The 132585-nt window shown below is 46.6% G+C and overlaps 2 protein-coding genes across 14 annotated transcripts; one reads left to right on the forward strand and one right to left on the reverse strand.

Moving 5' to 3' along the window:
- Positions 1 to 1974: 1974 nt before the first annotated feature.
- Positions 1975 to 99672, forward strand: TPD52L1 (TPD52 like 1). 13 transcript variants are annotated; one of them, XM_072832840.1, is made up of 8 exons: positions 1975 to 2089; positions 65817 to 65932; positions 75291 to 75439; positions 85582 to 85683; positions 89422 to 89499; positions 91103 to 91141; positions 94176 to 94236; positions 98711 to 99672. In XM_072832840.1, the coding sequence occupies exons 1-8, from the start codon at positions 2071 to 2073 to the stop codon at positions 98837 to 98839; spliced, it is 693 nt and encodes a 230-aa protein (XP_072688941.1). In that variant the 5' UTR covers positions 1975 to 2070; the 3' UTR covers positions 98840 to 99672. The 13 variants fall into 13 exon arrangements, with proteins under 13 accessions (XP_072688941.1, XP_072688960.1, XP_072688973.1 ...); XM_072832859.1 differs by having other exon boundaries at positions 89485 to 89499; XM_072832872.1 differs by lacking the exon at positions 98711 to 99672 and adding an exon at positions 95638 to 95790.
- Positions 99673 to 104571: 4899 nt separating this feature from the next.
- Positions 104572 to 130152, reverse strand: HDDC2 (HD domain containing 2). Its single transcript, XM_072832975.1, has 6 exons — positions 129955 to 130152; positions 129105 to 129226; positions 126978 to 127080; positions 121220 to 121288; positions 108881 to 109019; positions 104572 to 104936 (listed from the first exon to the last, which is right to left on the reverse strand). The coding sequence occupies exons 1-6, from the start codon at positions 130030 to 130032 to the stop codon at positions 104839 to 104841; spliced, it is 609 nt and encodes a 202-aa protein (XP_072689076.1). The 5' UTR covers positions 130033 to 130152; the 3' UTR covers positions 104572 to 104838.
- Between the last annotated feature and the right edge of the window lie 2433 nt (positions 130153 to 132585).

Raw genomic sequence — 132585 nt, forward strand, 5'->3', positions numbered from 1 at the left:
AGAGCGATTTTTGTGTCGACAATTACAGACCAGAGGCTTTTTAACAAACGAAAGACAATGACATATTTATACATGTGCCACGAAGTCATGAGTGTACCTTTTTCCAAGTAAAAATGTAAGACTCTGTGTCTATTAGTCTGTACTTTCACAGTAACTTGAGCATGGAGGAAATAGAACCTACTAGCGAGTTGCTTATTCAATACACTTTTTTTTTTTTTTTTTTAGAGAGAGTGAGCTAGAGAGTAAGAGAGGGGGGTGGGGGGGCAGAGGGAGAGAGAGAATTGTGAGGAGGCTTCGCAGGCAGCAGAGAACCCCTCTTGGGGCTCGATCTCTCAGCCCTGAGATCATGACCTGGGCCGAAATCGAGAGTCAGACACTTGCCTGACTCAGCCACCCAGGCACCCCGATAAATCTTCTGTGAGCTATGAATCTGCACAATACTTTTCGGCAGGAAACGGGGAGGGGTTGGTATAGGACACATTCTTAGCCCTGACGGACTTCAAGATCTATTTCCTGGAGGAAAAAAAATCTGAAAAAGATTTTTCGTTTTACAGATGGAGATTGTGGAGATGTGAAGAGAGGTTCCTGAGGCCCAAAGGAAGACCCGAAAAGGCCAGACGTGAGCTGACACTTCTTCCCCGCCGTCTGTCCTGCTCACACTGCCAGGCCGGGCGTGCAACACAGCTGCCAGTGTGCAGTCTTTTCTCTGAAAATGTGACTGCTTCATCATCGACCTACAGGAACGGCTTATCGGTTTCGAATTAGAAAATACGCACAGCCTTAATGCTTAGTATGTGCGGACTTCACGTCTGTGGATTTGCCTCATGATTAAGATTAATTTGTGACAGTAAGATGGGTGCAGGGCTTTCACCGCCTGCACAGGCCTGGGCGGCAGAGGCCGGGGCCACGCAGGGCAGAGCCCTCCCTTGCTTCAGCCCCACGCGCACAGGCGCTCTTGCACAGGCCGCAGGCACACCGTTTTTTGGTGCTTTTATGGGGGGAGTGAGCTGATTTTGCTGTTTGAAAAATGGCTCCTGTGAAATGCTGTTCAGTTAAATCAGCTTAATAGGTTTCCCTGGGGGGTCAGTTCTTTTTTTTTTTTTTCTCTCTATATATATTTAAAGATTTTATTTATTTATTCATGAGAGACACAGAGAGAGAGAGAGAGAGAGGGGCAGGGACACAGGCAGAGGGAGAAGCAGGCTCCGCGCAGGGAGCCCCATGCGGGACTCGATCCCGGGACCCCGGGGTCACGCCCTGGGCCGAGGGCAGCTCAAGCACTGAGGCACCCGGGGATCCCGGGGGTCGGTTCTAAGGCGTGACCTGCGCCCCGAGCCCGCGGGTCCACGGAGCATGGACAAGGGCGCTCTGAGCAGAAGCCGCGGAAGACAAGGCTCCGTGTTGGTCGCTGGACACAAACGGGGCGCGGCGGGTCCCAGGAGCCCAGGAGCCAGACGCCGCTTTCCTACGGGGAGTGACAGCTCAGGGCTGTAAAGACACGGTTCCTGCTCCCACCCGGGGCGGGGGTGCCCGGGGCGCGGGGGGAGCAGAGGGCCAAGGGTGCGGGGGGTGCGGGGGCAGCGTGGGGGGCGCAGGAGGCGCGGGAGGTGCCCGGGGGCGCCGGGGGGGGGGGGGCGCGGAAGGCGCGGAGGTGCCCGGGGCGCGGGGAAGGTGGGGGCGCCCAGGCCTCGGGGGGCGCGGAGGTGCCCGGGGCGCGGGGAAGGTGGGGGCGCCCAGGCCTCGGGGGGCGCGGGGTGCCCGGGGTGCCCGGGGCGCGGGGTCGCGGGTCGCGCACCTGCAGGGCTGAGCGCGGCTTGGCCCGAGTGGGCGCGGGCGGCGTCGCGCGCGGAGCGGCCGGCAGGTGGCGCCGGGCTCCCCGCGTGGCCGGGCGGCGGGCTGGGCGCCGGGGAACCGCCGGGCCGGCCCCCACCGGGTCCACGCGGGCGCCCGCGAGCGCGCAGGGGGAGGGCGGGGGCGGGCGGGCGCGGCGGGGCCAGCTGCTCCCTGGGCTCGGGCGCCGCCGCCGGCTCCTCGGGAAGCGCCCGCGCCGCGGAGTCGGAGGCGGCCACGATGGAGGCGCAGGCTCGAGGTGAGTGTCCCCGCGCCCGCAACTCCGCGCCCCCCGCCCCGCGCCCCGCGCCCCGCGCCCCGGGCTGGGGGCGACCTGGGGCCCCGCTGGCAGAGCGCGCCCGCCCGGCCTCGCGGCCCCGGGACCTGTTGTGCGGCGTCCGGGGTCGGCGACGGGGCCCCGGCCTGGGGGGGGGGGGGGTTGGGGGGAGCGGGGGAGCGTCCCGGCCCAAGTTGGCTGGAGCCTCCGCGGAGACCCGGGACTCCCCCTACCCCGGGGTCCTACCCGCCCGGGGTCCCCCTCCGTCCCGAGGTCGCCGCCCCTCCGCCCTGGGGTCCCCCTCCGACCCGGGGTCGCCCCCCCCGCCCCGAGGTCGCCCCAGGGCCCTCCCCACCCCGGGGTCCCCCCTCCGCCCTTGGGTCGCCCCCCCGCCCCGGGGTACCCCCTGCCCCGAGGTCGCACCCTCGCCCCGAGGCCGCCCCCCTCCGCCCCGGGGTCCCCCCTCCGCCCTTGGGTCCCCCCCCGCCCCGGGGTACCCCCCGCCCCGAGGTCGCCCCCTCACCCCGAGGCCGCCCCCCTCCGCCCCGGGTCCCCTCTCCGCCCTGGGGTCGCCCCCCCCCGCCCCGAGGTCGCCCCCCTCCGCCCCGGAGTCCCCCCCGCCCCGAGGCCGCCCCCCTCCGCCCCGGGTCCCCTCTCCGCCCTGGGGTCGCCCCCCCCGCCCCGAGGCCGCCCCCCTCCGCCCCGGGGTCACCGGCACTGCCCCCGCCTCCCCCCCGCGCCGCCGCGATGGTCGCCCGCCCCCGACCTCCGAGCGAGAGCCGCGTGGGCCCGGGTTGCCCAGGTCGGGGTCCCCCCCGCGCCCCGGGGTCGCTGCAGCAGCCAGAGGCGGTGGCGGGGGGGGGGAGGGGGCAGCCCCGCGGCACCAGCCCGGGAGCCCCGGCGGGCCTGTGGGAGGAGGGGGCAGGTGCAGAGAGGGGCACAGGTGGGCGGACTGCGGCTGCGGGCGCGAGTCGGCGACTGGGGGGCCCTCGGGCCGGAGCCCCTCAGCGCTGCGCCGCCCGCACCGCGAGCCGTTCTGCAAAGGCTCTTAAAAGAAGTAAAAGCCCATTTACAAAATAAAAAAACAAATAAAGGCAAGAGAGGTTCGGGATCCTCTGCGCTTCGCCCTCTAGGGGCGGAAGCTTCCTGAATGGGAAGGACTTGGCTGGGTCCGGACCTGGGCCTGGAGCCACCCAACAGGTTTGCTGCCAGGATTGCAGTTGCCTGAACAGGACGAACCATCCCGAACCATCCCGGCTTGTTCCATCAGCCAAGTTTCTGCGCACAGAGCGGCCGCTTCCTGGACCCTCCCCCTCCATCCCCCCTCCCTCCCCTCCTCCCTCCCCTCCTCCATCCTCCCCTCCATCCCCCTCCATCCCCCCTCCATTCCCCCTCCATCCCCCCCTCCACCCCCCCCACCCCCCCCCCCGGAAGGGAGAATTCAACCCAGGGTGGGTGGGGGGCTGTGGATCAATTGAGGCAGCGGCGGGGCTGGAGGCCTTCAGTCCTGGGCTGAAGCAGGTGCAATAACCCTGGGGCTTGCAGCCTGCCCCACACATTAGAATGATTTGCAGAGTGTCCACTAGGGACCCATCGGGGATCAGTCACCTGCCGATCTCCGGGGCCTGGGCGCCTGCTTCGAGGCCTCCCGGGTCATCGGTTCTTCACTGAGGTTGGAGACAGCGAGGCTGCAGGTGGGACCCGCTGGGGTCATGGGGTGGCTCGTCTTTGGAGGTTGACTTAACACATATTCCAGCGCTTTCTCTGCTTTTGCCGAGTCCTGAGCTGGGGAGAGCAAACACAGACTTGACTCCTGCTTCCTGAGGTTTATAGGAGAGGAAGTGACCGCAGTGAACTTGATAATTATTGATAAATAAAATGTCAGGTGGCCGCGGTGTCAATGCCAGGGAGGCGGCCGCGTGGCTCAGCAAGAGCCTGAGTCTGGCCCAGTGGGCGAGCATCAAAACAGCGAAGATGGTTTACTTTGCCCTCAAAGTGTCTGTTCTTTGGGCTTCACGCTGGTTGAGTGGCTTCGGCCCTGGGGTCCCATGAGGTTCTCAGTCCCCTTTTCCGAGGGGAAGCCAGCAGGGTGCGGGAATTCCTGGTGCCGCCAGGTAGGCGGGGTACATGCGGGGAGTGCCCCACTCCCACTCAAAGCCTGCCACTTACCCACCTCCCCATTTATCTGTCCCCTACCCCCTCGGCCACTCTTCCCTTCCCCTTAGGAGTGGGTGGGATCTGAGTGGGTGGGGAGCCCAAGTTTTAAAGGGCAAGTGAAGTTGCCTAGGGAGATTTGGGCTAGGGTGATGGGCAGCCAGGAGGAGGAGAAAGAACAGATTTAAGAAAGAAAGAAAGACTTAGGGAGAAAAATCAGGTAACTTGGAACAGGTATGTAGGATGACGGTACCAAGGCTGACTCTGATTCTCTACTTTTGCAATCAGATGGATGATATTTGCCTCTTAAGTCCTCATTTTCCCTGTACTTGGAGTTCTTCATTTTCAGCCTTTTTTTTTTTTTTTTGGCGGGGGGGGGGGGGTCATTTAAGAAGTAGACCTATTAGGTTCTTTAAGAAAACTTTTCACAAATGGTTTATGCGGAGGGGAAAATGTTCTTACCACTTGGGACGTGTTTCTGGCCAAATGAATTGCCTCTTAGATTCGAAGAGACTCCTGTGGTTTCCTAAGTGCAAGTTTCTATCATCGGCACGGTTTATTTTAGAATTATCCAGTGTGGGAGTGGCTTGTTTTGTTGCCTCCTGACCCAGAAAAAAGCAAAATTGAGTGAGATTGAGTCGGCACTGCCACTGGGATGTTCCCTAGTACTTTCCAGAAGACTGCATGGTTTGTACGCGTAGCCCGATAAGTGCAGCCGCAGGTTGAATTTCACCATGAGTGAAATTCTGCAAATATGTTCTTAAGACTTTGTAAAATAATAGATTACTTCCAGCAAAATAAGAAGACATTCTCGGAAGTTGACAGAACAGAAAACATAAGAGGCAGGGCTATGCACTGAATGATTCTCTATGAGAAGTTCCTGGAGGACAATGTGGAATGACGAGCCCACAGGAGGCCACCATTCCCAGTTGCTTTCCTGGCACGAGAGAATTTTGCATTAATAAACTTGGTATATTAGAGACTTTGGTTAGGAATGTGGCATTTTTGTGAAACCTTGTGGTAATCCTTTGAAATAAAAATTCCTGATCTTTTTAGACTACCGTTCAGTATTCCATTAGGAATAGGAAATAGGAAATAACTTTGTGCATGTCTTTCTTAGTGTCTTTAATGTGAAAAGGAAAATTTTCTGTCCACTTAACACTGATATATATTTAGATTAATAATTGTGTTAGTTTCGGGGCACCCGGGTGACTCAGTTGCTTTAGCGTCCAACTTCATTTCAGCTCAGGTCATGATCTCAGGGCTGTGAGGTTCTCTCCTTCTCCTGCCCCTCTCTCTCTAAAAAATGATTTTAAAAAAATTGTATAAGTTTCCTGTGACCGCTCTAGCAAATTACTACAAATGTACTGGCTTAAAACAATAGAAATTTATTCTCAACCGTTCTGAGGGCTGAAGTCCAAGATCACTACCACTGCACCACAGTTAAACTGTCAGCAGGGCTTTGCTCCTCTGGAAGCTCTAAGAATGGATTCCTTGCGTCTTCCAGGTTCTGGTGGCTGCCGGTGTTCCTCGGCCACATCTCTGCAGCCTCGGCCTTGGGGGTCTCATTGCCTTCTCTATCAGGTCTCCCTCTGTCTTTTATAAGAATGCTTGTGATTCATTTAGAGCCCGCCTGGGTAATCCAGGAGACTCCCCATATCCCAAGATCTTAAATAATCACCTCTGCAAAGACCCCTTTCCCACATGAAGTAACATTTACAGGCTCCAAGGATTGGGACCTGATACCTTTGGGGGGGGGTCATTATTCAGCCTACTACAGTAACATTTTTTATAGTAAGTCTACTGAGGAAGATTCTCAGAAATCTGTAAATGATGTAAAGTTATAAATGTCAGAGTAATCTGACCTGTTTGCAAGTTCCATTCAAGCGACAACGTCTTGTGTAACTTGGTTCACAGGACATTTATTTACGCTCACCTCGTTCCAGCAAGAACGTGTGGCAGTTCATACACGTATAAAAGACACAGCGAGATCATGGAAATTAGGAACAGGTGAATGACAATAAGGATCAGAACAGAAAATGAGGCAAGGAACGAAGCCATAGAAAACTGAGTACACTTATATCAGTTTTCTTAAGATTGCATGAAAAACAAAGTCTTGCTTTATAAACAAAGTAAGTTATTTTGTTAGAAAACAATAGAATAATCCCTCTTCTCTGTGCCAAATGGCAACAGGTTAAGTCTCTTAGGTTGGAGGGATCAGATTACTTAGGGAAAAGATTTGTTTAGTATATTTCAGGGACAATAATCATAAACCTCAAACTATGCAAGGTAGGTGTTACATCTTTTGATTTATGATTTTTTAAAAAAAGATTTTTATTTATTTATTCATGAGAGATACAGAGAGAGAGAGAGAGAGAGAGAGAGAGAGGCAGAGGCTCCATGCAGGGAGCCCAAATCGGGACTCGATCCGAGGACCCCGGGATCACGCCCTGAGCCAAAAGCAGACGCTCAATCACTGAGCCCCCCAGGTGCCCCTAAATAAAAATTTTAAAATAGGTAGTATTGTATTCATTATTAAAGTCAGTCATTTGCAGCATATCTTATACTGTTATTTTAATTAAAATTCTTATAAAATCGAATCATAGAAATGATAATTAGAGTATATTGGAACCTTTTTCACATCGTCTGCCCAAATATACTTCTTGTTTTCTTAAAACTTTGGGTGGCCAGATCTGAGAAGTTGCTTGAAAAAAAAGCGTACGCAAGAGAGTCCATTTTTGTGACCTGTGACAAGGTTTTTTTTTTTTTTTTTTTTTTTTTTTTTATGATAGTCACACACAGAGAGAGAGAGAGAGAGAGAGGGGCAGACACAGGCAGAGGGAGAAGCAGGCTCCATGCACCAGGAGCCCGACGTGGGACTCGATCCCGGGTCTCCAGGATCACGCCCTGGGCCAAAGGCAGGCGCTAAACCGCTGCGCCACCCAGGGATCCCCAAGGTTTGTTACTTAGTGAGATGCAGTAAATAATAAGTAAGTGCTTCGGCAAATATTGATTTGTTAAACATTTCAACAAGCATTTATTGATTACTGTAGTAATCGCAAATACTGGACAAGCACTTACTACTACCGAGAGGCAACAGGGGATGGTGGTTAAGATTCCAGAATCAGAGCAAACTGCCCTTAATTTTGTCATTGTCGCTTATCGTGAATATGACCCTGAACAAGTTGCTAGGTCTCTCTGGGCCTTGGTTCCCATGCATTAAGTGAGAATAATAATAGTGCCTCTATGTTAGGACTGCATGGAGGATTTAAGGAGCAAATACATGCAAGATGCTTAAAACAGCTCCCGGCCCAGGCTAAGTACCATATAAATGTTGGCTGTTGCTCTTAGTAGCATATACCAGGCGCTTTGCGTGCGTTACCTTGTTGAATTCCTACAGGAACACCGTGGGATAGATACCATTACGTTGAGCTCCTCTTGTAGAAGGGAAACTAAAGGCAGAAAAAATTAAGTGTGGAAGGAAAAACTCAACTCCAGGTCTGCGTGAGTCCAGAGCATGAGCTTCACCACCTCACCGCTACACCGGCTCCGCAGTTACGTGCTGGACAGCATATGCCAGCGGAAGACAAAGATGAATTTGTCATCTTTCCTGGGAGGATAGCTCAGAAGAGCCATCCCCATGGGTAATGCACACAGAACTGATGAGATTACATATTCCCATCCCAATGGGATTTTTTTCGAATACTAGACTGCTGAATACTAGAACTCATTCACATTGCGGGGCGACAATAACTGTAATATTTTAGTGGGGTTCTTTTTTTTAAGATTTTATTTATTTACTCATGAGAGACACAGAGAGAAAAGCAGAGACACAGGCAGAGGGAGAAGCAGGCTCCCTGCAGGGAGCCCGATGCGGGACTCGATCCCAGGACCCTGGGATCACGGCCTGAGCCCAAGGCAGACGGTCAACTGCTGAGCCACCCAGGTGCCCCAATGGGATTCTTTTTTTTAACACCAGATGCCATGTTATACGCTAAAAGACTGTGTTATTTAATGAATAAAATGAAATCCTGAGGAAGATGGTGTTCTTTTCATTTTGCAAGTAAGGACGCTGAATGACAGAGGAGTTACTCAACTTTCCCCAGTTCGTACAGCTTGGATGTGTTAGAGCCCGGATTTGAAATCTGGAAGTTTGACTTCATACACTGGGATTTTAACCACTGTTCCGTGCTACCTCCTTAAATTGGCACGCGTGAGCAGTCAGTGTGCAGAGTTACAAATAATAGATTTTGCTTCATATTCATATGGTCTGTGGGGGGGCGTGTTAGAGGGCAGGATTTAATGGCACTGCCCATCCCACATATGGGCAGGGTCTAGGTCTGAAAGAATAGGACCGGAATTCCTGAGGTCTGCAAGTGTAAGCCCCATAGGGGTGCCTGGGTGGCTCAGTGCTTGAGCATCTGCCTTTGGCCCAGGGCGTGATCCTGGGGTTCTGGGATCGAGTCCCGCATCAGCTCCTGCATGGAGCCTGCTTCTCCCTCTGCCTATGTCTCTGCCTCTCTATTTCTCTTGTGTCTCTCATGAATAAATAAATAATTTTTTTAAAAAAAATTATAATATGGCCAGCTGGGAGTGGGAGTCGGGTGGGGTGGTGATGTGCTCATCTATCAACAACTTGCTGTTTTCGTTCTGCTTTCAAGATGAATTCTCTTAAGTCGCGAGCCATGTGGTTCTTAGAACCACTATAGAATTTTAATTACTAGCTGCGAGGAAAAGCCAGTTCAAAGGTGGGACGGTTCATATATGATACTGCCCTTGGTGTTCCTTCATATCAGTGATCTCAGGACTGCAGAACAAATAAAAGACGTTAGGATGTGCATCTCGTTTCCAGAAAGTTGGATGCTGGCTGAAAGGACTAATCTCAATGAGTACCCCAAAAAGTAAGGCTCTTTCTAGTCTCATGAGTATTGTAATTACGTGTTAGCGTGAATATGTTTCATTTATTTAGCTGTCTCCCAAGCATATTAGTGCAATGCCTACCTTAACCAGGTACCTGGTAGGGAAAAAGGAAGAGTCGGTGGGCTTGTCCTTGAGCTACCGTAGCGATTTCGATGCTAAATTTTTGTGGTCTCAAGTGGCAAAAAGAGGGCATCAGCCTCAGTCCTCCCCCTGGCTTGCTCTCCGTGTATGCAGATGTTCACTATTCCTGCGGGTCTGGAGTGTCCCCAACACCCTGAAGCCACCTCTTTGATTTACTGAGGATGCAGTAAAGAACACATAAAGGGTGATCCCAGACTGTGGATGTTCAAGCCCGTCATTTTACCTTTCGTTGGAATATTTAAGAAATGCAATGTATTTAAGATGTGTGTATTAAATCAAGAGTCATCCTTAATGCACCAGGGAAGGCAATGAAACATATTAAATGAATCTGAGTTGGCTAAAAGAACGCTGTGGGTCCTCAAGGAAGGATAAATTTTAGATGGTTTCTCACAGCACGAGTTTACATGCGTTGCATTTTGACGCAGAGGAAATGAAATCCCAAAATACAACCACAAATATTCAAGGATACCCTTCCGTCGCCAATGTCTCGCTTCGTTCTCGAAAGACAAAAACCTGGCTCTTCGCTATTAGTGCTACGGCCAGATAACGTGCCGCGCACTGAAAATGTATGCGTATGTTATGCTTCCTCTCCAAATTTACCTGCGGTTATTTGCACCCTACAAAGTACATTTTTCTGATGTGTATCTAACATAGAGAATCCTGCAACCCCTTGGAAACGGCAAAATGCATTTTTCTTACCATGAGACATTTCTTTTGTCGGTCACCAGCAAGTGCCTTGTGAAGGACCCTGGAACGTGGAGCAGATTCATTCAAAAGAAAAAGTTTGGGTGGTGGGAGGGGATCTCTTCAAATCTCTTTGATTTCTGAGTCTCAAGCCATCGGATATTTGTTTTTTTCTCTGATTTTCCCTCTTGTAGACGAATGAGCTGAAAGGAGCAATAATGAGAGCTGAAAAGAAAATTGCCTGTTTTCCAACATGTTGGCTTCCAAGGGGGATTCATTTCTACATGAAGCCCTCGCAGAAAGATGGGGTCCCCTTACTTAAAAGAATTAGAGCAGGCTGCGAGCAAAGTGCAGTCCTTGGTCCCTGTTATTCCATTTTTGACACCCAGGGCCCCACCTGGAAGTTCCAACACATCCATGCTTCCTGCAAGGTTTATTTCAAAAGATTGGAAGACTTTTACAAGGACTTATCGCTTCTGCACATTTTTCCCAGTCCAGGAAGCACATTACTGGCAAGGAAAATACCTATTAATCGTGGGCCCACTGGGTACCAGGCAGGGTTCCAGTCATTGAAGAGATGCTCGCTGCACGGGTTCCCAGAGTCCACTCTCGATGACACTGTCCCTGAAAGAGGGAGGGAAGCATATGGTGAAGATGAGGGCTTGCATTTGTTTTTTTGTTTTCCCCCCACCGTGACAGTTTAGAGTATGTGAGGAAATAAGAACACACAATCAGAAATTTTTTGAAATGGGATCTTGCGATTTTGAAAAATCTGCATGCAGAAGATGTGAGGCTTAGGGCCCACCTGCGGGAGGGAAGGTGGGTGGTTACTTCCTGGCAACACCCCACACGTGCACTTGACAAGATTCCTTTTGCACCTTGGAGAAGAGCTTGGCCCCTCTGGCCAGAAACTTGTGTTTGTAGGCGCCAGAGAGGAAGGCCTCGCATTTACTAATAAATAGTCTAATACATTTGAAAAGCAAGTATTGTATAGAAAAAAAAGAAAGTGAGGTGGATTGGGTAAACAGTAAGCAGATGCCAAACGGATACCTGGAAAGAGATTCAGATATACGTTCGAAAAGTATTGGGGTCACAGTATTGCCAGCAGCTCCCCCACTTAACTTCTTATGGGTATTGATGATGCCAGGTCGTCGAGCACAGTGGTCAAGAAAGAATTTTATGGTGCACGAAGGTGCTTTCATCGTAGCACAGGACAGGACGTGGGCGAGGAGTGGCCGATTGCATGCTTTAGAGTCGAGAGAGAGAACGGGTCTCTAAAGGGATTTCTCCCCATCAAAGAGGAGCTCTAGGGTCCCAAAGTCTGGACCTGTGTCGAGCTAAAGTGGCTTGTAGTCCTCGCTGGTGAAACAACATCACGAAGGCGGCCGTGGGTTCCGTGAGGGGTGTCCCGCTCAGCCTGTCGCAGGGGTTCGTCAGTGGGCTGCAGGTTGTGAGGAAATTTAATTTTCGAGACATTCCTCTTGCCTTTGTCCTCCTCGTCGGTGATGTTACGGGGTTGCTGCCTTCAGGGAAGAATTCTGAGCCCATCACAGATCACTGGTGTCCAGCACCTACCCTTTATTATCTTGCTATTGACGTGAGATGTTGGAGTCTAGGAGCTCACAATCGAGAAGGAACTCTTGAGACGTCTTTGTTGCCAAAAAAAGAGAAAAAAAAAAGGTTTTATTAATGCACAGAGATGGGAAGTGCACCACCCCTGCACTGGAGTGGTGAGGAGTGGCTGATTTTATACTCTCAAGTTGGAAGGGAGCAGGGATAGTGTCTCTAAGGACTTTGGAAGCGAGTTTCCAGGGCCCTGAGGGGTCTCGTTTACTCTTCTCTAGTAAACTCTTAAGTCGTGAGACCCTTCAGATGTGTGTCAGTGGGCTGGGTGCTTGGGAGGGCGATTGCTAACAGCATCTCTTGGGGGTGGGGTGGGTAGAAATAAAGGAAGGTTCCAAAGAGATTTTCATACATTGAAGGAGACGCCCAGGGTCTTGGAAGTTGGCCTAATGTCAGGCTAAGGTTGTCATTTGCCTCTGGCCAGGTGGTAAGGTGCAGGCAGTTGAGTCCCTGGAGGAAGGCCACGCTGCCTGTCCCAAATACTCGTCAACGGGTGCTAAGTTGTAAGGAAGTTTAATTTTTTCCTTTTTTGCCTTTGTTCTACACATCACTATCCCCCCAATCTTACGATTAGGTCCAGATACAACTTTTGATGACCTTTGCTCACGGAGGCCGTTATAAAAGAAAATTCAACCGAGCAAATTTGAAGGTGTAAGTGGCTGTTTCCAACACTTCATGAATTAGGCTGTATCCCAGTTGGCGAGTAGAGAGGGGCTCCAAGGGGCTGTGTAAAAGCCTTTGGAAGGTTTTATAGACATAAGGGGGTGGGGGAGGAAAAAGGACATTTCGAGCAAAGAGTGGATCGGTTCAGGCAAGGTCACCTTCCCCATCTGTGGGGGTCGGAAGAGGTCCATCAGGCGATTACCCCACTCACGTTGACGTGTAACTCCAGACTAACTGGTTAAAGGTTATATTGGGGGAAGAGGCTGAAAATGCAATTTAGGTGAGGTAGTAAGTCCTGACGTGCTGGTGTGGGGCTTGGTGAAAGCAACTTCATTGGCGTTGTCTCTCTTTTTTAACAAGGGTAAAAATGCATTTACATTTGTCTTCATCCCACATTTTATGAACTTTGATCCAGGAATTCACGACATGTACAGGTATGAAACCTACCTTCCTGTGGACATCTGAGCTCTGGGAAAGAAAGAACTTGGTGCCAGTGTCCTGTTTGATTCATGAGGACCTCGATGTCCTCTGCTCTCCGGCAATGCCCTGTGCCTGACGCTGCGGACCTGGACTGTGTCCTCCTTACATCTTTGTCTCTTCTACTTGTCCCTTTTCCAAGGCTGAGGGAAGATAAATATTTTAGATTAATGTAATGGGACCTATTCTATTTGATGGAGGCATGATGGTCCCATAATAACTTTGAATTTGGGTTCCAGTTGAGTTGAAGAAAGAGAAAATCAGCTCTCCCTCTTTTAAAAAAAAATCAGTTTTGATTTATCTTTCCTTTTTTAAGATTTTTGTTTATTTATCTGACAGAGCACAAGCAGGGGGAGCAGCAGGCAGAGGGAGAGGGAGAAGCAGGCTCTCCACTGAGCAGGGACCCCAACTCGGGGCTGGATCCCAGGACCCCAGCCTTGTGACCTGAACCAAAGGCAGACATTTAACTGACCCTGGTCACCCAGGCGCCCCTTATCTTTTTTAAAAAAATATTTATTTATTTGAGAGAGAGAGCACAGGTGCACACGTGTGCCAGTGTGAGCAGGGGATGAAGCAGCGAGCAGGGAGACAGAGAGGAAAGACCCTAGAACCGGAGACTGGGCCCGATCCCAGGACCCTGAGATCGGGGCCTGAGCTGAAACCAAGAGTCACTCAACAGACTCTCCCTCCCTCTTAAAAAAAAAAAAAAATCCAGTGATCACTTCTCAGTCCTCATCTTAGTTGACCTACCAGCACCACTTTGCATAGATGCCCCCTGCTTCTCCTTGAAGTGCTTTGTTCTCTTGGGTTCCAGGGCATCCATCGACCCCCTTCCTACCGCCGCCCCCAAGCCCAGTCTCAGTCTCCTTTGTGTTTCTGTCTGTACTTCCCTCCCTTGTGAGCTCTTCAGGACTCACACTTCTAAACTCCATCCAGACACTACCAGCTCCCGAACTTCTTTCTGATTCCCCTCAACCTCAGACTACCCACTTGATACGTCTGCGTGAGCCTAACAAGTATCTGGACCTTACATGACTGACATTGAACTTCTGGTCTCCTTCCTCCAACATATTGTTGGTTCTCCCAAGGTTATCCCCTTGTCCGTGGATGGCAACTCTGTGTCAAAGGCAGAAGCCCAAAGCCCAAGAGGTTTTTGTTTTGGGGGAGGGGGGTGTTCTGATTGTAGCCCATCCCCAGTCTGTCATGCCAGTTCCACTTCCAAATAGTTGAACAGTTTCCCACCCCTCTGTCGACACTGCCGTGGCCCAGGCCACCATCACCTCTCATCTGGTTTCCATAAGAGTTTCCTAGTTGGTCTCCCTGCTTTGGCCCTGGCCTGTCTCTCCAGTCCATTCCCAACATGGTAACCAGAGGGATCCTCCCAAAACCTTTGGTCCCATGCCACTCCTCCCTCGGAAACCCTGTGATAACTCCTCATTTTGTTCAGAATAACGAGCAGAGTCCTCCCATTGGCTGGAAGGAAGGCTACTTCGTGATCTAGATTTCCCTTCCTCCCCCGGTTACTTCCCTGAGCGCAGGTCCCAGCGCCCGCCTTGGTATTTCCCTTTGCTTGGTCTTCAGCGCCTCTTAATTTACTGATCCATCTGCCTCAAAAACTCCTCCTCGGACACCGTGCTGACTTGCGTGCTCCTCTTCTGGCCAGCACCTGGCCCCTGGACCCCTGTTGTCAGGAGACAGTTCTCTATAGCTTGCTCAAGGTTCTGCACCGCTGGTCCTCTGAGCAAAGGCATTAACAGCTAATTTTCTCTGCACGGTCTTTGCAGGGATGTTTTGCGTAGCAGGCAGCCTCGGAGAGTAGAGGCTGTCTCCCGAGGGGCAGATTGATTTACCGTCCAGGGTACTAAGGATCAAGTCCGTGTCTCGGGACCAGGAGTTGGGCAGACTTGCTAGCAGCCACTGTATGAAGGCAGGGCCTCCTAATCTCAGTGTTACCTTCCCAAAACACACCCCGCCGTGTAAACAGGCAACACCTGACCCCCATCCTGTCACCCTTCTGGAATTAGGGCTCAAGGAGCTGATGCAGTGATGTTACTATGGCTACTGCTGTGGCTGTGAGTAATTGTCTCTTTCCTGTGATCCAGGCGTCTTGGGTCTTCTGCCAAGATCTGTGAAAACTGGCAGGCCCATTTCCTTGCTTGTGCGAGTAGGGGAAAATCTGACCCTTCATAATCCTTGACCCCTTTCCTGAGCCATTAGTTCTGGAGGGTCCTGTTGTAGCCTTCGTCTGTCTGAGCCTTGCTGAGTATGTCCATAGGCCCACCTAGAACCCACGCTTCCTCTTCTAGACCGTACTCTGGATACCTGGGCCCCCAGAATTCTCTGTGCAAAGAGCCCTCCGTGTTGCGTCACCAGGCTTGCATGTGCCTTCCATGGGCAGACCACGCTGCCAGTATGTACATTCCTAATCCTGAGGGACTGGGAGATGGCGGTGGGAGGGGCTTGGACATGCAAACTGAGGTACAGGGTCTTGAAGTGTGATCCCTTGACCAGCACCGTCCCTTTTACCTGGGAACTTGTTAGAAATGCAAATTCCCACCCTAGACCTACTACATTAGAAACCTGGGGGTAGGACCCTCTGTGTTTTAGCATACCTTCCAGATGATTCTGATGCACACTCCTCGATACCGGTTCCGTTGCTAACTCACTGGACTAGGCCATCCACATGCCTGTGCATAAAGGGTGTTTATGGTGGACAGACCCTCAGATAACCCCAGGACTTCTAACTTCTGGTATTCCCACCTGTGTCTAATCCTCCCCCCTAGATTTCAGACAGGACCTGTGACTTGCTTCTAGCCAATAGGACATGACAGACATGATGGCGTGATACCCTCCTCGCTCATGTTATTTTAATAAGACTTGGTTGGGCAGACTGGAGGCAAGACTCTTCTTGTGGGTTGATGAACTAAGTAGCCGTGTATTAAGCTGCTGTTCCTTGAAGCAAGTTTGCTCCCATTTCAATGGGGAAAGTTTGCAATCATCAACATTTTTAATCTCAAATGTCATTCCCTGAAATTTTACTCCTGGAGCTTGGTACTTTGCATTTAGTCAGTGACTGTGTACTTCTCCAGGCTGAAGAGGGCCTGTGGTCCATGGCGGAGAAGCCAAGAGGAATAAGCTAGATGCAAGGAAAAGAAAGGCTCTGTCGTAGAAAGGGACCCTAGGCCACAAGGATTGGGATTCATGTTCCGTTTCAGTCACTCCTTAGGTACGTGCTCTTGGCCTCCCTCACATCTCCGCTAGCTGGCTCCTCCACTAAGTGGTGGAGGTGGTGGCCGCTCCTTGGGCTTTGGGATGACCGGACACAATGCACGTGAGGCGGTAGGGTGACAGGTGAATGAGCCCCAGTCCTTCCTCTGCGAGCTGACCGTCCTATTTTTGTTGTAGTAATTAGGTGTCGTACCTTTCATGCATTCTTTTCCCGGAAAACTCTCTGGATTTTTGTACACCACCTACCACAAAGTTAAAAATAGCCTGCCGGAGCTTCGGAGAGATGAGTAGGTTGGAGATAGAAATAACTATACAAAGTTGATAGAATCTGGACATCTGGCCCACGTGTGAAATTGTTTTCTGAAGGAAGCATCAGTTTTCCCCCCAGAGTGCACTGACGGATGATAAATATTTTAAATGGTTGCTCTTTGGGTCCTTCTGCATTTACCTGGATGAAAGGTTAACAATGCACATAGCCAACCTTCAAAGCAACATTCATTTTTTGGACACAATCTGAGGATGAAGAGGTTAAAAAAAATTTTTTTTTATCTTCCCCTTGCTTCTCTCGTAACAATTTAATAAGTCTTTGGAGAAGATGCCGCAGAACTCGTCTGCTCAGTTGGCAGATCTTATTTCTGGTGTCTGATAGCCGGGAGGCCGAGGCCCGCAGCACAGGAGCCAGAGGAGCGCGGAGCGTGGACACGGTTGTGTGCGCTGCAAGGTGGCGCTGAAAACCCTGGTGTCTGTTGCTTAGCAGCGTGGGGTTTGAGATGTCTCCATCTTCTGCAAAGCTTCTAATGACAACTGTAGATTTCTGCTCTTGCCATTTTAATGTTAAAAAAAAAAGGCACAAATGAAAACTTGCAGTATACATATGTGTGTGTATATATTTACACATATAATATAATAATAATAGTAATAATAATGATTTGAGCAGGTGCTGCTGACCCAAGATTTTCAACTGCACTGAAAATTGCACTTGTGAACGTGGCCCATTACCATCTCCTTTACTTTGCCTTATTTTTCTTTGTAGCGCTGTGGCCTTTTATATTATGCACGATTCTTTTCTTTTTCTCCCAATGAGCATTAGGTTCTGTGCAGTCAGAGACTTCGACTGTGGTCTTTATGGCCATATCACCAGTGTCTAGAAAAGGACTCATTCGTGGATGGCGCTACATAAATACTTAGGGGGAAACGATGAATGAATGGTGTTGAGTAAATGCCATCATATGTGACCCTGGCAGGTGGAGATGGGGGGGGAGGTGAATATTATAAATGTTGTTTTATAAGAAATTAATGTTTAAAAAAATTTTTTTAAAGATTTTATGTATTTATTCATGAGAGACCCAGAGAGAGGCAGAGACACAGGCAGAGGGAGAAACAGGCTCCCGATGGGGAGCTCTATGGGGGACTCGATTCCAGGACCCGGGATCGTGCCCTGAGCCCAAGACAGATGCTCAACCACTGAGCCACCCAGGCACCCCAGAAATTAATGTTGTTTTTTTTTTTAAATTGTATTTTAACTCATCATCAAAGCTCCCCAAATGCAAGAAGTGCTAGGACAATAGTAAGGGGTCTCAGTACTGCTCCAAGGTCAGCGTCATTCCTGATGGTGAAATCTCGGAGATGATACTGAACCTTGGGAGTCGGGCTGTGTCAACCTAAATACGGAAGCCGGGATAGAGCTAAGTTGCACGTTTTAAGGAAAAGGGAGTGAGGGGGGATCTGCAGGGGATCAGGGGAACTTGGGGGCGCAGGGTGGAAGGGGCACACAGAAACTGAATCCTTCAGGGACAAAAAAAAAAAAAGAGAGAGAGAGAGAGAGAAAGACTGCGGGAGGGAAGGAGATGCCTGAGGGCCGAGGGAGAGAGACTTGGAACCAGAGCTGCTGCCTCTAATGATGTTTGCCCAGGAGAAGCTATAAATCCCCACCTGGCTTCCCCTGTGATATCTTTAGTGAATTCTGCATTGCTCATTCAAATTTTCTGTGTAAATAAGACTTTTGTTGTGGGACAGCTCAAAAGAAAAGAGGTCACTGGATACCTGATGTATATTTTACCAAGAAATAGGTATTCCGTTTCTCCCGACCTCCACTGAACAAATGGGGAGCAAATACTGAGACTCCCAGCGTGAGATGTGCAGGTGAACCTTGGCCTTTGGGTGTCTGTGTTTTCCCAGCTGTCCTGGGGTGGGGGTCCCAACAAGGTGGAAGAAGGGATGAGGAGGAGAGCTTCATTTCGATCCCACTGGGAGTGGTTTGCATGAGCAGATGATTATCAGCGCAGTTGAAAATCTCGGGTCAGCAACACCTGTTCAAATTATTATTATTTTAAAAGATTTTATTTATTCATTCATGAGAGACACAGAGAGAGAGAGAGAGAGAGAGAGAGAGGCCGAGACACAGGCAGAGGGAGAAGCAGGCTCCCTGCAGGGAACCCGATGTGGGACTCGATCCCAGGACCCTGGGATCACTCCTTGAGCCAAAGGCAGATGCTCAACCACAGAGCCCCCAAATGCCCCCTGTTCAAATTATTTTAACTGAACAGATGAACATCTCCTTTATCGGAATAGAATCGACAATAATTTGGTGGCGTTTTCTCTTATAATGCACACGTGGCCTGCTCTGCTTGGCTGATTTCTAAAGATCGAGGAGAAAATACATCTGTATTCTTGCATTGCTTGAAAACATTATCCTGCAGGCTGCAAGCGGGGACCGAATAAATCTTGAAAACGCTTCCCTCCTTCCCTGCGTGCGCCACCTCCCCCAAGATCGTGCTGACGGCCTGCCAGGGTTTGAAACATTGATGACTGTGATGAATCCATTCATCTCCAAATTTCACTGACCTTCCGGTGGAGAGTATTTTTAGCTTTGTGGGGAATTTAGGGCAGAGGAAATCTACAGAAATGTCAGGTGATGTGGCAGTGTTCTCTCAGTGTTCTAGAACCGACGATGGCTTCCGTAGGATGAATACTTGAGTCATCCTTCACCTTGTGCCGATGAGGTAGGGTGGCCCATTTTTAAGTAAGATGCCAAGAAATGACTGAGTAACTTAACACAATGTTCCTGTAAAATCTGATCTTCATATGAACGGATGTAATGATCCTGGTAACTAATTGTGTGTTTAGGTCCTACGTAAAGGCTGCCAATGTGCTGTTAAACGGCTCTGACATCCTCCCAGACACGGTAAAGGTCGCTATGAATACTGTAGATTTTGGAGCCCTGAGCCATACTCATCAGCACGTTGGTGGGTGGTGGCTAGACCTGGGGGCTGGCTCACCACTGGCTATTTTTCACTGACTCCCTCCTTTCCACTTCCCATGTGAGAACATTCGCTCCCATTCGCCTCGAATGCTGGTTCCCCCACCTTTTGACTTGGCAGGTCCCTTTCTGCTGATGGACTCCTTTGTTCTCCCCATGCCCGTAATCCCCTTCCTCTCAACCCCCGCAGCGTTTTGAATCTGTCTTATGTCCTGAAGGCACAAGTGTCATAATCTAGGGTTCCAGAGACTGTCGTGCAGTCTCATCTTGTAGATGAAAGTGCTCCAGAGGATTAGGGGATTGATCGGCTGAGGCTGGTTTCTTTTAAGTGAGGGCACGGAGCAAGAGCTTGGGTGGTCTGTGCGCCATGTGGCCTGCCACCTTCTGCGGTGCACTGGGGTGACTTGTACCTCTCTGTCTTGTTGAAAAGACTCTTTTGAAAGTTTATTGTTAATGTAATAGTTAGCATTTCATTTGTTAAAGTCAGCTTCTGAAATCTTAATTTAATTTAATTTAATTTAATTTAATTTAATTTTATTTATTTATTTATGATAGTCACACAGAGAGAGAGAGAGAGAGAGAGAGGCAGAGACACAGGCAGAGGGAGGAGTAGGCTCCATGCACCGGGAGCCCGATGTGGGATTCGATCCCTGGGTCTCCAGGATCACGCCCTGGGCCAAAGACAGGCGCTAAACCGCTGCGCCACCCAGGGATCCCAATTTTATTATTTTTTTAAGATTCTTAATGTATTTATTCATGAGAGACACAGAGAGAGAGGCAGAGACACAGGCAGAAGGAGAAGCAGGCTCCCTGTGGAGACTCGATCCCGGGACCCCGGGTCATGACCTGAGCCCAAGGCAGACGCTCAACCACTGAGCCACCCAGACATACGAAAACTTAATTTTTAAGTACAGCTTATAAAGTCTTATTCTCTTGATAAAATTAGCAAATGTCAATACATTCTTTCAAAGGAGCTTTGTAAAAAAATAAAAATAAAAATAAAAAATAAAAAACTAAAGGAGCTTTGTAACTGCTATACAAATTAAGCTCATGTGCTCCATTTCGTATTTAAGTACTTGAGTTTTCTAATTGACTAGCCTTCCCAAGTACTTAAACCTCATAAATCTAAAAATGCAAGCTGTCAGTACAGTAAACGTAGAATTCTCTTCAATGTTCCGACATTACTTACGAACGTAGCCGAATTTCCACTTAACCATCACATTAAATCAGCTGACCTACTCAAACCCTTAAAATTGTGACTCTAAGTCAGACGGTCTCTCAATAGGCCAAGGTCTTTCATATGTGATAGAAAATACCAAATGTTTGGATGCATTTCACAAAAACGCTAGTTCTTTTGGGGTTTCATTCATCTTTTTTTCATCCATTCATTGCTTCATCCAGTAACCACTGAAAGGATCTGCGTGCTGGTGTCCTTCTCGGCCAGGAAAGCATGGGCCAGAGGATGAGAATTTCTGCCCCCGGGAAGTTCCCCTTCCTGGGAAGAGGGCAGAGAACCAACAGAACAAACGAATGAGGGACGGAGTAGGACAGATGTCGGCCGACGCTAAGGAAAACGATAAATGGATGAAAGAGGGGCTGTGGAAGGGGGGCGACCACGGGGGTGCTGTAGATGGTCCTGCGGGGCTCAACTGGGCACCGAGCGGGGGGTCAGCGGAGCGACCTTTGCAGCCGAGCGAGGGGCCTGTGGGCTGGCGCAGGCCTGGGCTCCGCCGCTGGGCCCCAAAGGCCGGGGCTGGACGCCTGTGACTCCCCCAGGGAAGGCCTGAGACCCCTGCATCCCTTGATCGATGTCGCATCACTGTGGCTCTTCCCGAACAGGTGACTTCCCAGCAGCCGGGGAGACGTTCGACGTGGCCCCAGGCCCTTGGCACTCCTCGGACCACCATGTCCTAGCGGTGTCCCGATGGCACTCTGGTGGCCCTTGTGCTTGGGGCCCGCGGCCTCGGTGGTGGTGGGGTGGCGGGGGCTGGGGGGCCGGTCCGCCCCCCAGCACCCCCGGCCCCCGGCCCTTGGCCCACCAGCGCTCGGCGGTGCTAACCTTCCTTTGTGTTAGTAGATGAAGATTCCTTGGAAGATTGCCCCAAACATTTCACGAGCAGATCATCCGTTTTCCCCTTTCTATTTCTATTCCTGTCATTTCCCTCTGTATTTCCTTTTTTTGCCTATTTCGTTATTTATGATAGTGAGAATTCTGCTACTGTTTTGTTTTTACGCTGCTGATAACATCATTGTCCTTTGATTGTGTGTATTTAAGGTTCGGGCTCTTTGTCACAGGATAAGCGTCAGGGTAGTTGAATGATCTTTCATTCTTTTCTTTTCACTCTTGTACTAACTTCTTTTTTTTGTTTTCCTATTCCTTCAATTTACCCACTCTGAATACCTGTGATCTTCCTATGGACAGAAATGCCGAAAAGGCAGCTCTTACTTAAAGTGAGTCTTGTCTTTCTTTTTTTTTTTTTTTTTTCTTTTTTTAAAGATTCTATTTATTCATGAGAGACCCAGAGAGAGAGGCAGAGACACAGGCAGAGGGAGAAGCAGGCTCCCTGCAGGGACCCCCATGCGGGACTCCATCCCAGAACCCTGTGATCATGACCTGAGTCAAAGGCAAATGCTCAACCACCGAGCCACCCAGGGGCCCCTAAATGAGTCTTTTTTGCTCTCCTACATGATACTGTTAGTTAAGCATTCTAGGAAATTTGGAAATGGTTTTAACAGGGCTGTGCTGCTCTGGGGAGAAGCATCTCATGCACAGTCTGGTCGAGGGAGGATGTCTGAAGCCATTTCAGTAAGGAAAGTCACCTTCTACCTGGAGTTTGAGCACACCTGAATCCACCACTGGCCGAAACTCGGACACCATCCTGACACCACCTCTGTCCCCACCTTGAGCCCATAGCTCTGGTTAGTGCTGTTCCTCAGTTCATCCTCCGTCAAATGGGTGACCGTTACACTGAGGCTTTGAGAATCATCAAAGTCTCCCTCTGTCCTTTAAAATAACCACCGTACAACTCCTGTTTTATTCGTACGTAGTTATTAGTTCATCATATATACTATTCTAAGCCAATTTGACTCCTTTAGGGATGAAAGGGAGAAAGGAGGAAAGGAAGAAAAAGAAAGGCAGGCTGTACTAGTACATTTTCAAAGATGGATTTATTGGCAAGTGAATATTTTTCTGCAAGTACCTACCACCTGCCATGGTGGATTGGCACAGTTAGTGCCAAGCATGCTTTATAACTTTTTTAAATTGAGTATAATCTTACTTTAAATTTCGAAGGTCCTGAAATTACTGACGCATTAGAATTTGCTAATTAAATGTGGTACATGGTTTTTCCGTAAATAAACTTTGTGCATGTACGTCTATATATATATATATATATATATGGCTATAACCATTCAGTTGTTTCTTGATCAGAGAACATAAAGGAGAGTGTTAATTACCACGTTCTGGATAATTACATTTACAGCTGAAAATACAAAATGAGACTGTTTAGCATCTACATAAGATTCTGTTTCCTGGTCCTCCTAATGATATATTCAGGTATCGAGAAGGTTTTGTATTTTCTTGCTCAGAGTTCTTTTAAATAAACAGAATCCAACCAGCTTCCTGCTCTGGGAGCCCACAGAGTCACAGCCAAATAACTAGCTGTTAGCATAACCCTTTATATTAGCTAAATGCTTTTTGGTACATCTAATTGTGAGTATTCCTAGTACCTTCTGGTAGAGTGGAGGAGGCTGGTGTTGCTCTTGTGCAAATGACTGGCTAGAACCAGAAAAGGGGAGAAGGATGGCTTAGAATAATCTTAGAAGTTGGGTTCAAGTCTACAGTTGGTTTTTCTCTTTAAGATCTGGAAAGGTGAGGAGTGCCTGGCTGGCTCTGTCCATGGAGTGTGAGGAGGCTCTTGATCTTGTCCGAGATCAAGCCCCACTTTGAGTTTAGAAATTACTTAAAATTTTTAAAAAATAATAATATTTATTTATTTATTTATTTATTTATTTTTAAAATAATAATATTTAAAAAGAAGATCCAAAAAGGCGAAGAAGCTGATGACAGTGAACCAAGTAAATAAATAGGTCATAATTTTTAAATTTATACCCTGTAGCAATTAATTAGCAAACCTGATAATATATGATCTAAATGACTGGCAGACCTAATGATACCAAGCAGACGTACTGAAAGCAAGATCAAAATTTGGGAAAATGGGGAGGTTAGAATACAAGTATCTCTTCAGGAGATCTTAGGAATAATAAAAAATAACAAACTCATCTGTCTAAGAGACTCAAGAAACATTTCAGTCAAGATACAACCAAGAACTAAGGCAGTTGGGGAGTCCAGCAATCGTGTTGAGGCCAACAAGCTATTTTTACCTAGTTATATACCTGCTGTGTAGTTTCTACAGGAAAAAGAGGGAGAAGAAACCGAACCAAGATTTAATCAGCATCATGGGATTTAAATATTAGACCATGGATAGCTATAGAATTTGGTATTTTATGCTAGCCCTGAAGGCAGACCTAGTTAGAAGCATATGTTATTTTATAATATTTTTTTACTGACAAACATTTGGTGAATGTCTTGTGTGCTGTGCGACGTCTAGATTCTGGGGAGATGATAATGAACTAGAACAGATGCTAAAATGTGTCAGCGCAGATAACTGAACATCCAGGCGTTAACAGTTTACCTTGGAATCTTTCGACAGACTCTCTCGTCTTCCAACTTGACAAAGGCCAGGATTTTCCAGGAGAACTGGAGTGAGTCAATATTGGGTAGTCTACTGATTCCAGGGTCTAAGTCTCGGGGACATTGGGAAGTTGGGCTTCATTTGGAAAGTTGATTTTGGACTGCTGCTCTCCCGGTGACTCCTGTGTAGATCACCCATTCGAGGCAGTTCTTATGGACAAGGCTGCCTCTAGGACACTGGTGTAGGAGGGCTTCGGATCTAATGGCCAAGAAACAATTCTTGAGACATCTTCTGTGCAAAAAGGTAGTTTCATTGAAACACGGGGACAGGACCCATCGGCAGAAAGAGCTGCCCTGGTGTCATGAGGAGTGACTGATGATATACCTTTTTTTTCTTTTTTCTTTTTTTTTTAAATCCACGAGAGACACACAGAGAGAGGCAGAGACACAGGCAGAGGGAGAAGCAGGCTCCCTGTGGGGAACCTGCTGTGGGACTCGATCCCAGGACCCCGGGATCACGACCTGAGCCAAAGGCAGACGCTCAATCACGGAGCCTCCCAGGTGCCCCTGATTATATACTTTCAAATTGGGAGGGAGTTAGGGGGAGTGGTGAGTCTCTAAGGGATTTTGGAAGCAAGGCTCCCAGGACCTTGAGGGGGCTAGCTATTGTTAGGAAAAGGTCATTTATTAGCATCTAATAAAACCTTAGTCATGAGGCCCTCCAGATGTATATCAGTCGGTCCTGTGTTTGGAGAATGGGTGCCAACGTGTATCTTGATATGGGGATAAAGGTAATGGAAGTTTCCAAAGGAATTTTTATATGTTAAAGTAGACTTACAGGATCTTAGGGGGTTGGGATAATGTTAGGCTAAGATTGCCTTTTGCCCTTAGCAAAGTATTAACATGGAGGCCAGTTTAACATGTATCAACATTCCTGGAGGAATGTCACCCTGCCTGTTTCAAGGACTTACCAGTGGGCTGCAAGTAGTAAGGAAATTTGATTCTGCCTTTTGCCTTCTTTTTTCCCACATCAGACAGTACCGGGTTTAAGGAGGTACCGTGGTGTTCCTCTGCAGCTGTATCTTATGGAAACCAATTAAACGTCATGACCAGCATCCCTAGGAAGGTTGGTAGGCATAGATGCTGAGTCACTGCCAGGGACCTTTATTTAGCCAATATTTGCAAATGTGTGTTACTTGGCTGGGCGTTGTCCAAACCAAATTAAATAGCAATTGTGACTTCTCCAAGGCAGATGTGCAAACATCAGAAGCACGTAAAGGCACGGGGGAAGTGTGTAAACCCTGAACAAACGCACAGTGCTGTGTCACTTTGGGCCACATGTAAGTACAAGCTGCCTTATTTTGGAAGTCGTGAGCTGAAGTCGTGAGCGAGGTGTTGTAGGAGTTGCATTTTTTAGAGAGTGAGGTGGAAAGAAGTGGCTCCCTCTGTAATAGGGGAGGATGGTTGAGGGGGTGGTTTCTGAGAGTTGGTTGAAGGTAGAAAGGGAGGGGACCTGCCATCTGGATACGTGATGTCGTTCCAGGTGTTGGGATGGGTGCTTCTTAAAGTAGCCTTTGTTTTGGGAGTACATCAAGGCGACATAAAATTCATCTGGCTGAGAAGAGCTGAGGGAGTGAGGGTGTGAGGAGCACTGACTTGGCTGTCAGGCATCATCAAGGTTTTCTCACCTCAGGGCCCCGGACAGTAGCTAAGTAAGCGTTGCCATACAGGATCCCATTTAATCTTCTCCAGAACACAGCTGCACGGTAGTTGACAGGGTCTCTGCTTCACAGATGAGTAAATGGAGGCCTAGAGAGCTTAAGCATCTTGTGCCCCAAGGACTTCAAAATCATCGTGGGGATCCCTGGGTGGTTAAGTGGTTTAGCACCGCCTTCCACCCAGGGCGTGATCCTGGAGACCCGGGATCGAGTCCCACATTGGGCTCCCTGCATGGGGCCTGCTTCTCCCTCTGCCTGTGTCTCTGCCTCTCTCTCTCTCTCTCTCTCTGTCTCTCATGAATAAATAAATAAAATCTTAAAAAAAAAAAAACCATCATGTGGGTACACGTGTTTATATGCCACATGGAGTACACACACACAAATACATATTGTGGGGATTAAGCATGCAGGGAATGTTATTTTGAGTACTTTGTGCCTATCACTGTGTTAAAAACTATGAGCACAGCCAAAAAGACAAATTCCCCCCTTTCTGAGGAATTTCCAATAGAATCCAGTCCTTATATAATAAGTGGGAATGAAAAGAGAATAGGAGTGAAAAGAATACTTGGAAAGTAGCCTTAAAGGTACATGTGAAACAGTGGAGCATCCCAAAGGTGCAGGGTGGCCAGCCTGGGTCAGGACTGTGCAGGAGAACCTCTTGGAGGGGTGAGCTTGGACCCAGGTTATTGTAATTAGAAACGACGGGATATAAATACATGAAAGAAGCATAGAGGAAGGGTGTCTAGTAAAGGGCCCTGAATAGAGAAGCACATCATGATGTTGCTGAGATTTCTCTTTGTTGACTCCACTGGAAGATCTTCAGGGAAGTACTTTTGATGAAAATCATGGGAAAGTATCACTGAATTGTATGAGAAGGAAATTGGAAAGAATTTTTGAAATCCGTGAAGGTGATTATAGATCAGTAAGACAGGGATCAAGTCTTTTTTCTGCAAAGCCCATTCCCTGGCAAGTTGGTTAACGCTCAACTGTTGGTTCAATGTAACAAATATTGATAGTGCTTAGGAATGTTTAATACGGGAGCTCAATAAGGATTCTCGACATAGAGGAGACATTGAAAATGAAACTGTCTAAAACCAAAAGTACTAAACTAGCATTATCTCAGCAAAATTTGGAAGCTGTATGAGGAGAAAGATCCAGGAAGTATCACTCGAGGTCCAATTGCAGAAGACAGAACCTCTGTGTTTATTTTAAACAGGAAGGAATTTGCTACCGAGTCCTAATCAAGGGCCACAGAATCGTTGTATGGTTGAAGTAGTAAACTCTCGACTTTAGGGAACAACTGTTTAAGCTGCTCCCCAGGACTGGGGCCCAGTGTTGCTGCTGTTACAGCTACTGTTAAAAAGCAGCTGGGATCAAGAAACCATGGACATCGGGACCTGCCTTGTCGCCAAGCTGCAGCTCCTGCCATTGGTTCCAGAACTACTGCACCTGCTCCTGTCTATACCAGTAAAGTGGATGGGTCACTCCATGGCGTTACAGGGGAGCACTGGGACCTCAGCCACAGAAAGCCGATGACTCCAACACTGTGTTTGGCTGCAGCAGCAGCAGCAGAAGTGGCCAAAAAGTGGTGTCTCCCTTGCTGTTCTCACAAATCTCCCAAGAAAGTTTCGAACTGACTGAACCAAAGTTACAAGGGACCCTCTGGCTCTGAGATTGTCAGCTGCTGGGACTTTGCAATAGAGGCCGGCATATCCACATGCAGAGGGAGTCCGAGCTCTCGTCTCACAAGAACAAGAGGGAAACAATGTAGGAACGATATGTCTGGAAGGAAGAAATAGTTGGCATTTAGTTTGTGTAAGATAGCAAATATTTGATTTTCCCTGATTCCCAGTATTAGGTGTTTTGTTTTCAGGTATCTGAAGGGAAAGCAACAACTTGCAGAATTGAAAAAATTAGTAGAACTTTTGGATTAACAAGAAAAAAAGGGATGAAAGAAATGCTATCAAGCCAGCAAAATAGTAAAGAGAGAGAGAGAGAGAGAGAGAGAGAGAGAAAAGGTGACCTAAATTGTAAATACAAAATAAAAAAAATCAAGCACACCATTGTTATATTAAAAACTAAAAGGTCTAAATACACCTATGTAAGGACTGTTGAATTAACAATAAAAGTGTGGAAAAGAGTTGCTGCAAGAAACACACTTAAGCAATATTTTTTAAGAGTTGAGAGGGAAAAGGGATAAATACATGAGGCAAAATATACAAGGCAAAGAACAAACAAAAATATGAAGAACAATAATTATGTTGGAAAGAAAGCACGGAACAGTAAAAAGAGGCACAATTTGTAAGGTCACAAACCATCCCCACACTGCAGGGCAACTAGAAATACATAATCAGAAGCTATACAATTGCAGAGAGAACTGCTTACTAGTTCTGTTTCGTAGCGGTGTATTTTAATGAGTAGATAGTAGGTTATAGGCAAAGACAGAAAGCCCTGACCTAACAGGATATATTATAGGACTTTACGTTCTTTCCCTAACTCTGTTAGTGCCACGAAACACTTAGAAAAATTAGTGAAGAAAAAGAAAATGAGTGAAGTACTTGGCCCAAAGAATAGCTCTAAAACTTAAGAGCTTTTGCAGACCATATTCTTTAATTACTGTCTGACAAAATGAGAAACAAATATTAAAGCATAATGCTGATTTTTAACAACTTGGAAATTAAGAAGCACACTTGAGTGAGAGGTAAAATCACAATGAAATTGAACTGAACTACCTAGAAAAATAGTAAAAGGAGAACCCTCCAAAATCTGTGAGACCCAGTAACTACAAATAATGAAAGTTAATTATTACGAAGCTAGGGGGAAAAAAAATGTGAAAAGAGAGAATTTTAAAATGTGGAAGCAGAAATTAATGAAATTGAAAACAGCAACACCAATAATAGTATGAAAGGTTAAATAAATCCAAAGGTGAATTTTTGAAAAGGTGCAAGCCTTTTGAGAACCTGCTTCCAGAAAAGGTAGAGCAAAGTGAGAAATGAAGAAAGAAACATAACTAAAATACTGAAGACATGTTAGAAGTAGGCGAATACGATGTCTCAATTTTTTGGAAACTAAACTTGAAACCTAGAGCAGGGATCTGCAAACTTTTTCCATAAAGGGACAGATAGTACACATTTTAGGTTTCCGTTAGAGCTACTCTGTCCTGCCAGGGTAACACAAAAGGAGCCACAGACACAAGTGGGTGTGGCTGTGAACCAATTAAACTCTATTGACAAAAAGAGACAGTGGAGGGCGCGTGGATGGCACAGTCGGTTAGGCGTCCAACTCTTGGTTTCCGCTCAGGTCATGATCTCAGTGTGGTCAGATCGAGCCCAGCAATGGGCTCCTTGTTCAGCGTGGAGTCTGCTTGAGATTCTCTTTCTCTCTCAAAAAAAATAAATAAATAAAATCTTAAAAAAGAAAAAAAGGGCAATGGGCCAGATTTGGCCTGTGAGCCATAGTTTGCTGAGCCCTGAATGAGAGAAAATATAGCAATATATAAATTACTGAAATCGATCCAAGGAGAATTTAAAACTTCAATAGATGAATGAATAACTGGATTTAATGTAAATCCATTAAAAGTCCCAGCAAAGATATTTTAGATTTAGAGAAGCTGCTCTTAGAGTACTTAAAAGAATGAATGTGTGAGGTTAGATGAAGCATTATGATGAAGACAACTGGGTGGAGGTGGGAGTTGCCTTATGGGCTCTTAATATATACTATAGAGTCACTCTCATCAGAGCAGCATGATATTGACACCATAGGTTAGCACCACAAATGGAGTCCAGAGTGGATCTTAGAAGATTCTAGAATTTCCTATATGCAGTTTCAGTGAGAACTATGCTTTATTTAATATCAGGTGCTTGTACGATTGACTATCTCAAAAAAATAAAGCTTGGTGCTTATTCTGTGTTTTCCAAAATTTATATAGATGAGAAGTTTTACTAGGAAAATAATATAATGCAAGTATTAAAAGGAAAGTGAAGTGACCTTGTACCATGTAATAACTAGAGAGGCTATTTTAACCAAGAGGAAACCTAGAATGTCAAAAAGAAAAAATTAAAAAAAAAAAAACCAGAAAAATAATAATCACTTTATCCCATATAAAATTTAAAAATATTTGCATGGCTAAAGATGTCAAATTCAATAGGCAAAGAGTAAGTGAGGGAAGAATTTTATCACATATAGCAGTTAATTGATTAATATAAAAAAAATCTAATGACTTGATATGCCAATAGAAAAACAGGATGGAAAGTAATTGGGATGGAAAATGTATTGGAAAAGCAAATCCAGTTGGCCAGCAGCACGTTATAATGCCAATTATCAGTGCTTACGTTAATCATGCTAGGGAGGGGATCCCTGGGTGGCTCAGTGGTTTAGCGCCGCCTTTGGCCCAGGGCGTGATCCTGGAGACCTGGGATGAGTCCCACATTGGGCTCCCTGCATGGAGCCTGCTTCTCCCTCCTCCTGTGTCTCTGCCTCTCTCTCTCTCTCTTTCTCTCTATGTCTATCATAAATAAATAAATCTTAAAAAAAAAATCATGCTAAGGAAACATGGACTTCCGTAACGTGGTACTGTTACATACCTTGGACAGGCAAAAAGTTAAAAGCACAGTAACGCGAATTGCTGAGAAGGGTGGAAAAAGGAAATACTTGCACGTGTCGCTAGTGGAAACATGAATTGTTCCGTCTCTTTAGAAAACCGTCGGGCAACATCTACTAAAACTTAAATTCTTCTCTCTCGGAATTTTTGGAATTAAAACTCTTTGCTTACGTAATGATCCATGATGCACAAATATATTCATTGCAGCACTGGCGATGGTAGGCACCTCCCCATCCAGAAAAAAGTGGAATGAATAGATGTCCGTGAACCGGGCAGTGTTTGAACACCCGCCGTCTTTGCTCGTGATGGAATGTTCAGCCGGCGCGTCCAGAGGGAGTCACAGCTGCGCCGCGGGCGCACATAGTCCTTATGAACTGTTGACGTAAACATAGCAGGATGCAGAGCATGTAAATCACGATGCTCTTTTTGTCAGACCCTTGGCCAGAAAGTGCATGTGTTTGTGTAACTGCGTATATGCACATGCACACACACACACACGCACGTGCACACACACACTTAAGGTGTTACCGTAAGTCCAGAGACTGTGCGGACGCCTTGGTATGTTCGCCTCCTCGTAGACCAAGGCTTTTGGCCGAGTCGAGGCCCACAGGCTGTTAGCTGGGCGTGGAGGAGGGGCTGAGGGGGGCATCTCACATTTAAGGAAAAGCAGTGGAGATTTTGCTCGGGAAGCTTCCATTGAGGACGTGGCCAAGGTTTCCCGGCCTCGCCCACGGGCCGCGACCTCCCGGGTCCCCAGCTCGGGCCTTCGTGGCTGGGGGTGCAAACCGTCCCCCAGGGAGCGTCGCGGTGCCCCGGTGCCCCAGGTCCATTGAGTAATCCGTGTCGTTGACTTGTTGTCTGAGGGGAGAGGCGCGGCGTTCATCATCTTCTCCTGTGGCCACGGGCCACCCGGCCGCCACCTCCTGTTTATCCGCACCCTTGCCTCGAGTGTCATCGGGGAGCGGGTCAGGCGTGCGGGACACGCGGCTGAGGTGTGCAAACCCAAGAATTCAATGGCCTTCCTAGAAGTGTCTTCAAACCTTAGTGCAGAGGAACAGACACGTTGTGCTATGCTGGGGGTGCGTGTGCATGTGTAGCAGGTGCATGTGTAGCGTGTGTGTGTGTGTGTGTGTGTGAGTGTGAGTGTTAAGACGATGAACTGCAACAGGATTTCCTGAGACGTCCCTTGCCCTTATTATGTGCACACCTAATAATTTTCACTCTGTTCTAGTCTGTTCTGTTTCTTTTAAAAAAATGTTTTAAAAAAATGCTGGTCACGGCCCATCAGGCTGACTTAGCGACCCACCTGCAGTTTGGAAAAAAAAAAAAAATTCCATCAGGGCATCGTTGCCAATCCTGCAGGCATGGCCTTCCGTGGCCGGATTCCCCCGGCGCTGGGAGGTGGCCTCTTGGGTGGGGGGGGAGTCCGAGGACGAGCCTCCCCTGACTTTGTTCGCCGGTGGGGCTAGCTGACACGAAAGACGTCCCGATGGATTCCGATAGACGGTTGCACGTCTCAGGCAAAGCATTGTGATAACTTGCAGAGAATTAGCTTAAAATGGGCACATTGATTTTTTTTTTTTTTTTTTTATTGCAGTGAGAGATGCCTTAGGTGGCTGACTTGCCCCCAGCTGCTGGACCTGTCACGTGAAGGCTGGTCATCCTATTATTAATAGAAGTCCTTTAGGTTGATATCACCCCCGCCCTAAGCATTCTTAGGTTATCTTTGCCAACTGAGATTTTAAAATTCTCTGCTCCGATTAGAAAAAAAAAAGAGGAATTTCCCTATCAGACTGAACAACAAATAGTTACAGTCTTTAAAGTAACTACCCTAGGTGGGCCAACTGCTAAGTTAATCCTTCCTGGGGACCAGGAGAGAGCAGGTGTGCGCTCCGTTCCGGATGCAGGACTTACGTGCCCATGAGCACGGGGGTGGCTTAGGTGCAGGCACGTAGAAGTGAAAGCATAAAGTAAAACCTGACTTGTACTGTGACGGCAAAGAAACGTGTTGTTGCATCTACCGGGGTTGGGAGCAAAGAATTTCCAAAAGGAGGCAGAAAATGGACTCTGCATCCTATGGCATCCTATGGCTTCGCCTGATCTAAGAGGGTAGAGAAAACATTCTTAGGGATCCATTAAGAAAGAAAGGCTGTCCTACAGCCGCGGCCTTGACTTTGCAATCTGCCTTAGGTTTTTTCCTCTAGTGGTTGCCACTGATGCCTTTGATTTTGCGGGTTTGTCAATGGAGCAGAGGTGAGGACTGGCACCCTCCCTCTTCCTGGGACTTTTCCATGGTCTCCTCTCACCCGTGTCCCTGGTGTTCCCTTCTCTCTGTGGAGCAGCACCGCATCCGGTATGGCAGGAGCGTGGTTTTAACTCCTTACTTACATGAGTATTTGAGATACCCTGAGCCACTTTTTTGCTTTGTTTAGTAAGCCTCACGGAGAGAAGTACGTAAGGAGAAGCGACAGCCGCAATCGTGTACGGCTGACAAAACACAGAACAGAAAGAGTGCGCTGAGTTACGGGAAGTCGCGTTGTAGGGCCTCCTAGGATTTCCCTTCCTCTTTCCTCCCTTCCCTGACTCTTTCTCTCAAGAGTGGGGGGTTAGGAGAGAAAGGAAGTATAGAGAGAGCTCTCGGCTCCTGAGACATGCGGCACTTTTTTTCCATGGCTGAAGCCCATTAATGTCAAAGTCACTGCAAGTGCCAGACTGGAAATAGTGTCGGTGAACTATATATTGGTCAAGATTCGAACTCTCTCTTCCAGCTGTGACGTTGTGAATGGCAAGAATTAATGTGCTTTCCTTGGTTGGTAGGGCTGCCAAATAATAAGACACCAAACGTGGGAGCCGTTCCAGGTGAAGCCGGTGGTTAGCCCCGGTGCTCCGGTCTGCAGGAGGAGTCCAGGTCTTTCTCTCGGAAAACAGCGCTGCAGTAGCTGGCACGTGGGGGTCACCGCCAGCCTCAAACTGACGGCAGGAAATCGATGAGACCGAGAGCCATCAGCCGTACATCAGCGTGCTTTAGGGTTTTCATGATGTACTCAATGTACTCTCTTTCACTGTACACCAAGGGGACAATCTGGAACCATCCATTTCTGCTGTCTCCAGTCTACTTGTAGATTAGGGATTTGTATTATATGATGTTATATGGAATCTTGATAGGATTTTAAATCCAAATGTCTTCCAAAACTATAATCGACGTTTTCTTAAAAATTGAGTATTCCTCACTGACCTTGACGGTTTTGTTCTTGGGGGAGGGGGGGGGGTGTGCACGTGTGGGTGTGTGTGTGTCTTTGGTTATTTTGTTCAAGTTCTATTTTCTCCATTTCTTTATTCCCGGTAATACTCCTAGTGGGCAGTTTTGCAGAAGAACAAATTGTCCTTTGACACTTGCATCTCACCCATTGTCCACTTGGTTCTTGTGTTTCTGAGGGCACGGGAGGCAGGTTTTCCACAGGTTCCATCAGAATATAGATTTAATTCTTTTTCTTTCATTCCAAAAGAAAATGGGGAAGGGATCATGATGTGGTTAAGGCTGGGTGAATGGTATTATTTCTTCCAACTGAAATGGAGTGGAGGATCCCAGCTGCCATCGATATGACTGGTGCCGCATGGGAGGTGCCTGAGAACCTCAGTGTCTTCCATGCCGCTGGCTTGTTGTCAGATGTCGTTTGTCAAAATAGAGAAACAGGGTGTAGGTGCTCAGAGCGTGTCCCTCCTGCCATCTGAGGAGGGAGGAAGTTCTGGACAAAGGAAGAAATGAACAACTGTGGGACATCTCTGTCGTTTGTCCTCTTGAAATAGCAGGTACCTGATTTTTTTCTTCCTCCTTCTGTTCATTAGACGGTAGCAGAGCTCGTCGTGATGAACACTTTTTTTTTTTTTTAACAAGGCACATTCAGAGACAAAAAGAACCACTATTCACATGGTAAAATAACAGATGGAACTTGCTACTCGAAGGCAGAATTGAAGTAGAATCATGAAAGATTTAAGGCGAATTATGAATGGAGGCGACTGTACCACCAGCTTTCCTGGTGACTCTTGGAGGAGAAAACCGTTCCTCTGGTCATTGTTCCCTCGGGGCCTCTGTTGTAGGAAAATAGTGTGTTTGTGGCAGAGTGGGCATGGATTTTGACTCCCAAGTGGAAATTTTTGTCTTCCTGCTGAACCTGGCTCAGCTCTCAGGACACGAGACATTTAGCTCTAGGCATGTGACTGTTGCCTCGTCATACTGGCATCTGGCCTTAATGCCAAGGGTTTCAGGATGCAGCTGGTCCTAGCAGCATGAAGTTCCCTTGGGTTAATCCATAGCAATCAGAATTTTGAGAGAGAGAGAGAGAGAGAGAAAGAAAGAAAGAAAGAAAGAAAAGAAAGAAAGAAGAAGGGAGGGAGGAAAGGAAGAAAAGCAAGCAGACAAGCAAGCAAGAAAGAAAGGAAGAAAGGAAGGAAGGAAGGAAGGAACAGAGGAAGGAAGGGAGAAGGAAGGAAGGAAGGGAAGGAAGGGTGGAAGGAAGGAAGGAAGGAAGGAAAGAAAGAAAGAAAGAAAGAAAGAAAGAAAGAAAAGAAAGGAGGGAGGGTGGGAGGAAAGGAAGGAAGAAAAGCAAGCAAGCAAGAAAGAAAGGAAGGAAGGAAGAAACGGAGGAAGGAAGGGAGAAGGAAGGAAGAAAAAGAAAGAAAGAAGAAAGAAAGAAAGAAAGAAAAAGAAAGAAAGAAAGAAAGAAAAGAAAGAAAGAGGAGGGAGGGAGGGAGGAAGGAAGGAAAGAGAAAGAAAGAACGAAAGAAAGAAGAAAGAAAGAAAGAAAGAAAGAAAGAAAGAAAGAAAGAAAGAAAGAAAGAAAGAAAGAGGAGGGAGGGAGGGAGGAAGGAAGGAAAGAGAAAGAAAGAACGAAAGAAAGAAGAAAGAAAGAAAGAAAGAAAGAAAGAAAGAAAGAAAGAAAAGAGAAAAGAGAAGAGAAGAGAAAGGAGGGAGGGAGGGAGGGAGGAGGGCAGTCCTGCTTTCCCTGAGCTGTCAGGGCCTTGAACTCTGCTCTCCCTCGGGGCGGGGAGATGGACATGGCCTGCGATGCGGCTCATTGAGGCTTCGGGGGGACCGCGCTGCCCGGGGGACACCTGCGCAGCACCCCGTGGGGAGGGAGGGGGCTCCTTTCCTCGGCGGCCCCCCTGCTGCCGTCTTCGTTCCTAAGGGAATCAGTATCTGTCTTCACTGCCTTCGTGAGCCGCTCAGGGGGGCTCACCCCGCTTCTGCGCTTCCCTGGGAGCCCAGAGAGGGGGACTGTGGACGGCGGTGCCCTCGCCCCAGCCCTGGGCCGCGGCGCCTCCCACGGCCTGCACCTGCCACACTCGCGTGCACGTGCCTCCGGACGCAGCCGGCCCGCGTGGCCACGGCGCCGAGAGCCACTCTGTCACGAGGTCCCACCCTGACTCCTGGGAACGTTTTATTAGCGTGCACGTTGCTCTTGGCAGATGTGTAAGGAGGAGGCCGCTGCCGGCGGGCGGCTTAGGGTGTCGCGGCCGCATCTCCCCTGTCCCTGGTGCGGGGCGGCGTCCTAGTGCCATCGGCCCGAGCGACCCTTACAGGTGCTTTCTGTGACCTCCTCCGTCTCACCGATGAGGGAAGGGAAGCTTCAGGAAGATCATAAATAAGACGGTCAGGATGGTGTTGTTAGGACCCGATTGGGGCCTGTCGTGCGTCCTCCGAGGCTGTGCTCTCCAGTCATCGGGGGAGTGGCGGGAGGGGGCGAGGTGTCCCCGGGCTGTGTGGCAAAAGGACTTGGGGGGAGGACCTTTCTCCAGCTGCTGATGCTTACAGTGCCCTTCCCCGTCCCCGTCCCCGTGGCGCCCCCCCCCATTCCTCATGCTCCCCCGGGAGGCAGGCTGCGGGTCTGTCCCCACCACCAAAGGTCACTGCCACACGGCACCTCTGCTCCAGAGGGAAGTGGCTGAGACCCTTGGGCTAAACGACAGCCCACGAACCCCCAGACCGGATTTCCTGCGGCCTCCTGGGTGGAGCCCCCTCTGGGATGGCACAACTTTGGGTGGCCGCGCAGCTGCGGGGTGACACAGCCGGTGGAAGGTGGCTCCCGTGGGCGTGAAAGCCACGTGTATATAAAAGATAGGAAACGTGTTTGTCAAAGGCACATAGAGAGACTTGCCTATACGACACGCATGCATGAGGACACATACGTGCGGGAGAAAACCCGTATTAAAAGCACGCTTACAGTAGGCCCTAGGCGTGCGTTGCCTGCCCTAGCTGCAGCATCAGTGCTCCGGGGGTGCAGTTACTCTGCGTTCACTCCTGGGGCTCTTCCTGGAGCCCTAGAATGAGCTGGAGGGCCTGGAGCGAGTGGCCTCCAAGGAGCCCGCGACCCAAGGCCTTCTGCTTCTCCCGAGGATAACGCGGGCAGTTCAGTTTGCACAGGAGTTGGCTTGGGTCGTCCTGGTTCGACGGACGGGAGAATTCTGTGGGGCAGGGAAGGAAAAAATTCCTACAAGGCCTCGTGCTTTTTCGTCCCCACGAGCTGACGTAATGCCTTGGCATTAAGGGCAGATGCCAGTATGACGAGCTGACTCGGAACCACCTTTGGAGTTCAAGGCCGTTTACTCCGTTACAGGGTTCATGTGAAGTGGGCCGGTTTCCCTGCCCTCAGCCACTGCGAGGTCACCATCCATTGGAAAGGGCGGTTGATAGCGGGGAATGACTGGGAAGAAATAGTAAGTCTGCATTCTTGGCATTCCAGGGCTTTTTATTTAACAGGACAGAGCTCTGGGACTCAGTCCCTGAAGTCATCTGTTAAGTACATCCTGCACCAGGAAGTCCTGGGGTTTTTTCCTGTAGGCACACCCCTTAGCCTGTCATTCCCCGGCTCAGAAAACCTCCTGTGCTTCTCCGTTGCTCCATTCTGTCCACTTGACATGGAATTCCAAGCTCTCCTTGATCTAGACCAAATGTCCTTTTGGGCACATTTCTTACCACCACCTTCTAGAAGCCTCGCCCCACCTGGTCAAGCAACTCAAACCACACCTGAGCTTTCTCAGGTCATTTTTTTTTTTTTTTAAGATTGTATTTATTTACTCATGAGAGACAGAGAGAGGCAGAGACACAGGCAGAGGGAGAAGCAGGCTCCCTGCAGGGAGCACGATGTGGGACTTGATCCCAGGACCCCGGGGTCACGACCTGAGCTGAAGGGAGATGCTCCACCCCGAGCCCCCCGGGCCTCCCAACCTTACGGCTTTGAACTGTTGCCTTTCCCTGAAAATTTCTTTTTTTTTCAAGTTTTACATGGCAGCTCTTTTTTGGAGTCAGCACAGCTGTCCCATATAAGAGAGGTGTTGGTGGTCTCGTGTTTTGACAGAGACTCTGTTTCCGGTCACTGCCCCCCTGTTGTGCCACAGGCACGACCACAACCAGGGAAGTTGCTTGTCTGCCGTCATGGGCCTCAAGCTTCCTGAGAGCAAGGACCTGTCTGTTCTGATAATCATTGCATTGCCAAGGCTCAGAATGGTGCCAGACTCGGTGCCACTTCGGTCATACTATTTTATTTAAAATCAGTGGTTTTCAACACTGGCTGCCCATCAGGGTCACCTGTGGGACTTGAGAAAAGCAAAGATGTGCAAGGTCGACCTCAAAGATTCCAACTTATTTGGCTGGGGAAGAAGCCCTTAAATTGGGCTATAAATGTATGAATCATCAAAGGCTCAGGAAAACAAGGAAAGATAAACTTTCCATAGCTTCCAAAGCTGTGGTTGTTGTAAGACTTTCTACATTTTATTTTAAATCCTCCTCTCATACCCTTAATCCTTGCGGCTGTCACGGAGAGATAATAAGAAGATCCAACATGAACTTACATGAGCCACGGGAACATCTGGGGCAGTTCCAAAGTTTTAATTATGGTTTCAGTAACGTGAGAGCTTAATTATAGTGTTAATGTTAAAACAAGTTTGGGTATGTTGCCCTACAAATAAAGGGATTGTAAATAACTATCATCTGGGCTTTAGTCTCATTGCAAGACCAACAGTTGCCAGATTATTTTAAAGAAACGTACTACATGTTACGTGGTTATTTCTCTTCTAGCTCATATAAAGCACATAATATTGAATACCTTGAAATTATGCTTATTTTATCTGTAATATCTTCTACTTCGGTGTTTACCAGTCTATTAAAACTGTACCACAGATTTCCGTGAAAATAGAATTTTTCTTTTTTCCCTTGTATTTGTGCTTTTGATATCAGACTTTACTCTTCGGCTCCCCACCTCCCCCCTCACCAGAATATCTTAACACATTTGTGACATGCTGTCCCTCTGATTTTACGTATGAGACACCGAGGTGAGAGTGAATGAGAATCTCGCTCAGAGCCACATAGTCTGTTTGGTGGCAGGTTCCAGCATTGGAGTTCCTCCCGCTTCGTATCACAGGTGTTGTCATATTCCTAAATCATTAGGCGGGGAAGTTGAAACGACTGAATATCAATTTTCATCAATGTAGAGATAGAAATTAGGGACAGCGATACCCAACCATACAAATTAATGTACCCAGAACCCCTGGCCTAGTGCCTGACATGGGATGAACGCAAGTGTCCAGTCTCTCCCATCAGCCAGAACTGTGGATGTTGACTGTGGTTTCCTCGTTCCCCACTGGACATGGTTTTGCCCTGCTGGGGACGTTGGACAATATCTGGAGACAGGTGTGTGTGTGTGTGTGTGTGTGTGTGTGTGTGTGTGTGTGTGTGTATTTAAAGATTTTATGTATTTGAGAGAGCCTGTGCGCACAAGTCAGGGCAGAGGCAGAGGGAGAGGGACAAGGAGACTTCCCGCTGCCAACACGGGGCTCGGGGCTTGATCCCAGGACCCTGGGATCATGAGCAGAGCTGAAGTCAGACACTCAACAGACTGAGCCAGCCAGGTGGCCTTGGAGACAGTCGATAATCATGACTGGGGAGAAGGATCCTGCTGGCGTCTGTCTGGCAGAGGCTGTGTGTACTACTACTCGGGCCACAGTGCACAGCAGACAGTCCTCTGACCCAAAATATCAGACAGTGTCGGGGCTGAGAAAGCCACCCAGCTGGAGGTCAGAGCCAAAAGGGACGAGGTTGGCTTCATCTGTAGGAAAAAGAACATGTTAACCTACTAACATAACCAACCTCTCCTGGCGTTTAGAGACAAAGAGCCTGTAGAACCTAGACACTGCCGTGAAACTAAATCTTAGAACCTGATGAAAGAAGACGTCTCCTTAATTCTAAACAGAAAGTAAAGGGTTTTTTTGTTTGTTTGTTTTTTCATTGAAATAAGCAATCCTAACCACTCAACTGGGGTATGGAGCTATGGATTGGAGGATCTACGGCTGGATTTTGTGGGCTTTAATCTTGACCAATAATATAGCCTAAAAACAATTTTTTTACTAGATTTGAATGATTTACTATAAATCATTATGATGGCTGCATGACACCCAGGACCAAAAGTCAAGTGTTAAATTCTGTGTTTAGAGACTTATTTCAACTCAACTGGAACTCTCAAGGAAAAAGACACCAAGTTGAGCTTGCCTTAAATATACCAGTAAAATGTGCTGGACTCTCTTACATCACAAGAGAGTGGAAATGAGATGTTGATGAAAATTTTAAAATGACTTAATTTATAAGAAGGCTTTGGAGTCAAAGGCCAGTTTTAAGGCTTTGACTTGTGTTTTTACATTGTTCTGTTGTTAGGGGAAGCCTCCTTGGTGGGGGGATCGCCACCCAACGGCCTGGTCGGGCTACCAGGAGAGCCTGCAGCCCCTGCCAGGTGAACAGGTGCTAGTCTGTGTTAACTTCCGAGATCCCACCTTTCTAAAGGAACATACATTTCACAGCCACTGATTATTATTAAAACCCTTTTTATTTTCAGACTCTAGTTTTTTTAGTTTTGCTTCTCAACTGGGAAGGATTTTAAAAGCAGACCTGGGCCCCTTCATGCTTCTGTGTTTTTAGCATGCCATAAATTCCATTAATAAATTCTTAGAGTATGTTCTTCTATTTAAAAAAAAAAATAGTCCTAGTTTTGGTCATCTGTTAAAAATATGTTGAAAATGGATTGCATGTGTACAAAATTGTACTGGCCACAGATCCGGATACATATTTTCTTTGAAAAGTGCTGTTATCAGCAATGTTTTCAGAGAATAGAGACAAAAGGTATACACAATTTCTCAACATAACGTGAGCAATTCAACATGACCTCATTTTTAAATGCTCCTCATTGATCCTTCTTCTATCTCCAGAGTGAAAAGGCCGTGTGTGTGAGGGTAGGACAGTTCAGAAGCTTCCGATGACTTATGATTACAGTGGGGATGTGAGCACTGTCTGAGACAGGAGGGCAGGAACTTTGGGACTGTGTGCCCCTACCTGGCCGGTCACCAAACACACTGTCTCCTGAGTCACCTTCTAAAATCTGGGCCCACTTTGCCTGGTTCTGGTTTGCTTGGTTTGCATAGGTTAAGATGTATCCATTCATTTTCCTTCACTCACTTTGTATTTTAAATAAAATCGCTCATGATTTAGAAGAGTGTGCATTTGCTCATGATTTATTTTATTTTTTTATTCATAAATTTATTTTTTATTGGAGTTCAATTTGCCAAGATATAGCATAACACCCAGTGCTCATCCCATCAAGTGCCCCCCCTCAGTGCCCGGCACCCAGTCACCCCCACCCCCTGCCCACCTCCCCTTCCACCACCCCTAGTTCATTTCCCAGAGTTAGGAGTCTCTCATGTTCTGTCTCCCTTTCTGATATTTCCCACTCATTTTTTCTCCTTTCCCCTTTATTCCCTTTCACTATTTTTTATATTCCCCAAATGAATGAGACCATATAATGCTTGTCCTTCTCCGATTGACTTATTTCACTCAGCTCATGATTTAGAAGAGTGTACATTTGCCTCCCGTTACTACCAAAACTCTTCAAAACGAATTAATGAACGACTTACACAGTACACATGTTGTCCTTTGGTGATAACATTGAGACTTACAAAGACTCATCTATTCTTTCTACCCTTGTCTGTATATAAATCTATCTTTTTTGAGTATGGATTTTTTTTTTTTAAATGGCCTTTGACTTCAATTTTTAGTTGCAATTTATAAGATAGTTTCTCTTCCAAACCTGTGCTACTCTTGCTCAGAAAGAACGTACTGATCCCACGATCCTTGTTTTTTTCCTATATTTGGCTGGAGGGTCCAATAATACTCGATGAGTCACAGGACATAAAATTGTCCTTCATTTTATTCGATACTGTATTCACTTATTCATCAGTAGGTTTGAGCACCTATTACATGCCACAACTGTGCTAAGTGCTAGAGAATCTGACACGATTAAGATGGTATCTCTACTCTTGCAGAGTTATTTCATAGGTGAGGCCTCATCGGTGTTCAACTCAGTGTGGTACATGCTACAACCAGTGAGAACAGGTAAGACCCATGAGGAAGCAGTTACTTGAGAGAAGAGCTTCCCAGTGTAGGAACTCTTTGATGGCTTTGAGCATGAAGCCAAATTGGATACATGAAGATGGTTGGAAAAGCCGTGACTTGCCAAAGAGTGACATGAGTAGAGGAATGGGAGCAGAGAGCCCCCAGTGCTTTGAGAACGATAGTGAACTGGTGTGGCTGGTGAGGAGACTCCATGGTGGGAAAGGCTGAAGGGCCCTGTGCACAAGGGCTCAGCCTAACATCGATGCTCTGCCAAGAGGGTTAGCTTTCACACTTTGCCAAGTGAAAAGCCACCAAAGGCTCTACTGTGATGTGATAGGCCGGGTTATCTTTCAGCGGGATAGAGGTGACGTCGTGGCCCAAAGGATCCCGATCTAGAAAGATCTCCCATTTTTTTTCTTAACATGTTTACTTTAGAAAATTTGAAGTGTAAGGACAGGAGTTGGATGTGAATGAAAAAAAATCACCTCTAAGTTCACTTACCAGTTATGTTTATTATAAAGATTTTTGTGGATTTTCTTCTTGTCTTTTTCTATGCATAGAAAAATATGCATCTTATATAATATTTGATACAAAATTTGAAACTACAGACTTGCATCCTTTTAAGTTGACATGATACTTTGAAGAGCTTGTAATGTTATCATTAATTGTTTTTCGGGAAAATGATTTTTTTGCGATGCATAATGTTCCCGTTTGTGGACTTAGAAAGTATGTGAATAGTCCACCGTTTTGGGAGATATGACACATTTCACCTCTTTTGTCATTGTCTGTCTTCATTGTTTGTCTTCAACGTGGTTAACTGAACATCCCAGTTAATATGGGTAAAGCGTAATAATACCACATCAGTGATATAGTGTATCTGTTTACAATTCAAGAAGGTTATCTTCAGCTGAAAAATAATGATAATTAATAAATGTTAGTTGACTTGAAAGGAGATGCTTTGGTGGTTAGGGTAATTTGAATTAGTTATTAGGAAGGACTCCTTTACTATAATAATTGTGACACAGGGCACCTGGGTGGCTCAGTGGTTGAGCATCTGCCTTTGGCTCAGGTCATGATCCCGGGGTCCTGGGATCAAATTTTGCATCAGGCTCCCCAGAGGGAGCCTCCTTCTCCCTCTGCCTGTGTCTCTGCCTCTCTCTCTGTGTCTCTCACGAATAAATAAATAAAATATTTAAAAGAATAATAATTGTGAGACAGTATTTGTGACCACAGGACTCCTGAACCTATAGTCTCACTTTGCAGATATTTTGAACATAAAGAACAAGGCAGGATTTAAGTACCATTTTTCTTGCCATGATTGAGTATGATAAGGCAGTATCTTATGGCTGTCCTTGAGATTTTCAACTTGTGTACTCCTTTACATTTTTGTTTATATTTAAAATTTAACTCAAAATAGAAATTTTGAAAAATGTCACCAGTTACGTGCTATCTTAGTGCATTCAGGCTTCTGTAACAGAAATACCATAGACCCCATGTCTTAAACAACAGAAATTTATTTCTCACAGTTCTGGAGACTGGGAAGTCCAAGATCAAGCCTCTGGCAGATTCCATGTCTGGTGAGAGCCAGCTTCTTGGTTCATGGCCAAAAGATGGCCATCTTTACTCTGGAGAGCTCTGTGGGCTTTCTTTATAAGGAATTAGTCTCATTCATGAGGACTCCCCCCACATGACTTAATCATATTGGAGTTATGATGACAATGTATGAATTTTGGGAAAACATATTCGGTCCATTGTACATGCTCACAGTAACCAGTCAGGTAATATAGAGGTCTGTAAAGCAGAGTTAATGTTTTCCCTATCCAGTCTCACCAGCATATCTTTTCTCACCATTCTCAGTGCTCATACAAACACAAAGACGGTCATGTTTACATGGATTGCATACTGGCTATTAGTCCCAAGGGAGCTAAATATTGTGCAACACTTTACCGACAGAAGAGACAGAGCAGGAGCAGCTTCAGTAGTGTGCCTTCCACCCTCAGGGCTAGCACACCCCACCCCCCCACCTGCCCACTGCAGCTGACTCAGGGTGTGTGGCCTCTGTGTAACCCTCTTGTTTCTACCACTACCAACAATGAAGTGAAATACTCCAACACCCCCCCCACCCCGCCCATGGAGTCTGAAATACTGAAAGCTGGGTGCGCCTGAGGGCCAATGATGTATACAAAAGGGCACTCACTGAGCCTAAAATAGGGGAAGATGATCCCCCACAAGGTGATAAGCCCTGCACAGGCCTAGTGGACTATTTACATCTTGGTAAGCAAGGGTTTCAGGCCCAAAGCCCTTTCTTAGGTGGACAAGTGGGGGTCCAAAGACTGTAGGAGACTACCTTTCCCAACAATTTATTGCTCTCTCTCCCCAGATGCAGCATGTGTAAACATGACTCGGATGCTTGCTTTACACAGTTAGCAATACGCAATGGGCATTCCTTCTGGTCAGTGCACATCCATCCAGTTAATTATTTTTAATGACTGAGAAATAGTACACATTGTGGGTCTTCTGTATGGGGTTCAGTTGTTCAGCTTCTGATAGATATCCACAGTTTTGTCTTTTTCTACCACTGCCAACAAGGCTACAGTAAGTTTTTGAAACCAACCTAATTAGGTCTGCTTTTCTTTCTTTTTCTTTTTCTTTTTTTTTCCCCTGTAAGATTGATTCTCAGGAGTGGGATGGTAGGGTCAAAGGCTCTCCCAATCAGCTGCACCTTCCAGAAGCCAGTGATGAATTAGAGGACCTAGTTCTCCACAACCTTGCCAACACAGGCTGTTGTCCAACTTTTGCATTTTTGCCAATCTCTTAGATGAAAAATGGCATATTTTTGTGATTTCAATTTGCATTCTCCTTATTCTTGTTAAAAGGTTGTCTTTTCATGCTTTATTTAGCCATTGTATTTTCCTGTATGTGACTTGCCTTAAATTTTTCTAATTCTTGCATATTTTTTCTGAACATTGTATGACTCAGAAACACATATTTCTATCTTCTTTAGCATTTATTTTCCTACCCAGATTTCAGGAGAAAAAGATTTTTCTCCTGGACATTGTCAATAGCAGCTATTTGAAATGTTAAACATTTGATAAGCAAACTTGGAGAAATGTGGATGTTACTGAACTGGTTGCTTAGAGTAAAGGGCTGCCCATACCTCTGAACAGTGCTTTTTTAAATGACCAGGCTTCTAACAAGAATGTTCAGTGGGAAAAGACAGACTCTTCAATAAATGCCTGGAAAGTTTGACAGCCATATGCAAAAGAATGAAATTAGACTACTTTCTTAAACTATATACAGGTAATAAGCACAAAATGGATTAAAGACCTAACTGTGAGACCTGAAACCATAAATCTACCTAAAGAAAACATTGGCAATAATATCTTGGACATTGGCCTTAGCAACATTTTTCTAGCTATGACTCCTCAGGAAAGGGAAACAAAAGCAAAAATAAACTTCTGGGACTACAACCAAAATAAAAAACTTTTGCACAACAAAGAAAACCATCAACAAAACAAAAAGGCAATGTCCTGAATGGAAGAAGATATTTGCAAATGATATATCTGATAAGAGATTAATATTCAAAATATATAAAGAACTTACACAACTCAATATTAAATTTTCCAAAAATCTGACTAAAAAAAATGAGCAGAGTACCTAAATAGATATTTTTCCTAAGAAGACATATAGATGGCAAACAGACTCATGAGAAAATGCTCAATGTCACTAAGCATCAGGGAAATGCAAATCAAAACCACACTGAGGTGTGACCTCACACCCTTCTGAATAGCTAATATCAAAAAAATAAGAAATAACAAATATTAGCAGGGATATGGAGAAAAGGGAGCCCTTGTGGCCTGTTGGTGGGAATGTAAGTTGATACAGCCACTGTGGAAAACAGTATGGAGTTTCCTCAAAAAACTAAAAATAGAAATACCATATGATCCAGTAATTTCACTACTGGATATTTATCCAAAGAAAATGAAAACATTACATCAAAAGGATACTTACACACCTATATTTATTGCAGTGTTGTTTACAATAGCCAAGATATGGAAACAATTCAAGTGTCTACCGATAGATGAATAGGTAAAGAGGATGTGGTATATATGTGCGTGTGTGTGTGTATGTATAAATATATATATTTATGGGTATATATTTATATATATACTCATAAAAATGAGATCTTGCCATTTGTGACAACATGGATGGACATAAGAGAGTTATTAGGCTCAGTGAGATACATCAGACAAGAAAGACATACCATGTGATTTCACTTACATGTGAAATCTAAAAAACAAATGAACAAACAGAAGCAGAATCATAAATACAGAGAACCACCCTTCTGGTGATTGCTAGAAGGTAAGGAGAGAGGTGGACGGGATTAAGATATACAGACTTCCCTCCAGTGATGTGTCTAGTAAGGAGTGCTGCAGCCAAGGTCAAAGAGGTTGCTGCCTGTGTTCTCCTCTAGGATTTTGATGGTTTCACATTTAGCTCTTTCATTAATTTTGAATTTATTTTTGTGCCTGGTGTAAGAAAATGGTACAGTTTCATTCTTCTGCATGTTGCCGTCCCGTTTTCCCAACACCATTTGTTGAAGAGACGGTCTTTTTTTCCCATTGGGTATTCTTTTCTGCTTTGATGAAGATTAGTAGACCATGGAGGTACGGGTCCATTTATGGGTTTTCTACTCTACACTTACAGTGGTAAGAATGACTTAATGTGAGTACCTGGGTGGCTCAGCGGTTTAGCGCCTGCCTTCAGCCCAGGGTGTGATCCTGGAGGCCTGGGATCGAGTCGGGCTCCCTGCATGGGGTCTGCTTCTCCCTCTGCCTGTGTCTCTGCCTCTCTCCCTCTGTGTCTCTCATGAATAAGTAAATGAAATCTTAAAAAAAAAAAAAAAAAAAAAGAATGACTTAATGTACACAAGTGCTGAATTACTAGGTTGTATACCTGAAACTAATATAGCATTATATGTCAACCATACTTCATTTAAAAATAATAAATAAAAGATATATAAGTAAAAATAAAGGCCAGGGCTCTGAAAATGACTGAGGTACCAACAGACAGGGGTCTAGCCTACACCCAAGCCTCACCCTCCTAACCCTCGTGGTAGACTTGATATTGTGTAAGGACTAGAGACCCTTAAGAAGCTAAGATCTGTCTGAGGAGGACTTTCTTACTCTCTACTCTTTTCTTTAAATATACCTTGGGAATAAAAGTTATACTTGGCTCTGCTTCATGTTCATAGCAGATGTCTTCCATTGAAAAGTAATGGTTTTTACTCATTTTCCTGAACTCATCCTATAAGATGTCCCAGCGCCTTCCAAAGCCCAGAAGACAATCAGAGAATGACGGAGGATGGGACTGTAGTTTGTCCAGCAAAGCTGTCCGCATGTGTAGCTTGTGTCGTCCTCACAGCCTCACGGATTGGAGGAGATGAGAAACTGGTCCCAGAGCGCTGACTGTCTCTCAGGACAACTCACCAAGTAAACGAATATTTCTGATGATGTAAGAAGAAGAGGGGGAAAGGGAGAAAAGGAGAAGAAATTGCTTTTGATTTTTTTTTTTACGTGAGTGTACCTTTCTAATGATGATGATGATGATGATGGAGACTTTCTTACTCAAGACAAAAATCTAAGGCTGGATGTACAGTTCGGAGGTTTATCTTCTGTCCAGATTGGCTTTCTTTTCCCACATTCCCTGAGTGGTAGATTTGAATATGTGTATATGAGTGGCAGAGGATGAAATGAGGATGGAGATACAGAGAAAAGGATGATTTAAAGCTTAAGAAGGATGGTGTACCAATTTGTGGTTTGTCTGTACACATTCCTGCAGTAATTTTATTTTTCCTCATGTAATGTAGGAGTTTATTCAAAGGAGGAAGTTCCTAGAGTCTCTCCATCATAAATTTAGCTGTGTTTTGCTTTTTCATAACTGTTTGTTTAGGTTTTTTACCCACAGATTTGTGGCTGCTGTGACTTTATTTTTGGATTGTTTTGGTCTGAGTTCCAGATTATGCTGGGTGTGTCTATACTGTGGTGCATCAAACTGTGCCTTTAAAGAGTAGCAAATAAAAGTTTGAAATGGGAAGAACTTCTCAAATGCCTTGATCTTACACTTGAAATGTAGGTGATTGGAAAAGCTGAGGTCTGTGATAAATATTTTACATCTTTTAATTCCAAATTGGCTTAGTGTTTTCCTCTGTGGTTTTGAAATGCTCATAACTAGCAGGAGCCATTGGTGTGGACACGGCCATGTGACCTCATGTGAGGCATAAAAGCTCAGGTCTGTGCCGCTTACTCTTTGTGCTTCATTTTGGCTCCACTTGGAGTGAAGTTCAGAAGCAGCCACTGGGAGGACCCCATCCACCCCATCTTCTGTAAGGAATTTATACTTCTTTATTTCTGGCTCTCATTTCAGAAAACCTGATGTCTTCTATACTTGTTTTCTTGATCTACTTACAAAGCAGTTTTTAAAACTTTTTCTACAGTATTCACCATTAATAAAGTTTTCTTTCATTGATGTGCTCTAAACATAAGTGAACATGGAGATTGGAAGGTATAACACAACTGCATCCTGGTGACTTGAAGAGACACCGATCTACCACAAACAGTCCCAGGTATATATCGGTTTTCAACTTGTCAGGATGTTGGATAAGATTCTGCTCTGAGTGTCTGTTAACAAAATTCCAGCAAACATTCTGGCATCACCTGTCATGTATTGAAGATCCTAATTCATCTTAATCTTTCTCACTTTACTGTTTACAAGGAAGTAGACTTAGACTTTCCAAGGCCTTCGGATTTTTTTTATCTGGGAACATAAAGGTATAAACTCAGACAGAACATTGGTAAAATGAAGGCTGGCCTTTGGCTTAATGTGTTCCTTGAAGGGATGAGATGTGATGACAAAATGGAATGACAATATGGGTACAGCTGATGTGTGCTGATTGTGACTTCTCTCAGGTGTTATTGGCTACTCTTGTCAATGGCCATTGTGTTACTTGTAAGCCTTGGCCATTCTGTCTTCAATGCTACAAAAAGAGAGATGCTCCCCTGGCTGAGTGGTGCCAGCTCCCCCTCCACTGACCTTGCAAGATCCATTACACTGAGAACATCTGTTGGACACATCCATTTATTGAGCACCTACTGTATGCCTAGGTATTGCTCAAGCTGGTGGTAAAAGGGCAATTCTAGCTATTGATAATGTACTTAAAGTAGTAGTATTTTAACAAAGAAAAAGGGTCCTTAAGAAAAAAGCTGAGGTAAAATTCTTAGATTTCAAATATTGAAAACTGCAGGTCTAATTATCCCCTCTTGGAAGAACCAAAGGAGTTGGGGTTCTCTTAATCTGGCCCAACCATTACTGTAATTATTAGTGTTCATACCGGTCTGAATCAAAATAAATATTCATTCTACAAACAACTCCCTTTGTACTGAAAAAGAATGAAGCATTCCGGTCTCAGTCTATAGCCAGTGAATCTGGTCCTCCATCTGTTCTATTTCCTGCCCTTTTGTGCTAAAGGTGACCCCCCTCCATTGCTGTCTGTGGAGAAGTGAGATTATGGCCCACCACCTGTTTTTGTAAATAAAGTTTTATTTTCTGGATCCCAGCCACAAAAAAAAAAAAAAAAAAAAAATTCTAATTTGTAGGCATTTGAATAGTAAGGTCATGATAGCTAGTTAAAGTATTCCACAAACATTTGCTGAGCATCTAATATTAACAGTGTGTAAAGTACCTCATAATCTAGAGGAAGAGAATGACAATGAATCATACAATGAAAATACAGCATAGGAGCCACAATATCTTGAAGCCACAATATCTACCTTTCTTTACTCTTCTCGATGCTTACCAAATAATCTTCTGCTGTTCATTTGGTTTCTCAAGGAGATTTTGTTCTGAGGAAGTAAAGAACAAGAGATTTGCCTTAAGACATTGGGCCTACTTGGGAAGTCATTCTTCCAAGAGATTTGTTAGTAGAGACTCATCTAAGAGCCTGATCACCCACTATGTGAACCAGTGGAAAATTTCTGGACCTAACAAACCACAGATGACCATTTAGAATATGACATCTCTAACTCTGCCACAAACCTGGGGATCCCAACCTGAATGGCCAGCTGATCTTACACAAGAATTGAAGCTGTGTGTGTCTGAATGCAGTGACATTTTCTGTAGTTAGCTCAGTAAAATGATACCATGAAGCAAGCCACTCCCAGAACCCTAGATGGTGCCACCGTAGCCGTAGGACAAGCACATTCTGTCCATTGCCCCAAATTCCCACAGTTCTCCAGGCCTTCAGGAACACCTTAAAGGCATGGGTTGGGCATGAGACCAGGAAAGTCTTGGATAAGTGGGGCCAGCTCTCTGACAAGAGTAGGAGTCCTTGTCAGATCTTAGCCAATAATTTAGGTTATGTGGATCCCTAATTGGTTTGAGTGTCTTGAAGATAGCCTGCCCTTCAGGGCCATGTACCTTCTATACTTTATGCTGTCTTTAGAATTCTTTTGAATTTTGGTGACCTCATCAATACACAACGAACCCGAAAATTTTATATCAATGGTGTATTTCCTTTTGCAGTCAGCAGACATTCACCTTGTGTATATGGATGAATGAGAAATGGAAGGAAATGTTGCCATATACTTGTAGATTCTCTGTCTGTAATGGCATATCACGTCCATCTTTAGGCAAAGTTAGGTCTTGGCCAGTCACAAATTTTTCTTTAGAGATTAGAGCCAATTTTAATCAGCATCTAATTATGTGGATTATTAGCTAAGTAGCATATTAAAAAAACAATTCTGGAAGCATGAAGTAATAGGGATTCAAGTTACTACAACCTCAGAAACATCTTCAGATAAAACACTTAGTAAAAAGCATAAAATCCTTATGATTAGTAGACTCTCAAGCTGAGCATTACAGAGGACTTCTTTTTTTAGCGACATTATTAAATGAAACTAAAGCTTTAGAAAACAATGCTATTAATAGTGGTGACTCATATGTTCTTCATATTTAAGAAGGACAGTAAACTTTTATAGGACAGCATCTGAGAGATTTTCTTTACAGAATTGTTTAACTATAATTATGATTAAAATATCATATTATGTATTTTAGTGCAATTTATAATGCAAGTCCTAATGTAGCTTATGCTCCATACAGTACTTAGTAGTAATTTATATATAGTGACATATATAATGATATATATAGAATGCAAAAAAGTCAACATTTGAGATCAATTTAAGACACACAACTTGTTACTTGTTCTCCTAGTGTTGTTGGCAACTTGGTAGGATTCTTAGAAGGGAAACAGAAAGGAGGAGAGAGAGAGAGAGGCTTTTGAGGATGAAGGAATAGCACGAAAGTATAGGACTGAATAGAGTGTAACGGAGGGACACTGCATGTGACAGCCTGGCTCATTTCAAGGCCTTAACGGGAAATTCCTAGCCAGGCTAGTTGGAATCATCACTTGCAGCCAGCCGTGGGAGGCTTTGGATGCTAGCATAAGAATTTTCAATTTTAGGCTGGAAGCAGTTCCATCCATTGAATATTTTTTGAACTAAGTTTTGACAAGATGAAAGTAATGTGTTCAAAATATTAATTTGAGTGTTGTGTAGATTGGGTTGTGTTTAAAGAGTGCAAGCAAGGTGATAAAATTTAGCTAAGATTGCAGTAGTCTGAGTGTATAGTGATAAAAGCCTAAATCACTGTCATAGCAATGAAAGTGTAAAAGGATAGACAAACATGACAGACGACGAAGGATGTTGAAGGGGCATCAAGAGGACTTGATGGTTTGACTTTCTGTCCCAGGGGATTGATTCGACAAACATTAGTTGAGCAACTCCTCAATGAGAGGGTTTGGGAGATGAAAACCCCCTGGACTCTTCCCAGTGCTCAGTAGTGGGGAGCCTGCGTGTTTTAAAGCTTCAGACCTTGGCCGTCAGCAAACCCCAGTCTTGCTGAGCAGAGGTTTTCTGGAGAGTTTTCTGGGATGGGTTAGAGAGACATCTTAGTTCCTGTCTGACTTGTGCGTGAAGGGTTGTGGTCAAGTTGCAAATGCGTGAACTGCGTAAACTGATGGATTCACGTTCAGATCTTAAGTCCCTCACTCATCAACCATGTGAGGTTGGATACATTATTTAACTTCCTGAACTATCATTTCTTAATTTGAAAAATGATAAAGTACTACCTGTGGAAGATTCTCCATATGTCTTGCATTTCTGCCTGTCTTGCAAGCAGAGATGTGCATGTGGCCTTTTTTCTGGACAATTCTTTTTGGGGATATTTATAGGGAACAGTCTTGGAATGTGGAGATGGTGTCTCTTTCTAGAGCAGAAGTCAGGTTTGCGCATTGTCCAGTAGAGTAAAGATAACGTCTCCCTCCAGGGCAGAGGTTGGGCAGGTTTGCTGACTGCCTATTATAAAAGATTTGGATTCCCTGAGCCCAAGGTTCTTTAGCTGCAAACCCACGCTGTGCCTATTTTCCATACACGCCCTTCCATGTCACCCCCCTGGGGACTTAATGGCAAGTGGCACAAACTTGAACATGATGTTTGTGCTGCTTATTGTGCTCAGAGCTTCTGATCAGGAGTCATAGGTCTCCTGCTATCATCTAGGAAATTAGCAGGCTCACTTGTTAGATGATGAGTTGGATGGCATATGAGACCTTTTTAATCTCAACGCCACCTGCCTAGTGTGTTTCTGGGGAGGATGAGACAAGATACAGCATGTAGCACACCCAGCACCTACCATGTGGTTAAGAAGAAAGCATTTATTCTACTTTTTCCCTTAAGAGAGTCATTGACCAGCTGCTGAGAGAAAGTTTTCACAGTGACAGCAGCATTTATTGCCTTTTTGATATGGTTTCAGGGTCAAGGCACATCCTTCATGTAGTCTCAGGATACATTTTGGTGTGATTCTGTGAGAGGGACCCAAAAGTGTTTGAGAACAGATTAGTGTGGTGCCTGGTTGCAGCTGAGCATCTGGTGTTATTCACTAACTTCTCTCAAGGCCAAGAGGTATCATAGAGAGCAACAAGTGCAGCTTGATAGCAGTTCTGTATACCTTTTGTTAGGATTGCTCTGGGATAAGGAAGGGTAAATGTGGTTCATCTAAGATGGTTATCTGTGAGGAAGGAAAGGGGGTTGGGGCGTGAGGAGGAGGAGAGAAACTGCTGGCTCCTCAGAGAATCCAAAAGAGAAGATGGAAGAAGGTGGCCCTACAAGAAGAGTTGATGTTTCCCAAGAGAGGTTGGCCATCCTTTGAGCATCTGTAGTCACTTTTGCACACATGAGTGTGATATTCAGTGATCGATCTTAAGTCACTCTTTTGAGAGACGTTCTCTCATCGGTGACTCTAGGCACAGCTAGTACACTTCGCTCTTGGCTGTGGTCCACCGTCACATCGTCATGCTAGGAATGCAGGGCTGCCAAGGTGAACAAGACTGGCTCTCTGTCATTTGCTGGCTTACCTTCTGGTACAGGAGATAAAGCATGTAGCAGAATAGACCCAACACCGGGGGACAGTGGCGATTACCTGAGGGAGGTATGCACACTAATACTGTGCAGTGTGATGACTAGACCAGTGCTGACAGCATTGCCAGGCAGGGGTGGTGCTGGGGGCCAGAGCCCTCAGAGTCTTCAGAGTCCACCCTGACTCTTCCTCCAGGCCCTTTGGTCTGATCAAAGATGGCAGGATGCTGTACAGAGTCCGGCCCTTGGACCGTAGCTCAAAACCAGTAGGAGCTTGCACAGAGCTGCTGCGGGTCACTGCTGAGAACTTCTTCCAGGCTCTCAGAATCTCCTCTCTACCCTGTGCCAGCTTTTCTTATTTCAGACACAACCTTGAACTTTGAGACTGGACTTTACCTGTGTCAGGCTTCTTGGAAAGCAGCCCACTTGTTTTAGATACTTTCCTTTAGGCTCATCCTCTGGTAACCCCAACACCACCCACGGCCACATAACACAATGCAGCCATGGTTCTGACTTGGCCAGTGCTGTCAGGAAGCACTAGCTGTGAAGAGCTAGGCATGGTGAGCCTGGCCCCAAACATTAGAGTAGAGAACACCCCTCTGTCATTTCTCAGGCCAGGTAAAGAGAGAGCACACTCCTAAAGACAAGCCCACAGTTGTGGGGTAGACCACTCAGGAAACTCTAGGAATCCAGTCCTGTACCCTCACCTCTGGGAAATTCCTGATTAGCCTCTCCACTGTGTTTAAGTATTCCCAAAGATGTCTCGGGCTTTTCTGGTTAGCCCAGATTCTTGTTTTCTCTGTGCATGTATGTAGATGTTTCCAGATAGACTATGGAAAAGCCAAACCTTATGGACCAGATCAGCCTTCAGAACCCAAATAGAGACCCTAGTCCAACAGTTGCTAGTTACAGTTGCATCTATCTCAGAAAATTCTACTGCCTGGAACAATGCTGCTGGGTCTGTAAGTGGGTTGAGTGTGGCTCTGTGACTGCTGCCCACCCCCCCCAACCCTTGCCCTTTGAAAGTGAAGGGGGCCGGGCTCTGGGCTTGCAGCATTTAGCCTCCTAAACCATTTACATAGAGAAGATCTTAAAGACTATACAAATGACAAAGTGACTTCATGTGTAGAGGAAGTTTGGGGAAAAAATGATTTATCAGACTTCTAATTAATTTGTTTCAAGGTCATTGACTGCACATCATTGAAGTCATGGAGTTAAAATTTGGTAGAGGGTTCATAATGATTTCTTTGTCCTGAATCTCATAATATTACTGTCTCTGTTTAACTTGAGAGAGAGAGAGAGAGAGAGAGAGAGAGTGTGTGTGTGTGTGTGTGTGTGTGTGTGTGTGAAAAAGAGAAAGAGACATTTGGGCTAGCTCAAATGGAACCGAAGTTTATTTTAATGATAAGGAGAAAGCTCATGGAAATTCCGAAGTCAAACAACTGGCCTCAGGACAGGTAGGTTTGTGAGTTCCATGAAAGCAAAGACCTGCACGGCACGCGGTAGATGTTCGATAAACATTTGTATTTATTTATTTATTTATTTATTTATTTATTTATTTATTTATTTATTTATTTATTTTTGATAAACATTTGTTGAATGAATGAGCAATGAACAAACACAGGACTGAAGGCGGCTGTGAGGAAGATTGGGGCCCACACTCTACTAATTCTGCTAGTACCTGGTGTAACCTCGTTCCGCCAACCCATCCTTTGTCTCGTAGTTTAAAATCTCAAGAGAGGAATCCAGAGGCTACTTCTGAGTCAGGAGTTCATCCCTGTCCATGAAGCAATGGCCAGACAGGGTAGAGCCATAGGAGCAGAGGGCTCCTTCTAAGGAGGGGACAGAGGGTAAGCAGCATGAGGGTTTGGGTTTCTGCAGGACATCCACTTTGCATGTCATTGCGTGCTAGCTCTACTGGTGTTACTTCAGGTAGAGATGTGAGTGACTAGTCTCTATAGTGAAATTCTTTTAGCATCTTGAGGACAGAATAGTAGCTTCTATTTTTTTTTTCCTCTCAGAGCACTTGAGTTTCATAAATAATTCTGATCAAGGAAGAATTCACTCAAGTGTGACTGGATTGGGTGCTATAAGATGTGCTAACCGATTACTATTTACCAGGCACTGTGCTAGTATTTTGCAAAACTGTAAGTCCTGACAACCTGCTTGTGTGTGTAGACATTATTATCCCCATTTCACAAAAGACAAGACCAGGTTTCCAATGATCATAGTTATAGAGTTGAAAAGGGTGGAGCTGGAATTCTTCCTAAGACTAGTTTCCCCCAAAGGGGTCTCTTCCCAATATGCTGTATTCTTGCAATCACCTGATGAATCATTAATCAAACTCTTGGGATGAATTTGCCAAGACAAAGCCTGGGCTCTTCCACAAGCCATTAATTAGTCAGCTAGAGGTAAAGAGGCTTAAGGAGCATGACAAACAGGTGAGTATGCAGTTGTGGTTTGGATATGGGTTTGGGCAAACTAGCTCTAGACACATTACAGGATCAGCTGGGGACTTTTTTTTTTTTTAAGATTTTATTTATTTACTCATGAGAGACACAGAGAGGCAGAGACACAGGCAGAGGGAGAAGCAGACTCCCTGAGGGGAGCCTGTTGTGGGATCGAGTCCCAGGACCCTAGGATCACGACCTGACCCAAAGGCAGATGCTCAACCACTAAGCCACCCAGGTGTCCCAGTTGGGGACCTTTGATACAGTCTGGTTTCAGATGAGATTTTAAAAAGATGAGGAGGGAAAGTTTTCTGGGGCACCTGGCTGGCTCAGTTGGTGGACTCTTGATCCTGGGGTTATGGGTTCAAGCCCCCACATTGGGTGTAGAACTTACTTAAAAATAAAATCTTAAAAAAAAAAGTCTGAAAAAAAAATCATGTTGCAAAATAGCATGATCTCATTCTTTTAAAGAATATTTATTTAAGGGATCTCTACACCCAACGTGGGGCTTGAACTCCTGGCTCCAAGATCAAGAGCTGCATGTCCTTCTGACTGAGCCAGCCAGGCACCTTTGATCTCATTTTCAATTATATGGAGATCTCTAAATATACATATATAAGATATATTTGATTTTTTATATGTATATATATCTATATATCAGATTCTTAAAATCTAAGATGTCGAAGATTCTAAGATACCTATTGTTTTATATGCCACCACAGAAAGAAAATGCTGCTAACACTGATTGTAAGAGACATCCCGATTTCAGAGATGTTAACATGTGAGGGGGCGTGGGAAATGGGCTGCAATAGAGGAAGAGATCTGGAAAGATGTACATGAAGGTTCCACAGTGGTGATCTCTGGAGAGTAGAGAGTATTATTTGTCTTTCATCATTGCTTGTCTGTGTATGCAAGTTTCGTACATGCCACTCCGTCCCTGCTCCATTCTTCACCCCTACTCAAGGGCTAGAAGAAGGTGGTCTCAGCCCCGGCAGAAGCAATTATAAAATCTATTGGCATATCACGCACTAGGGTTCAAGCCTTGGTTTTATGAACTGGGGGTATAAAGCTCCCATTATTCTTAGCCTTTGAGGCTACTGCCAAAACTCCAGGACAAGAGGAAAAAACACATGTAAAGCCTTATATACTGGATGTGTGATTCAGTAAGAGGCTAGATGCAAGTTGCTAGTATATGAATGGGAAGCAGTCCAAAGATGGGGGTGCATAAGAAATAATATCTAGGTTTGGGTGGTAGGTCTAACATGCAGAGAGGATTCTAATAAATAAATTTGTTTAATTTATATCTTTAATTTCCACCCTCCTCGAATTAACATGTGGTTAGTTTTTTGTGCACTTTAAGATAACCATATATCCAAGAGTGAGATTAGCTCAGGAGTTTTTCCCAGAGAGAATAAATGGAGGTATTTTGAAGTTTTATGCGAAAAGAATGTCTGCAGTTATTTTCACCAAACATCATGGTGGAAATATAAGTAATAAACATTACGGTCTTAAATTTATTTTGTAAACAAGGGTGAATTTTCATTTGTTTTATTGCATTCTCTCTTTTTTTTAAGTCCTGGAATAATATTTTCAAAATTTTTTTAAGTCCTGGAATAATTTTGTATTCTTTTTGAAAATACACACTTTTCTTCCTTTGCTTGGTTCCACAGCCATATTTATTTGTTAATTCCTTAGTGTGGGTGTACACACCAATACCTGCAAGATTATTTTGCCATTTAAAAGAAATTCTGTGACTTTTATATATTTGCCACAATGCAAATTAAATATGCATATGGGGTCGTTCATCTGAAGTCATGGTTTGTAACCATTTTAACTCCTAGCTGTCTGTGCTCCTTCAATCATGTGCATGAAGCCATAACCTAATCCACTGGAGAGCTCAACAAGATGCATTGAAAGTATATTGATACTGGGATGCCTGGGTGGCCCGGTCAGTTAAGTGTATGACTCTTGGTTTTGGCTCAGGTCGTGATCTCAGGGTCTTAATCTCAGGAATCTCAGGGTCGTGAGGTCAAACCCTGTGTTGGGCTCCGTTCTCATCACAGAGTCTGCTTGAGACTGCCTCTCCTTCTCCCTCTGCCCCACCCTGCATGCCAGCATGCTCTTTTCTCTCTCCCAAATGAATGAATAAATCTTAAAAAAAAAAAAAAAGTATATGGATGCCAATGAGCAATTTCGTTTCAAGGTTGAAGGAGGCATTTTAATCCAAAGCTCATTTCTTGATTTGTACTTGTCAGCATTTGTTTCCTTTTCATCATATGCTTGTAGGACAGGGAAGGATGTAGGCCCTGGAGTCAGACTAGCCTAACTTCGAGGGCAGCAATTTGCAAATGAGTCAGACCCTGAACCCGGGTTCATAAGTGAAGATCCCCATCAACAAGGCTGGGACCAGCCCATCGTCATTCTCTGCTGGATCTGCCTTGGTATATTGTGTCATTCAGCCCTACAAGTGGGACTTGAATGAGTTATCATGGCCAATTGAAGGTGAAAGCAGGCATTTGGTGGCATTTGACAACTACCTGGGATCTACCTGTTTCCCAGAGATGTGCCTGGCCAATGGAGAAGCACAACTCCTGCCTTAGAGTCAGACCTGTGGATTTTTGTTTACCCTTATTAAATGTCTACATATTTTATTACATACAAATGAAAGTAAGATGGCTGTCTAGGTACAAAATACTCCTATAGCAAGATCACAAAATGTATTCACACTATGCCCTTCCCCCCCCCTTTTTTTTTGAGCGAGCCTGAGGGAAGGGGGGCAGAGGGAGAGACAGGGTCCCAAGCAGGCTCCATGCTCAGCACAGAGCCTGACACGGGGCTCGCCCTCATAACCCTGAGATCCTGACTCTGAGCCAAGATCAAGAGTTAAGAGTCGGACGCTGAACCGATTGAACCACTCAGGTGCCCCCAACCCTACCCCCAATATGTCTTGGTGTACAGACATGTGCTCCTTTTTTTTTTAAACCTATGCTTTGGGCTTTGGGTAGTGGAGAAGAAAAAAATAGGTTTAGTCCATTCCAATGGACTGCTTTTTAAAACCTGTTTTAAATAATATTCATCTCCTCAGTTAAATTGTCCTGCAGCTCAGATTTCTCCTTTTTCAGCTCCCCCTTTGCCTTGTCCTGATTAAGGAGGTGTCTGGTATGTGGAAACAGGAAGGGTCCAGGTAGTGTTTTGTTTTCTCTGCTGGCCCTTCAGCCAGAACTATGACGTCCTCTGATGCCGACATCTTCTGTGGATATTATTCATAAGCTTGTCTTCCCTTGGTTGGGGTTGGGCCCTGCAGCCCTTCCAAGCTGAGTTAGCCTCAGTTTGGTTCTCGGTGGCAGATTCTCTCCACCTCCCCAGCAACTCCAGCCCGAACTGCAGGGGTACCAACCCCGTACCAAGGTGACAGTTTTCTCCCTGAGTCCCTGTGGGGAGTCCTGGGCCCCAGGCATGGTTAGCTGACTGCAGAAGTGGGAATTAGGGAACTAAACCACAAGGGCTGGTGCCCAACCTCCCAGCCCCTGTTGCTTTTACAGGGATGTGGCTGTGCTCCTGGTTGGTGTGGGATGGCCTGAAAGATTTTTCTACCTAGAGCCCAAAAGGGAGATTGGGACAAGCTTCTGGAAGCAGATGAATGGCATGCTCAATGGGGGTGCTTCATTCAAGGGAGTTTAGTGAAGGGACCACTGGAACGACAGGAAGAGTTAAGGGAAACCAGGAGGGAGTGTTGAAGCACGTCAGGACGACAATGGCAGGGAGTCTCCACAGTCCTTAGGTGGGAGGAGAGGGTCAGGTTCTGGGAGCTTGATAACAGCTGAGCTGTGGAGGAGGACCACCTAAGTGCAGGTGTGGTCCTTGGTCGTGAAAAAAGCCAAAACTGCACCATGCCGCCTGGCAGGGAGGGAGGCAGCCCCTAGCCCTTCTTCTCTTCTCCAGGGTCCCTCTGGGGCTCCCCACTGGCCAGTGCTGGGTGGGTGAGAAAATCATATTGATGTAATCCTCAGGTGGGTCTCCAGGGTGCAGAGCAGAGCGGAGAAGAGGAAGGAGTGGAGTGGGTCTGTAGGGGCAAACAGAACCTCCAGAGCCCAACAAGGAAGGCTGAACATGCACATTTCCCAGCATCCCTCTCCTTCCCTCTCCCTTCCCTCTCCCCACCATCCCCCTAGGATGGACCAGAAGGCACATACATCCTTGGTAAATCCTAATACACCGTGTACCTATGGGGAGCCCCCTGGCCTGGGTGTCCTGGGCGTCCTGGGCTTGGCTTCTGCTATGTGAAGAGGGAAAGGAAAATGTGAAAAACATCCCTTCCTTAGAAAATTGCCTTTGTTGCAAAGTATTTGTCTTCCTGGCAAACCCAATTTCAAATGACAAGAATTTCAATATGAATCCTTTTGTGTGGGAGTCTTTTGCTCCTCTGCGTCACCTCAGACAGGTGGATGCCTTAGACCAGCTAGGAAAATATTCTTGCAGACCCAAAAGAGAAGATAGCACATTAATATTTTTTAAAAGATTGATTTATTTTAGAGAGCACAGTGGAGAGGAGGGGGATGGTGGCATGGGGAGAGGGAGAGAGAGTCCCAAGCAGACTCTGCACTGAGCATGGAGCTGGACACGGGATTTGATCTCAGGATGCAAGGTCATGACCTGAGCAGAAACCAGTAGACCGCTTAACTGACTGCACCACCCAGGTGCCCCAACACGGTAATATTTTGTAAAACGATTACTCCCAGTTTCACCAATATGCTACTGTGGTTTATATGGAAATTGAAGACATTTGGGACATTTTCATGTGTCTTATCTGATGTAACATATTTAATTTTAACAACAGTTCCACAAGGTATCAGTTTAACAGATGAGATCATTGAGATCAAGTGTATTCCGCCGTTAGTGGCAAACCCACAGATAGGTAGGAGCCCAGATCTCCTGCCTCCCAGACCAAGGGGGCATAGTTTGCACATCAGGAAAGGGAACCAAATTCATGAAGTTGCGTGCATGCATAGTGTACTGGTGTCTGCCAAAAATTTTGTCTCGGAGTGATTTTTGCCCACTAATAATTGCTTTTATGAAAACTATGTTTTTAATCTCCTTGAGTACCTGCTTCCATAGGGACTAGGTCATGTTATATTGATTGTGCTGTCCTCTCACGTTCTTGTCTCTCACTTGGTGTCTCTTACTGGTGGCTTCTATTCTCCCTCCCCATCCTGACTGACTTTCACTGGTGAATCCCATCTTTCTTCAACTCCTCTTTCATCTGCTCCTTGATTCTGGAATTATCCTCTGACCCCATGGTTGGATGACTGCTTCCCTAACCCAGTGAGTGGAGCATTTTCCGCTGAACACGGCAGGCCGTGTTTTCATTTTGTTTGGGTTTATATGGTCCCCCCGGGCTAAGCTGTGTGACTCAGAGAACACTCATCAGAAGAGGCCGATGCAGGGAAATTGAGGCATTAATAGGAAAAGAAGATGGGGAAGTGGCATTTCATTTCAAGAATAAGAATGAAGAAGGTAACTGGTCCAGTTAGACCTCATCTCACCCGCAGCCTGGCCTCCAAGCAGATTTCCTGAATGGCTGCTTTCTGGGAGTGAGACTTTGCAAAGATCCGTGATGTTGCCTTGGAGGGGCACATGCGGTGGCACATCAGAGCCCCAGGTCAGCACAGGATATCTCACCTCGTAAGCTTTACATTGTTTTCCCCTGAAAAGAAGTTAACCTCCTGGATCTGGGTCTCTGCCTTTCCCTAAATTCATTAGAAGTTTCCCAACTCACTTGTTACCAACTAAAATAGATTCTGAATTATTGTTTTGTCCTAGAATATAAGAAGGTGCTAAAGATGTTTGATGTCGTCTTAAGTAGCTGCCCACGTCCTCTCACACTGTCAAGAGAGGGGAAGATGGAGAATTTGCATACCAGCTAAGTTTAAGCAGTATTTGTTCAGTTCCTGGGCCCAGCTGAGTTAGGGAGCCAGAGTACCTTAGAGCTTCCTCCTGTGGTTGGGGGCAGCCTACCTTCTGTGTCCATCTCTTAAATCTGTGCTTGGACACATGAAAAAGTGCTCCTCATCACTTGTCATCAGGGAAGTACAAATCAAAACCACAGTGGGAAAAATTAGAAAGACAAACCATAAGAGACCCCTAACTCTGGGAAACCAACAAAAGTTTACAGAAGGGGAAGAGGGCGGGGAGATGGGGTGACTGGGTGACGGGCACTGAGGGGGGCACTTGATGGGATGAGCGCTGGGTGTTATACTATATGTGGGCAAATTGAGTTTAAATAAAATATTTTTAGAAATCGGTGCAACATTATTGTCCTGAGTCTACAGGTAGTCTCACAGGTTGCTGATGTCTGCATAAAACTGACGCAGTCTTTCTGAGTGAAAATTAGGCAGTTGTTTTCAAAAATGTTCTTGCCCCTTGACTCTGTGATCGAGTGTATAGGATTTTGCTTGATGGTTTGTTTGACAAGGCGATGTTTGCTGTGGCTTCCCAGGAAATGGGGTAAGTTATCAATCACACACGAGACAAAGTACTGTGTGACCATCAAAAATATATCAACGCGGCTGTGTTTTTAGACATAAGGGACGTTCACGATGCCCTATTGAATACATCAGATTCACAACAGTAAGTGCACATAAGTATATACAAGAGAACGTATACTTTTGCATAGAAGAAATAACCAGAAAGGACAGACCAAAATGATACTTGTTTCTGGGCAGTGCGATTAACAGTAATTGTAGTCCATGACGGATAATTTTATTTTTCTGTCTTCTGCAATGAAGAGGCATTACTCATGGAAAAGAAAATTATCTTAGCATCGAAACTGGCCTCCGGAGTAGAGAGATGGGACAAGGTGCTGCTGAACTTGGATCAGCGAGGCCAGCAGGGTGCCGCGCTCACTGATGTGGCCGGTGTATCAGCAGGTGCTGATGGCCCGTCGTTGCTCCAGAATAAGGATGTGCATGTGAGGGACTCAAAAGTGGGGCCAGCCTGAGAAGCACTTTGCAGATTGGTTCATCTCCTTGCTCTCTTTACCTCTAATGTCCTGACACTGTAGGCTAATTGCTTACCTTTAATGTTGACTTTAGAGAAAAATCTATTTTTTTTTATGATAGTCACACAGAGAGAGAGAGAGAGGCAGAGACACAGGCAGAGGGAGAAGCAGGCTCCATGCACCGGGAGCCCGACGTGGGATTCGATCCCGGGTCTCCAGGATTGCGCCCTGGGCCAAAGGCAGGCGCCAAACCACTGCGCCACGCAGGGATCCCGAAAAATCTATTTTTAATTGTCTTATCCCATAATATACACAGGCAAAAGAATATTTACAAAATAAAAGGTAGAAGAAATACTCAGATGCAGAAATGCAGAGTCCCAGAAGTGGAGCGTGACCATCAGATCCTGGGGAGGCGCCCGCTGCCATCTGCACCCAGCCCACCTCAGAGAAGAAAACCCGGTCCTGGATCATTTTGATCGCAGTCTTGCTTTTCTTTATGATTTTATTTGTAGACAATATTTTAGTTAGTTTTGTCTGTTTGGGGTTTTACCTTATGATTCTTCTGCAACTTGTGCTTTTCACTCTGAATCTTGTTGGTGAGTTCCGTCCCCGGAGCGTGTGGGGTCGTTCACTCCCTGCACGTGGTCAGGTGCTGGGAGGAGGGGGTGCCCAGGGGGCTTCTGTGCATCCTCCTGGTCCTGGGCTTCGGCTGCCATGAGAGTTCTTGCCGGTGACCTCGGTGCCGATTTATATGTAGGTCTGGATGGGCTGGATGGAAGGGGGTGCGCACCCCACAGATCACGGTAGCTTATTTTCCAAGTTACTCGTCTCTCTTTAGGATTCTTGCCAGCAGCATATGAGAGTTTCCATCCTCCACGTACTCATCAAATTTGATAATGTCAGCCTTTGGACTTTTTACTAATCCAGTGGGTGTGAAATGATTTAATTTGTGTTTCCCAGAACATCGGAGAGGCTGAGCATATTTTCTTGGGTTTGTTAACCATTTGCGATTTCTTCCTACAGCGAATTCTGTTTTGGATCTATTGGGTTATTTCTGTGCTTTATTTTTTTTAAAGATTTTATTTATTTATTCATGATGGGGGGCGCAGAGACACAGGCAGAGGGAGAAGCTGGCTCCATGCAGGGAGCCCGACGGGGGACTCGATCCCGGGACCCCAGGGTCACGCCCTGGGCCGAAGGCAGGTGCTGAACCACTGAGCCACCCAGGGATCCCCCTATTTTTGTGCTTTAAACTGGTCTAAGAATTATTTTTTATTCTGGTAACTTGTCCTTTGCTAGTTACACATGAGAGATATATTGCTTCTTCTAATTAGTAGCATGTCTTTTAATTTTCCAGTGGGTTTGATGAAAAGACATCTGTAATTTTATTCACCCTACTTTTTTCATGATATGCCTTTTTTTGGTGTCTTGTTTAAGAAGTCCCTTCCGACCTAGTGATTCATAAATCCTGTTGTCTGCCTTTTTTTTTTTTAAAGATGTTATTTATTTATCCATGAGAGACCCAGAGGGAGAGGCAGAGACACAGGCAGAGGGAGAAGCGGGCTCCCTGCGGGGATCTCCATGGGGGACACGATCCCAGGACCCCAGGGTCACGACCCGAGCTGAAGGCAGACACTCAACCACTAAACCACCTGGGCGTCCCAATCTTATTGTCTTCTAAAATGTTTATAATTTAATCTTTGTGAATCATGTGAAGGTGTCCAATCTTAATTTTTCTACATGGAGGGCTGTTTGCTCCAGGACAGCTTACTAAGAGACCTTCCTCTCCCCATGGATGTGTAGATGCCAGGTCTGTCATAAGTTGTGTCCTACAGGAAGCTTCCACGTATGTGGAGGACTGTTTGCTGGATCCTCCAGAGAACATAGGTGTTTGAGTTCTCCAAACTCAAATGCCAAGGGGCTCTCCTAGAGAGCATCTTTTTTTTTTTTTTTTTTTTTTTTTTTTTTTTTTTTTTTTTTTTTTTTGACCAAAAGCCATTTTTCTCACTGGACAAGTTAGAAGTTGTAGTGCCCCGGGGTTGGTCTGGGCCACAGTGATGTCCTCGAGCACCTGGGCACTTCCCTTGTTCCCTCCGCCAGAATCAGCCTGCATTGATTCCTCACAGCTGCTGCTGCCCCAGGTTTCGCATCCACATTCCGTCCACATCCGAAGTGGGAAGGTTTACAATGCTGTGCCATCTCTGGGTCCTCGTGGACCACCCAAGTAGTGTACACTCGGGTTGCCAGCTCCCACACAGTCCCCCTCGGGAGTAGGGACCCAGGGAGGCCCTTGCGGCTGCGCATTCAACAGCTGAGGCTGCTTTGCTTGCCCCCCAGATCCCCGTGGGGAGCGACGCTCTTGATTTTCTCTTCTCCTTGCTCTCAGGGTGCAGCCCCGTGGGGATGCGGGTTTATGGGAATGTGGGTTTATGTACAAGTCCCCCACCTTAAACCCTTCTCCTTGGGTGGCCCGAGGCTTTGTCCTCTGCACCCCAGGGGCCAGTGAGCGCCAAAGCGGGAAGCCATCTGGGTGGCAAATGCGGAACCCATGAGAGCTTCTTTGGTTTGCACCCCTGGCTTCCCACCTGGACTTAGTTATTGGGCTTCTTAATATTCCTTACTTGGCAGCTGATCACAAATTTAGATAGTCGGGGTTGGGGATCCCTGGGTGGCTCAGCGGTTAAGTGTCTGCCTTTGGCCCAGGGTGTGATCCTGGGGTCCTGGGATGGAGTCCCACATTGGGCTCGCTGCAGGGAGCCTGCTTCTCCCCCTGCCTGTGTCTCTGCCTCTCTCTCTCTTTCTGTGTTTCTCATGAATAAATAAATAAAATCTTAAAAAAAAAAAAAAAAAAAGAAAGTTGTTTTTTTTTTCCTGGAATTTTTAATTATTTTTTATTTTTTAAAGATCCCATTCATTTGTGTGTGTGAGAAAGAGAGAGAAAGAGAGAGCACACACAGGGGTAGGGGAGCCAGAGAGGGAGAAGCAGACTCCACGCTGAGCAGGGAGCCCAACGCAGGGCTCCATCCTAGGAGCCTGAGACCATGACCTGAGCCACAGGGAGACACCTAACTGACTGAGCCACCCCAGTGTCCCAGGAGATTTTAGCTGTTTTTGAGCAGGAAGGTCGGGCTGGTTCTCCAGACTGTGGAAACAGGAGTCGGCTAAATTTTTTTAATTGCATTATGTTTTATCAATCTTGTCTAAAGGTTTGTTGGAGACTGAACCATTGCAAGGACGAGATGAAGACATGGTAGCCAGTGCTGACTTCCCTAGCATGCTGTCCGAGGAGGAAAGAGAAGAGTTAAAGGCAGAATTAGTTCAGGTATGTTTAGTCGTCCTACTGTTGTTCTGTGTCTCTCAGGATCTGAGGAGTTCATGTGAGTTTTGTGTGAGTCCCATGGTACAATTATGTTGTCTTTCCTGCATTTATGCATTGAGGAAGTGCCAGCGGGGGTGGAAGGGGCAGAGGGAGAGAGAGTCTTAAGCAGGCTCCATACCCAGCCCAAAGCTCCACAGGGGGCTTGATCTCATGACCTTGAGATCATGACCTGAGCTGAAATCAAGAACCAACACTTAACTGACTGGCCACCACCGTGTTGTCTTTCATTTAATAAAATTTAATAAATGATATATTGTAAGGTGATTCATTTTTTTTCTAGGGTGTTTTTGTACTGCTAGTTGTCCATTACCCACTGGTTAGAGTAAAAAAAAAAGGATACTAATGTTGCTTAAGCAACAGTGGCAAGTAGCTGTAAATATGCACCTCTTATTCTTTTTTATTTTAAGATTTTATTTATTTATTCATGACAGAGAGAGAGAGAGAGAGAGGCAGAGACACAGGCAGAGGGAGAAACAGGCTCCATGCAGGGAGCCCGATGCCGGACTTGATCCCAAGACCCCGGGATCACACCCTGAGCCAAAGGCAGACGCTCAACTGCTGAGCCACCCAGGTGTCCCTGCACCTCTTACTGTTTTTAATTTTGCAGTATTATGGGAACAGTACTCACTCACAGAGCTGATGAATTCCTCCAAGACCTTGGTATAGGTAGCAGTGCAAGCTCCTATTTAAGAGCGGTTTTTGCTTTAGGTCAGCAACTTAGCTCAACAAATACTTTGAAGTGGTTTATTTTTTGTAACGAAAAAAAAAAAATCAATCATAGAAGCAACTGGATTTCTTACACTGTGTGCTCGTCTGCAGAAGGACCCAACACTGGGGGCGGCAGCAAGGAAAGCTGTGAGGAATCCAGGTTTCCTTAGATCTTGTGTCGTTGCTTCGGGCATCCGGACTTAGAGGTGGGGAGGATGCCTGGCCCACTAGGAATACAGTTGCTAAAGCCATTTGTTGGCAGCACCCACTAAGCCTTAAATGCTTCGCTAAGGAACAGTTATGTTGTAGGAGAAAAGCACTGGATAAAGGGAGCTTTTCTTTTTTTTTTTTTAATTTTTATTTATTTATGATAGTCACACACACAGAGAGAGAGAGAGGCAGAGACACAGGCAGAAGGAGAAGCAGGCTCCATGCACCTGGAGCCCGACGTGGGATTCGATCCCGGGTCTCCAGGATCGCGCCCTGGGCCAAAGGCAGGCGCTAAACCGCTGTGCCACCCAGGGATCCCGGGAGCTTTTCGAATAGGGTAAGCAGTAGGGCCAGAGAGTGGAGGCCCATATCCCTCCCCATTCTGCATCCCTGCATCCGAGGGCACAGAGCTCCTGGTCCGGCTGGAAGCAAGTCTCTGGGCTCGATCGCAGGCTGAGGATACAGCTTTGAGCATCACCGTATCCTCACCCCGCTTTGTCTGCTCCAGACTCCTCAAGCTCTCATGTTCCGGTGGTGTTTGTTTATGATGATATTAAAGACTTCTCAGGTGTCCTCGCAAAGCACACCCGAAAATAACTGCATTGTGAAATGCAAGAGCAGCTTGTTCTCCTGGTACAGCAGAAATGATTTCAGTAAGTGCAGGGCCTCCAGGCAGGTAGCCCGGTCCTTTGGCTGGCTGGGCCTGCGGCCGCTGATCTAGAACCACCCAGTGTACTTCCAGTTGGCCACACTTGCCGGCACACGCGGGCCGAAGTCAGCGGCGACGGACAGCGTCCTAGCTCTGTGTTTTCATAAGGCCCGGAATTCTGGTTCATGCCGTGTGTTCACGTCAGTTGTGGTGTCCGAAGTTAGGCTCTGCTCAGTGGTGTGAGCTCGCCGATTCTAAGCTAACAGTTAATTCCTTCACTGTTACAGTCCAAGTTTAAGTTCTGTACTTAAACCTCTGTAGCAGGCCGACCTTTATAAAATGCCTTTGGTTTTCTGGGTTCTGGAACTGCTGGGGTCTGCATGCACATGCACGCACACACATACATATTTAAATTACAAATTTTTATATTTTTATTTTTTTAATATTTATTTATTCATGAGACACAGAGAGGCGGAGCCACAGGCAGAGGGAGGAGCAGGCTCCCTGCAGGGAGCCCCATGCGGGACCCGATCCCAGGACCCCGGGATCACGCCCTGAGTCAAAGATGCTCAGCCACTGAGCCACTCAGGCATCCCCACACCTCTGTTTTCTGTGTGCGCTCTTTATTTTCTAAACATTCAGCAGTGAGCACACGCATTACTTTTCTAGTCAAGAAAAAGTGAGCCTTGGTTTTAAGTGGATGCCTCTGTGATACAAAAAACCCAATGGTGCTTCCGGAAACTCCTGTCTGGTTCGGCCACATTACTGAGCTTCCAGCACCTCTCATTACTAGGACTCTTCAGCCTGACTTCTGAAAATAACACAGACCCCGTTCCTATGTTCGAGCTACCAGGATGCATGTTCTCATCCTTTAGGATGCTTCCTGTCTCTTATTTCTGGGTTGTTCAGAGATGAAGAAGTACCGCATAGTATTGCCAGGGTGGCATCGTGACTTCCAGAGGCACGAGGGCGCAGCTGTGTGCCCCCAGGCCCAGTCCATTGCGCGGGAAGTGTATCTGATGTTTTTTCTCTTCACGTTTCCACCGCTTCTCCCTCTGCTTCGGTCCACCTCTGCATATTAATGCTCATCCTTTCCTTGAGTTGGCTTTCCCTGCCCTCCAGCAAATGCACGCTGCAGCTGCTGTGTGCGTGTGCCTGCGTGCCTCCACGAGCGTGTACACACACACGCACACGTTCACGCACATGTGCATACACACTCATACTCATATACCCACTCCAAACCAGGTTCTTTCCAGATCAGATTCGCATTCAGACACGCTCGGATGCTAGTGTTTCATTACAACAAGGACACACAGAGAGCAATCTCGGCAGTCCCACAAGTGGCCCTCCAGAGACCAGAGCCATCTGTTGTATGGCCCAGCTCCCCTGCCTCAGCTCTCCACAGACATCCTTCCTGGGCCCCTGGTCGCAAGCAACTGCCCTCTGTGCCTGAGGGAAGATCCTACTGGATCCATTGGCCACTTGGGCAACAGGACACCTCACAGGCCAGCCCGTTAGACTGGCTTGGAGGCAGGTAGTCGTGATGGCCATGACCCCAAAGTGAGAGGTCTGCATCCAGACCTCTCTGACTCCTTTGCTTACAAGAGGCCTCAGGGCATGCCAGGGATCCAGTCTCCTCTTCAGTGTCCTCCGAGTCCTCCACCGGTTCGTGCCTATGCTGGATTCCTCCCCACTGCTTTATCCTGCACTGTTTTGTTGTTCGATTCCCGTGAGGTGGCCCTTATACTTGGAGCAAACTCACAACTCCACTTGTCCACACAGCCCACATATTGTCGTGTGCTACCAAGTGTTAGCAAGAGGAAGATCTGTCCTTGTGTCGGAACCATAAAGTAAGCCAGTATTGCCCAAAAGGCTACATCTTAGATGGACTCTGTGTCGTGAAAGAGGAATCTGTTAACACAATTTAATCTTTTATGATTATGGTCATGCAATATGTGTGTTTTTAAGTTTCTTCGTTGTCAGGCCAGTATCACCTCTGATCTGGTGCAGTGGTCTGCGTATAGAAAGTATGCAATTAAGGTTTATAATTAACTTGAATTATTTTATACGTTAAAGAAATATTTACTTTTTTTTAAGTTTATTTATTTATTTTTTTTAGCAGCCTCTGTACCCCACATGGGGCTCAAACCCATGACTCCAAGACTAAGAGTCACATGTTCTATCAACTGAGCCGACCAGGTCCTCCAAAATATTTGCATTTTTAAATACTGGAAGTTGAATATGCATTCTTACACACCTTACCAGTATATAAAGAAATAATATTTTGTTTCAGCTGTTTGTTCTCATTAGCTCCTGACATGACCTCATCATGACCTGAGCCAAAGGCAGATGCTTAGCCAACTGAGCCACCCAGGCGTCCCTGCAATTTGGCTGGGCTTTTGAAAAGGATGAAGTGCTAGCATTAGCACTGTAAATTTATGATTATATAACCATCAAACACTGCCAACATCCTCTAGATAAAATGACTCAAGAAAAATAAGCATTAATAGGAGGTGGAAAAATACCAGGCAATATTATTAAGTAAGCAAAGCCTCTTTTCAGGCTCCCTTCATCCTTCTTTGGGTTCGTCTCGCTTCCTGTGGTGTGAGGTGCCCCCAGGAAGAACACACAGTTCCCTCAAGCCACCTGTCTCATAGACTGATAGAGAAGTGCCTTAGGCTCTTGGTCTTTCTCTCCTAGTTCCTTCTTCCAAGGCCTTCGTTCTTTCTGGACTGAATCGTGAACAACTGAAGTGTTAATAATCAGCAATGTCTTGCTGTAATACGCTTCTGTGTTAGAGCCCTCCAGAGAAGCAGAACCAATAGGGTATATGTACATGGAAAGAGATTTGTTACAAAGGAATTGGCTGATGTGATGATGGAGGCTGACAATCACCAGATCTATAGTCAGCAAGCTGGAGAACCAGGGGACCTGATGGTGTGGCTCCAGTCTGAAGGCCAGCAGGCTCAAGGCCTAAAAACAGCTGATGGTACAGTTTAAATATGAAGGAAGAGGAAAAACAATGTCCCAACTCAAATACAGTCAGACAAGAAGAGTCCCTATGAACTGAAGGAGGGTCAGCCTTTTTCTTCTATTTAGGACTTCAATCGATGTGTTGATGTCCACCCACTTTGGGAAGACAATCTGCCCTACCCAGTCTTCCAATTCTTCCAATTCAATTGATAATCTTATGCAGAAACACCCTCATGGGCACACGCAGCATTATATTTGGCCAGATGTCTGGGCATCCCATGGCCAAATCAAGTTGACACATAAAAATAATCACCACCCTCTCTCAAGGAGTATCTGGATTTTTTTTTTTTTTTTTTTTTGAGTATCTGGATTTTAATCTTAGTTCTTAGGAGTCTCAGCCAGAGGCATGATTACCCAGGAGAGGAAGCTGGCACTGAAGTAGTGTGTGCAAGACACCAAATAGTCTTACTCCTAAGCATCATACTGATGATTTAATAGTTTATGAAAGTATTTCTTTGTCCGGATAGAAGTAAGATTTTTTTTTTTTATGTAATCTAGCATAAAATAGGAAGGTAAGTTTTCAATCTTCTAACGTAAATTTCATTTTGAAGGTAATTCATTAGCTAATTCAGGTTAAGTCATATGTTTTTGCATTTTTTTATTGAGGTATAAAATTAACTGTTTTAATATAAAATTACCTGTTTTAAAGTGAACCATTCAGCGGCATTTGTTATACTTACAATGTGGTGTAACTACCACCTCTAGTTCCAAACTATTTTTAGCACCCCAAAAAGAAAACCCATACTCTTTGTGCAGTTGCTTCCTATTTTCCCCTCTGCATTCTGTATCTCTGCATTTACTGTTCTGTGTATTTCATGTAATAAATGGCCTTTTGTGTTTGGCTTCTTTCATGTAGCCTACGTTTTTGATATTCTTCCATGTTGTAGCGTGTCTCAATACTTCAGTCCTTTCCGTGGCTGAATAATGCTCCTTTTTGGTGTATACTGCAATAGTTTATCTCTTCATCCTTTGATGGGTATTTCGGCTATTTTCACATCTGGCTGCTGTGAATGGTGCTGTTATGAACATGTGTCTATGTGTATTTGTTTATATTCTTTGGGGAATATACCTGGGAGTGGAATTGTTGGGTCACATGGTAATTCTTCGTTTAACTTTTTAAGAAACTACCGGACGGTTTTCCACAGTGGCTGAGCCATTTTACATTCCTACCGGCAGCATACAAGGATTCCAGTTTTGCTACATCCTCACCAACACTTGTCATGTGCCTGTTAATTCATATTTAAATAGCCAAGTCTAAATATGTAGTCTTGGGTGTAAATATTTGTCATCCAAGGAGATCTTCTAGGGAGTCAAGAAACCAAAGAACCGGACTATTAGTTTATAATAAAGAAATGATTAATTTAAAATTAAGGGAGAAAGGATATATTCAATACTTTAGTTAATGACTTACCTGCACTCCACCTCATCCCAACAGGAATTTGATGTGGCTTATGGAGGTACTTACAGTATTGGCTTTCCACCACCTGCATCAGAGTACCTGGGAGCGTTTGTTGAATAATGTAGATAGCCTGACCCTACAAAATTGAAGATACCAGAATCTTCGGGCATTAAAAGGGGCATATATCTGGAATCTGCATTTTAATACGCCCTATGAGTGACATTTATGTAAACTGAAATTGAGAACCATTGGTGTAACTAGGCCAAAAAAATCTCATTAGTCAAATGAAGGGTGGACTCTCACCATGAGCATCATTTAAAATATTTGTGATTAAAGACTTTGCCGTGAGGCAGAACTGTCTGCTCTGTGGAAAGAGATGTGTGGTTCTCATTTTCATTGTTGCAAGCTAATATAATTTAAGATTATGTGTTTTTTTCAATTTCTGGATTTGCTTACAGATTTTTTTGGCATATATTTAGATCGCCGGTAATTATACTGAAAGCTTCAAGAAGTGTGGGTCTCAACATTTCATTGAAATGATAAGAATTTCATTAAAGAACCTGAGAATAGACCCACCTGAGTAACTGAGTTCATGTTTCCATCATTAGAAGTCTGTTCCTTATAAATGCTTTTTAATGTATGCTTCCGTATTTAAAATATTAGGTGTGGGACTTCATTATTCTTTCTTTAGGTTGGTGTTTGGTGAACTGGTCACTTCAGTGTTTCTACCTATCACTTTTTTGGGATCAAGGATTTCATTAGAAAACTCTGAGTCCCTTATTCACCTCCCTCAAATAACTAATGAACTAATGAATTCACCTCCCTCAAATAACTAAGGATTTCATTAGAAAACTCTGAGTCCCTTATTCACCTCCCCCAATTTTGAATAAATTTCTAGGGTCCCCTAGATATGAGGTTGAGAGTATCAAGATGTGTAAGCCTCTTTCCTCTTCTCTACATCTGTAATTTCTTTCTGCCAGTTAAAAATTGTCCGATTATTTTTATTACACGGTGAAAACTAGTCATAACCAAGTCGTTAAAAAATCCAAGACTCTCAATAATTTCAGTCACTCAGTACATACTATTTATGCAAAAGATAGCAGAAAAGGTCTTTTCTACAGAATTAAAAGGCTGACATGAAGCATGACATCTTCTACAGAAAGAGAGCCAGAGATGCAACCTTGAGAAATACTAGGCCACAGATTAAACACAAAAGGACACATTGACAAAGATGAAAAAGTGGAATGTGACATGATTGCCAAAAGAATAGAGGGTTTAAAATAACTGTGCATTCTCATTTAATGGGGAGAGTAAAAGCACGACCCCCTTTGGTGGTCCCCGAGTAGACTCCTCTCGCAGCAATGAGTATATGTCTGCATACCGAAGACCCGCGCAACAAGAAAGGACGGAGCGCTCTTGACTGTAACATGTTCACCGAATGTGTAATTCATTTTAGAAAAGTTTCTGTGAAGCATTAGAAAACTGTCCCATAAACATAAAAAAATGAATAATGCTAGATTACTAGGACATTTGCTGATATTGAAAACTCCAAGAGATAGTTCTTTTCTACCATCCTGTTTAAGATGCTTCTGACTCCAAATTTTGCCCATTTTGCTTAAGTGATCATTTGTGTCTCTGACACTTCACAACGCTATTTTGATCTGTCCACCAGTGGGGTAAAGTCTTCCTTGCATGAGTAAAAAGGCTAATATGTGCAAAGGTACTTGTCTTTCTTGAGATGCTTTTCCAACAGCTAGGTCTCTGCTGACCCAAGGAACACATTTGCATGATGACTGATGGTGTTAGTGTAAATGTAGTTTGTGGTCAGAAGTAGAGCGATATTTTGGATGTAAATGAGACACAGCTGTCATTTTTTAAAAATAAGAAATCTAGTAAGAATGTCAGGTTTTTTATGACCTCTATGCTTGTGGGATACTAAGGAAGTACTAGGAGTTCTCTTCTGGCTTCACGAAGTCACAGTCATTTATACTTTTCAGAAAACAATGATGTAAAACCTTAAGTAAAAACTTAATGATGTAAAAACTTATTACCAGGGCAGTACATTATAAAATCTGACAATAAAAAAAAATCTGACAATTGGAATCGAAAACTTTGTGGAGTTTCAGATTGATTTTCACAGGTTAGACTAGCACTCTCTAAAATCTGGGCATTTTACTGAACGGCTTTGTTAAAAATTACATTGCAAGATCAGTTTTTTTTGTGTATGACTTATTTTATAACTGTCAGTTTGTACCTTTTGACCTTCTTCACCCGTTTCACCCACCATCACCCCCACTCCTTACCTCTGGTGACCACCGATCTCTTCTCTGTATCTATGAGCTTCTTTTCATTTGCTTTGTGTTTTTTTGTGTTGTTTTTTTTTTTTTATTCCACATATAAATGTGGTATGTGGACCTAGGAGAGAGGACCTACAAAGAGGATTTAGGAAACTTTTGGAGGTGATGGATATGTTTGCTTTCTTGATTGCGGTGATAACTTCACAAGACACACGTGTCAAAACTCTCAGACTATACACTTTAAATGTGGGCAGTTTATGGAAATCCACTACATGTCAATAAATTATTAAAAAGAAACAAATCACATTCTTACATATGTCCTTTCCCCCCTAGTTCCTCCCTTCCTGAAGTATTAGCTTGGCCAAACTGTGGTGTCTGGCCTGTCTGTGCCTACAGCACTGCAGCTATTGTGAATGTGTGATTGGCAAACAACACACAATACTGACTAGTGACACTTGAAGTTGCTTATGGGAGAAAGGAAAACAGTACAAAACCAATATTTTTTATTCAAAAATTATATCTAAGTGCAAATTTTATTAAAAAAAAAAAAAAAAAAAAAAAAAACACTTGGGAGGGTGCCTGGGAGGCCCAGTTGGTTTAGCAGATGACTCTTGTTCTCAGCTCAGGTCTCGATCTCAGGGTTGTGAGTCCAAGCCCTGCTTTTTTTTTTTTTTTAAACGTTTGGAAGATTAGAAGCCAAAAAATTAAGTGGTGGCTATTTCCTAGTGGATTGTAGGTAATTATTCTTGTTTATATTTTGCTGTATGAATGAGTTTTTTTTTTATAAGGAGCAGTGATTACTTTTACAATCATTAAAACTAAAAAAAACCTAGTTTCTATTTTAAAATGTCAGACTGTCATCTCTATGGGATGCGTTTGCTATAGGCAGGCATGGGCCTGGTAATCCAGGGGTGCAGGGGGTTGCTGTGGAGCACCAAGAGCTTTGCAGGTGTACATTTCAGCGGGTCTCACATCTTTCCACACCATGTTCCTTCCCACCTGTAGCTAGAAGACGAAATTACAACATTACGGCAAGTTTTATCAGCGAAAGAAAGGCATCTGGTGGAGATAAAACAAAAACTCGGCATGAACCTGATGAATGAATTAAAACAGAACTTCAGCAAAAGCTGGCATGACATGCAGACCACTACCGCGTAAGTATATCAGTAGAATTTTTTAAAAAATCACTTAGCCTGCTGTCTCTCACCTCTTCTGTTTTTTTTTTCCCCTATGAGGCTGATTCGGTACTTGTGACTAGGAAAAATATTTTCTCTAGAAGGAAAATAAATATGAATAATCATTAAATACGTTGTATGATGCAGACTCTACAAAGTAGCTTCCTGAAATTAAATTGTTCACCAGTCGGCTTTTAATGGGTTTGTTTTTTTTTTTCCTCTCTATTGTATATTTTCAAGCATTTGTTAAATATATGTCTTTTCTTTGTGTTTTCTCATGCAATTCTAAAGGGACAGGTGCTTTTTCCTCAGGTTACTTGGCATTCACTATTCACTACAGATTTTCAGTTTCTAAAATGAATGGTTGGCAGTTGCAGTACAGACTTGTTTGTCCCTTACTTCGAAAAGAAAAGCGTGGGGGCAGCCCGCGTGGCTCAGCGGTTTAGCGCCGCCTTCATCCCAGGGCGTGATCCCAGAGACCTGGGATCGAGTCCCGCATCGGGCTCCTTGCATGGAGCCTGCTTCTCCCTCTGCCTGTGTCTCTGCCTCTCTCTGTCTCTCATGAATAAATAAATAAATAAAATCTTTAAAAAAATAAAAAAGAAGAAGAGCTTATACTTTGGGGATGTGTTTTTCATCCCTTCTACTCTAGGGAATATTTAGAGCTGGGGTAAGGCCATGTGAAATGATAGAAAAATATGTGTGTGTGTGTGTGTGTGTGTGTAATGCTCTCTGTCCCTGGTTCTTGATACCAAGTCTCTAAATCCCTTGGCACTTCCAGGGTGGTAGCAGTATCCTTTGTTCTAATGAAGTGATTCTCAATGGCTCTGGGATGGGGGCGCTGGTCACCAGCAAGACCATTCCATGATTAGAAGCTTGGACTTGCAGCCGTCTGCCCTGTCCTCCAGATTGGGGAGAGGGTGCTAGAAATGGAGTTAATGACTGGTCAGACCTATATGATGAAGCTTCCATAAAAATCCCCCAAAACATGGTGTCCAGAGAGCTTCCGGGTTGAGGAACCCATGAAGGTGCTGGGAGAAGGCGCACCAGGAGAGAGCATGGAAACCCCACAGCCTTCCCCACATGCCTTGCCCTGTATCCTCTCGGGTCTGTATCCTCAGTCATATGCTTTCCTAATAAACCAGTCATCTAGTAAGTCAACCGTTTCTCCTGAGTTCCGTAAGCCGCTCTAGCAAATCAGTCAAACTTGAGAAGGACGTCATGGGAACCTCCGATTTATTGTCCTCCGGTCAGAAGCACCCAGCTGACACATATTGGCATCTGAAGTAGGATGGGGGGGGCAGTCTTGTAGGATTGAGCCCTTAACCTGTAGGATCTGACCCTGTCTCAGGAAGGCAGTGTCTTAAGCGTTGGACACCCAGCTGGTGTCACAGAATTGCCTGGTGAGGGAAAACCCATGCCTCTGGTGTCGGCCGCGTTGTGAGTGCGGTGGTCGGCCTGGGAGCAGAGGAGACACCGGAAGAGGGAGTTTTTCCTGCTCACACCCCAGAAATGTTTTTGGCTTTCCCGTTATCTTTTGGTCTGATATCAGGCAAAGTTACAGAGTAACTTCGGGTGTTCTACAATCATAAGTTTATTGGATTACTTTTTAAATTATGTGAGATATTCAGCTATTGTGGTGCTTTTCTGATGATTTAGGATATTTTGCACGTCAGGTGTTCTTGTATCAAAGGGAAGAAGGTGCCCACATCATGATGTAATCTTTCTTGTTTTTTGTGAGGCGGGGGGGGGGGGGGGGGTGGGTAGGGGCTGCTGGAGAAAGTTCCTATCTTGGCCCTAACATCCGCCCGCAGTTTTTAGCTCTGTGTTTTGCGTTTTCTTCCCTGCCATGAATCCGTCAGATGGTAAAGATACTACATTCCCCGTATTTTAGTGGAAATCAACTTTTCTCCTTGCGGGTCCTTGTGTCCCCGAGCAGATAGGCCGGGCGGTCAGCGTGAGAGCCAGTGATGGACAGCAGTGACTCGGGTTTGCTGGGGGCCGGCTTTGCCTGCTGGTTCCTGGAAACTAAGACCTAAGACCTTCGTGAAGGTGTCCTTCGTTTTGGGAGTTCCATCTAGAAGGCACGTGATCTCCCCGTTCTGCTTCCCCTGGCTTCCGTGCAAAGGAGAATGTCCTTTTCCCCTGTCACAGCCTGGTAGTCCCGTCTGCTCCTGTGCTAACCCGGGGGCCCATCCGGACGGCGTCAGAGCACGGCCGGGCAGGGCAGGATGAGCCAGGAAGCCCATCACGTGGTCTCCGGAGGCAAATGAGCCTTCCCGGCCCGAGGGTGACAAGTATAGGAGGCGACGAGGGACCACACGGTGTTATCAACGTAGTAGAGCGCAGCAGTCTGTGAACGACCTCCCATAACGGACCGCTGGATCTTAGGCACTAAATTAAAGGAGCCTCCCTGTCAGCGTTGGCTTCCACCTTGGCCCTTGGGTGGCTTCTGTTGAGTTGCCGGCCCTGACAGGGTGAGGCCCAGCGAGCTCCTGCACCCTGGCCCCCGGCGCCTCCTGTCGCACTGATCTGAGCTTCCTCCTGGGCGCAGGCCAGGCGGGGTCCCCTGCGTGGCCTCCCTGAGCTCGCTGCGGGGGTGTGCGCGGACCAGAGGGCAGGCCGACCCCTAAGGCTCTAGCTGCTGGAGGGAGGGAGGGCAGAGGGCACGTCAGGCCTGCTGGGGACAGGGTGGGGAGCCACTCACGGTCCTCCCGACACATGGAATCAGTGAGGAGGGAGGGTGGCCAGCTTCCCCTCCTCATGTCGTCTCTGGTTTTCTCATGTTTGAAAAACAAGTTGGTTTTCTAGTCAGAAGGTGTAGTTAGTATCAAGCCTTTTTTGTTGTTTTTTTTAAAGATTTTACTTATTTATTCATGAGAGACACACACAGAGAGAGAGGCCGAGACCCAGGCAGAGGGAGAAGCAGGCCCCATGCAGGGAGCCCGACGTGGGACTCGATCCCCGGACCCCGGGGTCACGACCTGAGCTGAAGACTCAACCGCTGAGCCCCCAGGGGCCCCAGGGGCCAGTTTTTTGTCAAATGAACAGATTATTCCCCAGGGTTATGGGGCGGACAGACTAGTCAGGAACACCGGTGGGTTTTTGTCTTCGTGGATTTTGCAAGTGGTCCCGGGGAGCGCGCTCCACAGCGAGTGTGAGGCCTGAGGCGAAGGACAGGCCAGTGGCCCGTGGGGGGGGCGCTCCTGGCCATGGCCCCGGGGGGTGTTCCGTGGAGCTCCGAAGGCCGAGTGGGAGCTGCATGAGCCCCCCGCGGGGGACACCCTGTGGTGCCGGGGAGAGGAGGCTCCCGGGGCCTCGGGGTTTCTGTTAACAGAGTCACCGACTCCACAGGCGCGACAAGGCCGTCCCAAGGGTCGTGCGGTCTCTACGAGTCATGATGACCCGGCGGCTCGCGGGGCCCTCGGCTGCGGGCTTCCCCCGGTGCACGGAGCTCCCACCTCCGGAGCCCTCGAAAGGGAAATGAGGGCAGCCCGGGGGGCTCAGACGGGGAATGGGCCTCCTGCGCTGCCCAGGTCCGACCGTAGTGAGGGACAGCGAGGGGACGGGCCTGGAGGCCTGGGGTTCCCCGCAGGTTGGGGGGTGGCAGACGAGGGCTGCCGAGGGATCGGGCGGGGGCAGCTGGTGGCGCCTGCCTGGGACGGGCCAGTTGGGACTGTCTCCAGCGGTGGGCCCGTAGCATCGAGGCCGAGCCCGGGGCCTGGACCCAGTTGCTTGGATCGAAGTCCTGGGTCCCCGGCGTCGGTGAGGGGAGATCCGATTGGTGTCTGTCTCACGGGTAGTGAGGGCTCCGTGAGTTCGTACTTGGAAAGGAGGCAGAGCGGTGTCTGACACTTCGTAGGCCTGTTGGCTATTCTAGAAAACAAGTGTGGTGGGCAGACCCAAGAGCTGCGTTTTGGGTTTGTGTGTCAAGAGGGCAACTTGGAGGAGGAAGAGCCAGGGATGAAAATGGACGTGGGGAGTCATCTGCATGGTGATGTCACTGAAAGCTCCAGGGCTAGCCTTCCTCAGAGAGTATTTAGTAAGTGGACCCCTCGCTCTTTTAGGAATGATGTGAACCATCCTTTGTAAGGAAAAATAAGTCCTTCAGAGGGAGGCACAGGTGTATCAGTAACATAACTTCAGGGGCGCACCTTTCCCCGCCCTCTTCGTGGCCACTGAGAGAGGAGGGAAGCCTTATTCCCGTGGTGGTGGTGGTGGGTCTTGGTTGAAGGATCTGTTTTCCCCCTTGAATTCACCAAATCCCTGCTGTTTGGGCCCCGGTACCCGTTCCAGGACAACATCTACACCTCACAGGATGAAAATTTTGATGTGAGGGAATGAGGAGCTGGGTGGGGTTCGGTTGTGTAGAATTAAATTTCAAAGCACTAAAAAGAATTTCAGCTGTCAGAGGATTGAAGGTGATTCCCAGAGGCAATACTTTGCATACTGATTAAGCAATCATGACCTATTTAGTTTGATTTATACTGAAAAGAAAAATCTATGATATGTTAATGAAGGATCTTGGCATATCTTAGCCTGTGGTAGGATTCAAGTAGAAATAGGACTGTGTGAGTAGAAATAATTACACAGCATACCGAAATTACCTCTTTATGGAAAAATACAGTAGCAGGTCAAAAGATTATCTGTTTTCTGGAGTTTGTTGTCGCCATTGTTTTTGTCATACTTTTGAATTGCTTTGATTTGAAAGCAGCTAAGAACATACACTAAAAATTCCTACCACCTCCTTTTTTTGTTGTTGTTTTTGGGGGGTTTTGTTGTTGTTTGTTCTCTGCTGCTCTGTGTGTGTGTGTGTGTGTGTGTGTGTGTGTGTTGTCTTTAGGCTTTAAAGAAGCATGGGGAGGTGGGTGACTTCGGGGTGTTAGAGGTAGGGAGGCCACAGGAGGAGAAATGGAATCTCTTCTGTAGGGCGAAGGAGTAGGAATTCAGAAATGCAACATTCCCATGGGCTATTCAAACTGATAGGCTTTACTGTGATAAGTGTTCAGCCTCTGCGAACCCAGGTCATTCCTCGACTAATAACCTCCCCCCCCCCACACACACACATACACCCCGAGCTGTACCATAGACCACATGGTAGGTCTGCCAAGGGGAGAAGGTTTTGGAAAGGAATTTAAACCACTGCATCCCTTTCGAGCTATTAATAACTTCATCCTGTATAAAGAAGAGTAAAATGCAGCATTAAACAAAATGCACACGCCTTAAAAATTGAAGTTTCACTTATGATTATTTACCCTTTGATTTTTTTTGTGCTCCTGTGACTTCCAAACCATTCTAGTCAGTCATGATTGTTACCTCCTTTTTACTAGAAGCCTGTTGCAGCACCGTTGAGTTTGGAAGTACCAGTGAAGATTAAAGACCTAATTTCAAAAGACGCACATAGTCCATCTCTCAGGCAGCTGCTTATTCTGCTTACCTTTTGGCTTTCATCTTACCACACAAGGCAGGAAATAGACTCTTCTTTTCCAGGTTCAAGTCGTAAATCTGTTTGGTAACATGTGCCGGGAACCTTCGGAAGAAAATAAGCCCAAATACTTGTGTATCTTTGGTGAGATGCTGCAGGGGCACCTGTTATAAAATAACCATCTTTCTAAAGTCCCTTAGTAGAAAATGGATTTGTGCTATAAAACATCTGCTCGTAAAAAGACTTTGAATTTTTAATTTTTCTGTGTAAAAAAAGTTGCTTTAAGTCGAAACATCTTAGAAGATATGCTTTCTCCTTTTGATTATTAACACTGCTTTCAAATCAGTAAGTCATGACAAGATGAGCTGCATGAAAAGTCAATAGAATGCCTTTTATTTGGCTTGCAGAGAACCTAACCCCTTATTCCCAAAGATTCCCTTGTCAGTGTGCCAGCCATATAGTTAACCTGTCCTGGCCCTTGAGTGGTATCCGTTCCTTAAAGAAGATGTGGCTTAGGGGCACCTGGGTGGTGCAGTCAGATAAGCATCCAGTCCTTGGTCTCGGCTCTGGCCCTGACCTCAAGGTCATGAGATCGAGCCCCACATTGGGCTCAGCACTCAGCAGGGCGTCTGCTTGAGATTCCCCTTTTCCCTCTGCCCTTCCTGCTTGTGCTCTCAATCCCTCTCTCTCTCTTTCTCTCTCTCTCAAATAAATAAATTTTAAAAAAAAAGAAAAAGAAAAAGATGCGGCATATGTACACATATCATTCAGGCATGACCAAGAAGGGAATCCTGCCTTTGAACAGCGTGGACAAACCTCGAGGGCATTATTCTAAGCAAGAGAAGTTATACAGAGAAGAACAGCTACTGTGTGGTATCGCTCATAAGTGGAATCTTAGAAAAAAAAATTTTTTTAGAAAGTCAAATTCTTAGAAGCAGAGAGTGGAAGGGTGGCTGCTAGGGGCAGTGCACGGGGGCTGTAGGCAAAGGTTGAAGGTCGGTCAATGTAAACTTCCAGTTATAAGATGAATGAAGGTCCGAGAATCTAAAGTATAAAGGGTGGCTCTAGTTGATACCTGTGTTGTATAATTGAAGTTTGCAAAGAGAGTAGCACTTAAATGTTCTCACCAAAGTATATATAAGAATGTGTGAAGTGATGGGTGTGTTAATTAACTAAGTGGGAGGAATCCTTCCACAATGTATGCATATGGCAAATCATCACAATGTACACTTTAAATATCTTACAATTTTGTCATTCATACCTCAGTAAAGCTGAAAAAAAAAAAAAAAAAGAAAGAAAGAAAAAAAAAACCCAGACTATCCATTCCAGCCAATCTCTGGAAAGTAAAGCCTAGGTTCCCATTGACTTTCATCAAAATGTAGGAAGTTTACTTAGGCCCTAAATAAAAAAATCTCCCAGTAAGAAGTCTTCAGTGAGTTCATACATATAAAATAGTAAGTGTGAGCTACTATTAGCAGTTACATTTTTGCCAGAAAAAGGTTCAGCCCTGAACCAGATTCCAGCCTTCTTGGGAACTGCAGATGGATGACCAGAAAAGCTGACATTTGCTGGAATTGCCTGTGAGCCCACGAGGACAGATTCCTTCCCTCGCCGCCCCGCTCCGTGGTGCTCTTGCAGAGTCCTCCTGCCTCTACACCTGTAGCTGGACTCGGGCAACCGGCCTGGACTCTTGTTTCCTTCCTCTGGCCTCCTGTGGCTCTTGCTCTGGCATATTCAGGCCCCGGGGACCCACGGATGATGAACGAGATGCAGCCCCTGCCTTCAGGAAGTTCGGGCAGGTCACAGAGACAGACTCGAAAACCATTATTGCCACCGAGTGAAAAATGTGTCTGGGAAGAGCTGTGCAGAGCGGGTCACAGGAACGCAGAGGCGAGGCACACAGGGCCGACTCCTTGGAGCATCTCGTCCCATCGTTCCGCCTTCCCCTGCGCAGCGGAAGCCACCTGAGGGTGCCGTAGCACTTTGACTTTTATTTAAGGAGAATGTGTTAGCCTCCTGTTTCATCAATTACGTAACTTGGGCAATGGTGTAACTTTTGCATTTAGCTTAAAAGAAGAGACATCATCGAAAATGCTAATAAATACGGTTTCCATTTAAGTGACAGGGTTGTCAGGTCCATCAGAAGGTGGGTGTCTAAGTTGTTTTTCGTTATTTGAATATTATCCAATGTAATTTTATATGATAGGCTTGAAAAAGAGTTTTAAGTATTAGTACAGACCATGTAGCAAATTCCATGGCATAATGAAGGGAGTAAGATGGAAATACAGTGACATCCTTTAGGGTCTTCAGTGGCCCGACGGGAGGGTCTTTCTTCACGACGTGGGCGCCCAGCCTCTAGACAGGGATGGTGTATAGTTCCTCGTTCAGTTTGCAGATCGAGCCCAATGAGAACGTCGCGTAAGGTTACACGGTCTGTGCAATACCCGACTCCGGAGGGCCCTTCCCTTACCCCGGGATGTGAGTGGTGCTTCTTAGAGCTTTTAAGTGCTCTGAGCCCAGTGGCCTGTTTTCTCATCGGATCCCCGGTTACTTTGTTCTGGGAAACCCACTTCTTCACACATAACCCTTTCTCATCACCCACCCCTCTCAATCTCTTTCCCTCGATGATTGGTCTGTGGTGTTCGTAGAGTGGCTAGTAGTGGTTTTTGAGAAACGTGGTAGTTAGTCTAGGAGGGAGAGATGTAAAAATGGGGGAACAGAAGTGCATCTTAGAGATCTTAAAACGCAGTCCTATCACTTTTCTCGGCAAATACTCGAGCGAGAGACAGCTGACCTAACTCCCCTTCAGATGTCTGCCGTCATCTCCAAGGCAAGGAGTCCCAGCCCTGTCTTTGTCTTGAAAGAGTCACACAGTTCTCCTGGGCCTCAGCCCCATCATCTGCAGTATGAAGAAATTGGACTCTAGCGCCTTTCCGATTTAACATGACGTAATTTTCAGAAATAAAGAGTCACCAGGCTATGAATCTCTCTCTGATGCTCCTTTGAGCTCTCTGTAGGGTTGAATTCACACTTGGAAATTTCACGCAGGCGTAGAGTTGGCGTTTTTCACGGTGAGGCCTTACTGACACTAATACTTGACCAGAGTAGCCAGCGCCCCTGCGTACCCACCACACACGGTGCTAGAGGGGTGTGTTCAAGCATAAAGTAGCCGGCGCTTACCCCTTACCATAGGTGCTTCTCCCTGCCCAGCTGTTTTTGAATTAAGCTGTCGAACTCAGAATGTGCTATGCCCACAAGGGTTCGAAAGTACCTCATGTCAAAATTCACAGCACTCTCAAATATATGAAGTTAAACTACGGGGAACAATTCACAAAGGAAATTAAATATTTGCTCTAATTGCAAGAAATTCCTTTAGATATGCAAAAGCCACACAAGAAGGATTTCTCTGATTAACAGCAGGTCCCGGCCTCATGCAAAGGTCACAGATGTTGCAGGGTCCTCTCTTTCTTCTCTTTCTTTCTTTCTTTCTTTCTTTCTTTCTTTCTTTCTTTCTTTCTTTCTTTCTTTCTTTCTTTCTTTTCCCTTCCCTTGAGCCTCCTTTCAGGCCAAACAGAGTCAACACTGGGTGGATACTCAGTGCACTGTCTCCCCTCTCTTTTCCGTGGCTCCGTTTTCTACCCATGTTCCCCCATCCCCTCCAGAGCTCTCCTGGATTTTGCCGACACCCGCTTGGCCACGGCTCCAGGCATCTCTGGCCCTGGTAGACAGCAGAGGGTGGCTTTCACAATCTTACTAGGGGCGCAGGCTTTGGTCTTTTTAATTTTTCAAAGTGGGGAATTGCAATACAACAAAACCCTTTTCTAGCCAGATTTGATGGGGGTCGAGTGACAGCAGCTAGAGCAGAGGTCTTAAGGCCGGTTGGGGCTGAGTATGTCCGTGGACTGGCGAGGAGGTCTGGGCAGCCGGAGCAGGGTGAGCAAGTGGGAGGGAGACACAAGAGAAGGGCAAGAGGACCAGCCTGTGTGAGATCATCGTGAGGCCTGTCGTATGGACTTGGACTTTGACTCTGAGTCCTCAAGGAGTCAGTCTAGTGGCAACGTAGGCCTATGAATGGACAATGGCAGTACTGTATTCCTAGAACTGTTTTGAAAAAAGTCACTAAGCTAAGATCATGTGCCCTTCGTAGTCCCAGCCATAAATATTAGAAAAACAAGCTAAATACTAGTTATACTTGGCCCTTTTCTGGTAAATTTTACCCACTTGAGCAGTAAAAGCTGAATCTTCACATTGAAATACACATTTTCTAGTTTCCGCGTTACCTTCGATGGCTAAACTCTTTCCTTGCCAGTGTCTCTTCGTAGAATTAAAACACTTCTTTAGGAATAACTGTGCTCAAACAAACAAACAAACAAACAAACAAACAAAAAAAGAATGTGCTCTCAGAGCACTGCTGCTTGTGATTGCACATCTCATCTGCACATCGGATCTGCACGTCACACTTGCGTGTGAATATCTTTCCTCACCAATTCAGATTTAATGGTCCGACTTTCCCACTGATGAGCAGCCGCCAATCCATCATCCCCAGACAATGAATAGAACCAGTAACTTCTGTGGATCGTCTTCTTCCTAAATCTGTTTAGAACAGGAATTTTCAAAGGAGGGAGAAGGATGGCGAACGCTCTGTGGGTGATCATGACGTACAAACCGTGTTTCCATTGTTCTGTTTTGCTTCTAGCTACAAGAAGACACATGAAACCCTGAGTCACGCTGGGCAGAAGGCGACTGCAGCTTTCAGCAACGTTGGGACGGCCATCAGCAAGAAGTTTGGAGACATGAGGTACTGCGGGAGAGAACCATGGGGATGGTGCTAGTAAGCCTTGGCCTTCTGAGGGAAGGGGAGCTTTCTCTATTGGCTGGTCTTCCTAATGTATCCTTTTTTCATTGGATTAAAATTTTATGTGGCTGATTGTGATTAGTGACTGAGATAAATTTTTACGATGGAGAATTTTCTGCCAGCAGGTCTGCTTAGTGAGCCTGGTCCCAACCATGTGTCCTTTCCACTAGGACATGACCTAGTAAAAATGGAAGATCCAGGGTTCCTTTAATTCCCAGATCTCAAAAGAATGCAGCACGTACTGAATTTTATTCATGAAAATTTAAACAGTAAGTTAAAATATGCATTCAGTGGAATATTCTCTGATAAACTATTCTAGGTTACATTTTTGTATACATCCACTTAGGATACTTTTTTTCTATGCTGAATACATACATATTTATTCTTTTATTCCAGAAAGCTTCGTGGTATATAATCCTTGCACATTTTGGTTATTTTCAGTATTTCATGATTATATAAAGTTAGGGTGAACATCAAGATTTTGAACTGAGAACCAAACGTCCTCATTATAAGTGCCCGAAACACAATGCACTTTTGGCCATTTTTATTTTTTATATTATGTTTTAGTAAGTTATCTCATATGGAAGTGTTAAATCTTTTTTTGCTTGTTTAAATACCTATCTTAATTTATTTTGAATTTGGTGATATGCTTAGAAGATATTTTGTTACAAATGAACTTTATTTTTCTCTCTAGAAATCAAATTAATTTTTTTCTAAAGATTTTATTTATTTATTCATGAGAGACAGAGACAATAGGCAGAGGGAGAAGCAGGCTCCCTGCAGGAAGCCTGATGCAGGACTTGGTACTCGATCCCAGGACCCCAGGATCACTGGGATCACCCCTTGAGCTGCAGGCAGACGCTCAACCACTGAGCTACCCAGACACCCCTCAAATTCGTTTTTTAAAAACTTCTGAAATTTCTTCCTTTTAAAAAAACTGCATATAATTTCACTGGATTCTTAAACTATTTCTTTATTACCCTACAACTTTGATACCTAGAGGCAAATCTTTATATTGTGGTTATTTTGGGCTTCATAAATTACTGGATTGTGTCCATGTATTATCTTAATAAGTTGGCTTTCATGAGGCTGAAGTAAGTACAGGTGCATGAATCTGAGTACATTCTTTTATCTTCATATTTATTAATAATGCTATAATGAAAAGCAACTGAAATTTTTCAGTGGCTACATGGGATGAATAGGTAAACCTATTATTAAATAACCCTAATTTTATTACAGATAAATTTGCTGTCATGTCAATGGCATTAAAGCATTTACCTAAACTAATAAAATAATATCTGAAAACAGAAAATACCCTATTACATCCTATTACCTCTTATATACAAGAAACTATATTTAGTTTCTTGTTATTTATTATATTATACCAATATATTTATATTTACCAATATATTTAAATATGCCTTATTATACCCTATTACCTGTTATATCCAAGAAAATACATTTTGCCATGTTTATAAAACTTGCTCTCCCCATGCTTGGTTGAAACCTTTCACTGGAACACTAGGACCACAGCATGATACTGGAGGGTTATTTCTCCCAATTTAGGGGACTCTAACAAAACATCTCTGAAGCTTTTTTAAAGTACATATTTCCAGATTCCACCTCTCTGAAATCGTGCCTCAGTGCATCTTGGGTGGAGCCTAGGAAGCTGCATTTGTTGTTTTGTGTGTTTTTAAAAATATTTTATATGTTTGGCAGAGAGAGAGCATGCAAGCACAAGCAGTGGGAGTGGCAGGCAGACGGAGAGGGAGAAGCAGGCTCCCCATTGAACAGGGCGCCCGATGTGGGGCTCCATGGCAGGACCCCGGGATCATGACCTGAGCCGAAGGCAGACGCTTAACAAACTAAGCCACCAGGCACCCCTAGGAATCTGCATTTGTAACAAACTGTTAAGTGGTTCCACTTCAGGTGGTCAGGTTCTGAGGCTGCGTGTCACTTAGCTCACCTGTACCCAGGTGGTTTCAGTTATGAAATGGGGATAAAGCTAACAACATCATCAGGTTGTTATAAAAGTTGTAGAAGAGAGCCTGCCATTTATTAAGCACTCAATAAATGCCACTTTTTGTCCTTATTAAGTGACTGTCTCAGTTACAAGGTGACCCCACATGTTGGAAATGAGGGGAATGTCCATTAACAGGAGTGCACTGTAGTACTTCATAGAGGTTTTTTTGTTCATTTTCCTAAGTGGAAAAACGTGAAAGCTGTTTCATATATCCACTATGTTAACATATCCACGTTCATACACCAATTGGTTAGAACATCCAGGTTGTGTTGACTTCTTTTTCTTTAGTTTTAGCGTGGCTTTGTTTTAGGGTAATGAATGATCTATTTTCCAAAAGTTTCAAACTTCTCATTAATTGTTTCTCTATGTGGAGGATACAATACTTTCATTATAAACTGTAGCTAAAAATACTGGGAAGTGTAGCCTATGTTACTGGAGACTCCAATACGGTCTTGTAATATGTTGTAGAATTTGCAAAATTCAGACTTACATTTTTCTCAGACTATAACATCTAACATATATCACTAAGGATAGATCTCTGTGAAAGCAAGAAGTTTTGCAAAAAATCTTTAGTTTTAAATTATGCTAGAACAAGTGATGTATCTGAAAATCAGATTTGAAAATTACTTAAATGCAGTATCATAAAGATTCTTAAATGAGAAAACTATAAGTTTTTATTTTTCATTTAAATTGATTGGCCAGTTTATAAAATGTAGAGAAATTTTAAAATTCTATCATATTTTACTTCGAACTCCTTGTTAGTTTAAAACATCGTATTATCCTATATTCTAGTTATACTATAAAATTCTTTTGTGTGTTCTGAGAAACGATTTTTGAACTTGTTCAAAAAGATTGCCAGCAAAATTCAGGTACCTGGAAGGAAAAACCATACCTCCCAGTTTTTCTTTGAAATTATTACAAGTTAATACTTAACAGACTTTAAAACCCTAGAACTTGAGCCTTTTCATAAGTTAATGAAAAGCACTATGTGAGAATTTAAACTGATAGGTTTTCTAAAAACACCTCATATTTTTCAAGTGGAGTCTCATTTTCTCCTGATTGCCGTTGACTGAAGTCCCCTTTGTCCTGTCAAGGGACTGCCCCCCTCTCTTTCTCTACCTGTAAAATCACATTTTTAACGGCTGCTGAACTGAAACTGCAAAGTTAAAACGAGGACACATGAAAGTACTCTGCAGACCTGCAAGCTCTTGGAATCGTTTTTACCATAATACTGGCATCTTCTTGGAACTTCTCAGGCATTTGTTCAAGCCACGTGTGAACTAGTGGAGATGAGGCTCTTTGGAGGAGACAGAGACGTTTGTTAGGGACGCCTGGGGGGCTCAGCGGTTGAGCATCTGCCTTCAGCTTAGGCGGTGACCCAGGGGTCCTGGGATCGAATCCCGCATCGGGGTCCCCGCAGGGAGCCTGCTTCTCCCTCTGCCTGTGTCTCTGCCTCTCTCTCTGTGTCTCTCGTGAATAAATAAATGAAATCTTAAAAAAAAAAGAATCTTGCTAGAGTCCAGGCATCTCCATAGAGCCATGAGAAGGATAGTTAGAAGCACAGCTTATAACAGGTTGGTACAGTAATTGTTAAGACACATTGAAAAGGAATAAGAAACGGAGTCCCGTCCTCTCTGCTCTGGGGCTCTGGGGGGCAGGTGCACCGCGGCCCTGCTAACTCTGCTCCTGCTCTCTCCTGTGCTGCGCTGCGCCGGCTGCAGGTCTCACTCCATTGGGTAAGTGCTACATCTGCGGCCTGTGGGCCCCTTGCCGCCCCCTTCCACCCCAGGGCCCCCAGCTCCCTCCACTGTGGGTGTGCCTCAGCCAAAACCCTAGATCCCTTTCCCGGAGACTGCCCATCACCAGGGAGTTACAGACCATAGGCCATCGAATGTGTGTGGATTTATTTAAGCCTGTATCTCTCGCCTTTCCGAATCACGTATACCGGTTTCACTTGCTGAGCAGTCTCTTAGGAATCCCTTCCTACATCCTCAGTCCTTCCTGCATCGGCAGAGGTCCTTAGAATTGAAAGAAGTTAAAAAAAAGGAAACCGGAAAAAAAGTTGAGAGTTGTGGGGTTTTCTGAGACTCGTGAAAAGTGAGCTGCAGACACAGAAAAATATTTTGTCTAGATTGTCGTGTTTTTCTGAACTTCCTGTAACTGTTTCTTAAGTTGGATGGTTCACCTTCCCCTTTCTGTACCATCTGAAGTGGAAGAGGAGAAAGGTCCCGAGAAGACCACCCGTGTTAGGAAGTGTGCCATCGTCCTATTAAACCTGCCCTTCACTGGAATCTTATTCTATACTTGGGGGTGGGGGTGGGGATTTTTTTTTTCCCTAAGAAAATTGCCTGTATTGAAAGAGATGAATAGATTGATAATGCTGATGAATTTCTTTTAGTAATTCCTTTTTAAATGCCATTTCTGAGAAACATTTGCCTAGTGTCTGAGTAAGACCATAAGGACTCCCTGAATTTCTTCGGCCTTCTCTTTCTGAGTTCTAGTAGAGTGCTGCTCATACGATGACCTCAGTGGCTATGGTTGGGGAAGGGTGAGGAGTTTGATCCCTTGCTGTGAGCGTCTTGGGAGGAGAGAAGCAGGCATGGTGTTGGAAAGGGTGTTGGGGGGCAGTGCTCTCCCTGCATGGACCCCATCTGTGGCGCTTCCTCCCTCTGCCCGGCCTGATTTCTGACGGAATTCACAAAGACATAGCAGGCGATCCATCAGAAGAAAGATGCACCAGCCACCGTAGGACTGGTACAGTGAGAAGGCTGAGCCTCTTAGGCTCCTCCGCAGCGTTGGTGTATTTGTCCCAAATGTCCTAGAGAGGAGAAGTGCGTGGCCCCGTGTTGGACTGCGTGGGTTGTGGTGACCTCCCTCCTGTTTCCTTGAATGTCTTATGTTAACTGCATGCATTCGTCTGGAGAGTTGCTCTACCCTGGAACGGCTAGCTCTTGCCTGCCAGGCTCTGCTTGGCACAGCCCTCCCCCTCTTCCACACGAGGGAAGGGAGCGGGAGTGGGACCTGGGGACGACGTCCACGGGCTCCGGGGCACGCCTGGAGAACCCAGACATCCTCCCCACGTCTCCTGGCCTGCAGGCAACTCACAGGAAGTCACGTACCATCCAACTCAGACAGTGTGCTCCTCCTTGGGGCCCTCGAAAGCTGACCGTGGCCCATCCTACCCAACAAAAGCAACCGTCGCCTTGGTGGGGTGGGCGAGGACTACTTCAGTTGACACTGCTGTTTTAGAACTGCCACTGGCGAGTTTCTCATGTACTTATGTTATGCTGTCTTCTTTTTTCTTTTTTTTTTCCCTCCTAATCTGCTCTTGCCCTGAAGCTACTCCATTCGCCATTCCATAAGTATGCCTGCTATGAGGTAATGTGTACAAATTACTTTATCTAATATCAATGCAGAATGTGTATGACGTGTTACTTTGTTGATATTTACTTTGGGGGGTTCCCCCCCACCCCCCCCACCCCCACCCACCTCCCACCTGCAGTGTGAAAGGAAATGCAGTGACTGGAATGCCTTATTCTCTCTCCTGACGGCCTTTAGGAGAACAGGCTGACGTTTCTGTCGCAGCAGGTATGATAGGCCTCAGCTTTTGACCACACACACTGGTTTAACTCCAGGGTCTCCTGTGACCAGAGACAAGCTACTTACCTGTCTCAACGTCCACTCTCTTACCTGTCATGTGACATCAAGTAACCTGTGTGAAGCACTTTCTTAGCCAGCATGCCTGCAGACGCAGAAGTACATGCCTTATCTCAGCAGAATTAAACGCAAGCCTGGGAGAAAGGTTAAATGAAAGGAATCACAGACTCCCAGGACGACAGTCGTAGGAAGGATAGCGCCAGGATTTGTTAAGGTAGATGTTAGGGTGAGGTGTCTGTTAAGCATTGAGAATGTCGTTAAAATTACCAGCTGGATGAAAACTCCTGAGAAACACATTCCCCCCTCAGAGTTTGCATAGCTGAGTGAGGCCATCGGATCAAAGCACCCTAATAATAGTGATAGGATATGGAAGGATGAATGTCAGATGCGGGGGTCAGGAGATGCTTATGGTAGCCCAGCTGTGCCAAGAAGGAACTCTGCAGCCTTGAGAACATCACCTCAGTGACATCAGTTTCATTATATTTAAAATAAGAGGCTAAAACCAGATTTACTGCTCTTCCCATTGCTCCTGCCTTGGGCTGCTTGGGGGGACGCAGGGGGTAACTCATAGGCCGCCATCGAGCCTCCAAGGCCCTCCCGCACTTCAGTCCGAGCTGTGCCCCTTTCCCCTGTTTTGTAGAATATAATTGTGCTGTGATGTGTTAGAGGAGTGGTTTGGGTTGCTCTAAATAGCCTGAGATCACTGCAGCCAAATTCTTTCTACGGTCATTTGTGGTTGTGTGTGATCTGATTAAATATGAGTAAACAGTTTCTCCCTGTTCCCCAGCACACATTCTGGTGTAGTTTAATTCGAAGAATGTCTGTTTTATTATCCTGATGATGTTTCTTCCACCCTGAGGTTATATGGTGACTTTGGAAATTTAGCCACAGTATTTGATTCCCTAACTTGGTGGTAAATCAGGGAGCAAAGATTCAGGATTGCACGGCCCATCTTTGAATGACTGGCACCCCCTAGCATAAAAACACTCCAATTGAGTAGTGCAGCCTGCAGCTCTGAGCTTCTTTATTTGTGAGCTTTGAAGTCTGGGTGTCCAAAGAAGGGCTTGCAAAAAATTAACATGGTTTTGCTCTGTGAATCCATCTAGTGGCATATGAGTCAAATGTAGTCCTCATGATCTTGCCTGAAATTAACTTTAAAAAAAAGCTTTTACTCAGCTAACAGAAGCCCATGAACCACTGGGCTGAACTGACTGGCCACTCTGGGCCTAACTGATCAGGGATAGTCAGGCATGTGAGTGGGCTTGCCCACATAAAACCTGCAGGGGAAGTAAAGGGCCAATACATATATATAACCTTGAGTCATTCAGGTGCAAATTCACTAATATTTCATCACGAAACAGCAATATTATGGAGGATCACTCATAGGAATTTGACTCACGCTTGCATTATTGACAAGCTGTGATGTCATACGTGGGCCGTCTGAGCTCACCGTTGTCAGTTCGTACAAAATAATGCAAATGCATTTCTGACCATCTGGAGTGTCAGAGTCTCTAGAGATCATCTCTAACAAAACCAAATTCAGTCAAAAAACATTAACTACCTTAGATCCTCTTGGTAGTGTTAGAACCGTGCTTCATTCCACACCATACCAAGAAGCCCATATAGTAGAGCCAGTCTCCCTTATAAAATTCCTCCAGGCCATTCCTCTTGTTTCATTTTGCCTGCACTCAAGAGAAAATAACAGGTGGCTTATCGAATATCGTCACTTTCAGTTGAATTATTTGACCTGAAAATGATGGCAGTCATGGTTGCTGAATGCTGATGAATGCTGATATGGATGCGAGATTCAAGATACAGTTTTAGTTCCTTCGTGGTTCCTGTTTCTTTTGTTGGACCCAAGGATTATCTATTTTAATGGTAATGATATCATTAAATCATGTCATGTGCCCAAATCCAGTATAGGAAACCAAAAAGCACCAGATGAAGCATCTAGTGCTTCAAGTAACAAGATGATGTACGTAGAGTATTTAACACAATGAATGAGTCACAGACAAAAATGTCAGTAGACTGCAAAGATTTTGTTTGGTAAGAGAACAAAACATATATCCTCTTTAGGAGGAAAAATAACATGTGCTCCTAACAAATACCATTTTGATCAAGCATTAGACAAGTAATAGGTATATTTCCACCTAAAATAATGAAAGTGTTGACTTTCAGAAGCGCTGCTTCATGGAAATTGACAAAATGATTACTTTTTAAGGCATGGGAAAGAAAAATTTATGAACCTTTTTTCCTTAGCTCTGTGTCTGGTCTCACACTTACTGAAATAAATAACTTTAAAATTCCAAGTGGGAAAACTCTAACATGACATTCTTCAGATAGACTTTGCTTTCCATTGCTTACAAAATACAAAAACAAAACCACAAAACAAACGAGTTGGTAATGGAGTGCTGTGATAGAAACAGTTAATTAGCAAATGACAAACGAAGCTATCATTCTTTTGACTCATTGGAAGTGATTTCCAGTGCACCTTGGAATTATTAACAACTGTGTCATTAACGAAGGCTGTACTATTTATTTTATGACTATTTTACTTAGAAAATTTCCATGTCAGGTTGTGGTTTGTGGATCTAACCTAGCAGAGATGAAAAATACACTTTAAAGCATGGTTGGCGAACCGGCAGCTGGCTCTGGTGCAGAGATGATGTTTACAAATAAGAGCAGAAAGCCAGGCAGCTCGGTTGCTAAGACAGCTGTGTCTCTGGAGCTGACCTCTCTTTTTTTGTTATTTTAGGAATTCTCCTACTTTCAAATCATTTGAGGAGAGGGTTGAGACAACTGTCACAAGCCTTAAGGTACAGATGAAGTGAATTTTGTGTCATGGGGTCTGTGAATCAGGACAGCTTAGTCATGGTGGTGGTTAGTTCGGAAGGCGGGGCAGCCAGCAATTGGTGCATCCAGGAGGGCAGCCTTGCACAGAGTCCATCTGTTTCTTCACGTATATGTCTGTCGGTAAAACCAGTACTGGATGGTGTTGCTGGACCCTCACAGAGTTGTTCACGTAAACCATCCAGGGGTGATTACCTGTTGAGAATGAACTGGGATGTGTGTTCACATGTTCTCAGGTTAGAAAAACTCTCTTCGTGCTGTCCCCTGGAAAACATAGGGTATGTGAGAGAGGTCTGTAGGGTAGGATCAAGGATATGGGAATTCTGAATTCAGAGTGTAGGGAAGGGCCTGTAGCCGCTCACAGCCCCTCTGGTTTGCACGTGGGCTAGCAGAAAGCAAAGCCGGCTCCATGCATTCCAGCGCCCCCTTCCTCCCCTCAGCTGCCTGGGCTTGTTTACTCTGTGCACATACTGAGCACAGCACAGCATGACCATCGCCGAGGGAAAATAAAACTGAGTCACACCGTGCATTCTTTTGTAATAATGCATTTGATCCCCCAGGTTTAAACTGAAAATATGCCTCTTTGATGGGAGGTGCTAAAAAAATATATTCATTGAATTTATTGTATGAGTGTAGATGTAGATGAGCTCATCTGCAGAGGAAGAAAGCCCAAATAAAACTAGTCTTAAAATGTATGGAACTTTCAAAACAGGGAAAAAAAAATCCTTGAAACTACTAAGATAATGTTTTGGAAGGTATCACCTACACAGTGACTTAAATACATCTTGATGTTCTTATCCGTATTTTGTGGACAATCCATTTCTGTATTTCCCTGTCTGGGAAAATGAAAAGTGCAGATGATCTTTAACCAGATCAAAAGCAGGTGCACGCACACGCCGGGTCTCCAGCTGCTTCTGAATCCTCTGTCGTCATGTGCTGCTCATAAGTCTGTGAGGTTGTGAGGTATTCCTCACTAGAGGTCCTGTGTGCTCTTACTGATTTGGACTTGGAGAGTCTTTCCTCTTAGGGGAGGCTCTTTCACAGAGTCTCCTACTTTTCTACAGTATCAGGCCTGTGATTAGATGTTTAAGGCCAGGAATGAGGTTATTACTCAGCCCCTACGATGCCTTGCTTTCCCTTACCAGCAGTTTGTAGTTGTGCAGTTTCGCCAGCCTGCTGGTCAACACCACTAATTGAAGATTTAGGGACCAGTGGGAGGCACTGAATTGCCCCCGTGTCTAGGGAAAACTTTTGAGAAAAGGAGGGACGTGCAGGGCCTCGAACACTTCTCCTGCTAGAATATTAAGTTTCAAAGCTTGAGGGTTCAGAAAATCCTGCAAGTTAATTTCTCAACATTTGGTTCTCAGCCTCAGACAAAGGAAGATGGATTCTGTTGCTCGTTAGACCAGTTCTGACATAGGAGAAGTTGTACTTTTTAGGTTTTCTTTAGAAGAAGGAGATAAGAAGAAGCAAAAGAAGAATAAAGAACAACCTATTTCCCTTTGCTTTTAGGAAGCGCTGGTAAGCTCACAGCTCACATATAACTTAAGTGTTTGATCCATACTCAGCTTCTCTCACTTTTCTCACTTTGTTGGGATGGGAGGTATAGAGCCTGCCTCCTCCTCCAGACATGCACTAAACTAACTCAGCTGAGCAGATTCTAGCTTGTGTCAAGATTTCCTTCAAGTGTCTGCATGATTGTCCCCGGGCTTAACAAGACTCACATCCCACCCACCTCCTGTGTCACAGTTGATGCCTACTTCCTCTTTTTCTGCCCACCCAGGCAATAGAGAATAAATAGCTAATAATTGTGCTTTGTGTAAAACTTCCCACTCATTCAGTAATTGCAAAGTTCTCATTTTTTTTCCTTCCAGACTAAATAATAGATGGTTAACCCTTCTTTCTATAGTTTATTTGCCACATAGTTTTGTGTTCTAAATTTTCTCCAGAATTTCTATAAAGTTCTTCAGTTATGGGTCCTGAGGCCGTTTCCAGCTGACACACACATCAGTGAGGATGAGTCAGTAAGGAAATGCCTCGCACATACTGCTTTAAGCTTGATTTTTAAAACACAGCTCGCAAGGAATAATGTTTATATTTGTGTTCCATTAGAAATAATGTTCTCCGCGAAGGGAGGTCCATTCTTGCCATCGTCTCACACGATCTGTCACACACCATGTGGCATTTCTACCCAATTGATTGTTCTTCCTTTATATCCAGTTCTGTGGATAGCTTGATGTTCCATGAAAATTTTCCATTTCATCTTACCTAAAATTTCATCCTTTTTTGCCTATATCCTTGGAATACATCACTGTCTTACCTGAAGGCATCTCAGCTGGCTTCACCTATACTATACCCCGTGAGCACACTTTCTATTTTATCTAAAACAAGCAACCACACCAAGAACCAGCTCCTGTCAAACCATATGTGTTATGTGCTACCATGTTCCAGGGAATCATCGATAACACATCCCTTCCAACCATTCTGATCATTCAACCTTCCAGTCATTCTTTGAACCATGTCAAGCAGACCACATTTTAAGTGCGCCTCTTTTTGATGAATACTTTGCATGGCCTGATTTAAAACCTTAAGAAAAAGACAAGATACACTTAATTGTTCTTTGTGTCCTCTCTGCCAGCCATATTATTACGAGAGATTAGGCGGGCCAACTCAATAATTCAAATCGAGTGTTATGTAAACCACAATCATAGTTTTGGGGATAAAGTGACAAATGCTTGGATGAAGAGCCATTATGAGGGGAAGGGTCCAGAAGAGGTTTATTGTTCACATCTTTCCTGAAGCAACTCCTCACCTAAAGATTGCTGTGTACAATCATGCAACCCACATGGTTAGGGAACCAGGAAACCTCTTTATTCCACTCAACCCACTTGGCTAGAAAGCCCCTTTATTGCACTCACCTTTAAATTGCTTTATTTTAAAACGATTCCCTCCTTTATTCTTCCATTTTGATTTGAGAAAAATCAAGAACTGGGAGAAGAGAAAGCAACAAAGCCCAAGAGAAAACAACAGTAATTGGAATTCATTTGATTCCAAACTGTGTGTGGCTTCTGTTGCAAAACAGAATGCAATATAATAAACAGAAGAATGGGGACTCTTAGTAGATTACATTGAATTAATCTTGTTTCTCTCTGGAAAGAAAGAAATATAGTGAAAAATCACAGAGTTGAAAGCAACCCCTGCTTCTTCCTGGGGCTGAGATGACACAGAGTGGAGGAGGAGTCAATGCTCAGTGGCAGAGGTCTGCAAATTAAGGCCTGTGGGCCAAATCCAGCTGGTTGCCTATTTTTGAATGGCATGTAAGCTAAGAATGGTTTTTATATTTTTTTAATGGTTGAAAAAAAATCAAAGGAAGAATGCTATTTTGTGACGTGTTAAGTTAAAATTAAATTACATGAAATTCACATTTCTGTGTCCATACATACGGTCTTCTGGGAACACAGCCATGCTCATTGACTTGTGTGTTGTTTTTGGCTGCTGTGTACAATGTTTAATTTGAGTATTTGTGACAAAGACTGTAATTCCTAAGCTGAAAATATATATTATCTGTCACTTTCCAGAATGAGTTTTCTGACCCTAAGCAGAGTGGAAAATTCGACTTTAAGAATTGAATTTAAAGAGGCAGAGAGGGATTTTAGTGACAATCAGAGTAAAGTGTGTGCTTGTTTTTAATAAGACTTGCAGGAAGCACTAAATATTCTTTCGAAGGACTTTTTAGTAAGGAATTTTTCAAAACATTTTAACCATATTTCTTAAAAATTGATTTCTTCCTGATTCTAATCCTTATTACCAACGACAAGCACACAAAAAGCGAGCCTCCTAAAGCATCATAACTTTGTATTTCAAGGCATATCCCTCCTTTAAGGGCAACTGCCTAGAAAGATGTCAAGTGGCCAGTGCTTAGATTTGAGTCCTGTGTACCTCTCTCAACAGAGACCAGAACCCTGTTCAATTGAGCCGCGCAGCCTTTTTTGAAAGACATTTGTCAGGAATCCAGATAGCCTTTCTAAGTCCCAGCAGAAATCCCAAATTGCAGTCGCTTAAGATGTCTACACCCTTTAAGCCGAGGGAATTTGTCGAAAATCCAGTTCTGTTTCGATTACATCTGTTCTCAGGGTCATGTGTCGACAGTGCAAATCCACAGATCTGGACACGCTCATGGAGGGATCGAGATTTTTAGATGTAGGAGGCGTAAAGGGAGCCCTCCAAAATTGCACAGAATCGAAGTTTTGGATCCTACCCCAGATGCCAAACACGAATGGCATTCTAGCACCCTGCCTAAAGGAAACTAACTTCTCGACACCCTTTACGTTCCCTTTCAAGAAAAGCAAAACTATTTCTGAACCTGAGAGCAGTGAGTCTTGCATCAACACATCGGGGACCTGGGGAACTAATTGCACGTTTGCATCTCTGCCCTTTCAGACGAAAGTAGGCGGCGCGACCCCCGGCGGAGGCAGCTTCGAAGAGGTGCTCAGCTCCACCGCACAGGCCAGCGCGCAGAGCTCGGGGGGCGGGCCGCGGCGGGCCGAGGAGGAGGAGCTGCAGTGCTAGGACCGCCCCCTGCGGCCCAGCCCCGCCCCCTGCGGTCCTGGCCACGCCCCCGCCTCCTGCGGCCCGGCCCCGCCCCCTGTGGTCCTGGCCCCCCGCTTCCTGCGGCCCTGGCCCCGCCTCCTGCAGCCCTGGCCCCGCCTCCTGCAGCCCTGGCCCCGCCTCCTGCGGCCCCGGCCCCGCCTCCTGTGGCCCCGGCCCCGCCTCCTGCGGCCCCGGCCCCGCCTCCTGCAGCCCTGGCCCCGCCTCCTGCAGCCCTGGCCCCGCCTCCTGCAGCCCTGGCCCCGCCTCCTGCGGCCCCGGCCCCGCCTCCTGTGGCCCTGGCCCCGCCTCCTGCGGCCCCGGCCCCGCCTCCTGTGGCCCCAGCCCCGCCCCCACCCCGGGAAAACCCAGGCCTTGACCTCGTTCTTCCAATGGCCTCTCCGCGGAGTTTAATAAAAGCATTTCCACTTTGAATTTGTGTTAATGATGGACCACGTGACCGTCACATGCAGCATCCGTAGACTGATGTCACCATGTCCCCACCTGGGCAGGTACACAACGGGTCGGGTCGGAGCCCTTGTCTGTGTGTCATTCAGCCTCCTACTTTCCTGACCGTAGCTATGAATGATCGGCTTCGGTGTTTGCTCGGCCCCCTCCAGGACGTGCTTGCCTTTGAAGGCCGAGCCTGGACGCCCCCTTCCAGGCCAGTCAGTGGGCGGGATGGTGGTTTTTCTGACCCTCTTCCAGCACCGGGATGGGCTCGCTGCAAAGGCCCTCAGACTGCCTGTGGTCGCCCTCACTTGCACCAGTGATGTGTGTTTGTTTAAGCAATTAAAGTAATCGGTTTTAACGAAGACTTTGAATTCTTCATTTCTGCGCGTCTTCAGGGCTGGTAATGACTTTAAAAGGTGGTAGCTATGAGTCTGCAGATGCTATTTTATGTTTTTAAAAGATTTTTATTTGAGAGAGCACAAGCGGGGAAGGGGAGGGTGCAGATGGAGAGGGAGAAGCTGACCCCCTTGCTGAACAGGGAGCTCCCGCCCTAATGCAATGCTTTTTTTTTTTCTTTTTAAGATTTTATTTATTATTTATTCATGAGAGACATAGAGAGACACCGAGACATAGGCAAAGGGAGAAGGAGGCTTCCTGGAGGGAACCTGATTTGAAACTCTGTCCCAGGACCCCGGGACCATGACCTGAGCCAAAGGCAGATCCCATCCCAGATCCCACTGGATCTCAACCACTGAGCCACCCAGATGCCCCTGCAATAATGCTATTTTAAATCAAGGTCTACTGCTAACTTGGTGAACATAAGAGGATGCATAAGTAACTATAACCTCAGCGACCCTACCAATTCTAAAATTCTAATTTAGGTAGAGTAGTAAACTCAGGTAAGGGAGATCTGAAAGGGGGTGGCCAGAAAATGGGAGAAACAGAATTCTGCATCCCCTTTGATTTTGCAAATTGTTCACATGAATAAAAAGGCATCCTGTTAGTACGATCAGATTTCTGTAGAAATTTTTACCTTCCACATCATATGCTTCTCTTCTTCTAAATGGGACCGTACATTTGTTACCAGGTAGTAGACACACATCCTATAGATGCAATTTTTCAATGAACACAGAATTGATCTACTAACATAAAGCACAATTTAATATATATGTGTGTGTGTGTGTATATATATATATACACATATATACATATATATGTTACCCATGGAATATATATTCGTATTTATTCATTTTTTTTAATTTGCTGTTAGAAATGGATATGTAGTGAGTGATACAGTGAAATAAACCCAGTCTAAAAAATTCCATTCAAATTAATGGAGCAGACAATCTACACATCTAACTTAAAATCTAATTAGTTCAAAGCCACATAATCTCTGAGGCTAAGATTTTAGCAGGGATAGGTATGTGTCTATAATCTTGAATCAGAGTGGACAGTGAAGCCCTGCCAGTAGGATCATTGGCATTCTCCCTAATTTAACCTTCCATCATGTTGGTGGAAGCCAGACCCTGTCCCGCTGGCTTGTGACTTGCTCTCCCACTGCTGCAAGTTGGTGTCCGTCTCTCTGTGCTCAATCTGAGGTTGCCTGGCTTGCTGGAAATTGTCACCTTTTATGAACTCACTTCCCGATCGCGTCCTTTGTGACTCCACTCAGCACACCGCGCCACATAAAAAAAGCAGAGTCACGGTGCTGTGAACAAGTATCTACATCCACCAACTGATTTCTGCCCAGATAAGTGTCAGCCTTACTATCTGAAAACATAGTATTAACAGTGGATAGAAAAGCAGTCAAGATAATTAGTGTTAATGCCTGAAAGCTTCAAATACATTTTGTCCTCTTTATCTTAAACCATTCTTCAAAAGTTTGAATTTCATCAGTTTTATAAAAACGATACTCGTGTCAGCTCTCTTATCCAAAAGGGTTTCATTGATGATTATACCCTCTGATCCGGGAGTGAGATAAAGGACCATGACATGAGTGATCTTTCATCCGACTACATGGAGAAGTCACATTCCTGCAGTTGCTGGTAGGTGCGTAGTCTTGGCGTAGACGTTCCCTTTCCTCTGTGCCCGGTCACTCAATGGCTGCCTGTTTCTCCCCTGCTTGGCCTGTGTGCAAGCTCATCCTGATTTGACTGTCCCTGGAGTCTTCCTGTTATGTCCAGCTGGGCTTGGTTCACATGCAGTTTTAAAGTGTTTCCCCAAGTGCTAGAAGGTATTTGCATGCCACAGGCATAACCATTTATTGAAAAATCAAAATGACATCAGGTCAATACCACGCACCCAAAATTATTTCACAACCCCCCTCCCCCAGATCTCAATACCCTAGAATTCCAGTGTGAATTGTGATTACAAAATGAGCTGGCTTAAAACAAACAACTAAGATCTGTAATGTAACCATTTGCTGCTTTTTTTTTTTTTTTTTTTTTTTTACCATTTGCTGCTTTTTAAACACCACTGTTTGATGGAAAACACTCGTAAATTTACGCTACAACTTTATCTTACAACTCACATCTCCTGAAGACTATGTCTATTGGTAGGTCATGTCAGCAAAGCAATCTGCCCCTTACTCTGAATTACACATTTTCTTTTTAAATATTTTATTAATTTATTCATGAGAGACAGAGAGAGAGAGAGAGGCAGAGACACGGGCAGAGGGAGAAGCAGGCTCCATGCAGGGAGCTGGATGTGGGACTCGATCCCAGGACCCCAGGATCATGACCTGAGCTGAAGGCAGACGCTCAGCCACGGAGCCACCCAGGCATCACAGAATTACACATTTTCTTATAAAGCTGTTCTCGAACCATGGAAAACAAAACTGCATGCTTTATTACAGAACGTCTCCATAGACCATGCCATTCAGTGGTCAATGTGAAGAAAACACTGGAAGTCTAAGCTGCTGCTCTGTCACTGTTCACTGTTTCAAAGTTACCTTGTTGGCCTGAAACCAACCTCACTGCGAAACAGTGCGTAAGGTGGTCCTGAACTTCAGCTGCGACAGTCCTCCCTCTCACTTACCAAATGGAGTATGGGTGGGTGCGTGAAAGGATGGCCTTAGGGTGAAAAAGTGATTTCAATATGAAATGTAAAAAAATGGCTCCGACCCTGGTGTTCAGATACAATTTCAAACTATAATATTTAGCAAAAGCTTATGGTTACTTTTGATAATCTCTAAAGAATGGTAAAATTCTTTATTTTTCACATCTATCTGACTTTTAGTTCGTACCATGAAGAGTATGTGTCAAGATAATCCAAAAATAAGATGATCATAAGTCTCCCACAGGATTCATCCCAAGCTCACTGTGAGTATGAAGACTGGCAAATTACTTAAATAAAACTGCTGGTAGGGAGGATGCTTTTCCACAAGGCACGTCGTCAGTCACCTATCCCAGAGCACTTAGCCCTACCAGACTGGGATGAACAGGTTGGACATTCTGTGAGAATCGACATTTTTCAAACGGAAGGGCATTGAGAATTGTGTTAAGAGCTGATGAAATGCCAGTCCCCAAGGGAGAAACAAGGAACTGTTTGAAAAAGAACACCTGCACCCCCATCCCAGCCAGCCCCGGGGCCAGACGGGGGGGGGGGGGGTTGCCAGCCTGGGCTGTGCCCCCTCCATCCATCCTTCCCTGCAGCCCAGCCTTTCCACCCTCTCCTTTTGAGTAGGGGATGGTCTCTCTCCCTCATTGCAAGGAGGTAAATTCTTTTTTGTGAAGTTCAATCCAGTAATAATTTTTTGCACCACATCATAATTATAGGGTTTGTTATTCAGAAGCTCCATTCCAGGCAAGTAACAGGTATCTTCCAAGAGAAAAACAAAAAAATTTTAAGTGATAATGCGGAAATATTTGTGGACCTGGCTGAATTCAATGGCTGTCTTTTTCTATTGATCGTCATTGTGTTCTTTATTAAATGGTATTTATAGCACCATTACATTTTCTTTCTTTTTAAACCTATTACCCCAGTGAAGAAGGTTTAGATTTTTTTTTTAAGATTTTATTTATTTATTCATGAGAGACAGAGAGAGAGAGGGAGAGACACAGACAGGAGAAGCAGGCTCCCTATGGGGAGCCTGACACGGGACTCGATCCTGGGACCCGGTGATCACACCCTGGGCCGAAGGCAGACGCTCAACCGCTGAGCCAACCAGGCATCCTGGAAGGTTTAGAATTAACTCTGACCCTGTTAGGTAGATGGAAAGCTGAGATAATGACCAGTAGATGACCAGTAGTATTAAGTCTGACCCAGTAGAGGCTTCTTAGTCTATGGATTCATGAAAATTACAGCAGGCAAAACATCCCAAGCAAAACTCTAGGGCCACAGGAAATCTGGTTATAAATATTTGAACTTTTATCTGTGATTATTTTAGGTATATTTTCATGCCAGGAGGGGAAAAAAAAAAAAAAAGCCCTGCAAAATTCTGATGGATGCAATGGTATTTTGAAGCAAAGCAGCACTGCTCTTTTCAACACAGAGCAGCTATACGTACACGTGTGTTGCTTCTGAAGAGATCATGCACTTTGCTTCCTGCAGATTGGGTCTCCATGGATACTGTGAAGAGTTTCCAAAGAAACGCTGCCTAGAATATTCCCACCATGCCAAGCTAGCAGGCCTTCACATGGAGACTGACATTCAAATTAAAGGGACCGGACTGATGGCTTCCCACCAAAATACGGGGCAGGTTTGCCTGGATAGTGTTCTTCTCACCACTGAGTGGTTGTGCATTGTTGAAAGGCAAGCAGGGCAGGTTACTTACCCGATGAAAGGAAACGAAGGGGAGAAACTAGGTCTGATGTGGTCCCCACATAAGGTGCGGTGACCCCAGTAATACTCTTCTTCCGATTACAGATTTCTTACCTGGTGATCGATGTTCTTATAAATCGAGATCTGAGAATTTACAAATCGGGGAAAAAATGCAGAGAGAAGACAAGAAAAATATACAGAGGAAGACACTGTATACCTGAATTTATATCCCCAAATGGAGAAAAGGATTAGAGGGAGAGGCAGGTTACCTGTTACCAGGTTTACAAATCTCTGATCAGGGGCCTGAAGCAGGTCACAGAGAAATGAACAATGTGGCTCTGCGGACGATGCATTCCTTTCCTCAGCACTGTGTCAACTCAAGAACCTGTTCATAATTTTCCGTCATTCCATGAATCTGGCCTTCGGGGTGGTAGGTTATAACTTTAGAATAAAACGATTTAGAATAAAACGATTTAAAATCTCCAATGAATAGTCCAAAGTTTAAGGTTTTAAAGATGTATTTATTTAGTTCATAAGCAGCTCCCCCCACTACCCCCCAGTCTTCATCCAGGGAATTTTCCAGGACCACATCCTGCTCGCAGCTTCTTTTATTATCCAGACTGTATTGTGTTTCTTGCTGGAGTCCAAGCAATGGAAAACAAACGGACTCACGTCTGGGGGGAATCAAAGCAAAAGCAGCAAAACATGACACGTGAGAGGGAAAAACACAACGCCCGTCGCAGGAGGGCCGCAGCAGGGAGCACATGTCAGGAACTCGGCTCACGGGCGGCAGCAGCTATGCTGGCGTTTCTTTCTGCCTCGAGTTCAGAAACCAGCTGGACTATCTCGGGGTGACTGAACTTTCCTGCAAGGCAAGAAGACAGGGAACAAGGTGTTGACAAGGAAATCCATCCGTGCGTCCAGCTCGATCCCAGGCTTGGCTCCACCCCGTGACTCAGTCCAACCATTCCAGGTCCCGGAGAGGGGATCACTCAGAGCTGATGACCCCAGGGGCCACGGGGCACTGGGGATGAGAGCCCGACAAAGGAGTGGCCCATGAGGCAGAGCGAGGGGAAGCCACCCCGGGCAGCCTGAGTGCTCCCAGTGGGGGCCAGACGCTCACGGAGGACAGCAGCCAGAGCACTGAACGCAGCCCCTGCCCCTTCCGCACCTGCGGTTGGGAGGGACAAGGCACCTACATATAAAAAGACTAGCGGGAAGACAGACGGCCTAGGCCGTGCCCGGATGCAAACGTGCCTCATGCAGACACTTGTACACGACAGCCCACGGATCCGGGCTGTCCCCGCCACTCAGTGCTCCCAGATTTCTGCCCCAGGCAGCCACCAACCTACGAGCCACCTTGGGCTGAAAGTAGCTGGCCCAGGGGAATACCAAACTCACCATCTCTCCCCTGGTTTGGGGTTTTTTTTGCCAGTGCCTTTGTTTAACTCTGTTCAGTTACTCCCTATGCTCGGCCTCCTCTGAACGTTCCCTTCACTTGTTTTTCCTGAGGTCTGGCTCACCCTGAGGACACGGCTCTCCCCGCAGCCCTGTCACACAGTGGCTCTTGTCCCTGGGCCTGGGTCTGCCCTCCGAGCTCCCCGCTGCCTCCAGGCTGCCCTCTGCCCCGTTCTGGAAAGGTCAAGCTATCACGACTATTCCCACCGTCCTACCAAAGTGGCTCCCATCAAGGACGCAGACTTAGCTGCATGCGGCTGAATCTGCGGACACCTAACTCCCCCCATCCTCCCCCTCCTCCCCATCTAGCGGCAACTCCACTGTTTTACAGGTGCCCAGACCAAAATCCTCGGACGTCTCTCATAAACACCCCCCCACAATCCTGTCCACCTTCATCCTCAGGATATATCCAGAATCTGACTAGTCCTTCCTTTCTCTACCACTACCATCCTGGCTCAAAGCACTATCATTTCTCACTAGGATACACCAATGGCCCCCAGCTGGTCTCCCTGCTTCCAGCCCACATGACCCTTCCAAGACACAAGTCAGATCACACTGGCCCTGTGGTCCACCTTCTCCAGGGGCTCCCCATCTCACCCAGAGCACAGGCCAACCTCCTGAGCTGGCCGCCGGGCCTCAGCCCACTTCTCCGTGACCCTCTCTTCTCCTCTACCCCCACCAGCCACACTGGCCTCCATGCTGTTCCTCCATACAACAGAGTTTCAAAAAGAAAAAGAAAAAAAAAAAAAAAAAAGCCTTAAGTGGTGATTGAATTAGAAAAATAAAAATGTTATCAAACTAAATGTTATCAAACTAAAGCCTTTAAGTCCCCTTCAAAATCCTCAGAAGCCTGTCACCTGGCTCAGTGGGTAGAGCGTGCAACTCTGGATCTTGGGGTCGTGAGTTCGAGCCCCACGCTGGGGTATCGTCTACTTAAAAAAATAAATCTTCGAGGGTCACAGTGTACATCTTCCTCTCTCCCTAACGAAGCTTGTTTTTTCTTCAAGCGTTATTGGGATGACTAAGAAACCACTCCTTACACCAGTTGCATTACTCACAATTATTAATTTCCTAATAGAGGCGTGCACCACCGTGGAAAGCAAAGTGAATTTTCATCTCAACTCAGTGGCGGGCACATCACCTTCTTTCTCAGCTCGTTTCTTCCTCGATAAGATGTGGAGTTTGAACCAGAGGACCCTTCAGGCTCCCACATTTTTTTGATTCTTCTAGTAGTTTCACGTTTCATTTTTTTCTTTTTCATTGTGAGTGTGCCAAAGTGGAAGATGACCGTGTCAAAATGCAAAGCACCACGCAAACATGACTGGTACTTTATAGTTACGTTATTGGTGACGTATGCTATCTGGGAACCCAGCCGGTGCCTACGATGGGTTGGCAAACCTTTTCTGCAGAGAGTGAGACAGTAAATACTTCAGGCTCTGTGACCTATGCGGTCTGTGTTGCCAACTACTCAGTTCTACTCGATTCTGTTGCTGTGGTTTAAAAGCAGTAGAGACAACACACAGAGAATGAGTGTGGCTCTTTCAATAAAACTGTACCTACACAAACAAGCAGCAGCCCAGCCTGGCCATAGTCTGCTGCTCCCTCGTTCACAATGCTCTTCTATTTAACTGAGGTCAAATACTTCTGAGCACCACCTGTATCAAAGACAGAGGAGACTAACCTGGTCTTGGCCCCCAAACAGCTTACTCTGGGGTAGGGTGAGCTACTGGGGGTTTTGGGAAGGGCCCTAACAAGGAACACTGTTATGGAGAAGGCAAGTCAGACTGTCACGACCCTATGGCAAGTTCTGGACCAAACGCAGATTGAGCGACTAGAAGGGAACGCCTGCCTAATTTCGACAGGGAGGATTAGAAAAGGAGACCGGGGAGGCGAGTGGCCGCAGACTGCAGAGCCTTTTGGCCACTCCAAAGTGTCAAGGTCTTACTTTTTAGGAAGGGGAAAGCCAGAGAAGTTTAACAGATGGAGGTGTGATAAGACCTGTGTCTGCAGACACGCAGGACAGACACGGACGGTGAGCCTGGCTGGCCGAGTTAGGAGGTAACGACCACCATCCAATGCAGGAGTGACCGGGGCCTTGTCTGAGGCAGAGGCAGGGGGCTGGAGAAGAGGGAAGGGAAATCGAATCAACCTCCCAACCATGTGCATCGTATTCTGAAGCACAGCCTGTGGGCCAGGGGCCCTGCAAGATCCGGAGAGGTCCCAGATGGGCGCCCTCGGGCCGTGCTCTCAGGGGAGCCGGGGCCCGGGAGACACGGAGCTGTGCTCAGGCAGCAGCCCGTGCCTCTGCAGCGCGCTCAGCCTCTCTGGAGGCTCTCTGGGGGCTCAGAAGGGAGACAGCGAAGGCCCACTGCCCGGTATTATTCCAGCTACGTCATAGGAGCCAACCCCCTGGATCTTCAAATGCCCCCATAAAGTAGATTCTGTAGTTATCCTTATTTTTGTTTTTATTTTATTTTTAAATAAAGATTGTATTTATTTATTCATGAGAGATACACAGAGAGAGGCAGAGACACAGGCAGAAGGAGACGCAGGCTCCATGTGGGGAGCCCAATGCAGGACTCGATCCTGGGTCTCCAGGATCACGCCCTGGGCCGAAGGCGGCGCTAAACTGCTGAGCCACCCGGGCTGCCTGTTATCCTTATTTTTAAAAGATTTTTTAAATTTAACGTAATCTCTATACCCAACATGGGGCTCAAACTTACGACCCTGAGATCAAGAGTTGCATGCTCTACCGATGGAGCCAGCGGGCGCCCCTAGAATTAGCCTTATTTTAAAAATACAGGAACTAAGGCCCAGAGCGAGGTCAAGTCATTAGCTGGAGGTTACATGGGTTGTATGTGGCAGAACCAGAACCAGCTGGGCTCCAGGGCGTGCTAGGAAGCACCATACGGACAATGGTGGCCTCGATGGTGTGGGGTTCTCTACTTTTACATATTTTTCTACCTCCGTCTTTCATGACTTGGCTTCTGTAAAGCACTTCCATCTACATTCTCTCTGTCTCTCTCTCATCTCATCTCAAAATCCACCTATGACTCAAGTAGGGTAAGCCTTATGGTTTCTGTTTTCCAGAGAGGCCAGGAGGCCGCCCGAGGGCACACAGGCAGGTGTCGACGTGAACCTGGCTCGCTGCTCAGGCCCCAGGGTGGTGACGCTCTCACCACCAGGCACCAGACTGCCTCCCACCATGAAGCCCACCATCTCCCTCTTAGGTGCTCCATGGGAAAGTGTCATTGGACGGCACCAACAGCGGATCTCACGAAGGCGACATCAGCCACCATGCTAAGGGTCAGCCCAGCTACGATGGTGTTTACTGAAAACAGCACAGAGTACCTGCCGTGGAATCAAAGAAGTCCTGCAGCCTCCCAGGTTTGTTCTCAGCGTCTTCATACTCAGATGCCTGCAGGATCATCTCACATTGGTCCAGCTGCTTCACGAATTTAGCTTCTGCGCTAGATTGGTTCTCATACTCCTGAGTAAAGGCACAATGAGAGCAACATGATGAGAGCGGCAGGGCAGGCATTCCAGAAGATTCTTATTCTGGTCCTGAAGTCAGAGTCACAGCTAAGGGAACATTCTGTACTGGCCAGCCCTCCCGACCACACGCAAACCCTCCAGAGATACGCTCGTCTGTGCCTCCCCCTTACTATCAGCACCCCGCGCAAGGATGAGCTGGTGATTCCGTGGAGTCCCCCAGATGCCTCGAAAGTCTCATCTGTTCATAGCGACACTCCCGACATTTTTCTTCCCATCTGGGACCTTGTCTTCCTTTCAGGATCATTATTACTCCTTCCACCTGAGTCATGGATGTCTTTTTAACTTCAAGCTACTATTTCATCTCCTGCTTCTCCAATGATTTCCCTCCTAGTTCAGAAGGGCCAGGTTTCCTTTTCCTTTTTAAATGTCCTTTTGAATGTCTAGCCTTCTCATTGAATTTGGGCTGCCCCTTTACACTGGAAATCTCTGTCCTTGCTTTCCAAACAGAGAATATTTCACCAAGTCCCCCTGGGTCGTGATTCTGGAGGACACGGCCAGGATCTGTGGGTTCTATGTGCAATGGCCTGTGTGCACGCACGTGTTGGTGACAGGGAAGTGGTGAAGGCCATGGATGGGGAGCAGCTTTTTTACCTTTCCTCTTGCTTTTGGTCCCTCTCCCCTCAGTGCAAGCCTGAAACAAAAAGCTACAGGAGGGCTGCTTCTTAGAGTGTGACACATGTCACATAACTGCAAGTCCCAATTAATACTATATAGAATCGTTTTTCTATTAAGACCAAAGTGTTCCCAACTGGCTTCCCTGCAAAGCTCTCATTTGTAATTCCACCCCAGATGTGTTTGGATAATGAACCTGTCATGCTTTCTTGGCAGGGGGATGTGATGTGAATCACTTAAGGTTTCTCGGTTTTTATTAGATGCCTTATTCTTATAAAGGCAGCTATATGGATTTTGATAGAGCTGAAAATTGTACAGGGAAATCGTTTCAATATGAAACCAAATACATTTTGTTTCATTTCAAAGGCACTTAAAAATAATTGCTTTTATTTAAACGCTTATTCACATTTATAATTATATATTTATATTTAATAAATTCAAGTCCATTGCTCAACAAAGAAGTGGAATATACTCTATGCATAGCAGTCCAGGATTTTTCTCTATTCAAAGTGAGAAAAAAAAGATTTCAAGACCATTAGGAAATGACCACACACTGTATAACAAATTCCAGTGAAATTACATGTTTCTTTTAAAAATATAAATTGTTGGGTTTTTCCTCAAAAAATAATGGTACAGGCATCTCCCAATTTCATTTTCCACCAGTGAGGCAGCACCAGGAAAACAGTGTGGCCAATAGGGTTCTAGAAGTAAGATGACCCCACGGATCTTTGGGGAATGTACTGCAAGTGGTTTCTCATGACAGGATGCAGAAACAATGGCAGGAGCAAGAGGAGAGAGAAGAGGCTGAAGGGGGGAGGACGAGCCTTGCAGTTTGTGATCAAGGGTTTCAGCTCCTCCGGCAGCTACTGGACATCACTGAAAGGTTTCAGGCCAGAAGGGTCATGATCAGATTTGCACTGTGGAAAGATCATTCTACCTTCAGAGTGGAAAAGAGTAGACTGGAAGGAGAGAAATCAGGCTCTGAGACTGTAGCAGCAGAGAAGCCAGGAGAATCTGTCTGGGCCTCATCTCGTGGCAATGAAGATGTGACAAGTGGGAGGATCTGAGAACCACTAAGGAGGAAGAAGTGAACCAAAATGTGAACAGGAACAAAAGAAAGAGCTGAAAATGACATTCTTGTTTCTGGCATGCATAACTCAAGAGGGAGCAGAGGGGGGAAAGGGGCCTCCAAAACTGACCGAGCAAAGAGACAATAGAACCAAAACCTAATGAACAGCATTTATAACAAAACTATGTGACATAGCATTACCACGCATCGCCTCCAGCCCCAAGCCCTGGCTTCAATCAGCAGGAGCAACAGGGCATCTGATGGATCCGAGACTAGGAGAACCTCCCAACAACCAACAGGGGTGCTGCACTAGCTGCTGGTGCAAGCCCAGCCCTGGTGGGTGCACCAGCCTGACCTGCTCTGCTGGGGCTCCCCCCGCCGGGACAGGGGGCCCCCAGGAAGAGAAACTGCTGGAGGTGGAACCAAAATTGAGTAGGGTGAAGGTAACAAGAAGAAAAGAAAAAGTCCAGATAGAAGTGAGGAAAGAGGGGCACCTGGGTGGCTCAGTGGCCTTCAGCTCAGGGTGTGATCCCTGGGTCCTGGGATTGAGCCCCGCATCGGGTTCCCCAGAGAGCCTGCTTCTCCCTCTGTCTCTCTCTCGGTGTCTCTCATGAATAAATAAAATAAAATCTTTACCTCCCCCCCAAAAAAAAGTGCAGAAAGAAGACAAAACCAGGGAAATCTCTGAAAGCAAGCCACCATACAATTTAACACCACATTTAAAAACGAAACAGATGAGGAAGCTCTGTGAAATTCAAAAAAGTTATCTGGGGGCGCCTGACTCAGTTGGTTAAACATCTGACTCTTGGTTTCAGCTCAGGTCATGATCTCAGGGTGGTATGATTGCGCCCTGCGTCGGGTTCCACACTCAGTGCAGAATCAGCTCAAGATACTCTCTCCCCCTCCCCTCTCAAATAAATCTCAAAAAAAAAAAAAGTTATCTGAACCAAGTTTTGTTCCAAAAGTTCAGGAATACTGATTAGGTATCAGAATGAGCAATAAAAAAAGATCAGAGGTCAGATCTCATACAAGCCTACCAGAAGATAAAGAGAACAAGGAACAAAATGACATCTCTACAGGTGATTCACATCAGAAAGACATTCTTAATTTTTTTTAAAGGACCAAATCTGTAAGAAAACTACTTCAAAAAGAACTATAAGATGCTAAGCAAATGGGAAGACATGAAAGAACCATATAAAAAACATCAGAGATAAAAGACAAAGTCATTTTCATAGTGAAGGCTAAGCAAATACACAGGGACTTTTAAATATGATAAATAGTAGCTTAAGAGAAATGGAAATTGAAAAGGAAGTTAGGTTTAAAAGTTTAAAAGTCAAAAAGAAATGAAGATAATTTAAAGGATCCGAGGGAAGGTGACAAATATTCAAAAAGGCAAAGAAGAACCAACACACAGAGATGTTGGAGTTTTGGAGGAAAAAAAAAAAGAAACCAAAGTGAAAGAAAAACTATATTCAAAAACATTTTCTTGAAATTAAAATTTCTTTTTTTTTTTATATTGAAAACACACACCAAGTAGCTAAGGATACTAACCCAGAAGGACCAACACCAAGACACATTCTAATAAAATCATATCTATGAAAAAAGTCCTTTGGACACCTATGCAGAGAGAGCATCTGACATATAAGGGAAATAAAATTATCATCAGACTTTGACGATAACGCTTTGTGACCAAAGAGAACGGGAGTAATGTACTGACCTTGCAGTGTAGAGAACAGAGACAAGACTTAGAGCATATTGTTCCTGTGAGCCCTTCTTGAAGAATCTACAAGAGAACAAGTTTCAGCCAGCCCAAACGACCAGGAAACCTGCCAAAAGGACTGGGAGTGAGCATCAAAGGTGCTTGCAGAACTAAGACTCAACGAGGTATAAGAAACAGTATATAATAGTTCAATGTTCTGACAATCTAAAGTACAATCTAGATAGAGTACAACTATTAAAAAAATACAGGAAGAAAACAGGACAGGAAAAACAATTTTTTAAAAGATTTATTTCTTGAAGAGAGAGAGTGTGGCAGAGAGAAAGAGAGAGCGAGCACGAGCAGGGAGGAGGAGTAGAGAGAGGAGGAGAAGCAGATCCCCCCCACCCTGCGCAGGGAGCCTGATGCAGTGATGCGGTATTCGATCCCAGGACCCTGAGCTGAAGGCAGACGCTTCACCAGCTGAGCCACCCAGACAAAACAATTTTTTAGACTGTTTTCAGTACCTGGAATTGATGATGGTGGCATATACACAATTGTTATCCTGAGACATGTATGTGTATAGCAAAGGACCAAGCCTACACAGTCAGGATTCCTTGAGAGGAAGAAAGGACAATATAGAAGAGGGTAAGACACACCATAAAGGAGGTTAATAAGTAAACCCCGTGCAGTACTGTATTCGAATTGGAAATGTCACCATGAACCCACGAGGCGTACACACAGATACCCTAGCTATCCCAGCTCTGTCCAGTAAAAAGCATAAAGACCATACCCAACTCAGCAGCAGCCAGGACCCCCGAGCGCACACTGTGGTCTTGAAGTAGCGCTGCCTACTGACACAAGGAGGCCAACCGGGACATCTGGCCAAAGTGTGTTCGAGATGAATGAGGCTGGACTATCCTGTCATTCCCATCATCGAGGAAGCAACGACCAAAGTCAAGCATGATTCCCTCATCTTTCCGATAGGAGCTGCAATCAAAGACTAGATGACCAAGAGGCCTCTGCTAATACAATTATTTCAACTACTAAATGAAAACGAGATAAACACACGGGTATTTTACAATTGTGCAGCCCGAAAGGATGAAGGGACGTTAAGCATCGAGAAACCCCAGCCATTCTGTGGCTCATGATGAAAGAATCCAACAGCATCTACAGTTTTGCCAGAAAAATCCAACATGAGTCTGATCCAGCCTCTGGATCCCAGTGCACCAATCTGCACAAAGTAGAACACAGGGACATGCCCTGCATCGTGAGTGTGCAACTGGCAAAACCCAGGCTTTGGACAACTCTGCGAGCCAGATGGTCTGGATTCTTCAACAGATAATTTGCAAGAAAAAGAAAGAGGTGGGGTGGGCATCAGGAGCAGAGAAGGAACTGTGGATTAAAGGAGATTCCAGGGGCGCCTGGGTGGCTCCATGGTTGAGCGTCTGCCTTCAGCTCAGGTCTTGACTCCAGCTCAGGTTGTGATCCTGGGGTCCTGGGATCAAGTCCCACATCAGGCTCCTGCAGGGAGCCTGCTTCTCCCTCGGCCTATGTCTCTGTCTCTCTCTCTCTGGGTCTCTCATGAATAAATAAAATCTTTAAAAATAATAATAGTGAAAATAAAGGGGATTCAAAAGGTATATGAAACTTTAAAAAAAATGGGCAGGATTGAACTAAAATGTCTTGGACGACCGCTTGAGTGATAAAACCATAAAGAAGGTGAGGCTGTGCCTGTGAACATCAGCGGTTGCCTTTGGAGGAAGGGAGGGCCTGGGCTTGGCCTGGGCATGGGAAAGGGCTTCTGGGCCGAGGGACCCTGATGCCAGATGGCAGTTACGAGGCCGTTATCCTTCCGGTAACTCACCTGCCATACACAGGTGTTGGTGTCCTTTCCTGTGCTTTATTTTTCTATAAGACAGTTTTAAAAATAATAAAAATGGTTGAAAAAAATGAGGATGCGATGAACCTACTGAGTAGGCTATTTAGGTGGTGCTGTCCGTTAGGCTGTGGGAGTCTAAGTCCGGAGCCCAGGGGGGTGACTCCCAGGAGAACACACGGCACCGTCAGAAGGTGACCAGTGAAGCCCGGGAGGAGCGCGTAGGGACAAGGCCAAGGCCAGGCCCTGGGAAGGGAACCTGGGCTCGGACCAAGTCAGCCGAGGAAGAGGAACCCGCGCACAAACTCAAGAAAGAGGAGCCAGACACTTGATGTCACGAGCACCGGGCGTTACACGCAAGTGAGGAGCCACTAACCTCTACCTCCGAAACTAGTAATACGCCCTCTGTGAATGAATCGAATTTAAATTTAAAAAATAAAAAATAAAAATTTAAAAAAGGAAAATAAGAGCCAGAAAGGGACAAAGAAAATCAGGAAGGTACAATGTCACAGCCCTGAGGGATGAGAGAGCTTCACCAATGCGCAGCCACAGGTGTCAGGGGCACCGGGCAGAGAGGGCAAGGGCCTTGGGGACAGTGGGGGAGGCCGTCAGCCTGGGGAGGCCGAGAACGGAGGGGGGTAATGTGGTATCCAGGGACGTTTATTTCAAAATAAGGTAGGGAAACACCCTTCCAGAGGCTGAGAAAGTTCCCATCTGGACGCTTGTATTTCCCATGGAAGGAGGCAAGATTACCTGCCATAAAGTTGGGGGAGGAGAGGCCAACTGGTGAGTGAGGAGAGGGAGGGACAGCAGATGTGGGGCCCCTGAGGGGGTGCTGCGGGCCTGGGTGCAAGTCTAGGCCCTCCTGGGGGGACCAGCAAGGAGGGGGGCCAGCAGGCCCCTGCAGCAGCCCTCTGCAGCCCCCAGCTGAGACTGGGGAACACAAGGGGCCGAAATGGCTGGGACTGGGGTTCTGTGGAGCAACACAAGAGGGAGTTCAAGCAGCAGAGAGACACAAGTCTGGGTCCCTAAAGGGAAGGAAGGGACAAGGAGGCCACAAGCCTCCTCCCTCTTCCTTGGGGAGGGGTAGGCCCCACGAAGCCTTACAGGAAGTTTCTGTCTGGAACCTTCCACTGGCTCGCCTCCCAGGGACTCTCCCTCCGGGACCCAGGATCCTCCTGTTGCTCTGCAACCCACTCCCCAGTAACACACTGCGCCTCAACTACAAAGTATCCTTTGTAGGGAGACTTTTTTAAAGGGTGCCTTTAAAAAAAAAAAAAAAGATTTTATTTATTTATTTATGAGACACAGAGAGAGAAAGAGGCAGAGACACAGACAGAGGGAGAAGCAGGCTCCATGCAGGGAGCCCAACGTGGGACTTGATCCCGGGACCCCGGGGTCACACCCTGAGTTGAAGGCAGATGCTCCATCCCTAAGCCCCCCAGGCACCCCTAAAAGGGCATCCTTAACCCACTGTGTCTCCAACTGGCTGAGCTTCGGGTGACATGGAGAGAAGCTGCCGTGTGGGAAAGGCTCCCAGGCCAGGCGGGGTGCCAGGCGTTCTGCACGGGGAGCTCCTGCTTTGCCTTGGGACTCACCAGGATGGTTCTTTCAACTGAAAGGCAGGTGGTGGGGGGGACATCTTTCTGTGATACTCGGGAGAAAAATGAAAATGTTTTCTCTTGACTTGCTGAAATCTGATTTCGCACTTCCATGACAAAGATAAATTATAATCAAGGATGTTTAATTGCATTAAAGAGACATGACCCTGGGGGCCGACAGCTATTTATAGCAGTGAACAGCTATGATTAACATTTTAGGAATCAATCAACTGGCATTTTCTATGTAACTGGTACTTAATTCTAAGTTTCCTGGATACAGAAGGACCATATTTTCTTAAACCCAAAGCAGAACATACAGACTGGAGACCGGAAGGATACAGCCTACCATGCGTCAGGCAATACTCCGAGTGCTTTACATGTATGCATTAATTCGACTGCCATTCGACCTATAAGATAGGTATGTGTGCTATTACTGTTGCCATTTTATAGTCGAGGATATTGAGGCGCACAGAGGTTCAGTAAGTTGCCCAAGATCACGCTGGCAGTAAACAGGGTATGTGAATCCTGGAAATTGGATATTGAAGTCCACGTACTAACACCGAACATGAATTATAAAAACGCAGAAGTGAAAATGAGTCTGTATACAGGGTTGCACAGTGTTCTCCAAAAATCTTGATGTCTACCTGGAATCCAGGAATGTGATCTTATAAGGTCTTTACAGACGTAATCAGATTAAGATAAGGTCATACTGGATTAGGATGGGCCCTAACCCAATCAATGACTGGTGTCCTTATAAGAGGAAAAATCTGGGTGCAGATACAGACCCAGGGAGAACACCACCTGACTACAGAGGCTCAGGTTGGAGCGATGTGTCTATAAAGGAGTGCCAAAGCTAGAAGATGCCATAAACAAAGAAACAAACAAACAAACAAATAAATAGAAATAAAAACCGAAGAGGCATCTACCAGAAGCCAAGCAGAGGCAAGAAAGGACCCTTCCCTGGAGCCTTCAGAATATGGCCCTGCCGACACCTTGATTTTGGACTTCTAGTCTCCAGAACTGTGAGACAATAGATTTCTGTTGTCTAAAGCCATCCAAATTTCTGCAAATTGTTACAGCAGTGCCAGGACACCAAGAGTCTCTTACTACAAATAAGTAACCGGCGAGGTGTCCTAAACATGGTAAAACGGTAAATGCTTGCTCAGTGAACCACCACACCACATCACCATATGAAGACAATGTTGAACTAGGAGGGAGGTGTTGTCACCTGGCACCTAAGAGACCCTGGGCAAGGTACTGCTCCTTAAGCCCTGTCTTCTTGTCTGTAAACTAAAGGAGTTGGACACAGGTTTTCTTCCAGTTTTAAATTTACAAAATTTTAACAGACACAGGAAAGAATCAGAGACAGAATACAGAGATGATTTTAAAATAGATAAGAATACAGTAAAGTAGCCACTACATAGTACCAGAGGTATCAGAGAGAGAGGGAAAACAGAGCTACGGAGAGACAGAGAATTAGTTTTCTGGGGCTGCTATAAAAAGAACCACAAATAGGGGCTTAGGGAACAGAAATTTATTGTCTTATAACTCTGGAGGCTACAAGTCAGAGATCAAGGTGTTGGCAGGACTGGTTCCTTCCAAGAGCTGTGAGAAAGAATCTGCCCCAGGCCCTTTTCCTTGCCTTATAGACGGCTTCCCTCATGTTCACATGGTGCTCCCCAATACATATCTGTGTCCGACTTCCCCCTCCTTTTTTTTTTTTTTTTTAAGATTTTATTTATTTTTTTATGAGAGACACAGAGAGAGAGGCAGAGATGCAGGCATGTAGGGAGCCCGATGCGGGACTCGATCCAGAGATTCCGGGGTCACGACCTGAGCCAAAGGTAGGCACCCAACTGCTGAGCCACCCAGGCATCCCTCCGACTTCCCCTTTTTATAAGGACACTAGTCATACTGGATTAGGACCCACCCTAATGATCCCCTTTTGAAGTGGTTACCTCTGTGTAAATCCTATCTCCCCCCCAAATTTTTTGATCCTATCTCAAAAAGAAAAACTCTCTGCAGTTACCATTTCCTATTTAGAGAAGACGTGAAATGATATATTTCCAAAAAATAAAAATTAAAAGAATTAAAAAAATTAAAATTAAAAGAATTTTAAAAAATTAAAAATTTAAAGAATTTAAAAAAGAATTTAAAAAAGGATATACTTCAAGATGAACAAAGTCTGAAATATAATGATTAAAAAAAAGAAACCTCCTTCACAGTACCCATAAAGAAGTCCTGTAAATTCATGCAACAAGTATTTATTGCCTAATTGTGTATTATATTTTACTAAATATTGAGAATAAACTATGGAATGGAGCAAGAAAAAAAAATCCTATCTCCAAATAAGGTCTTATTGGGAGGTACAATGTGAATTTTAGGGGGACACAATTCAATCCACACTAGAAAGAGAGGAGGGGAGGGGACTATCTTCTGAGAACCGCCCAAAGCTAGGCCTTTGTGTCAGAAGATACTGTGGGCTCTGAAAAAACATGTATTGTGGAGAGTGACACTCTCGTTCTTGAAATAGAGTCTTTAATAAGCACAGGACGGGGAGAAATGGTCAAAGAAATTAGGGGCAAGTCTAATGTCTAACACTCTCTTTACAAAATAATACTCAATATTAGGGATGTACATTTTTTTTCAAATATCTAAATAAACTTATATACACTCGTGCCCACCAGCATGGGCACACGTCCATACTCATACGGAGACTTAAATAAGTGCTCAGTCTGTGCCTCCGGGGCCCTGGTGACCTTACCTCTTGACCTGAAGCAGCTACTGCGTTCATAGGGGTGTACGTGCTGGTAAAGGCGTTTAAGAGCCAAGCATACTATTCTCTGCGAATCAATTTCTATACTTATGTCTGAAAAATGCGCTGCTGCTTATATGTACATTCATCTGTGCCCTCGGGCTCTTCATAGGAACAGGAGCTCCCAACCCTTCCGGAGCATGCAAAGATGACGTTCGTGTCAGAGAGTAAAGAAGCTCACAGTTTTCCTCCTGGGCACCAAGCAACATCCCACAGGATCACCAACAAAGCAATTTGATTCCTTGCTCTCTTCTTTTAATTAAGCTCTAGGCCGCCAGGCAGCAACAATTCTCAAGGACAGTCGCATACCAAGGCGGCCAGCTGTGCACCTGTCCTGAGATCTTGGACTTTTACAAGATCATAAAACTGTCACTCGTTTTGGGGTTATTGAGTCTCTTCGTGCTCTGTATTTTATGGTTTGTTCGTTTTTTGTTTTTTTCCCAAATCCAAAGTCTTTCTGTAATGTTTTCACTTGGAAGCTAGTTAATGAAATCAGAGAAGATTTTACAGTGAATTTCAAGTCAATTAATTTTTGTAAAGTAGATTTTGCAGTAAGCTTTTTTTAGCCGGTTGTTGGTGGCTAACTGAGAAAATAATGTAAGAGATAATGCCACTGTGTTTACGATAATTCGGCAACACAAGGGAACCAATTCTTATAAAAGGTTTTCGAATTACGCAAGTCCCTCCTTAAAGACATGAGATTAGTTTCGTAAACTCAGGGACTTTTTTTTTCTTTCAATGTACGGCGTGCAACCCAACTCCACTCCATTATTCCTCAATTCACCGTGTTCCAGAAGTTCCCTTGAAAGTACATTCTTTGGCACAAGGGGCTCTTGTCCCTGAAGCAACCGTGTTATACCTGGTAACAGAAACCACCTGAGCCAGGCTCCAGCTAGACACCAGGCATATTTTGCCAAATTTAATTATCACAATTATTCGGCCAGGCAGGCATTAACGGCTCATGATACTTTACCTTAAACCCTGTTTCAGTTTTCAGCATCTTTTTAATTTAGGAAAATAATATGGTATGTAGAGTACGTATTACGGAGAAGTCCTAGTGGGGCCTAGGGCAGACTCAGCTGCCGAACAGATGAATATTTCTAACATCAAAGCATATTGATTTTTATACCACGAGGGACAGGTCAGAGTGGGGGACAGCCTGAACAGCCTCCTGTGGACTCCGGTAAGATCCTGCTGTGTGTCGTCAAGTTAGAGCAGGTGTTTTTGTTTTGTTTTGTTTAAACTGACTCCCTGAACTTCGCAGACTCCCTAACTGTGGCTAAGGGCCTGTGGAGCTTATTATTCTCATGTTCTGGGAGCAACAAGCCAACTAGAGCCAGGTACCTGACCCAAGGGAGGTGGGATTCACATCCAGGTCTGTCTGGCAGCAAGGCCTGCTCCCTGCATCACAGCCTCCTACTGCCTCCCGAGGGAAGGACGCTTCTTCCATCCCCGAACCCAGCGACGCCCCAGAAAGCACAGCACACCACAGAATCCGGCCACTGGGTAAACAGGCCATCTCAGGAGAAACGTGCATTCAGGGGTCGACCCCGACACTTCCCTACCTGGCCCTGGGTCTTCCCAAGTCAAGGGAAGGCCTGACCCAGCATGCCAGGCAGTGGGAAGGGAACTCTGGAGGCTCTGAGGCTCAGGGGAGAGCAAGGCTGGGTGGTGGGGGGACCTGAAGACTTGGAAGGAAAGGAGGAGGATCAGCATTGGAAGGCAGCACGGGGGAGTAGGGATGGGAGGGAACCCTGGAAAGTAAGCGTGTGAGGTGAAGATCTTCGAGGCTAGGGAGCAGGGTCTGGGGGCTCAAGCGAACAAGGGCCAGAGTGGACCGCAGGGGAAGGGAGAGCAGTGGGGGCACAATGGCTTTCTTTGCTCTCTCCACTCTTCTGCCCTTTCCATCCAGCCAAGTGGCCTCCTGGTCTGCTGTGCAGCACTGGGAAGGGAGGGAGCACCCACAGGGCCCAGGCTCTGGCCTGGCATCACGGCCGCACTTCACCTGGCCCCAACTCGACTCCAAACAAGTCTTCAGACTTTCCTAGGTGGACAACAGACTCGGAGAGGGGAATACGCCCAAGGTCCAAGCCAGGGCATGGTGAGGGCCCACGTTCTTCCCAAGGACCAGAAATGGGTGGGTGGGTGTGGGGTGGGCAGGAGAGCTGGGGGGGTGGGGGCGGGTAACAGCAAAGCGACAGGAAATCCAGGGGGCTGTGGAGTCCAGATCTGTGCCAGGCACTGTGGTGTCCAGGGAAATGGGGACATTAGGAGGGAGAAAATTTTCTTTTAGCCATGAGCAATTCCTGCGGCAGCCAGGAGGCGAGAAACAGACACCCAGGGGAACCGACTAAGCTGGGGACTGCCCGTCAGGGTGCCCTAGGCCACCCGAAACCTTGGTGAGCCATGTACAGTCAATCACAACACAAAAAGGTCAAAAAGCCACGCGTCCCACATACTTACTTCCCAAAGTTCATAAAGTTCCTTCCTGAGATCCTCGGGGAGGAGCTGGCTTAGCTGCTTCATGGCCTCCTGGAATAGCAAACAGTTCTTGGGATCATGAGCACATTTACCTCGTTAACAGCCCCCCTAAGAAGGCGAGAAACGGGGCTCAACCGCTTACAAACGGCAGCTGAGTGCCCGACACCCCCCCCAAAGGGCAGCTGAGTGCCCGACCAGCTCGCGGCTCCCAAGGCGGCGGTGGGCGCAGGTGAGGGAGTCAGTGTCAGGCCCCAGCGCTTCGCCCAGCGTCCACCCTGCGGCCTGCGGCACGCCGGGCCCCGGACCCCAGACCCCGGCCACCCGCCAGGACCCTGGCCACCCACCCGGACCCCGGCCTCCCGCCAGGACCCCGGCCACCCACCCGGATCCCAGACCCCGGCCACCCGCCAGGACCCCGGCCACCCACCCGGACCCCGGCCTCCCGCCAGGACCCTGGCCACCCACCCAGATCCCGGATCCCGGCCACCAGCCACCCACCCGGCTCCGGGGGGCTGTGCGCCCATCGCAGGCGACGGGAGCGAGGCGGGGGTCGGCGTCTGGCGGGAGGACCACAGGGGCCCCGTGCATTTCCAACACAGACACGCGGAGGCCCAGGGGGCCTGAGCGGGGCAGAGGCGCCACCCGCGTGGCAAAGCTCGGGAACGCTCTGCACACCATCGCCCTCGCTTCCTACTGTCAACGTTCTGCCAAGGGACACGAAGCACGGAGCGCAGGGCGCTTACTGGCCTACGGACAGGGCCGGCCTGAGTCTCCCGTGGGCTGAGGATGCACAGGCGGGCAGGGGCAGGGGGAGGGCGGGGCAGGGAGAGGGGCAGGGAGAGGGGCAGGGGAGGGGGAGGAGAGGGACAGGGGGAGGGGATGGGGCAGGGGCGGGGCAGGGGGAGGGAGGGGATGGGGCAGGGGTGGGGCAGGGACAGGGGGAGGGGATGGGGCAGGGACGCGGCAGGGACAGGGGAGGGGGAGGGGGCGGGCAGGGGGAGGGGCAGGCCAGGTGCAAGGGGATGGGGCGGGGGAAGGGCAGGGGAGGGAGAGGGGCAGGGGAGGCAAAGGGACAGGGGGTGGGGCAGGGGCAGGAGGAGGGGGAGGGGAAGGGCGGGCAGGAGGAGAAGGAGGGGAGGGACAGGACAAGGGGAGGGGATGGGGCAGGGACGGAGCAGGGCAGGGACAGGGGGAGCGGGCGGGGGAAGGGGGAGGGCACGGGAGAGAAGGAGCATGGGGAGGGAGAAGGGCAGGGAAGGGGCAGGGGCAGGAGAAGGGGGAAGGGCAGCGGAGGGGCAAGGGCAGTGGGCGGGACAGGGGCAGGGGCCGCACCACCCAGGGCATATGTAAGCTGTCCCTCGCCCTCCCTCTGCAGACTTGTCCAGGGGTGGGGACCTCGCACCTTGCACTTCCCAGGGTGGGGACCTCGCACCTCGCACATCCCGGGGTAGGGACCTTGCACCTCACACGTCCCGGGGTGAGGACCTCGCACCTTGCACCTTGCACGTCCCGGAGTGGGGACCTCACACCTCGCACGTCTGGGGGTGGGGACCTCCCACCTCGCACATCCCAGGGTAGGGACCTTGCACGTCCCGGGGTGGGGACCTCACACCTCGCATATCCCGGGGTGGGGACCTCGCACCTCGCACGTCTGGGGATGGGGACCTCGCACCTCGCACATCCTGGGGTAGGGACCTCGCACCTCACATGTCCTGGGGTGGGGACCTCGCACCTCGCACGTCCCGGGGTGAGGACCTCGCACCTCGCACCTCGCACGTCCTGGGGTGGGGACCTCGCACCTCACACGTCTGGGGGGTGAGGACCTCGCACCTCACACGTCCCGGGGTGAGGACCTCGCACCTCGCACATCCGGGGGTGAGGACCTTGCACCTCGCACGTCCCGGGGTGGGCACCTCGCACCTTGCATGTCCCGGCGGGGGGACCCCAATGGGCGTGCGTCAGGCAGAGCTCGCAGGCCTTTCCCCAAGGAGCTGAAAACAGGTGCGCGTCATCCGCTCGCCCTGCCTGGCCTCCCGCCCTCTCCTGCACACGCAGGCCCCGTGGCCAGTCGGTGGGCAGTGGACCCACTGGGCCAGGATCTCTGCGGCCACACAGCTCACAGCCGCCACCCGCGGGCCATCTGCATGATTTGTCTAGCAGACGTTAGGGGGGAAAATGTCACCAGCCACTTCAGAGCAAACCGCAATGGCCAGTGTCACCAGGCTGCCCTCCTAAGTGCAGTCACAGCCTGGGCGGCCTGTGGCTCCAGACCGCCCGCAGTGGTGTCAGACGGGCCGTGTTTGGTGTCTGCGTCCTCCCCGGTTTCCTTTTCATCAACGGCGGTCAAACACTTCGAGAAAATCCTTGCACTTCCAAAAGTTAAAGATGTCTTTACAAACGGATCGTCTTTCCCGACGTTATTCCAGAGACAAGCATCTGTCTGTTGCTTTTGTTTGAAAAGAATGAACTAATGTGTATTCGCAGGTATATGAAAATCTCCACGCTGGGGTGACTTTATTCCTTTTGGGTGTCGCACCAGGCACCGAACACAGTGACTGGCGCCTGGCCTGACCACCGAGCAGGGAACGGACCCGCCACCCATCGTGCCAGATACTCTATTTCTACAAAGGTAGCGTGCGGCTGAAATCAACTTTTTGGGGATCACACCGGATTATGACTTACGGGCAAAGCGCCTGTTGATGAAAACCATCACGTCCTTTAAAAAGAACAGGTAAGGAATATGTTGTTGGTCTCTTCTTAAAAACCCGACATGGATTTTCTGGATCTATACTCTTTTTGCCGCCATTGGTTTGATAGGATCAGATGGCCTTTCGAGACCTGTTAGGTAGTCGACGTTTCGAGATTCTGTTTGGCAAGACACGCTGCACAACCGTGCCTACGTGTTTTACACGAACCGTCAGAAAACGACTTTGCCAAATCCCGGGGTCCACGGCTGCCCTCCGGGCAGAGAGCCCTGCCCCGGCCTCTTCCTCTCTGTGGGGTTTCTCGCCTTGTCCACAGGGACCCAGGGTGCTCACGTTCCTCGCTGCCAGCACGTGGACAATCTGCCCCAAGTCCTGAGCTGGGTCTGCCTCAGCCAACGTCCTGGGGCGGTTTTGTGCAGGCAGGAGGCACCCAGAAGGCATCCTGCACCCTCTCCTGAGGCCGAGCAGTATGGGACCTCTCTGCACACCTGGGTCCCGTGGTGTCTGAGGCCCGACCCACCGAGGACTGGGGGTCAGACCCTGAGCAAGTTACGTGGCCTTGTGGCCTTCGGGCTTCACCTCTGTAAAATGGGGTCAATGGTGGCATCTCCCTGGAAGGGCTGGCGTGAGGATCAAAGAGGTGACCGATCCGGAGCTCATGCCCTGGGGCCCCTCATCTACACTCTACTCATCGTCCGCTACCTTTTTCAGTTTCCCTATTTTACCACATTCACTCCCCCAATAAAAGCTGGGTTCTTCTCCTTTTAACCTCATGGTCCTTCAGCGACCTTCAGGCAACTCGCACCCCGCAGACACACACCGTCAGTGATCCTGCCTCCACGCACATGACCTGCTGCTGCTGCAGCCCGGCCTCGGGGCCCTGATGCTCCCCACGAGGCGTCACTCGCCAGCTCGGGTTATAACATAAAAGTCTGTCTTTTCTTGCTTAGGATGAGGATCAGACAACAGTCGTGCTTTGGCCCTAAATTCTCTCTGCCAGGCCCTCGTTTCCCTTTGCTCTCGCTACCTCCTCTCCTCCCCGACAATCAGCCTTGAGCCAAGGAACCCTCACTTAATTATCTTACTGCACGGTTCAGACCTCCAAGTCTAGCTCACAAACGCCGCCTGCATAAAGAGTTGTTCACCTTCCAGACCTTTCTCTCTGTTCCCAAATCCTAACACGTGGCAGGAAGAGGCAAGGGGGGTATCAACACTCTTTCAGGCCTTTGGTTTCCTGTCTTGGAACCTGCGCGAGTCCTCACGATGCTTCCCCTGTCCCACCAAGTCCCCCGGGACACCCAGGAGGTACGAGGAGGCCCGAGAAGTTCTCATCACTGCCAGGATGGTGGGTCCCTCTGTCCGGGGCCCCACCAGGCCCCTCCGTGAGGTGTCACTGGCCAGGCCTCACTCCTGTCCAGACAGTAGCCAGTCTTCCCTCATCTTCACAGGCTGAGGAGCCTGCCCACGGACTCTCTCTTTTTTTTTTTTTTTTTTCCAAAAGGCTCTGACTTGCTCCTCTGTAGAGGAAGCCTCAAATTCATTATGAGCCTTCATGGGGCCAGTTGGTCTTCTCACTCTGTGTGTCACTTTATGGTCTCCAAGGACCCTCTGGTACTTCACTGCACCACGTCTTCTCCACAAAGTCCAGATTTATCCTTGAAAAAAACCATCACGCATCCTGAAATGAGCTGTATGATTAGGGAGTTTTGTCCTCATCCCTTTCTTCTACGTCGGGGCGCCACTCAACACCCTCTGGGCCGGGGCTAATTCTTCCTGCCACTCAGGATCTTGAACTAACTGGGTCTTGCATTCATTCTGCCAATCGGTCTAGGGCCTCTTTATTCACCAAGAGTCTAGACTCCTACAGAGAAGCATTTCCTCAGCTTTCTCCCTTTTACCGGCTGTCGTGATGCGGAGCCTGTATTCTGGGTCTGTACATTGGCAGGAAGAACACACTCCTTACACCGTTTCCCTTGTTCCCATAATGTCAGAATTCCTAAAGTGGTGTTCCTCATGCATCTTCTCGTCTCTGGAGGGATAAAAGTCCTGCTGCCTACGGAACGGCCGTCTCCCCCAGCTCTGAGAACAGCTATTCAAGCCCACCTTCCCTGTTAAACCATTTTGATGAAGGATCCAGCCACTTAGCAATTTAGGACCAATGTCCTATAATAAAAGTACCTTGCAATAATCCCTGAATTGAGAAGCAGCTATTCAACATTTAAAAAAAAAAAAAAAAAAAGCGAAACAAAAACAAAACACCTTCTTGGATTTTCCAACTTCTGTGTCAAATATGTCTTCCTCGTTGGCCCTGGGCTCTGGATTTAGAGCCCAAACTGATGCTGATTTACTTTTTTTTTTTGATGTTCATTTCCTACTATTACAAATGTTTTTCTTCTAACCAATACGCTAAAGGACTAATTGGAAACTCACAAGTAACTATAATAATTATTATATTTGGGATTTGCAGAACTTTCCTCCAAAGAGCTCAGCCAGCCTGGAGAATTCTTTCAAGTTCTAGCAACTGCCCTCGTGCTAATGAAAGCCATACTATCCATGTCCGTATGCACGAGAACAGCAGCCAGCAGCTTCCTGACCCGGTGTCCCACGAGGCAGGCAGCAGGCGTAGTTTCCTGATCTTGTGTTAAACAAGGTTGAGAACAACCCACACCAGTGCTCTGCTCACTTCTGGAAATCCCTGCTTCTAGAAGCCAAGGCTGTAAGCCACCCAGAAGAGAGTAAGCACCAACAACGGATTCCTCAACACCCTGGGGTGACTCCGCCTCACCAGTCCTACCGGTCCACTCCGAGGCTCTTTTGTCCTGACCTCTGTGCCACCTAACCAGCTGCCTGTCCCACGAGATCCATCTGAACGTTCTCCAGCCCAGGCCCTCAAACCCTACAAATATCCTCCCCTGATTTCCCCTTTCTGAGTCACTATCAAAACTCTGTCAACAGTTTTGCATCAGGTCTAATCAACAGCTCTGCGTCACCAACGGGTCCCTCTGGTGGTCCCCTGCGGAGCAAACAGCACTGACCTCTTCTCGCCTATGCTTTTCTTCCTTGGGGATGTTATCCGCTGGTGCTATGTCCCCCACGATGCTCTCTGCCATATCATGAACCAGGGCTAGGCGTACACATCTGGCCAGGCGAGAAATGGTGAACGACCACACAGGGTTAGATTCACTGCCAGGACCTTCTCCTTTACCTGTGAAGCTGCAATTTCCTTTCCCCCTCCAACCTCACGGGGTGTTTTAATGCAGTACTTTCTAGAGTAACTCTATCCCCCTCGCCCACAACAGCTCCGATTTGAAACTGCTCGTTAATATTCAACACCGTAATACATGAATGCAGGAGAAACGGTTAGCATGCATTTTTTTTTTTTTTTTAATGACCAGTTTTTCAAATATCACTTTAAAAGGTTGATGACTTCAGATGACAAAGCCAGGAGGAGAGGATCTGGTCATAGCATTTACTTCCTGATACAAAATTCAGAAACAATCATTTCCCCAGTATGCTAGCCAGATGTCAACATGAGGCTCCTCACAGAGAGATGCGTGCACTAGGGCAGTTGTGGTTCCAAACCCAGCAACCACTCATACACTGTGTGATCTTTGCCAAGCTACTTAATTTCTTTCAAGGCTCCAATCTGTCAGCCTTCATTTTATCAGCTGTAAAAAAGGAATAGTAGGGGACACCAGGTGGCTCAGCGGTTGAGTTGAGCGTCTGCCTTTGGCTCAGGGTGTGATCCCGGGGTCCCGGGATCAAGTCCCACATGGGGCTCCTTGCATGGAGCTTGCTTCTCCTTCCTCTGCCTGTGTCTCTGCCTCTCTTTGTGTCTCTCATGAATAAATAAACGAAATATTTTTTTTTAAAAAAAGGAACAGTAATACGTCATACGGTTGGCATAAAAACTCAGTTTGATAATGTGTGTTCCTGGCACCATGTTGATCAATAAGCAAATGCCTATGGTTACCGGTGATAATGATTAATGATGAGGATAATCACTGTCAAAGTAACAAAGGCAGGTCATGATATAAATGCCCCCGAGGGCCAGTCTGTTTCACGTGTCCACTATGTCGTAGGCAGTTCACAAGACTGTCTCATCCTCAGCCTGTCTCTGTCATCCAGTTCAAACCTCCAGCTACTCTCAGGTTCGTTATCTCTATCTGACATCACATTCGTCTTGTACTTTTTGCCAAAAATCCCACTTCCACACCATCTACAGAGTAACAGGGCTCCTCAACTCTAATGAACCTTCGCTACCATCAAACTGACGATTTATGACGTATCGTTTCCAAAACATAGCCTTAATTTCCTACCACCAGGGCTTTGGTGGCTATACCCTCCTCTCTGCACTCTGTGCCCTCTCCTTTACCAAGTCAACTCTTCAGAGCTCACCTGAGATTCCACTCTCTCTATGAAGATCAGCCAAGGACACCTGCTCTCTTCTACTAAACTCTTTTCTTAAACTCTTAATTTTTTTTTTAAAAAGTAATCCCCAAAGGCAATGTGGGGCTCGAACTCATGGCCCCAAGGTCAAGAGCCACATGCTCAACCGACAGAGCCAGCCAGGTGCTCCAACCTTGCCATCTTTTGAATATAACTTCTTCTGTGCTTTTTTATAGAAGCCAGTTGGGACCTGTGTCCTTCATGGGAGATTTACCTACTGTCCTATGTTGCTAGGAAACTTTGTCCTGTGCTCACAAAACCTTTTAAACACTTGTTGACTTTAAAAGGAGATACCTCTTTCTCAGCTACGTCTTGCACATACCCTTCCGAAAAATCACCTCACAAACAGGTGATAGTGTTCATGAAAGGGGCTAGACTAAGGCACAGAATGTACTAACACAATGACAGGATTTGAGACTTACCACACTCACTCTCGGGCCTGGAAATCCTAATATCACACTTAGGTCTGCTGGAGACCAAGGCAGGCTTTATCACTTGCCAAAAGAAAACCAGAATGTAGTTTATAACTGAAGCAATCAACACATTTAATTCCCCTTCCTACCCCCTGAACCTGTATGGGTCGCCGCAAATAGTCTCTCATTTATTTTCTCTAAGTAACCTCCGAGAATTAGATACAGGCCTCGGTCACCAGAAGCGGTGCCGAACCCACAGACCTGCAGTCCTAACAGGTGTCAGCGTCCACGGCAGCTTACCTGTCCTTGTTAAGGTGTTCATCTTTGGTCACCAGAGCCATAACTGCCATTCGGTACATGTGATCCGATACACTCTCCGGCCTCTCGACGCTTCTGTATACCCAGCCCGTCCGGGGGACTCTCTGATGAAAAGAGAGAAAAAAGTTGATAAAAATAAATATTTAACGTGTCTGCTGTGCTCTTCGAGAGAAATCTACGGAGTAGGGTACAGAAGTAGTGTGATGGTTTCAGAAAGTATTACAGGAGGCCTCACCAACCGAATGGTCCACATCTGGAATCAAATAAGCCAGTGGGGTCAGAGAAGGAGAAAGAGGAGGGGGGGGTGAGTAAAAATAAAAATACAAAATACAAAAAGAGAAAGAGGAGAGGGAGAAATAATTCACATGTAAACGCTGCAAGAGTCCAGCAGTCCTGTTACTCCGTGTTACTGGGATGGGAATTATGGGCCATACAGGAGTTCTTCAGACATTAAAAATAAAACTGTAAAGTACTGCGTTTCTCGGAACTCCAAGAGTTGGGACTTCTTGCATTTAAAGAGGCAGAACGAACGGGGCCTGTGGGGAAAGCTGCGAACCTAAGGAGCCACAGGCTTGCAGATTTGGAAGCGCAGAGGAGAGGAGCCTTTCTGGGGCTCCTGCTGCCCCCCGCGGGCTGCGGCGCGGCTGCGGGCGGAGGGGGCGCCTCGGGGCACCCCAACCCCACCCCCGCCCGGGCTCGCCCCGACACCCGGACCCCGCGCCGCCCCGGCCCCGCGGGGAGGGGGAGGCCCGCAGGCCCGGGAGGGGGGGAGGGGGGGAGGGGTGCAGCCTCCGCGGGCTGGAGCCCCCCGCGCCCCCGGCCCGCCGCTCACCTTGAGCTGCCCCACCTGCCGCAGGAACCGCAGCAGCGCCGCCGCCGACCCCGACCCCGACCCCGACCCCGAGGCCATGCGTCCCGGCGCGCCGCGGGCCGGAGCTCCTCCCCCCCTCCTCCTCCCTCTCCGGCTTCTTCGCCTCTTCCCTCCTGACTCCTCCCCCTCCCTCCGGCTCTGGCCTCCTCCCTCCGTCTGTCTCCTCCCTGTCCTCCTCCCTCCCAGTCTTTCTCTTCCCCTCCTGACTCCTCCCCCCTTATGACTCCTCCCCCTCCTCTCTCCTCCTCCTCCCTCCACCCTCCCCTCCTGACTCCTCCCCCTCCTTTCTCCTCTCCCTCCTCTCTCTCCTCCTTCCTCTTCCCTCCCCTTCCTGACTCCTCCCCCTCCCTCCGTCTCCTCCCTCCTTCCTCTCCCCTCCTCCCTCCGTCTCCTCCCTCTCCTCCTCCTCCCTCCCCGTCTCTCTTCCCCTCCTGACTCCTCCCCCTCCTCTCTCTCCTCCCCCTCATCCTTCCCTCTTATGACTCCTCCTCCTCTCTCCTCCTCCTCCCTCCACCCCCCTTCCTGACTCCTCCCCCTCCCTCGTCTCTCTCCTCCTCCCTCCCTCCTCTCCCCTCCTCCCTGATCTCTCCTCCCCCTCCTCCTCCTCCCTGCTCCCTCCCCTTCCTGACTCCTCCCCCCTCGTCCCTCTTCTCTCTCCCCTGCTTCCCCTGCTTCCCAGGGCCAAACCAGGCGGCTCCCTGACCCTTCTAGGAAAGCCCATTCCCCCTTCCTGCCTCCGTGGCTGCCCTCCGGCGCGGCACCGTCCCTGGCGGGTCTCGCACAGCTGGACCCTCGGAGTCTACAGGGATTGCATTGGGGGGGGGGGCAGGCGAGGGGGGAGCAGGAGGAGGGCTGGGGGCCTGCAGGCTCAGGTCTGATGCCTGATGCGGGAGGATGGGACGAGGGGCCCGAGGAAGTACTTGGGCAGGAGAAGCAAGTTAGGAGGGTCCCCGGGCCGGGCCCCAGCTGCCCTGAACCCTCAGCCTCCCTAACATCTCCGGCGCCAGGTCCCCTCACCCCAGACGCTGGTCAGGGGGCACCTGGGAGTGACATCCTTGGGCTCGGGGTATGATCCCGGGGTCCTGGGGTCGAGCCCCACAGAGGGCTCCAGGCCTAGTGGGGAGTCTGCGTGCAGTGGAGGTGCTCACAGAAGGCCCGGAAGGCCCGGGGTGGGGGCGGGTAATGATGAGGGCGGACTACTGGGGCAGGGAGGAGGAGGGAGGCCCTTAGGAGACTACTGACCCAGTTCCCGAGGAGATGCTTGGGCTTGGGCCGCAGTGGTAGTAGAGCCCGGGGCGAGGGGTTGTTAGTTTTGTGCACGACTCCAAGGTGGGACTAATGAGATTTGTGACAGATTGGACAGGGAGCATGAGAGAAAGAGGATGACCCCACAGAGTTTGGCCTGCCCAACTGGAAGGATGAGGTTGCTATTTAGCGATCGGGAGAAAACTGCAAGAAGAGTGAGTTGTGGGGAATCAAAGTTTGGTATCTGGGGTCACCCAACATCCAGAGTTCGGGAGATGGAGAAGAAGCAGTCAGTGAGGGGGGCTCCTGGGTGGTCCAGTGGTTGGGCATCTGCCTTCAGCTCCCGGCGTGACCCCAGGGTCCTGGGATCGAGGCCCCCCTGGGGAGCCTGCTTCTCCCTCTGCCTCTCTCTGTGTATCTCTCATGAATAAATAAATGAGATCTTTAAAGAACAAGAAAAAAAGAAGCAGTGAGTGAGGTAGGGAGAAGACTAAGGGATCACTGTGTTCTGGGAGCCCAGTGGCGAAAATACCTCGAGAAGGAAGAACTATGGTTGTCGCGTGTTGTTTGTTATGATTTTTCAAATCAACTTGTTTATGACAAAAATGAATTTTTTTTTTTTTTAAGAGTGATGTTGTTTTGGTTAAGAATGAAGTAAGGGCAGCCCGGTGGCTCAGGGGTTTAGTGCCACCTTCAGTCCAGGGCCTGATCCTGGAGACCAGGGGATTGAGTCCCATGTCCTCCCTGCATGGAGCCTGCCTCTCCCTCTGCCTGTCTCTCTGTCTGTCTCTCTCTCTCTCTCTCTCATGAATAAACAAATAAAATCTTAAAAAAAAAAAAAAGAATAAAGTAAGCGGAGACAGGATATTGTCATCTCATCTGCAGTTGTGTATAAGCCCTCAGAGCTCGGCTGCAGAGGGGCTGCCTGAGAGCTTCTCGGTAAAAACATACAAAGAAGCTACTGCAGCACGTGGCCACTGAGACCATAAACACCAAGAGACTGCAAGGACCCTCGGAGAGCACTTGGCCTAGGCAAGGTGATTTTCTTTGCTGATCTCACCAGCTCTTAAAGATCGTGGAGCAATTAGCTCCTGCTGCTGTTTGGACAATTGTGAGCCTCAGTGGCAATAGCCATTCAGTAGCAAAACCTGAGCCAAGTGGCAGGTCAAGGAGACCCTCTTGCCCATCAATAGGGGCTTCATTGTTCCCTAGCAACACGCTCTAGCAACAGCGGACATCAGCGCTTGGTTGAGGAAACCGGCTGTCCTGAGTATCAGCTGGTATAAAGGGACACTTCAGGTAAATTTGGGCTTTATTTCTTTCATCTTCACAATAGTGTGATTAACC

This window comes from Canis lupus, chromosome 1 (assembly GCF_048164855.1).
Source record: "Canis lupus baileyi chromosome 1, mCanLup2.hap1, whole genome shotgun sequence".
Taxonomy (NCBI): domain Eukaryota; kingdom Metazoa; phylum Chordata; class Mammalia; order Carnivora; family Canidae; genus Canis; species Canis lupus.

Excerpts from the sequence above, each read along its gene's own strand:
- TPD52L1 (XM_072832840.1), top strand. Across the intron at positions 65,933-75,290 it reads TAAAGGCAGAATTAGTTCAG|CTAGAAGACGAAATTACAAC; the intron begins GTATGTTTAGTC and ends TCCCACCTGTAG. Across the intron at positions 85,684-89,421 it reads AAGAAGTTTGGAGACATGAG|GTGCACCGCGGCCCTGCTAA; the intron begins GTACTGCGGGAG and ends TCTGGGGGGCAG.
- HDDC2 (XM_072832975.1), bottom strand. The coding sequence starts at position 130,032 with ATGGCCTCGGGGTCGGGGTCGGGGTCGGGGTCGGCGGCGGCGCTGCTG. Across the intron at positions 121,289-126,977 it reads AAAAGCATAGGCGAGAAGAG|GAGGCCATGAAGCAGCTAAG; the intron begins GTCAGTGCTGTT and ends TTGCTATTCCAG. Across the intron at positions 109,020-121,219 it reads AACTTTATGAACTTTGGGAA|GAGTATGAGAACCAATCTAG; the intron begins GTAAGTATGTGG and ends GCCTTTACTCAG.